At 47.7% G+C, this 142,921-nt stretch overlaps 8 protein-coding genes and 1 long non-coding RNA gene across 13 annotated transcripts; 6 read left to right on the top strand and 3 right to left on the bottom strand.

The window, feature by feature from the left end:
- The first annotated feature begins 33,597 nt into the window (after positions 1-33,597).
- Positions 33,598-79,258, top strand: LOC129594421 (filamin-C-like). 4 transcript variants are annotated; one of them, XM_055491108.1, is made up of 6 exons: positions 33,598-34,430; positions 39,225-39,335; positions 39,988-40,099; positions 58,467-58,551; positions 75,024-76,153; positions 76,845-79,258. In XM_055491108.1, exons 5-6 carry the CDS (start codon positions 75,985-75,987, stop codon positions 77,426-77,428), a joined length of 753 nt encoding a protein of 250 aa, XP_055347083.1. In that variant the 5' UTR covers positions 33,598-34,430; positions 39,225-39,335; positions 39,988-40,099; positions 58,467-58,551; positions 75,024-75,984; the 3' UTR covers positions 77,429-79,258. The 4 variants fall into 4 exon arrangements, 2 of the variants coding, with proteins under 2 accessions (XP_055347083.1, XP_055347082.1); XR_008691192.1 differs by lacking the exons at positions 58,467-58,551; positions 75,024-76,153; positions 76,845-79,258 and adding an exon at positions 42,066-42,345 and having other exon boundaries at positions 33,598-34,323; positions 34,395-34,430; positions 39,988-41,374; XR_008691191.1 differs by lacking the exons at positions 58,467-58,551; positions 75,024-76,153; positions 76,845-79,258 and adding an exon at positions 42,066-42,345 and having other exon boundaries at positions 39,988-41,374.
- Positions 41,206-51,318, top strand: LOC129594415 (filamin-B-like). Its single transcript, XM_055491097.1, is given in 8 exon segments — positions 41,206-41,374; positions 42,066-42,530; positions 48,978-49,442; positions 50,203-50,366; positions 50,422-50,468; positions 50,512-50,588; positions 50,971-51,065; positions 51,178-51,318. Coding segments are annotated over 8 exon segments (1,623 nt in total).
- On the top strand, positions 64,137-68,194 carry LOC129594422 (filamin-A-like). The gene is made up of 4 exons (XM_055491109.1): positions 64,137-64,254; positions 65,524-65,988; positions 66,751-67,137; positions 67,521-68,194. The coding sequence occupies exons 2-4, from the start codon at positions 65,937-65,939 to the stop codon at positions 67,868-67,870; spliced, it is 789 nt and encodes a 262-aa protein (XP_055347084.1). The 5' UTR covers positions 64,137-64,254; positions 65,524-65,936; the 3' UTR covers positions 67,871-68,194.
- A 336-nt stretch (positions 79,259-79,594) lies between the features above and the next one.
- Positions 79,595-80,866, bottom strand: LOC129594505 (DOMON domain-containing protein FRRS1L-like). Its single transcript, XM_055491205.1, has 4 exons — positions 80,535-80,866; positions 80,247-80,369; positions 79,955-80,105; positions 79,595-79,887 (listed from the first exon to the last, which is right to left on the bottom strand). Exons 1-4 carry the CDS (start codon positions 80,826-80,828, stop codon positions 79,829-79,831), a joined length of 627 nt encoding a protein of 208 aa, XP_055347180.1. The 5' UTR covers positions 80,829-80,866; the 3' UTR covers positions 79,595-79,828.
- A 232-nt stretch (positions 80,867-81,098) lies between these two features.
- LOC129594473 (mucin-2-like) lies at positions 81,099-86,101 on the bottom strand. Its single transcript, XM_055491172.1, has 5 exons — positions 86,069-86,101; positions 82,201-83,141; positions 81,817-81,939; positions 81,587-81,737; positions 81,099-81,519 (listed from the first exon to the last, which is right to left on the bottom strand). Exons 2-5 carry the CDS (start codon positions 82,990-82,992, stop codon positions 81,461-81,463), a joined length of 1,125 nt encoding a protein of 374 aa, XP_055347147.1. The 5' UTR covers positions 82,993-83,141; positions 86,069-86,101; the 3' UTR covers positions 81,099-81,460.
- Positions 82,769-84,509, top strand: LOC129594474 (uncharacterized). The gene is made up of 3 exons (XR_008691196.1): positions 82,769-82,892; positions 83,030-83,160; positions 83,838-84,509. It is a non-coding gene; the product is annotated as an uncharacterized LOC129594474 (long non-coding RNA).
- A 5,466-nt stretch (positions 86,102-91,567) lies between the features above and the next one.
- LOC129594468 (platelet-derived growth factor receptor alpha-like) lies at positions 91,568-95,785 on the top strand. The gene is made up of 5 exons (XM_055491166.1): positions 91,568-91,770; positions 92,064-92,437; positions 92,520-92,749; positions 93,515-93,650; positions 95,756-95,785. Exons 1-5 carry the CDS (start codon positions 91,695-91,697, stop codon positions 95,783-95,785), a joined length of 846 nt encoding a protein of 281 aa, XP_055347141.1. The 5' UTR covers positions 91,568-91,694.
- Positions 95,786-108,397: 12,612 nt separating this feature from the next.
- LOC129594466 (cingulin-like protein 1) lies at positions 108,398-109,720 on the bottom strand. The gene has a single exon (XM_055491165.1). It carries the CDS (start codon positions 109,718-109,720, stop codon positions 108,398-108,400), a length of 1,323 nt encoding a protein of 440 aa, XP_055347140.1.
- A 13,011-nt stretch (positions 109,721-122,731) lies between these two features.
- LOC129594418 (uncharacterized) lies at positions 122,732-126,613 on the top strand. Of its 2 annotated transcripts, none has more exons than XM_055491102.1 (4): positions 122,732-123,844; positions 124,805-125,398; positions 125,486-125,611; positions 126,239-126,613. In XM_055491102.1, exons 1-4 carry the CDS (start codon positions 123,257-123,259, stop codon positions 126,401-126,403), a joined length of 1,473 nt encoding a protein of 490 aa, XP_055347077.1. In that variant the 5' UTR covers positions 122,732-123,256; the 3' UTR covers positions 126,404-126,613. The 2 variants fall into 2 exon arrangements, with proteins under 2 accessions (XP_055347077.1, XP_055347076.1); XM_055491101.1 differs by having other exon boundaries at positions 122,736-122,841; positions 123,137-123,844; positions 124,805-125,611.
- Positions 126,614-142,921: the final 16,308 nt, after the last annotated feature.

Raw genomic sequence — 142,921 nt, 5'->3', positions numbered from 1 at the left:
CGTGCAACTCCAGCAGCAGAACGCTGCACTCCAGCAGCAGAACGCTGCACTCCAGGACCAGCTCTGGACCGAGTTAACCGCTCGGGCCCAACTGGCGCAGAACAGCGCCCTTGGACAACAAAACTTTGTCCAATTGGAGCAGGCCTTCGACCAAGCCAAACTGGTGATCCAGGGCCAACATGACCGGATCATCAACCTGGAGGCCAACAATGCCGGCCTGGTTAAAGACTACCAGGCGGCCACCCAACGTATAACCGAACTCAACGAGGACCTGGAAAGGCTAAGCACGGAGAACGCCTGCTTAGACGCGGAAAAATCACATCTCGAGAACTTACATTCCGAGATGTCCGCTGAGCCACCCTCATACCACACCTTTCCGGACTCGGTTACACAGCGTCGGCAAGCCAAAGTCGACGAGGCGCTGCGGCAGGACCAACGGTTCTACCAGCAGCCAGTGTATCACCAGCAGCGTTACCACGCTAATGTCCTCCTAACGGAGCCATCTACGGGACAACCGCCTCTTGGGCCAACCATACCGGCGCCCTCGAGCCCCGTCAACCAGGGATCATCAACGGCGACACCAACCGTGCCGCCACAGCCGGTCCCGACAACTACCTCAGCCACTATGGGTCCAACGACCGTAGTGACGCCAGCCACACAGACGCAACCGTCTGTGCCAACATGGCCATTCAGCTTTGGCCCGAACCAGCCGTCGTCGCAGAACCAGACGCCGAGCCACGGAATTTTCGGGACAAGCTCACTATATCCGAACCTGAACTCTAACCCGAGCCCATACTTTGGCTCGGGCCAGGCTCACACCTCTGGCGCGGACCCAAACGGGTCACACCCGCCGAGCCCAAAGTTCTCGTTTGGACAGATGGGAGGCCAAAGTGGCACACCAACGGTGCAACTGCCACTTATAGGCCAACTCAGCCTAACTGGCCCTCCTGTCTCATCGGCAGCCCAACCGGGCCATGCCCAGCCACAACCGGGCCAAAGTGTGCCCCCGGGCCAGAACGTGCCCCCGGGCCAGCCCCAGGGCCAAAGTGTGCCCCACCCACCCGGTGCCGGCCCAACGGCCGCGGCACCACCCGGACCGGCTACTCAGCCAAACCAGGGCCAGAACGCGCCCACACTGGTCCAACTACCTGATGGTAGATATGGATGGATGGCGTCCAACGGAGCCATCCAGTATATCCCCAGCCCAGCGTCACAGGCACTGCAGCCGCCACCACAAGTGGTGGTACAGCAGATAACGCCTGCACCTTCGCCAAGGGCCAGTCCACCACTCAATAACCTGGAGGCCATCGACCGCTACGCGAAAGCCGCAGCCAAGGCCAATAACCGCACCGCCATACCACCCTTCGACGGCGACAAGACCATGGTCAAGGGATGGATTGCACAGGTCCGACGGATCTGTAAGCAGTCCTCCGACTTAAACAAGCCGGACCCTGACTTCATGAGCCGAATCTATGGGGCCTTGACCAAACCGGTCAAGGAGTGGTACATGGGCCAGAGCAGCCGTGAGGAAGGCGACGGCTACACGGTCGACGAATGGCTCCAGAAGTTCCAAGACCGTTACGGAGATGATAACCAGCAAGCCAACGCTCTGGGCGATATTACACACCGTTTCTATCGACACGGTTTAGAAACTCCGGAACAATACTACGATGATATCCTGACTCTCCAGGCCCGCGCCAACTTGGACGATAATATGACTCTGCACTTCCTCAAAACCAACGTGCAGGAGCCCGAACTGCGCCGCGCCTTGGACATCCGACTGCCGAAGTCCCCGACAGAATTTCGGGACTACATCCGGCAGTTCACGTCAGGAAAGCCTCAGTACGACGGGAAGGCGGGCCAAGAATACCCGGTAATACGGGCGGCCGTACCCACGCCACCAGCCCAAGTCGTACCGCGTCAACCAACACCGCCGGCCTACTATCCCCCATATCAGATGATCTCACCACAACCCCAGGTGGATCCATCATACGCCGCCATCGCGGCTATGAACATTAACCCACAACGTGGGTCCACATCACCCAACGGTGGTAGTGGAGGCTATGGCCAAAACCCGAACCGGGGTAACTTTGGCTATGGCCAGGGGAATGGCGGCGGAACGCCAAGAGGCGGATACTCTGGTGGCCAAAACGCCAGCTTCAGCGGAAAGCGAGGCGGCAACAACAACAACGGCCCCAGACGTAATGTCCAGAGCCAAGCAGGCAGCGGAGGCCAAACCGGCTAAAGCCAAGCGCAAAACTCCGCAGAAGCTCGTAAGTCGGAGGACATGTATATAGACCGCATCGAACGGATGTTCGAAAGGTGGGCCCGGGACAAAGCAATCACTTGCAACTTTTGTCTCTGGGGAAACCACAACCCCAGCGAATGCGGCTACGCTAACCGGAATCTCCAGGACAATCCCAACCGGAATTGGGTCCTGGATTGGCGAGAGCGGTACATGAAGGGACACCCGACAGGGGCACAGAATCCCAACCGCTTCGGCCGGGTGCCACCCAGAACCCGACCACAACGTGGTACCGGGGGGAACGGCAACCGCAGATCGTCCACCGGATCAGGGAGTGGGTCCGGTGGCGGAAACCGTCAAAGCGGCGGCGGGCCACGCGGATTTCAAACACCCGCGACTGAAAGGACCGCTTTACCGCCGCTGACCGACCAGCAGTTGAAGCCCAACGGCAATGGCAGTGGCTCTAACCGGGCCAGCCCAACTGCGGGAAACGCCTAAGGTCAGGGAGTAACGGCAACTCACCTGACCTATTGCCGGAACCTAAACCGCCGGACATAACTAACCCCCTTGTTCCATTAACCCCGGATCCGGAACCGGCCGCCAAACCAGCCGCCGGCGGATTCAGGCTTAGCGCCCAACCGGCGACTAAGTCACATGGCCCTAGAATTGCGGCCATGCCAGGACGCATAGAACTTGCGCCTGGATTGTTCGGCCCTAGAATTGAGGCCAAACCGACAGCCGTCCAACCGGCGGCCAAGTCGTTCTTCGGAGCCGGGACTATTGTCCCGACCAACCGACCACGTGGCAAGCGAGACGTCGCACCACGAATATGACGTACCCCAGATCGGCGTCAGAATCATCCACATCCTCCGATAGCGCACCGGAAGGATGGTCCGTACAAAATACGGACAGCGAGGTTGATCCACCAGAGGAGTGGACAGCCGAACCTCTCGAGGCGTCAAGTCCCCGGACCTGCTGGCCCCAGACCGGTGGACGACCCCTCGGTTCCGCACCAACAGCGCGGACCATCAACAACTCACGGATTTCTACAAAAATCCCGGGAATTGTCGCGTTTTCAACCCTAAAAGAAGCGCCACAACGGGAAGAATCCGTCCAACAAAAGCTCCCACCACCCATGGATGCTTCTAATGATCCTGGACCAGTGTCGCTAATCCCCATCATACCGGTGATGCGGGAAGTGACAGTTGGTCTCGACGAGAACCGGAAACCGAAGACTGTCCGAGCCTGGACACACTCGGTCCAAATTGGACCGGTCCACACGCTCGCCATGCTGGACACTGGAGCGGAGACATCCCTCATCACCCAGCAATTCTGCACCGCCAATGGCATCAAAACGGAGCCATTAGGACGGAACACCAAAATCCTTGGTGTTGGCGGCCAAACCGCCTTCGTGGTCTCCAACTGCTGCACCGTACGGGTGACGTTGCAGGGATACAAGAGCCACCACACGTTCTTCGTCCAACCGACGACATCGGACGTGCAAGTTTTACTTGGATGTGATTACCTTCACTCCAAGTTCACCTTCATCCTGAAGCCAAACGAAGAAATCGTTTGGGACGCGGTAAAGTGTATCCCGATACCAGAGGCACCGGGATCCGACAGTGAAGTACGGATAAATCGGACTGATCACCCGACCACACAAACTTCTACCTGCTCGGAATGCCTAGACACCATTGATAGCCTCGTCTGGGAACTGCGCGTCCACAACGCCATTGAGCGCTACATGAATCAATTCCGCTCTGGCATACTCAAGCCAAATCACGGGATAGTAAAGACTATCCCGATACCAGAGGCACCGGCCCAACGACCGGTGCCTGACAGAGAAATTAAGGAGAACCTGGTCCAGCGATACAAAACATGGTTCATAGGAGTACGAAACTTCCTCCAATACCGCGCTGACCGACTCCTTGCCCTAGAACAGGGCTGGCTTGAAGAAAAAGGCGTGTCACAAACGTGGCCGCAAATAGCCGCTGAATATGGACCATTTGCCCAAGAAATGGACAAACTCCACGAAGAGGGATCATTATGGGAGGACGAACGTCTAGCCCTGCTGTGGGAATACAAAGAGTACCACATGGAAATGCCGAAGGCACTCCAACGGATGTGCCCGGACCTCTTCGATGAAATCATACAGCTTCACAAGAATATGGCCCAACACCCTGGCGTAACCGTCAGCATATGGCCAAAGTATGACTTGTCCGTGACCAACGTCCGGACCATACCGGCACCATCGCCAGAAGCTGCACCGCACATAGCGACAAGAGTGCGCTTCAATGATGGCCCACACCCGCAACAGGGAGGCCATAAGAGGGACACCAGCCAAAAGCAGGACCCTTCGTTAGAGGAAGTCCAACTGACTTGTCCTCTATGTGGAGACGGCGTTGAAGCGGTAATACGGGCCATCCAGACCCGCGCTGCTCAGCGGTGGACAGGAGGCCGACCAGCCTCACCACTCCCTAACCGGGACCGCCCAACCACATTGGCTGACTTGGACGGACCTGAAAACCAGGAAGCCGAAACCAAGTCGCCAGAGAACCGAGAACCGGATCTCTTGACTGAACCGGCCCCAACTGTGGCCGGTGGCGAGCCAACCTCTACCGAGGACAAAGGCGAGCCAAAGTCAGAGCAGGACGACAAACCCGAATCTACCGACTCGGACGTCCAAAGCTCAAGTGACTCACCGGATACTGACTCCGACAATCAATCATCGGAGGAGTCCAGTGATGATGAAGACGACCCAACCATTCGTCAACTCCGGGCCGAAGCACCAACCGTTCGCCGAACCAGGCTGCAGCGGCAAATGGACGGCCTTAAAGAAGAAAAAGAAGTCGTCTTCGTCCATAAGCGGTACACCATACCAGCATACTCAACTTGCTGGGTTAAGGTCCGCACATATCGAACCATGGATCCAAAGCGCCCGATCCACTTTAACTCGTTAAGACGACCACACCGCCAACTCCTACCGGTCGAGGCGGAGGTAGAAACACGTCAAGACGAGTACGCATGGATCCAGATCCAAAACAAGTCTCTACGCGACCAAGTCCTCCGTAAAGGTGCAAGAATCGGCCATATGTATTATAGCGATATATATGAGCCAGACATTAAAGAGGACGGCGTGGATTGGTCCATACCAAACGCCAGCGCCCTACCATGGCCAAAAGAGGCGGGACACAATCCCAAGAGACAACGCACCATAACTGACTACGCAAAAGTCCGGGCCAGTGTAAAAACGGAGCTCCTACCGGAGTCCATTACACCGGTCCAAGTCAGTATCGACTTCGCCGTTGACCCAAGGCAGAAACTCATGTATCTTGGAAGCCAAGACACCAAACGGAGTCTGGCCATGCTTGACGGACCAGTCCAGCATGATGGCAGAAGTTTCACCATATTGGTCTCGAACTACTCGAAGGAAACCCACATACTCCGAAAGGGTGTGGACATGGGCCGAGTAGAACCATATGAAGAGGCCACGGACGAAGAGTTCGCCCAGATCAACTCCCTCCAAACCGGAGAGGAAGATCCAGAAGTGGAACGCGAAATTCGCGCCCACATCGCCAACGCCCATTTTGGCGACCACCTGACCGAGGAGCAAACCGCTCTACTCCGTCAGGACTTATGGGAACTCAGGGCCATATTCCCCACGTCCAAAAAGCCTTACGGCGACGTTAAGGGAGTGACCCACGTCATAGAAGTTGGCGACGCTGCACCCATCAAAATGAACCCAACCCGAACGAGTTGGAAGGGAAGCGAGTTCATAAACAAGCATGTCCAGGAAATGCTGGACCAAGGCGTCATCGAACCGTCCATGGCAGCGTGCAGTTTCCCAGTGGTCCTCGCTTCGAAGAAAAACGGCGACGGAACCATGGGCACCCGGTTCTGCATTAACTACATAAAGCTGAACTCGGTGACCAAAAAGAATAATTATCCATTGCCCAATCCAGACGAACTTCTGGATCAGTGCGCAGGAAACGCCTATTACGGCAAGGTAGATTGTCAGTCCGGATTCTGGCAAATCCCAATGGACCCAGCGTCCATGGACTACACTACCTTCGTGACTCCAGAAGGGATGTTCCGGTTCAAACGAATGCCGTTTGGCGTCTGCAACGGGCCAGCCACATTCCAAATGACAATGGACAAGATAATGGCGCCAGCACGCAAGAAAGGCGGCGTCTTCGCATACATCGACGACGTGATATTCTTCGGCAAGACATTTGATGAATTCAGGCAAGCGTTCAGAAATACGCTCATCTGCCTGCGGGATGCCGGATTCACGATAAAACCGTCGAAATGCGAATTTGGAATGGAAAAACTCCAATTCCTGGGACACATCCTCAGCAAGGACGGTGTCCACACTGACCCAGAGAAGGTTGCGGCCATCGCCGAGAAACAACCGCCCAGGACCGAGCGGCAACTTCGCTCGTTCCTTGGACTCGCCAATTACTACCGGAAGTTTATTCTGGGCTACGCTCAGAAGACTTCCAAGATGTACGAACTCCTACGGAAGGAAAGTTCGGTCAAGGACGACTGGACTGACGCCCACACCGCCGAGTTCAACGACATTAAGAAGGCCCTAACGGAAGCCCCCATATTGGCCAAATTCGATGCCACCAAAAAGACCACCATCGAATGTGATGCAAGTGGCGCTGGCATCGGAGCCATCCTCAGCCAGGACTCAAGGCCAATCGCCTACGCAAGTCGTGTCCTACATGGAGCTGAGAAAAACTACGGTGTCACCGAATGGGAATGTCTCGCCGTAGTGTGGGCCGTCCAAAAATTCAAACACTACATCGACCATGGACCTTTCACAGTAAGGACGGACCACAGAGCCCTGACCAACCTGCTTAGATGCGAGTCTAACCGGCCCGGCATCAACCCTCGTCTTACTCGATGGGCCCTTGCCCTACAGGGAAGGGACATTACTATCGAGTACAAGCCAGGCACTTTCTGCGACAACGCCGACGCGTTGTCCAGATGGCCACTCGAACGGGACGATGACAAAGGCCCACATGAAGAATTGGACCAGGTCCCTAACTTCGAGGGTTATAAAGACGAGATACCAGCCCGCGTCATTAAGGTGCGAAGGCTGCAGTTTACTGATGAGGATCCCACAGACGATTGGGACACGCCTCTCCTTCCTGATTGTAACGCAATCAGCGATTGGAATGAATTCAGCACGGCGGACATACGGGTCGTCAATGTTCCGGCGCCCAAACCGGAAGAACCGGACCCCGTTGTCCCGCCATGTCCAGAAAACGTAACGGACCGCACCGCGCAAGAACTGCGACGGATGCAGCATCGGGATCCAACTCTGGCCAAGAAAATCTATGAGTTGGAACACCAGACCGAAATGGACAAGAGGTCCAAATTACCTGAACATTACCAGATGGATAAAGGTGTGCTCTACCGACTCACCGAAATCAATGCCAAGCTCGAACGGAGACTTGTCAATCCACTCTTTATGCGGAAAAACATTATCCAGTCCCTCCATGACGGAAAAACAGGGAACCACTTTGGATACCGCAAGACCATTGAATCCGCCAAGCTCAGGTACTACTGGGACCGTATGAGCAGCGATATACACGACTACATCGACCGATGTCAGACGTGCATCTTCGGCAAAGTACCGCGGCGAGCTACCTACGGTAAGCTGCAGCCGACTGACGCTGTCGCGCCTTGGTACCGCGTCTTCGCCGACTTTAAAGGACCATTACCGGTGACGGAAACCAAGAAGTACCGATACATTGCCGTAGTGGTCGACCAGATGACGAAGTTCACCATAGCCAGGCCGACCAAAACAAACTCGGCCAAGGAGTTTGAAAAGTTCTTCGTCGAGGAAGTTGTCCTCAAGTATGGAATGCCGCATACAATGCACTCCGATCGGGGCACGCATTTTACGGCAAAATCCTTCGCCAAAGTGGCGAAAATCTTCGGCATCGAACAAACGTTCGGTTCCGCTTACCACCCGGAGGGCCAAGGCCAAGTCGAACGCCAGATGCAAACCATCTGGGACGGAATTCGCGGCTTTGGCGGAGCTGGCGACGAACATCGTTGGCACCGGGCCTTACCTTACGTGATTTCCGGCATGAACCGTGCCGTTCACGCGACTACTGGATTCTCGCCGTATCACATGTTATACGGACGGGAAATGACCATACCGCAAGACGTCCTCGTTGGGACCAACGTCCCAGAAACTTTTACGACTAATGAACGTTACGTCAAGAGGATGCAGCAGCGCCTGAACCGGGCGCACGAAATCGCGAAAACGCGCATTGAAGAAGGGTTCCTGCGGGATGCGGCCATCTACAACAAAAAGAAGGCCCAGGCCGAGTTCAAGAAGCGGGACTTGGTCACCCTAAAGAATATGGTGGATGACCCGACCAATCCAAACAAGTATGAGGGCATCTACATCATACTCGGAATTCCTAAGCCAAACACTTACTGGCTTAGAGAGCGAGACACCGGTGAAGAACTCACCGTATGTGTCGACCGCTTGAAGCCGTACCTGAACCCGGACGGCCCAAGTCGCCGAATAACCCGTTCAACCAAGAAGAAGGGCGGCGACGCCGAACCCGAACCTACGGAGTCGGGACGGTGCAAAGACCAGACAGAGTCGGAAGGTGCAACGACCAAACTTGAGAAGCTGCTAAAGAAGCAAAAGCCCGGAAGGGCCCTTCCAAGAAACTCGTGGAAGAGCAGCAAAAGACTCTGAAGATACCTGGCCTTAAAGGGCCTGAACCAGAACAAGACCCGGCCCCAAAACGTGGCCGTGGCCGGCCTCGGAAGGCCAAACCGGACTTCGAGACGCCAGCCTTAACCAAACTGCAGAACCAGCCATTAGCCGTCATCGACCCAGAGTCAGTACCTGCGGAACCCGATAACCCAACGGCCGCACCTGACAACCCAGAACTCAAGCCAAGTCTACCAAGTCAGAGCATGCCTGAAAAGCCAAAAAGGCCAAAGACACTTAAAAAGCCGAAGGCAACCCTTACGGCTCAGCAGGTCCTAGAAGAGGACAAAGTCGCTGATGATGAGGCAGACAAAGACCTTCTCACCCGCATAACTGTGGGCCGAGAAAAATCAGAGAAAAGCTTAACCAGCAAAAAGCAGAAGGCCAATACGCTCTAACCGGACGTATTGGATAAGACGGTTAATAAGGCTGGACAGAATGACTTAAAATAATTTAATTAGCCTTAATTAAAAGACCTAGAAATAGTCTTACACGATCGTACCGTGAGCTGCTACCGGAACTAATTAACTTTTAATATGGGTCACAGCCAACGCTGTAGGCCCGTTACCTTAACTAAATAACTTTAACGGATCGGTTACATATCTGACATAGGTAGCTTAGAAGTAGCTAACCTATAACGCTAAACTAACCCTAGGTAGGAGTCTAACGTAGCGTAATTGGTCTCGCAACAGTGTCCCCACAGAACCATGGAAGGACGACGACGCACCGACCGCTCTGACGACTCCGACCGAAGCGGCCGATCACATCCTTACTCAAGACCGGAATCCCGGTCTGGCAGATCTTCCACTCGGTCGTCCAACCGGCCACCGAGTGTACAGGTACCGAATATCAGAGCTAACTTAACTGCTGAACAGCTGGCCAACATGTCAGTTGGACCCGGACCCCGGGCTGATACACCGCTACCGCGGAGTCAGCCCATGCCACCTCGGGCCATCCCGCCGCAATATTGGCCACCAGGGACATTCTCCGACCACACCGGACTCCTTGTCAAAGCGGCAGCAGCCAGCAGTCAGCCAAGCTCTTCGTCGGGCCCAACGGTCCGACATATGCCGCGGGGCCCAACCGGCCCGCGACCAATCTTGTTTGGTGGTCAATCGGCCAACCAGCCAGCCACCACCACGGTAGCAGTCGGACCAACGGTCCAGACTCCACCGGCCCATACTGGGCCGAGGCCACGCTACCCTCCTCACCCATATTACAACCCGTACTACGGATATCCACCGTATCCTGCGCCTGGACCTTCGAACCAGCCGCAGCCGGACCAGAACCAGTGGCGATACCCACCACCGTGGGCGTATCCGCCACCACCTTATGGATATCCACCGCCCTATGGCGGTTATGGCGGATACGGCGAACCGCCGTATGACTCTTCTACGGAAGAACTTGAGCCTAAGGCGCAAGAACCGTCAGACTCCAGTATACCAGCCCCACAACCGGGACTGGAGGCATTCCGATCGGAACAGCCGCAGCCATCCCAGCCGACCACATCGGGTAATCGCGACATGCGCGATTTCCCATTACGGGTATTCGTGGATGGCGTATACACTGTATACCATCGGCCAGAAGATGTCCCACCAGCAATGGCGGCCCAACTTGGCCTTACCGAACCAGACCCGACTGCAGGGCCAGCACCAAACCCGGTGTTGGCCGGGCGTGACCAGACTGTCCCACCGACAGAACCTGTGTCATCGCCGCCACCACCACTAATTGCGGACATCGAGGACATGATTGAACCGGTGTCAACGCCATCACTGCACTCGGAGCCACCGGACGAACCATTGGCCGATGGCAGAGCCCCACTCTACATTCTGCAAGAGAACCTTGCGGAAGTAGAAAACTCCATTAAGGAACTGGAGCAGATGATCCGAGGATTCAACATTCAGGACCCTCACCAACGTGACTTGGTCATGCGGATCATCAAAGACCAGGATGAGTTCAGACGCTTGGCGCGCGAACTCAAGGACGAAATTGCATTCCGGCGGGCCCAGCACGAAATACTACCGTTCCACGACCAAACCGGTCCGGCCTTGCTGGAGGCAGCCCGCGAAATGCGATGGCAGCTGGAACAACATAGGATGGCGCACGAATTCAGGAACAGAAGCGCCATACCACCGGCGCGCCCGCCACCAGCACCATCAGCACCACCAGCACCACCACAGCCGCTGAACCCAACAGTCGTGATAACCGCCACGACGGGACAAACTTCAGCCCCATCAGTGGCCCTGCCTGCGCCGACGCAGTAGTAGCCACTGGATCGCACCAGCGTGAACCAGCGTCATCCCCGTATGACTTACGGGCCATGCCGGAGCAAATTCCCCTGGACCGCGAACTTCACGCTGCAGAAGCCTTAAGCGAAGAAATCCGCGCAGTGGTCCGTGGCCTAACAGGCATGGACATCGCAACCATACGCAGAAGAGCTGCCTTGGACGCGGAGCTTAAGCGCATCCTGGAATACTTAATGCGACTCCGACGGGCCATGCTGCGTTACATGGAACAGCCATTGGACACCGGCACTGCCGGACCACAGACGCGCGATACCCTCAACCGACGGTATCAACGTGGCCTGCTCGAACGAGCACTCCAACGGGTGCTGCCTCAACCCCGACCGGGGCAGGCGACATATAGAACCCATTCGGGACGTTTGACTCTGCCCACAGACCGTCGACCGGCGGAAGAACTGAGGAACAGATACAGGCGCATCATGCAGGTTTCTAACGAAACACTGGCAGCGGGACCGGCATTCAGTCGGCCAGCCACTCCGCCCCAATCGGATGCGGACACTGAAAGCGACATCGAATGGCTGGACATGCCCGCCCCTATCCCGGTAGCAGGACTAATGGCTCCGCCAGACCATACGGTTGCACCAGATAGGCGAACCCAACAGAGGCCACATCAACTGGAGCCACCGCCAGAAATAGCGGAGCGCCTGGAACTCATCATGCGAGCCACAACGGCTAACCCCATTACCTCCAGAACCGGCGCCATTGCCAGTACCATCCAACTGGCAGAACCCACCGAATCCGGCCGCCGTAATCTTCGCCAACAATTCGAAGAGGAACAAGAGGCCCGGCGCCGAAGATTAACCGGAGCGGATACAGGCACATTCCAGATGACGATCCCAGTGGCAATACGGGTCAGAACCCTGATTCGAGATGCTGAGGATGTCTATCGCCGCCTGTTCAACCGTATAAGAGACCTCAGCCCATTTGACCCAGAAGCGGTCCGGCTGACTCAACAGCAGCAAAGCTTATCCCATCGGGTAGCTTTGCTCCGGGAACTTACACCAAACAACACGATGCCTACCGGCGATCCGTTAGTTGTCGTGGAGCATACCATAAGATGGCTCCGCACATTTGTCGAAGATTACTGGAAGGTCCAACGACCTGGCCCGCCACCAATGGAACGCCCCGGTGACTTTGACCCGGTGAACGAATGGCGACCAGATCCAGTGGCCGCGCCAACGGCGTCGGCCACTGTGCAAGCACCAGTCACCTCAACATCGGCGGACCCAACTTTGGTCCAAGCCCCAACAGTGGCCCCAGCACCAACCGTGCCTGGGCCAACATCAAGTCAACCTGTGGACACTGCTGAAACCGCTACCGCGGACGTCAGCATGGAAATTCCACCACAGGACACGGAAATGGACGTGAGCCTGCTCGATAAAACTTTCGAGCTCTCGCCGGAAAAACGGGCCCAACCAGAACCAGCACCAGTCCAACCGGCTGGTGCACCGGCAAGTCCAATGGTAGTCGATGAGCCAACGGTTTCATCTGACACCACGCCCAAGCTGAACCGGATTGAAGGCGATACATCAGGCGGCACTTTGGTCGTCCGTCCAACGGACAGGAAATCGACCGGAGGAAAGCCAGCCACCCCAGAAAGAACGGCCACTCCAGCTACAACTGGCGGGCCACAGTCGCCCAGGTCCAACCGGAAGAAACGGACTCCTCCAGAGGCAGAGGAGCCGCCTTCACAACGGTCACTCCCAGCATGGAGAGGACCACCGATGGACTTGGAGCTGAACCCAACCCGCAGGCCCACTCCTCCAACGGGGAGTGGCCCAACAGGGGACTCGGAGCGCCCTGGCCCTACCAGGCCCGGGCCACCCATACTTAAACCTGCGACCAGCCAACCAACGCTGGTTCTTCGTGGCCTACCGACCAAGAAGAAGAAGTCGCCGCCGAAGAAGTTCCCTGGACAGGGCCAAGTCCTCTCACCACCGGAGGAACGGCCAATCCCATCAGGGACAACGGCATCTTTGCGGGACGAGCCTCAAACGAGGCATCGTATTCGGTTGACCTCACCTGGTCCAACCAGCCAGTATCGGATGGACCCGCATAATGAACTGGTCAGCGAGATCATAGAGGTTGATCTCCGCTTAAACCTCACGGAAGAGGACATGCGCCAGCGGATACGCGCCGGCGATCCGAACCTGACCGAACATGAGATTGACCGCACCAACCGGAGCTGTCAACTATTGGTCCAGGAACGGAATATCCTCATCCGAAGACTCATGGCTATGCGAAGCAAAAGCCAGGCCCTTCGCCAGCGCAAACTGCCGGGCGAAATCATCGAACACGCGATATACATCCGAGGGCCACATATTAACCCAAGAGCTTGGACAGTCGAACCACGCCCAAGACCGGGCCAGCCAGTGGAAGACCAACTCCCACCGGAGGAGGTCCAAAGTGATGAGGAAATTCCTCAATTCCCGGCGGCCTATTACGGCGTTCTGTCCAGCGAGGACGAAGAAGATTTGGACAAAGACGTCCAACGTGTCCTGTATGAGACCGTGAGGGATAAATCTCCTCTACCGAGGAGATCCCCTCGCAAAAGTCGGTCTCCCGAAAAACGGACTTCTCCTGGCCGTGCAACATCGCAACCGGCACGTATGCCGAGCATGCCGGCACCGGAACCACCGCCTCCCCGGTTCACACCGAGCCGGCCAGGCAAATCACCGGACAAGGAGAAGATGGACACCACACCTTCTCAACAGCCGGTCATGACCATAACGGTCGAACGGATCCCGCCACCAGCACCAGTGGCCCATGAACCGGCGAAAACCGTCATTGAGCTTCCAACCGAACAGGTGGAAGCTGACTCGGCCCTGATGCCCATGAGTGCGCTCACTCCAACGGAGCAGAGACACCTTGTGGCCCATGCCGAGAACAATGACCGCCGGCAGTACCCTTACCTTCTCAGAAAGAGACAAGAGGCTAAGGACCAGAATAGGCCGGAAGACTACGACATGTTTACCGACATGCTTCGCCGGCTGGTGCTCAGAATGATATCAGATTACTGGATTAGAAGGCGCAGACGTGTCTTCCCCTCACCGGAGAAGGACCCAAAGATGGCCGAACGGCTAACATCAACCGCACCAACAGTGGTGCCACCTAAGACGCAAGCGCCTCCAGAGCCTGAACCGATGGACACATCCCCATCAGGGCCAGTTGTGGTTACGCCACAACCTGAGCCAACACCGGGGCCATCCAAGGCCAAAACCCCACCAAAGGCACCAGCAGACCAGAGTCAAGCAGGAACGGGTCCAACGGACGTTGTTCCCACAGTCTTGACCACCATGCCAGCCAGAGTGGATAACATCCCCTTTGGCCAGCCAGTATCCTTCCCCATATCTGGGACATTAGAGGACTTGGCACTTGGCGCACAAGTAATTCACTCGGCCAACTCTCAAAGAGGTAAACAGTCGAGGAAAGGCAAGAAGCCAGAGAGGGCCAAACCGGCCTCTCGTCCATCATCCCCTCAACCGAGTGGGAGCCAGGCGGACACATCACGGCCACCAGTAAATCCTGAGGCCGAAGGAACCGCCAGAAGAAAGAAGAGGCCAAGGCCAAGAAAAGTCGTGAGGCCAAAATCGCCCAGCTTGAAAAACGGCTGTCTGGCGACGAAGATGTCCAGGTCCTATCGGACAGTCCGGACAAACCAGGGCCATCACAACCCTTGGCACAACCAAGGCCAAAACCTCCTCTACCGGAAGGATACACAGATGAAGACTTCGAACCACTACCCGAGCGAGAAACGCCTTCGGAGGAAGTCTTGCTCCCATCACCTTGGGACGACGAAGCCGAATTGCCAGACCCTGGACCGGAGGCCACACATATCGAGATCCCAACGGGTCCGTATGTGTTACAATGGGTGGCAGCCGCCAGAATAATGAGAAGAGAAACGGGCAGAGACCTATACCAGTGTCTCGTCAGCGTTTTACGCGCCCGTATGGCACTCGGCGAGGAATTTAGAGGACTCCCGCTCGCGGACCGCACACTGACGGCACCCTTTATGCGGCGGATAGTTACTCGCATTCTTGACTTAGGCCTACTGGTCCGCACACACCGTGATTGGACCAGCATGGCAGAAATCCATGTGGCCCACCGACCACAAGGACTTTCGCGCAGCAGGGACAACTACTTCCAACAGATCTGCCGCGCCATCGGGTACTTACATGACCCCAGAGGATCCCCTTTGATGGACATAGCCAGGACGATCAACGCCCTTTACTACGAGGGAACCATGGATCTGTGGAAACTTAGTGACCAGCTAGTAAACGAATGTCTAGCACTGGTCAGGGATCGCGTCCTGGAAACCACCAATGCCTACCGCGCCGAACCATTACGCTTCACCGTCCCGGGATTTATCCCCCAGAAGACCCAACGAGGCCTGTATGTGTCGCACGATGTCGGCACGAGATGGGATCCGCACAGACGGAAAGCGGTAGGAGCAGTGGCCAAAGACCTCAAGGGCAGAGCCAAGGAGGCATACAATATAACCCAACTGGCCAAACTGCCAGGCTCAAAGAACTTGCCGAAGGAAATGCCTCCAAGGCCATCGGTCACCCGAAGAGAAAATGCTGTCCGAAAGGAACAGCAGGAGGCACAGATGCGTGCGCCAGGCCAACGGCCTTCGCCGCGGGACACCGTGTCGCTGCCTAACGCAGCAGGCCGGTCCCGGCCTCCCTCACCGGTCCTGTCAGCCTCCTCAGCCAGAAGTCGAAAGACTACGACCAAGAAAGCGTGGTAAGAAATCGCCAACCCCGCCACCTGATGACTCGGATTCCGAGGACTCCCGACCGGAGGACTCAGAGTCGGAAGAAGAAAAGAAGGATCAGGAGGACCAGGACATGCCATCCCAGAAGTCCGATTCAGATGATTTGGACGACGATGACCAAGGCCCCGGTAAACTATCCATCAATGTCCCACCGGACATGGAAATACCTCCAGGCGATGAAAATCAGGCACCTACCGGTGACCAGAGCATGGAGGACCAGGGCTCAGGCAGTGCAGAAGACGCAGGACCCAGCGACCAAAGTGCGGCACCGCCTGACTCGGTCGTCCGACACGTGAGGGACACATTGTCCCCAGAATCGGACTCTGGCGAAACCCGCCATACCTTACCAGAACCATGCCCAGAGAAGCCACGCATTAGCTACGTCTCGCCACCGCGATCGACCACAGCCAGGAAGTGGCCAGGTGGAGATCCATCCAAGAAGATGAAGATTGCCAGCACGGACAAAGGATGGTCCTATGTCAAAGCCGCCTTACAGGCGTTGTCCCAAACGGGCATAACTTACGCCACCGGCGACTTGGCTTATCAGCTCATCGAACGATGGGAAGGCCAATGGCTATCCAAGTCCAAAGTGAGGCAGTACGTCCAAATGGCGTACAACGAGGGTGTTATCCTGCGGACCCATACGCCCAACGGCGAAATCTTTTACACGTTCCCACCGGAACGACGGGATGCGGCTCCTCAAGGATACTGGGAATGGCGTAACGCTGTTCTCTCTGTACTGACTACCACACCGTACCCCCTTGGCCTCACTCGCGGAGAAATCGCCAACCAACTGTTGGGCCGTTACCAGTTATACTACATGGCGCATCATCCACAGCTGATCGACGGGACGGAATACGCCTCTGGCGATGGCCGGGACATAGGCCTATTCCCCATCTTCGAAGACGTTAGATACGTCGTCAAAAAGATGCTGCGTGAAGGCTGGCTCGACCAAACGGTCGATGAGCCAGAGGCCCAGCAGCGCTACCGTATGCGGCAAGACCCACCTGACCGCTATGGCCCTCGTCCCGCTGATGCACCCACCTTGGCTTCCACCAAAAAGAAGCAGAAGCGAAAGTCCTACCACCAGTGACCCGGCATAGAACTTGCATAGGGCATAGGGGGGGACGGGTTGTAAAATTCATAGGGACGTAAAATCATAGGGCGTAATAATCATAGGGACCAGCCCTACCGGACTTCATCAGTATTCTGCATGTTTCATTTCTGTTACCGCAGAGAATGGGACTGACTCCACAGCAGAAGTACGACTCGGGATGCGCGGACTGCAGACGCAACAGTTTGGACGTGTCTGGCCGGAGGGAAAACTCCCGACGGGAGTATTTCCCCTGCGCATACCACTTGCGACCCGGGTTCCGTGACGAAGCGGAAAGAGCCTACTGCTTCTACCTGGAAGTAGTGAGAGGCAACTTCGATGCGTACTGCCACATGACCAGCCGCGATGGACGCCACCTGATCCCCCTACTGAGGGATCATGAACAGATAGAGATCCACGATCTCTATATTCACCGTAGCGGCGACAGACAACCCGGCTGGAGCAGCGCAGGAACTCAACCACCAATCCTTAGCCAAACGGCTTTGGATAAGAAGGCAGAACGCGACTTTGACCGCATGCGGGCCCGTAACACGGGTTCTGACCGCTCATCAGGGCGCGGCCAAACGGCCGTCCCGAAAACTCATGACCAGTCCGAACAGCGCCGGCCATCGCCGGGCACTCGGCCCCACGGGCACGAGGTGTCAACTTCGGCGACTTATGACCAGTTCATGGCCACCATCAATAGCCAGATGGTGGACCTCGTGGCCAAACAGCTGATGCAAGGCGGACTTTTGGATGCCTTAAAAGGCCAGTATGACCCGGCCCGTGCTCAACAGCACGCGCCAGCGCCATTGGTACCGCTACCGCGGCAGCCAGATGACTTGCGCCATTACATCGAGAACCGCAACCAGGACCAGATTGGCCAATCGAGCCGTGGCCGTCCCCAGGAGCGCCAGTCGCAAACGCGGACTTCGCCCGGAAAACGGAACGAGGACGGTAGCCTGGTTGTTTCCAGCACCAATAAGCGGCCGGAGCGAACTGTTAGCTCAGTGGCCCAGAACATCAGTATCCATGTCCCGATGGACACGGATCCCGCACCGCCGTCATCGGACCCACCGGCCCGATCTGACGTCAGCACCACTACGGCGGACTTCGATCCTTACAAGTACGCCGCAGACCAAGGCGTCAACATCCGGCCACGTCCCCATCGGGAGGTGACGGATTACATTATGAAGGCCATTCCGTATCCACGGACCAAATGGGCCCAGATTGACGCCATCGTCCAGGACCTGCAAAACTTTGTCAGGTCGTCTGGACGTGAAACGGAGTTCCAGCGAAAGGACTGGCCCCACACCTTCAACATGGACGAGCACATCGCCAACCGTGAAGGCTACCCGATCGTCCGCGGTAACGCACTATCGTGCGCTGCGGATGTCAACCTTTTGGGTGAGCCCATCACACGTCGGACTGGAATGACTTGTGCCAACTGCACATTCGTGATGACCAGTTGGACGTCGTCAAATACCTGGCTCAGTTCGTCCTACCGGACGCGAACGCCAGTTTCCTGGTCACAGCAGCACGGGCCGCAATGCGAATCCCGCGCAGACCGGAAAACTACGCAGAGGCCCCAACGGGTACTTATGCGTATACTTGGAACGGTACGGTTATCCGTATCTTTGCGGCCAGACTTGGCCATCTGCGGAGCCACTGGGAACTTGAAACTGCCTACCGGCAGGGGAAGATCATCCCTCAACTTCTCACCCAGGTGGCCCTGCTCGGAAATCAGATCCATGAGATTGAGGCAGGAGTCAAAATACAGAGCGCGCTGAATACTTTCAAACGCCGCGCCAACGACTACCTGTACCGCGAGCCGAAGGACCATGATGACGCAGCCGAGTCGTTCGTCAACCGAACGGCAGCGCGAAAGCTTCCAACGAAGTTTCGCTCCCAGCGTCCGGCGGCATTGTCTACGCAGCACCAGTCCTCGGCCAACCAAGAAGCTCAGCCGGTCAGCGCCTCCGGTCAACAAAAACACGACCGAGCAGGAAATGGCGGAATACGAAGAAACCGTCGTCGACCCACTGAACCCAGATGGGACCGGCGATCGTCAGGACCAAGGAGACGCGCAGGAATAGGCCAACGGCTATTCCTGCATGTCGGCCCTGAACCGGGACCGACATTGGCCTTAACCGGACTTGACCACCACCATGGGTACAATCCAACGGTAGTTACCTTTGCCTAATAAACGTGGCTTACGGCCATGTAACGTCAACCCTACTGAACCAAAATCCCTGGACCTTAATCGGATTCCCCGGATTGGCTCTGGCTTAGCGGTTGGGACCATGAACTTGGCCTGGCCATCCCAGACCATCCGACGGAGTCCACCGGACCGAACTTGGCGCGAGCTATGTTCCCCGGCATGGAAAAGATCCAGCGCCCAAAAGGCGGCGACGGCCCGCATAGAAGTTGCGGTAACCCGGTGGATCAGTCCTGGCCCGCATAGAGTTTGCGGTAATCCATGGACAAGTCCTGGCCCATAGAGTTTGGACCAGGCCCGCTATGTGTCTAACGGCCATATGCGGCTCACGAGTCTAGTTGCCCTACTAAGCAACTGGGACAAGTGAGTTATGGGAGCCACATAGAATTTGTGGTACGCCCACCATTGCATGCACCGCCCAGAGATAAGGGCAGAGGCCCAGAGGACCGCCCAGAGGCAAAACCAAAGCGTCCACCGCCCAGAGGCAAAATCAAAGATTCTACCACCAACCGCCCAGAGGCAAAACCAAAGGACTCACCGCCCAGAGGCCAAATGAAGACTTTCCTAGTCAGCAGACCGGATACTCCGTGGTAAACGCCTACCGGCGCCCACAACCTAATTTTTAGAGTTTGGCCAGGCCAACCTGATGTTTTCGTCAGAGCCACTTAATTTTTGTTATGGCCACGGTCTTAGGAAAGCATATCTGACATGGTTATCTGCCATTCGCCTATCGGACATGGTAGCTAACTCATGGCCCACGGCCATTGAGATGGACCAGATTCAACGAATCTGCAACTATGGCCCGCCAATTACCTTGGCGCGCCACGATGGCCCGCCATTTACCTTGGACCGATGAAAAATCCACTAAGTCTATTTTGGCCCGCCAAACGGTGTGGCCCGCCGAAAAACGACTAAGTCCACAACGGAGAGCCAAAGCCGGCCATGGACCGCCGACAAAGCGACTAAGTCCATTTCGGCCCGCCAAACGGCGTGGCCTACTGAGAAAGCGAACAAACCCATTTTGGCCCGCCAATTACCTTGGCGCACCATTATGGCCCGCCACCCACCGTGGACCGTCGAAAAAACGACTAAGTCCATTTTGGCCCGCCAAACGGTGTGGCCCGCCGAAAAACGACTAAGTCCACAACGGAGAGCCAAAGCCGGCCATGCAGGACTTTCAAGTCCCGCAACAGCCAGAGATACACCCCGCCACGCAGGAGCTACACGCCCCGCCCAAGGCATGTCAGAGACCGCGATTGGACCGCCCTACCGGGTTTGGTCCATCACACCACTTCGGTCATGGGACTTAGAAATTTTCCCATTATGGCCCTATGGGACTTGGCGTACTTTTGGCCCGAGATGCATGACCCAACCGGGGTGCACTCGAACTTTAACTTTTTTGGCCCGAGACGCATGACCAAACCGGCATGCAGGGCCGAACCAGGACCACCCAAACGGGATTGGTCCATCACATCATCCTGGCCACTTGGAAGGAATCCGACAGGAATCCCACTCCCGCCAGAGCATGGACCACCCCAACGGGTTCGGTCCAATACAGGCATGACCAAACCGGCATGCAGGGCCAAACCTGGCCAAAGTAGACCACCCTAACGGGACCGGTCTATCGCATTCATTTGAATCGCGGGAGCACACCTCCCGCCCGGAGGCATCCACAAGCCTCACCGGACCGCCCAACCGGGCTTGGTCCACTTCACTACAGGAGCACCACTCCTGCCCAGAGGCCTTACCTATGGACCTCTCATGGACCACCCCAACGGGACCGGTCCATCATACTAGGAAGGGGACAAAACTGTCCTTGCGGAAGCAACAGTGCCTTCCATACTCACCGCTGAACTACTAAACTGGACACTGTGGACATCTCGGGGAACCGTCGCCCCAGATCCACAAGACCAGGCCAATCCTACCGGATTTAAGCGGACCGTTGACTAGGACCCGTGTGGACAGAATCTGCCCTGTGGTACACCTAGTCGGAATAAGTATTTTTGTCTAGTTTTTTACCAGACCTGGTTTTTCTAGACTTATTAACCAAAGAAATTGATGTTCTCATTTAGCCTACTAACCAAAGGAATTGGCTTTGGGATCTCTTACTTATGATCTTACTTTGTGATCTTTTTATTTCGATGTTTAACATGAGCCTTATAAACTTTATTTTTTTACTTCATCGACCGAAGAAGCCTCATCAACCACCACACTGGAACCTCCAGCATACAAAGTGCCCTCCAGATGTCGGCCGTTCGGTGCATGCACCGCGGGTCTGGATACAGCGGCCCTACCGGGCAAGAGACAAAGTGGCATCCGGCCCTACCGGGTATCGGATCCTGGCATCCCTACCGGGTTGGCCAGGGGCAGAGTCGGAAGGTGTTCGCAGGAGCTCACACTCCCGCCCAGAGGCATGTCAGAGACCGCTCCACGAGTTGGTTGACACCTCTAGTGGCTTGCTCTGTCGCCCGCACGCGTATGGCCACGCCATCCGTGCCGCTCATATACGCTGATAACTCAGCGTATACTTTGTCTACGCTGACCAATCAGCGTTCGCTCAGCACTTTGGAGGTGTGGCCCAGCGCTTACGAGCGATTCCATGCTTTGCGGTACCAGCTGTGATTCAGCTGCTGCATGCCGCGGCATTATCACGATTTTCACCGAGCTCGCTGGCAGCCACTTTCACCACAGCTTTTCCGCATTGGTTTTTCTGTGTTGTTTTTGTTGGTTGCTTTATTGATTCTCAATAAAGGAGGGATATTTGCTCCCTTTTTGCTCTCTGCTTCTGTGTCATATCTGACATAATGAACTTAAGCTATTTTTTTCAAAATTTTTGCTGCGGTAGTTTAAAATTTGAAGGGTAGGTGGAAATTCCACCGCTTGGGCATTGACGTTATACAATACGTACGGTGTGGGCAAGGTGGTTGCCGGTGCGACACCACACAAATTCTCTTGTACACAACCTTGTGTCTACTTAATCTACTCGAATCAACCTGGCTGTGGTAGCTGTTTACGATGGTTAGCTTATGCAATTTAATTCATCATGAAAAGATTCATGGTTGAATTTACAATCAAAAAAATTTGTGATTTCCGGTTAGTTTGCAACAGGGTCATGGTGGGCTGCGCCAGTGTTCATGTGCACCACACTGATCTCAGCCAGCCATATTTATGGTTGGCTTCTTCGATCACAACGTCATTTTATTGTTTGTTTACCTATTGCAGTCGATGGAAACATTGTGATATGATAAGAAAAATGTTTTATTACCATTTATGCTATTATAAACGCACTCAAATGTCCTTATTTGTTTGACATTTTGATCTGTTAGCTCACAGTGTTATGTTTGGCTACTCTCCTAGTGTGCAACGGCTGAATCATATGAAGTGTGCGGCTCTGGTCACTGTGCCTGTTCAGGCAGCATGCTATTGTCCTACGCCAATGCCCAAGCGGTGGAAATTCCACCAGCTGTTTTTGAAAATCCACAGTTTTTTACAGAAGAGCTGCAGACTTTTGTGTGATACTGAAATTGTGAGATACTCACATGAAGTTATCACTAAATTAATCCCAAATTTTTATCATAACAGCCGATTTAGACACACTTCGTAGAACTTTACGTTATTTTTTCAGTGTTTTTTAAGCAATGTAGGTTTTTTATGGTGTGTTTAATCAAAAAACTAAAATTCACTGTGCAAAGAGTTATCTTTGCTCTATCTAATGCCTATGTAACCCAGGCAATAACAGTAGTCCTGGCGTTTTAAAAATTGGCGAACTTTACTGGTGGTTTTTCCACCTAGCAGACGTTGCCGGGTTAAAGACTAGTTTTTACACCAAATTATTTCACAAGCTAACATTTTCCGTTGAGTTATTCGCACAAATACCAGACGCATATCGTTTTGTAGAGAAAAATCAGCTCTGTTAAGCAGTATTTTTTATAGCGGGGTGGTTTTCATAGTTATCGTTTAAAATACATGTAAAGTTAGTATTGCAAAACGTCCAGTGACGTGTCTATGCGCTCTTCAAAGATGCCGCCCATCACGCATCCGAGATACCGATCTTCTGCCGCGCTGATCGCGGATATGCTGCATCGCGTGGTTATCAGCTCGGCAGATCATATCCGGATTCAGTGGGAGCTGGTATATGGTACGCTGTATGTTCTGAGCATTGAACTTCTCAACTCGGTTTAATTTTTGTTTCTGGTTCTACAAACTAGCAAATTATAACTTTGATGATTTTGAACGCTAAATGCACGCAAAAATATCAACAATCCATTGACGCTCTTTGTGAACTCAAAACTAGAGCAAATATAAAAAATTATTTTCCGCTAACGTAGATGTCGCACAGGCAGGCCAGCGCTCAATACGCTGCAGAAGATCGGTATCTCAGATGCGCGATGGGCGGCATCTTTGAAGTGCGCATAGACACGTCACTGGACGTTTTGCAATACTAACTTTACATGTATTTTAAACGATAACTATGAAAACCACCCCGCTATAAAAAATACTGCTTAACAGAGCTGATTTTTCTCTACAAAACGATATGCGTCTGGTATTTGTGCGAATAACTCAATGGAAAATGTTAGCTTGTCAGCATCTTTTGGGTCTTATGTTCCTCGATGCCCCTCTTGCCCAAGCAAGTTGAACTCGGCCGTAATTTGATTCCTCCTGTATTTTCTATAATCATTATGATGGCAGTCTAATACTCGCTTGTATTTTGACTAAACAAGCAAAAGAAAAAACATAAAGTGTCACCGGTTTAAGAAATTAACAAGACACAAAGAAGAGAGACGGCATAAGAATGAAGAAAAAGCGCAAAACTAGAAAACGCACTATTGCGTGCATTGCGTGGCGAGCAGCATGAAAGGGTCGAAGTAATTTATTACTGTGGTGCTAAAACAAACCACTATGAAATTCTCTCCCTTGCGCTAGTTCCATTTTCTGGCCTGCGAAGCAGCAGCAACAGTTCGAGTCATCTTCAAGCGCGGGCGTTGCTGAACTTACAATTATTGTAAGTGCCGTCGAGAAGTGTGCCGGTGAACGATTAATACGGCCCATCTGGCAGAACTACACAGTTGGTCGGAATGGAATATGGAATCGGAATGTAATAGTCGGAACGGAATACAAATATTCGGAATTAAATTTCCGGAATAGGAATCGGAATACTAAATTTTTAACGGAACGGAATATATTAATTTAATCGGAACGGAATCATGTTTGCTCGGAACGGAATATGGACTGCTTTTGTATTACGTATTATTAGTATTATCGACTGTACATGGCGAATTGACACGGCATACGTAGTCGGTAGTAATAGTAACATTAAACTTGTAACAATGGCTTTCCTTTAATTGCATTAAGTACTGCAAGCGCGCATCAATAAGGCCGCTAATGCCTTGTAACATAAAAACGGCTAAAAGCTAGTAACGAACAAAAGTTGAAAACAACCATTTTAAAAAGTAAAATTACGCAGAACAGGCGAGTACATAAGCACACATTGGAAAGTATTAAATGCTAGTAACAAGCAAAAAGTTGAGATGCAACCTTTTTAAAACGCACAAATACGCGAAGCAATTATTACTAGCGAGTATATAAGAAAACACTTGTAATTGTCTACCATACAGATACTTTTCCATTCCCCTCGCTAAAACAATGATATCCATACCCGCGTTGTTACGATCCGTATCCCTAACCTAGCAACCCAGACTGTATATCAACAAATTTAAATTAAACTTTAAGCTTTAAGCTATCGTCACTCCGCACCGTTGCATCTGCGGGGACTGGGTGGACGCCCGAGGCTACCATGGCCTAAGCTGCAAGAAAAGTCGAGGCAGGAAGCCCAGACACAGCAGCTTGCATGCTGTCTGGAAACGAGCATTCGCATCAGCCGGAATTGAAACAGAGCTTGAACCAGTGGGCTTATGTCGAACGAATGGCCAACGCCCAGATGGCGTTACGATAGCACCGTGGGAAAGAGGAAGAATGCTGACGTGGGATGTCACCTGCGTCTGTACGGTGGCATTATCGCTTATCGTGGCAACATCCGAGCGAGCTGGAGCAGCGGCGGCAAAGGCTGAACAGGATAAGGTAACCAAGTACCAGAACATCACCCCGGACTACCTGTTCAGCGCTTTGGGCTTTGAAACGCTAGGACCAAACGGACCGGAAGCTTCCCGTCTGCTGACGGAAGTGGGTAGAAGGGTACGGCAAGAAACTGGCGAGGCAAGAGCACCGGAATACCTACGCCAGCGTATCAGCATAGAAATCCAGCGCGGGAACGCGGCCTCCGTCCAGGGAACAGCTCCACCGGGAGCAAATTTAGATCAGTTGTTCTCTGTTCTTAGACCTCCCGAGGCTGTTTTTTGCTGATTGAGTGTATTGCGTTGTGATGTTAACTGTTGTGTATAAGCTCAATGTACAAGGATTAAAAAGGAGCGGTAATTAAACTTTTAGAAAGTAGTTCTACTCAGCGGAACCGAAATTATACGCAATATGGTCTACCTGGATCCGCAAATTGGGCAATTTTCTTTTGCAAATTTTAGCCACATATGCAAATTACGTTCAACTGCGCTATTGTAACGTTTTCGCAACGATTAATAGGTTGAGATTTATGAGTATCAGCTCCTTCTCCGTCAGCGCTGCCGGGCGGTGACAAAAACCTGAAGTGAAATGGGGGATGACTTCGCGTTTCTTGAAGCATGCATGCATCTTTGCCATCTACCTTAACGTTTTCTCCCTATTATTTTCCCTTTCTTTGTACTAAGCCGCTTTCCTACACTTTTCTGTTGAAATTTTGGGTGCGCCCGCGCCAGTTCCATTTTCTCCCGATAGCGTCATTTGCGCCAGCTAACAGCGCATCATTTTCCTCTTCTTTTCCCTTCGGGAAGAGGGCGCCAGTGTGTCCCGCCCTTAAGGACGGGCCCGCAGGAAAAATATCGTTAAGCAGCATAAAAACATATGCGTTATAATTTGTTTAAATATTCAGTCTGGGTTTAAAACAAACGCTTCGTTCGGAGAATTCCAATCCATCAGTTTGCTCCCCTGTGTAAAGCCAAGACAAATCAAATAGCTGAACACCACATCATTATTCCTAAGCATACTATCGTTTCAAGTTATTAGAACCATTCAACTTGAACAAAATCAACAGTCAGTGCTTTTTGGTGGTTGTTACCTTATTTTCGGCAAGATTCAATGAATTTCTGCAATGCCTCTTGGTCGTCAGCATCCAAGTCACAGTTTTCGATAATAGTTTCGGTAAAACGCGATACGCTGTTCAGCACAAAATCGCCGTGCCGCTTACGGACACACATCCGGCTGAAATGATACGTGGTAGGACGAGCTGGCGTGGCTGTTCTTGCCGAGCCGGTCAAGCCGGACATGTAATGCGGTTCATTACGCACGAGAACTATCTTGGGAATCCCATGCAAGCACAGTTTCTTGTCGCAGCCGTAGCACTTGGATCCTGTATAATCTGGCTCACAGGTCTCAACCCGAAAAGGACCAGGTGTTTCAAGCCAAGGATCCACTTTCACTCTAATGCTTTGCTGAAGCTGCGTAGTTTGGGCAACCTACAGTAAAGTATAGAACACTTACAGATACAGTAAAAGTATTAATCTGCAACGTTGCGCGCAACTTAAAATTTTTCACGTTTATATATTTATTAACAAGTCCAGCACGGATGAATAATGTCTTAAGATTTCGAGCATGTTAAAAGGTTAATTACATAATTATGTAATAAAATAAGGCACGATGTTTATTACATTAAGGAGGCATGAGCAGAATCTGTTATTTTGCTTATTCGCAGTTCGCTAATTTCGTTGACAATTCGATGTAACCCCCGCTCAGGAGAGTTTTTACGCCAAAGAATTGGTATCGAGATTCAGAGAGGAAATGCAGTTTCTGTTCTCGGTACAATTAGCGACATGGTAGAGAAGGAAGATGTTTACTTTGCCTTTCATTTGGCGGAACGGAAATGATGTTATGGCCTTTTTTTGTTAACTGATACTCTTGTAATACGTTTCCCAGCACGAAGCGCTAATTAAATCATAAGAAAAATTTAAAAAAAATTCGATATAATAACAATAATTGTAATATAATCTGGGAATATACAAACAGCCCATGTTAAGCTAATGGCCACCATGGTAACAAGCTTTTAAGGCGCCATCGGCGACCTGGTGTCTTTGTTGCTTCCCAGTCAAGAGACTTTGGACGTCACCGTTGCGCTAGAAATGTGGAAGGCAAAAGCCCATTTAACAGAACTGCCCGTTCCAGAATTCCGGAATTCTCAGAAGGCATGGGATTTGCCATTGTGCAATGTATCTCTGGCTGCCCTGCTAGAAGTATACCGGGATGATGAAGTCAATATAGCGCGTCTGCTCGCCCAGTCGAGACCAGAAGCCGGCATTTGGCTCAACGCGTTGCCTTCCGCCCATATTGGTAATCTGCTTGACGACGACACTCTGAAAATCTCAGTAGGCCTTAGACTCGGCGCCAGGATTTGTGAACCTCACAACTGCACGAAATGTTCAAAGCCGGTCGATGGATACGCTCATCACGGTCTTTCCTGCACTTGCTCCGCCGGCAGACACCCAAGACATGGTGGCCTTAACAGTATCGTATGTCGGGCTTTTGTATCAGCCGGAATCCCAGCTAAACTAGAACCCCGAGGCACTTCCCACACCAGTGAACGATGCCCCGGTGGCTGCACAACGTTCGCTTGGCAGCGAGGAATGTGCTTGGCATGGGATGTCACCTGCGTGGATACCGTTGCCGCTTCCCACATCAAATCTACTTCGGCAATTGCGGGATCGGCCGCTTTGCAGGCTGAAGAGAAGAAGTCTAGGTTTTATTCGTATTTAAACGGCCGGTATATTTTTACACCTATCGCTTTTGAAACAATGGGACCGTGGGGACCAGCGGCCATTGCCATTATAAAAGAACTGGGGAAGAGATTACGTTCTCATTCAGGAGAAGCCCGCTCGCACGAATTTCTTCGACAACGTCTGTCTATAGAGATACAGCGTGGTAACGCGGTTTCTGTTTTGGGCACGGTGGAGAAAGCGGAAATGTTTAACGAGTTGTTGTTTTTGTAACTGCTTCTTTAACACGTGTTTAAGTGATGGTTTGTAATAAAGATAACAGAGCTTTTAAGTGACCACTGGACTGTGGGTAGTGGGCTTTCCAGAAAACTGATGATGCAAGAACACTCTCGACACTGAGAGGATTCTGTAGCACTTTAGACGTGCAGATTGGATGTATGGAACGGGAGAACATTCGCTCCAACGGCAAAGTGTCGAGGGCCCTTGTCACGTAGTTAGTATTCATATAATAACTAACCGGGTAACGCACAGTGTTTTTTAGATAAACTTATTTTGGCGCTTGGTTGGTGCGATATGCGCCCGGAAGTTCTTCGCCGCAATTGTTACAGCTAGTGTTACAGCTAGTTTTATTCATTTAACCGTTTGAAATGGCGCACAACCATTTCGAATAAATAAACACCCATCTGATCACGAGCCAGGAAGTTTCCTGACGTACTAGTACAGCACTTTTCTTAATTTTTATTATGAATCATTATACGGCAATGTGCTTATGTCCATGCTGCATAACACAGCAATTAGGCCCAAACTGCTCGATAGTCTTGATGAGTAAGTAATTTTATTTGAAGTAAAGTCTACATACAGTAACTCACCGATGAAACTGGAACTGGCTGAGAGCAGGCTACAGCCACCGGCTGTTGGATTTCCGGTCCGCTTGTTCGAAGTCTTTTGCGCTCATTTTTGCCTTCACGAAACGTTCCACCGGCCGTTCGTTTTCGATCACCCCACCGTTTGACAGCTGGACCTTTACGTCCGCCTCCCTTTTCCGTCGCTCGCACAGCTGTTAGGAAGCCAACTTCACGGTTATTGAATTCGTCCAAGTGAGCGGCTAACTGGCCGGCAGAATGTGAAGCTACCAAGGCATGGCTACAGATTTCTAGCCGATTGAATTCACTGCATCCACAACTGGCAGTTTTTGTGGTAGCATTCCATGAAACACCTTGTGTTGAGCGGTTTTTCTTGTCGTGAATAGTAATGCTAACACTGTCAGCACCGGTGGGTTCCGTTTCATCGCGCACAATGGCTTGCGTTCGCAAAATTATTACGGCAGAATTCCAGACGCTGCGCAGGCTTACAGAAAGTTTTGAATCAGCAAATTTGATTGGGAAGTCTAATTGTCCGGATTTCTCCGCAGAACAACCCAAATGCTGCAGCGGGTCATTTTCTGGAACGTAGCCAAAAAGCGTCTTATATGCACACTGCCGCTTACTTTCGTCATTCAAAATCCCGGCATTTGGCTCGGGCAAAGGTGATCCTAGAAGCGGCTCAAAATTTCCTCTACCAATCAGCAGCTCTGCCATATCCTTCATCTCTTCTTCGTAGAGTTTTTGCAAGGTTAACACAATATCCTTCAAAATGACAATTTTTTTGTCGCTACTTGGAAATTCCCGTTTGCGGATCGAGTTCAAGGATTCCGAAGGATTATTTTGCGGCAGAACGTTTTCCAGGCCGACAGTCTTCCTCACCGCTCGCGTGACACGTTCCCGTATTCGTAAAGCGAATATTAAATAAATTTGCTGCTATTGTTGACCTTCCTGTTGTTGACCTTTCTAGTACTTTCTGCAACATTCTATCTACTCGTACTATGACACGGTACTAGATTTGAAAAATCTTTTTGACTCTCAGTTACTTTATATGCAACGTACTTCAGCGACTGATGCAAGGCTTTTTCATTGTCTGTAAGGACAATTGGCGTCCAAGTCCAGGGATATAACCGCAGCAGCAGGGTTGGCTGCGGCGCTGCCACGTTTAAAAATTCCCTCTGACCGGTTGTTTCGTCGTCGGATGAACGGGTGCTTAAACGAAGTCGTGATGACATGATACTTGCTTGTTTCAAAGACACCGTCGACGTATAATGGACTGTGCGAATCCACTGACGAGTTTCCGGATAAGACAAATTGGCGAAACATGGCAAGTTGCGTCTCTGAATAGATGCAAACAACACAATTTTTGGCATCTCCCGCGGTGCCCCGGATATTAGCGCATGTGAAGGCAACGCCCTCTCGGAATAACAACGTCGAAAGCGTGTCCGCTTCACCTTCGCGTCTGGCCGCAGCTCTTTTTGCTTCTGCCTGCCTTGCTACTGTGGGACGTGATAGCACGTTACAGCTTTGTTCTTCTGCAACCTTCTGGGCTACATGCAAAGTGTCCTTTGTGCTCAGTTTCGGATGTTCTGTCGCAACCTTTTTAAGGATACGGAGTCCGACAGCGGTGCAACCTTGTCTATGCTTTCCGCCTGAATTGGCGCGTGGTGCCATAGTGAAGTCAGATGGAGTACTGCCGGATGTCCATCTGTATTCTACCACCGCATAATTCAAAAGAAAGTTTGGTTCCCCGCTCTGGAGTTCATACACATTTTTTCGGAAATTTGGGCAGTCGTCACTTTTGTAATATGTGCATACTGCAGGGCCAACCACTTTTTTCGACCCATCGCTTCTCCAGTTTGCGACGCCGTCCAACCGAAAGGTCGACAAATCATCCATCGGTTTTTTCTGGACCAAAAATGTGCCGTTGCGCTTAAATCCAACAGGAGCCGTTGTATTCAGAAACTCTTCGGTCGCTTCAGGGTCATCTTCCAATAACTGAATACAGAGGCTAAATCTATCACGCTCCCGCGCCGGGAGTTTCAGATATACGTAATCTCCAAACCTGAATAGAAATACGGTGTAAATAACGATATCGTTCAAGTCCAAAAACATAGCAATCACATGACATGATGAAGGTGCAAGACACAGCAGACAATGCTTTGAACTTTACACTCTTTTGCAAACAGTTTCTTGTTATTCCTTTTTATTTTATTGTAAATCAAACAGCAAACAATTATGATGAAAGTAAAACATGAAAACATGTTTTTGCACTCTGAATGCGCCTTCATATAACTCACTTGCGCTTCTTGTAGCTCCCATCCCACTGAATTTCTTCGTCATCGGATGCTTCAACGGCATCGACAAGGGATTCTTCGTTATGGTTGGTGCGCCCGGAATTAGTTGAAGCATCCAGCACTTCCGGTTCATCTTCAAGCATGGTGTTATCACTTTCGTCATGATCCGAGTGGTCAATGCCAGGATCGCTGATGCCGCTCGTATCCCTACAATAATTGTGTGTCCACATTAAGTACAATGAAAATAAGTCGAATAACATTCTCTGTATTGTCTCAATGTAATGTCCAATAAGTATGTGGCATTACATTAAGTTAGCAGCAAGTCAGCAACTCCGCGAAATTTATTGAAGGCCGTCACTCACCCCACCCGGTACTGGGCGGAAGTCATCGACGGCCGTCCACCACCCGCCCACTACTGGGCGGAAGTCAGTAACCGCCGCGCACCACCCGCCCGGTACTGGGCCGAAGTCATCGACGGCCGTCCACCACCCGCCCGGTACTGGGCGGAAGTCAGTAACCGCCGAGCACCACCCGCCCGGAACTGGGCGTAAGTTAGTGACGGCCGTCCACCACCACCACCGGCAGGGACTGGGCGGAAGTCAGTAACCGCCGCGCACCACCCGCCCGGTACTGGGCGGAAGTCATCGATGGCCGTCCACCACCCGCCCGGTACTGGGCGGAAGTCATCGATGGCCGTCCACCACCCGCCCGGTACTGGGCGTAAGTCAGTAACCGCCGCGCTCCACCCGCCCGGAACTGGGCGTAAGTTAGTGACGGCCGTCCACCACCACCACCGGCAGGGACTGGGCGGAAGTCAGCAACCGCCGCGCACCACCCGCCCGGTACTGGGCCGAAGTCATCGACGGCCGTCCACCACCCGCCCACTACTGGGCGGAAGTCAGTAACCGCCGCGCACCACCCGCCAGGCACAGGGTGTTAGTTTAGCCTGTGAAACGATCATATAATACTTCACTTACATGTCGTTGGCGTATCGGCGGCAGGTGCTCATGCCGGACATGGATCCCAGTAATCGTAGATAATGCAAGTATAATTAGAATAATCCGCTTTTTACACCAATAACACAGATTATGCTGTCTGTATCAGATACACCAACTTTTCAGTAGGATGTCTTGCAAGAACAGATGCAAGAGATAAGTAAACGCAATGTAGCGCATATATCGAAACTTTATTCAGCGCCAGCGTGATTTTTGTTAAGAAAATTATTCTGCAGACTGCTGTTTGTGTGATCCTCAATCATTTTCGTAGTTTGGTTAAGCTGTTAGGAAGATTCATCTCCAGACGTTTTGCCGTCTTCTGGCCTTTCCCCAGTTTGATTAAGCTTTCATCTATTCGCAATCAGCTGCTAATTTGTTCTCATCGCTAGCGTGAATACTGTGAGTTAAAAGAAGCCGAGGCGGTGTTCAGTTGTTATTGTTTTAAAACAAAAGATGTTTTCGCTTTTGGGTAATAAATCGGCGTGTAAGACCAAAACTGTACTCAAGGGGTTAGGGTTAGCACTAGTGCTAACCCCTTGAGTACAGTTTTGGTAAGACTTACGCAGTGTGTATCAAACGGCGATAGGAAAGAGAGAGAAGTGACTGTGAGTCAATCTCGAAGGGAATGTTTCAGACAGCGGTTTATTACGTAAACATGGTAATGCGGTGCCTGCATATGGCAGAGTACGTTATATTTTATAAAAGTACAAGTACGAGTACCCTACTTTTTCACACGGCTAGTGTGTAATTACAGATACTGCTATAGACACTTTTAAATAACAATTAAATTTTATGGATCAATATATTTTAATTCCGTTCCGAGAAAACATGATTCCGTTCCGATTAAATTAATATATTCCGTTCCGTTAAAAATTTAGTATTCCGATTCCTATTCCGGAAATTTAATTCCGAATATTTGTATTCCGTTCCGACTATTATATTCCGATTCCATATTCCATTCCGACCAACTGTGTAGGCCGGCAGAACATGAGAGTACCAAAGCGCACACATGCTCATAGATGTTACGTGCATGAATTTTCATGCTTTCCCTAAAGGATTGCTGCAGCGCGCCCGCGTGGTTCAGATCAGCCTCCGACGATCGACCAGATTATTGACATGCCTAGTACGTACCAAGACATAGCTAGTGTACCAAGACATAGCTACACTGACTGACATAACAGACTAACATACAGAAGTATTGATTATAATGTAATGTAATGCATACGTTATTCCTACCAAGTACCAGCCATTCCATTGGATGTTTTACTGCTTCGCCGTTAATAATTAATTTATGTACTGTATTTCTTTGCTCTTTTGCTTTTTAGCTAGTACTGTAGTGCTTACTGCTTATGCTGAGTTATGTGCCTTATGGTTAGTCTGAGTTAATAGTATTAAATGAGCAACATGCCGCTCTATCTGCAGTTTCCTTGTGCCCTGAATTAACTTCATCAGTAAACATTAACTGCATATAGCCACTTAGGAAGGAGGACTATAATAATATGTTCGAAAACGATCTTGTATGGTGTTATGGCGCCGTGGACGTACAGGATGACGATGGATCATTCCGTCACGGCCTGATAGTTGATGTGGACGTAGCGAGAGGTTGTTTCATTGATTTTGGATATCCCGGCCACCATACTGAGCTAATCCCTTTTCATCGATGCTTTGGGAGAATTTCTCATTACCTTTTCGCCCCGGGCGACACGGTACAAATTTTGTGGCGGGGCTCAAACAGCGAGGCATTTCGCTGGTACCCGGCCACCGTTATCGCAGGATCGTATTATACTTTCGCTTTTGTCGAGGCTCAAAGGCACGGCAAAATTGTGAGGGAAGTGGCAAGACGCATGTGGATCATGCCTTCTGGAGAACGACCATCTTTCGAGCTAAACAGTTACAAGCGACTTAGTATGCCGCTGAGTTGGATAACTGCAGTTCTTGCCAAGGCGCGCAGCAAGCAAGACTTCTGGTGGTGGAATCGTGAGCATGGGCACAGTTTCAACACAATATTCGTAAAGGTTGAAAGCAGAAAGCTTCTCTATATTGCACAGGGGGATGAATCACGTCGGTGGAACTTTTGGGGATTGGTAAGAGTACATTAATAGCGTAAAAGGACGTTAACCTGTGCATGCAAGACCATGGGACGTTGGGACCATGGGATGTGCTTAATTGCAAGACGCATCGATGCATTTCCCTTTCCGCATTTAGTTTTTTTCCGTCCAGTAAAGAACTTTAACATATGATAACGTGGAGACACGAGTATTTATGTGAAATTGAAAATGGCTTAACGCATCAGTCCCTGCTACGCAGGATTACTAGGATAACTAAAATTTGCCGTCCGGCCCGTCCCTGCTACGTAGGATAACTAAAACTAGTAAACTACCTACAGGTAGGGTAACTAATCCTAATTTACTAATTACTTCGATTTTGAACTTCTTCTGTGGTCTTTCTATGACAAATTGGTTTGAATACTGGACTTAGTTGTATAGCTATTAAGTCGAGGTTCCAGCGGTTGTCTTTTAAACTCAGCAAATCTTTTTCTTGAATGAAAACGACATATTCTGATAGAGGAGACTTAATTCTTTACAATTAGCTAAAAGCCCCAAAATTAATAACCGCTGGAAATCTGGCCTTAATTTTTTTTTCATTTCGATTTCCTCGAAGTACGGAAACTACATATGGCCTTAATTGTGTGGCTATTACTGGATAAACAACGTTATATTGATTTCACTGAGCATGTTTCTGCGGTCAATTGTAATTCTAATACTAGTAATCGTTGATTTCACGTCATAGGGTGGGGAAGCGAACCGCCCTTATCATAAAATTTTAGTGCCAGGAAGCACCTTTGAATGCATTTAAACATGTTCCAAGTGAGTAAAATTCATTATCGCCGAAATATGTCTTAGTAAACTTAACAAGGCATTCTATACCGAAGCTCACCAAGGGTAAAGCAGTTCGCACTCTGCTATAACAGATTGTGAGCTGTTGAAGCCAAAATCTGTTTGTTGATACCAATAATATTTATACCTTCGTTAGTTTAACTACGTAGATCACCTAACAAAGTAAGAAAATCACAGAAAACGAGAGTACCAAAGAATAACATAAAGAAAGTAAGAAAACGTAAGATAAAAACATTAGATAAAAAAATAATAGGAAACCTAAGAAAACATGAGCTAAAACTAGAGCTTATAAGTTATAAGGGATTTGCCCGGTACATAGCACCAGTTTTGTGTACAGAGGGTTACGTTGAGTCATTTTTGCATAAATTTACTTAACTTTCCTCAGCTTTACTGTTACATAAACAAAAACGATATCTGAAAGCCTTTCTATCTACAACAACAATAAATTTTTCCACAGAAGAAGCTGTTTTGTGAGACACACAAATTTTATAAGTATAACAGGGTCTGCGAGGAACAGTAAACAAACCGCGAAACGATAACGCACCAACTAAATATAAAAAATGCTTAAAAATTATATATACATACTTCGAAATCGCTGGTTGTGAAAACTGCAATATAGGCTATATAGCTAAGTCTCAAGGCTTTCAAGTTAAATTCGATTCAGTGTGGTTCGAGTCGCTGGTCAGGTTTTTCGGCTGTGCGAACAGTAAGGACTGTAAGGATGTCCGAGAGAACTGTCATCTTCCTTACTTTCCCTGAACGCAGCCTAGGGATGACTTTATGAACCAGTGGCTGCATCAGATTGTTTATGTACATCTAAGCAGGGCGCAATCCGAGGGAAACCGAGAAACGGCTGAAAAAGGCGCCGATAGGGGAATCGAACCCCGGCTACGTCGTTAGATCCGCGTAGGCAGTACCACTGCACCACGGCGCAATACGTTGAAATCCTTTGAAAGATTTTGTCGCTTTACGTGAGCCGCTTCTCGCCTCACACCCCCTTTGCAGCTTTCGCTACGTCCTCGTAGCGAGACTAAGCGATCCTTTAAGCGGCGGCTCCGACTCACCGCATCCTCTATTCATTTTATCGTTTTATTCTTTTTTGCTCTGTTCCTCCCGTTCGAGGTTAGCACACCAGTCTCATACCATAGGTCCGTGATCGAACCACGATCTGCTACCATCTAAGCAGGGCGCAATCCGAGGGAAACCGAGAAACGGCTGAAAAAGGCGCCGATAGGGGAATCGAACCCCGGCTACGTCGTTAGATCCGCGTAGGCAGTACCACTGCACCACGGCGCAATACGTTGAAATCCTTTGAAAGATTTTGTCGCTTTACGTGAGCCGCTTCTCGCCTCACATACACAACGTTGATTGTTTCAGTGAAAAGAAAAACGAAGCGTATCGCAGTAGGTCCACGGCACGAAATTTTTTTGAACAGAGATGACAGTTTTTTTTTCTTTGCCTTCCAACACTTCAGCCCAGATTCAAAATTTTTGGAATAGTTAAAGACGTGACATAATTTTCACTGAGCGTTTTTACAAGCAAGATACATCTGTGTTTTTTCGATAAATATGATGTGTACCAGATTTTGACTGTTGAAAAAACTCGAAGAATCGAGGGACTCGCGAGAGCCGTTTGCGAGTCTTATCTTCAGGTACCACGCGATTGACACGAATCAAGATCTTTTTAAGCGCTTGCGCTTCGATGTCTTCGTAAAATATCGCATAGATTCTGTTAAGGGATAGTCAAAGTTTTCCTTCCAGCTGTCACTGAGGCTGAGGTCTGAAGGGTGTACGTTCTGGTCTTCCAGCTGTTTCTTTGCCAACCTAGTTTTCCAACTTCCCGGTCCATACGAGTTCAAAACGCTGCATGTCGTTGCATAAAAGATTACAATGGTTTCCGTTAGAAAACGTTCTATAATTTTTGAAATATTTTTACAAATTGTTACAAGAGAAAAACTCGGTACCTCGTTGGAAATTCTGTTTTTTTGAACCGTGTTGCTCGTTCGCAGTTTCTAGCTGGCACCAAATTATTACGAACCAGACCTGTGCAGTTATGGAAAATTGACCCAGAGTTAGAGTTAAGAGTTACAGAGAGCGTGCGAGTTACGCTACTGATGCAAGAAAATCAAGTTTTGAGTTATACTGCGAGTTACGCTACCATTGACAATACAAAGAATTTTCAGGAGAGTTACGTTAGAGTAAGTTTTTGGGAAAGCGAGTTACGCTTCAGAGTTACGCTATAACTCGATAACTCGAAAATAACTCGCGTTAAGTTAAATAGTTAAAAATAACTGCACAGGTCTGTTACGAACACTTTAGAGTATGCAACGTAGTGGCGAGCGGATATCAAAAAGCGAACGAAAACTTATTGAGAATTATTTTCACTGCTTGCTCAACTTGGCGTGAACACCCTCTGTAAATCGACGTGGAACTTTCTCTGCCGAGCCCTCCCAAACACTGTTTTGCATTCCTTTATAGTTTATGATATATTTTAGCCAAATGATTTTTTTATAATGTAGGCGTAAGTCCGTTTGCGCAACATCCGGTTGGGGAGTTCTGGCTGCAAGAAAATTCCAAGACGTTTAAATGCATTCAGGTGTAGTGACTGGAGTACCAGAAGTGTCATTATAAACCGATCTTCAGATTTTGTACGTACTCGTAAATGCGCGTTAATATTATCACAGAGGCAGCCATAAGTCGGCTGTCCGTAGTGATCTCAGCGAGGGAGGGCGGTCAGATGAAGATCCTGTCTGTTGAGGAAATTCCGAAAAATGGCGATGGAGCGGAATCGAACCGCTGGCTACCGAGTGTGTGATCCACGTAGCACAGCCACTGTGCCATCGCCGCTGTTGGCGAAGATCAAGATATTTGTGCTTGAGCCAACCAGGTAGGCGGCGGATGGGCGGCTGCTGTGTGTACAAGAGGATTCTCCTCTTACAATATGAAGATCGTTGTTACACCGAACCAGAGCTGCACATTTTTTTTGCAAATTTTAAAATGAATTTTAAATTTTTTTAATTTATTTTAAAATTCTTCTGTATTTGCGTTTACGTGCAAAATTAGAAGGTCGGTTTATAACGAAACTTTTGGTACGAGTACACCTCAATACATTTAAAAATTTTGGCATATTTTCTTGCAGCCATAACTCCCGAACCTCATACGTGAACGAACGGTTTTTACGCCCATGTACACAAATCATCTGGTTAAACAATGCCATAAAGCAATGCAAAACAGCATTTGGGAATGCGCGACAGCGAAAGTTCCCGTGGATGTGCACGAATTTGGTGATATGTGCCGGGCCAGATCCCTTAATCAAGCTAACAAGCCTAAGAAACTTATAAGAACCGCAAATAACAATGCATAAGCAGTGATCAAACCGCATGCACCATGTTCACCTTGCATTTTCGGTTCTATCCGCGAACCAGCCTCTATGGTACTACGGTGCTGTCGATATAATAAACGGTGATCAGTTTGCTGAGCAGTCTGAACCATGAAGTATGCTTATCTACCAAAAAACACAGCTGTACTAAGGTAGGCAGGGTAAACGTGGTTTTGTTTGATTGTTTGTTTAGTAGGCTTGACGCCTACAACAATCAGGCGTAGCCTGCATGAGATTGTAGACAAACGTTCAAGATAAGCTGCCACAATTATGGACAGCTATAGTCTGTAACAATTCAAGCACAATAAGTCATTTGTACTACGTATGTGACGCAAAAATCAAACGAGATCGCAGAAACTATTATTTGAATCAGACTCAATCAGTACACCCATAACAAGTCATTTGTACTACGTATGTGACGCAAAAATCAAACAAATCGCAGAAACTATTATTTGAATCAGACTCAATCAGTACACCCATTGCGGCACGAAACACTGGTCGGCCAAATTTCACGTCGCCCGTGCTATATACTGTAATTCTGACGTTAGCTTTAAAAGACGATGCTGATGCACACTACAGACGCTTTAAATTTTGTTTTATTAGGTCGAAGTATTTCGGATAATGGCTAAGCGGACAACAACCTATGAACTGCGTAATGGGAAGAGGTATTTAGAAAGAGAACGCGACAAGCCCATTGCGTTCAGATCCTTTCTGGTAAGAAGTCACATTTTGGTAATCAAGATACGATCGGAATCGGGTATTTCGGGTATTTACGAGGCAGAATCGGATATGTAGAAATGCGCGCATACTACAAAAACTGATAGTACTTGTTTACTAAAGCAAAAATGGCCTGCGCTACAGACTATAGCCCTGCCGGGCCAAGTTAGGACGCAGTACATAGTTGCGTAAAATGAAATGGACGTATTTTCTATGCCCTTTTGGTTGTTTTCAAAGCTTTCCTCGTGTAACTCACATGTCAGGTCACTGCCGGGTTCATTAGCAACAAATCTTTTTATCTTTATTTATATCAGTAAGGGTCAGGGAGTGATTAAGGAGATGGGGTGGCGGTCATTTTTAAGGGGCTTATGTATACCCGTCTCTGCCCGTAGCATGTCCATTTTGCTTGACCTGACCCATGACCTTCATTTTGCTTCCCGACAGTTTAATGACTGATATATTGCTGATCAATAAACCTGCTGACCGAGAGTTTGCTGGCCAACAGTTCGACTTCCTACAAGCAGCTCTGATTGGTGTCGCAGCTTGGCCCTGCTTGGCCCGGCAGCGCTGTATATGCCCAGTGTCCTACCATACTTCAGTAAAAAATCGATCGGATGAATGATCGTTTTTATCTTTTTATTTTTATTAGGCTACCATATCCACAGCACTGTATCAGCATCAACCGTGTATAAATACTTGTATTCCAGTGGAAGCCTTCCATCGGATATTTTCCTTTCTGGAATTTCAGGACGAACTGAATTGTCGTAAAGTGTGTAAATTCTGGCGCATCATTTTAACAACCGCTCCCGCTGGTTTGCGGATGGAATTTAATCTGCAGAAATATGGGAATGACCAGCTAGCTTTAGCTTTTGAAGAAAATATTAACCGATTTACAAAAACAATTATACTATCGGGTAGTGGCTGGCACTCTTCCCGCTCCACCGATCCCATCGCTATTCTGACTGGCCTACTAAAAGCAAAAAGCATCAAGCTGCAGGCAATCATTATTTCGAACTGGTACGTTTGGGCGCCAGATGTCTTGTCGTGGTCCAGCTTGTTAACTCTTCAATTTCGATCTCATTGGAATATCGTTTGTGACAAATTAATCCTAGAGAATGTGTATATGAAAGGACTGATGTACGTGGATGCCGAATCATGCAGGTGTAACTGGGAAGCTTTTGTTGGGCCTTATTACCGCAGGTTTTGGACACCGCAATATCTGGACTTAAGTACTGACATTTTTTTAAGCAAGTGTGTCATCAACACAAATCAAAACGAGCAAATGCAGTCTGCAAGGCAGTTTCTGGAAAATAATTGCCAACCGATGGGCGACGAAGGCATTCGAATGTTGCAAAGCCAACTAGACGCTCGTCCTGTACCAAAAAGGATCTTGATACAATTACTGACGCAGTGGCAAGCGGGAGATGCACGATTCACTGGCAAAATGGATGACCTGTTGGCTCAGGTACCATGCCATTCCCTGCGAAACTTAACTTTGTTCGCATTGATGTGGTACCTGGACAGCCGCTCTGAAAAAAATCTTCTTCATCAGTACTGAAGAATGACCTTGAACTTGGGGAGCACGTAAAATCTTTGACCACCGTTTTCCTTCCAAACAATTTGCTGACCGATACTGCTACCTGCTAGCATGTAAATAACACAACCTGCTGACCGAGAGATTACTGACCGGCATTTCGGTTTTCGACTGTTTTATTGCCCGACCTTTTCCAGGAATTGTTGTTTTACCGATCCATTGTTTTCGGTCTGGTTTCTTGGTTTCTTATCCTTTTTAGGAATATTTTCTTCGGTTTCTTGGCATTTTGGGTGTTTTTTTGTTTTCTGATGTTCTCTTGTGCGTCTTGTAATAATGAAAATTTATTGTCCTTGCAACGAGAAAAATATCACGTTCGAAACGTCGGAAGCCAATCGCGGGAAACTGTCGGCGGAAGTCCGCGGACCCAGTGGACTGATCCCCGTCAAGGTGGAGAACGTGGGCAAGGACCGGGTCAAAGTCAGCTTCACCGCGATTGCCGAAGGTAAGCACAACGACAATGACTAAAAGTATTGAAAAAGAACGAAATTAACAAAATCAGTTGATATGATTAGTAAATGAGCAATTATTTTAACGGCTATTTTAACTGCGGTATTATGAATTATTGCAGTATAAATTACTATAGTCTGACGTACGCCGCATCAATTGCATTAGTTAGCTCGTTTATTAAATATTTATAAGATTCATTGTAAATCAAATAGTTCAGAAATATTAGCGTTTTTACTGTTACCTACTGGCCCAAAGATTTGCTGTAAGAATTTACTGCTTTAATTTAGGATAGACATTTGACTTAAATGTTCGGATAAATCCATAACGGAGCTCGAGTACGGATCTTTATTGTGTCTTTGCCTGTTCCATGCTTGGGACAGCGTTGACTGAATATTTAGCAATTCTAGCCGGTAGTAATAGCTTTAAGAAAAAAATTAAATTATACCGTTTGATTGTTTCTTGCGCTTTACATATTAAGCGAGAATAGACAGTTGGGAATGGGGTTAGCCACAATTAGCCGTTATACTACATTTGTATCGCAAAGTACTTATTTTTGCTCTGTAGTCACGTGATAATATCATTAGGTACTGGAACTCACAAAGAAAATACAATACGGGGAAAATAACAAAATCTACATTTAAATTAAAATACGTGAATTTTTGTGAAGTACCATTGTCATGCTACAGGTCATCACGATATCCACGTGTGGTGGTCGGAGCAGCCCATCCCGCACTCTCCGTTCCCGGGCTGGGCCGAACCGGCCCTCATCCCCATCGACGCCGGCCGCGTGCGGTTGCGCGGTCGCGGCCTGACCGAGGCCAAAGTGCGCGAGGAAGCCGAGTTCATCATCGACGGCTCGGAGGCCGGACCCGGCGAGCCGGAAGTCCACATCAGCGGCATCAAAGCCGACATCCCGGTAACCCTGCAGCATCTGGGCAGCAGCGTGTACAAGGCGACGTACACGGCGCAGCACAGCAGCTCCTACGTTCTCAACGTCAAATGGAGCGGGGACACGGTCAAAGGGTGCCCGTACAAACTGACGGTGGCGTCCGCCGGGGATGCCAGTAAGGTGGTGGTCAGTGGAGATATCAAGAGCGGAATGATCGGCAAGGATATCAAGAGTATGATCGATACGCGCCGCGCTGGACCAGGTACGTCCGAAATGATAACTGGCCTGCACACCGTGACTTACACCCGGGCCGTACACGCGCACCTTGCTGGGATCGGGTGTACCGGCGATTTTAATGGCAAACGGACTTCTTGCAGTTAGCCACAGTTAATTATCACAACAATTCGCAATATACATAAGTCAGACGACGGAATTCGTCGTTTACAGCGTACCGGGCACGTGTTCTCCGTTGTATTGATGGTGAGCAAATGTTGACCGGCTTCGGCTGGTTTGATTCGCAGTGTGTACGTTCCGTCCCGGTGGTCATACAGCTCACAGAACGCCTCTTTATGCGGACCCATACAGTGTACGGACAGTTCGCCTGCAGAATTACGTATTACATAATAATTATATATCTACGTCGCCTCCCGCCTCCGCCGGCGGCTACCTCCTATTCGCAGTGGCGTCGTGGATCCGCCGATATCTGAGACGAATGAAAGAGATTGCAGAGATTTTATGTTGTTTTGTGACGCGCGCCATGCTTTTCAAATGGATCTTTTCTTCCCCCGTCGGCGGTGTGTTATAGACTGTGGTGTGTGCCCCTTCTCCCTGTTATTATCTTTTTGTTGAGCGCTGGCTTGATTTGTGGTTCAAAGTTTAGAATTATTATTTCGCAAAGTTCCTGCTTATCCAGTTAAATTGAGTTAATCCCCGATTTTCGCCTGCAGTTTGGAGTTGTAATCTTGTTTTTATCCGGTGGTGTGCGCGCTGTACCCGGCTGTTCTGAGTTCAGACCCGAAAATATTTCTAACAGTTAGTAACTGATAACGTGTAAACCGGTATCACGTGTATATTTTTAAAAATACCAGGTATCTCCATTATAAACTCGAACACAAGTACAGTTTGCTAATTTCTCATCCGGATGACCTTTTTCGCCAAGCTTCGTATGCCGTAAAACCATATTCATAATCAGGCATGTCAGAGACCGCTCACTCGAGGCGGTAGACACCTCTTGTGGCTTGCTCTGTCGCCCGCACGCGTATGGCCACGCCATCCGTGCCGCTCATATACGCTGATAACTCAGCGTATACTTTGTCTACGCTGACCAATCAGCGTTCGCTATGCACTTTGGAGGTGTGGCCCAGCGCTTACGAGCGATTCCATGCTTTGCGGTACCAGCTGTGATTCAGCTGCTGCATGCCGCGGGATTATCACGATTTCCACCGAGCTCGCTGGCAGCCACTTTCACCACAGCTTTACCACATCGGGTTTTCTGTGTTGTTTTTGTTGGTTGCTTTATTGTTACACAATAAAGGAGGATATTGCTCCCATTTTGCTCTCTGCTTCTGTGTCATATCTGACAGGCAGGTGCCTGTTTTCCGTTAAAAAGCAGACCATCCGCTTGAAGTAAAACTGTTTATTTTAATTGATTCCTTGTACGATTTTGTAAAGATTAATACCCTAAGCAAACCATTAAGAATATCTCGCAAAGAAGCTTCTGGTTTCCACTGTTCTACGATTTCCCTTGTTATGCAAAATATTATGGTGAAGGCTCCGCATACCACCTTTATACCACCGTTGGCTCCTAGTACCACCTTTCATACCACCTTTTGCGCACCACTTTTGACTCCGCATACCACCATTTAATTTTTTAAAATTTAATTTTTAATTTAGTTTAATTTTTTAACCTCCAGAAACGAGATCCAAATCTTTCCATGTACCGACTGGAAAAAGATATATATGTAGCAACTAGCAAGTTGAAGGCATTCAGTATCGCAACCGACGCCATGGAAAAACAGTACGAACACACATCGGAAGTACTGTTTGTATGTGCTGTTTGTATTCGTACTGTTCGTATGGAAGCGTGTGTCAGTAATGTCCGCACAAAACGTTACGTTGCGAACATCATACATCGAACACGGTATCCGAAAATGGCTAGTATAATATTGTGAAAAGATCAGGATTTAGTTTTATAACCTCCATGCAGCATATCTTATATGTATATGAAGCAAGCGCGTCGATTTGGACGCGGCTTGCTTCATATACATATAAGATATGCTAGGGTGGTGGGAATAGCCATAAGATAGACGTGCCAGGGTGGTGGGAATAGCCATTTTCTTTTGGGTTTTAAAAAACGGCTACGTGACAAGTCGTCGCGAGACAGTTCGTCGCGGGACATTTCGTCGGCGACACTTCGTTTAGAGGACTTCTGGTCGTGGGACAACTCGTATGTGGACGTTCCGTTTTACGGACATTTCGTTTTCGGATGTTTCGTTAACGCGACAATTGGTAGCAAACTACTCGTTGCCAGGCTAGGACATTTCGGCGCACGGACTTTTCGTTGATGGACTTTTCGTTGTGTGAAATTTTGTTATTTTCAAGCCGAAGTTAATGACAAATCAGAACCGCCAAGAAGAAAGTCTTAATAAAATATAAAACAAAACCGAAGTAGATACAGTTAATAAAAATCGTGGAAGGAGTTTAACCAACCGCGATCGTTATTGCTCAAAATTACAAAAACTAAGGCATGCAAAAGTTTAATTAACCACACCACAGTTCGACACATTCAAGATTTAGCAAACAAAAACATCTTGCTTATGCTAATGAAAATATGCGTAACTGACCGCTCACACACTCAATTCCAGGTCTGCCGCAGTGTTTCGCAAGAATCCGACCTTTTCCTGGTTGTTATAGTCGTTGACGATGTTGGCAAGGCGGTCAACCTGGAACTGTAACCTTTAGCTGAAAAATTGAGGAAATATTTGTTTACGAGCGGCTGATTCTGAAACTTTGGTTTTGCCACTGAAAAACTGATTTTTAAAGGAACAGATCATGACTTCTCTGGCATTACAACCAGAAGGCAGAAGGGGAAAAGTATTGTCATCCTTCAAACACGGAGACAATTGAAAATCACTGACATTTACGTGCGATCTGTGTCAGTGTAGCCCAGAAACTATTTTATTCATGCAGTTTCTGTAGTGTCAAAATGTACTGCGTGATGGAAACTGGGACACCCTTTATCACTGTCTTGAAGTGAGAAAGTGATTCTGCGTTTAACGATGTCTGCTGTGCACACGTATGAATAATGATAGACTGTACAGTGTGCAGAGAAGCTTGTTCCTTGCTAAATGTTCCAACCTAAATTAATAATGGCAATCAAGTCTCTCTTGCTTTCCTCTCTGTTAATCGTGCACAAACTTCAAATACACACAATTATTATAATATAATTGTTGATGGTTTGCCATAATGCACAATTTTCTAATATTTTAACTGCAGAAACCACAAAAATATTGAATCTTAACATACAGTATTTGTAATAGTGTTTCTGTATAACACAGAGCAGTTTTTAGATTTTACTGCATGTTTTACACGCAAGTACCTAATTGAATAACTGGGTAAGTTTGCTCAATATCTACTAGTACTAATAATCGAAATAATATAATGTTTTCGAAATTTTTAAAAATAAGGAGTTATTCCATATGCTGGGCTTGTCTAAATGAGATAAATTTTGAGTGAAACGGCGGCATATTCAAGCTAAAATTAAAATTTTCAATTAAAAAATTGCGAATCCAATTGTCCTGACGACGAAATGTCTGAACTCGAGTTGTCCGTGTAACCACATGTCTGATTGCCAGATGTCTCAAGACGAAAAGTCTAGCGACGACAAGTCCTTAAATGAACTGTCCCCGCGACCTAAAATGGCCGAAAAGTGTCCCGCGACGAGATTTTATGCGACGACTTGGTCGGTAACGTTTAAAAAACAGTCTCGACTATCGCCTCCGCGTTTCCTGTAATCGTGATCAAAGTTATGAAATCCGAAGATTTTCTAAAAATTTGGTTTTTGTCGCTATAATTTCTGGATGATATTCGGTGAAAATAATAAAAAATTCCCACGAATTCTGTGGTAGTCAATCCGGTCACTCACCCAAAGGAGGCTGAGGCGGAACTGGTCTGACAAGAGAGGTGGAATTACCCCCGTGTAGTACATATTCAGCTGAGTTTCTGTGCAACAGAAAGGTCACTACGTTTCCTAGCATTTCTCTTCGCTGAATAGTGGCAGTAGCTCGGTCAAGGACTTTCTTCATAGCTTTATTCGCAAAAGGTAATTCGTAAACCTTCTTGATTAACTGCTAAACAAATGTCCCCCTCAAGCGTAGTCGACACTAAGAATGCATTTGGCAAAAGTGCGCAGATTCGAGACTTCAGTCCATGGATGAGGGCGTTTGCCGTGCTAAAAATATATCGGTGTGCCATATACCAGGAGGTGGACCTACCTATGATGAACTACATAGATCACGTCGCGCAGATATAAGCGGGGAAAGGAACTGCTGTTGACCAGTGGCTTGATTATGACCGACAGTTCCGTTTAGTCGTTTGACGAAATCCAAATGATGTCATGCAGTGGTAGCGCAGAAATGACGACGCTTATACCAAGTATTTGATGCAACCACTTGGGCATGACGCTGGTCATCACACAGGCGGTGTAGGCAGAAATACTGAGGTCCAGTGTTATAACTGCTGGAAATTCGGACACATCAGGCCTGAATGTCCGCTATTGCAAAGTAGTACCAGCAATCGTCGCTCATCGTGGGTAGGTCAGGTTGGTTCTCAGCCTCCCGCAGGTAGCGGGGAGCCAAAGATGACGAAGTGTGCCACCTATGGAACAAAGGTCACTGCACAGCCGCGGGTCGGTTCTGTGGATATGGTAGCCAACACTGTTGTGCCATCTGTGGTCAACGCGAACACCACGATGTTTAGTGCAAGTCGAAAGCAAGTCACAGTGCACAGTAACATCATCACACCTTTGAAAGCTGAAGCTTTGCACATTACCTTAGGGAACACTCCGATCAGGATACTGTAACTTTATTGGTCAAATCAAACTCGCAATACACAAATTCAAAAAAAAACACGCTAAGATATTAACAGAAAAATTTCGTTCGGCTTATCCGCCCTTCCATCGTCCCCAGCACTGACGCCGCATTTCCTCGTTGAATTTCCATGGACAAACGCTGCCGCAGAAATTCGTGCGAGCTTGTTTCTCCGGTGTGCATTCTTTTTTGCCCTGCTCTTTGATGATTGTGATCGCCGACGGTCCTCACGGGCCCAGCGTTTCGAAAGCGATCGGAACAAATAGGTAGGATTATGTTTCATATAAATTAAATATTCTACGATCACCTTCGATACGTCGGAAGCCTGTCCAGGGAAACTGTCGGCGGAAGTCCGCGGGCCCAGTGGACCCGTCAGTTTCAGAAGGTAAGCACAACGCGACAATTTAAAACAGCGACAAAATTAATTAATACAGTAGATGAACAAATATTTAAACAGCTATTTTAACCGTAATATAAATTACTGCGGTATGAACTACTACAGATTGCAGATCTGTATAGTCTGGCATAAATTGCACCCACTGCAATATGTAGCTTGTTTATCCGATATGAAAAGCTTTGAAAAGCAACATGGTTCAGAAATATCACCAATTTTACTCTTGTTATGTATCTGCTGGCCCAAAGATTTGCTGTGAAAAGCTACTGTTTTTGGGTCCCAAAAACAGTAGAAATTGGACTTAATGTTCGGATAGCTCCATGATAGAGCTCGAGTACTTAATTTTATTGGGTTTTTCCATGTTCTACGCTTTGGACAGCGTTGACGGAGCATTTAACAATTCTAGCCGGTAGTAACAGCAAAAATTTAAAAATTTTCCAAAAATTTAGAAATATAAAACTTTATTAGAAAAACATTTATTTTTAAAATAAAGTTTGATGGTTTCTTAGAGTTTGCAAATTAAGCGAGGACAGATAGCAAAGTTTTATTATCGATTTGGAACTGGGGTTTTCCACAGTCAGCCATTGTACTACGTTTGTGCGTTCAAAAAGAATTATTTCGGTTTTCTAGTCAGGTGATAATCAGTATCAGGCATCCTGGAATCGAAAAAGAAACTAAAATACTGACGCAGTAGGCGTAGTATGCCCATACTTTGTACGTACGTCGTAGTTCACGTACGATTTACCTGTTCTTATCTAAAGCTTTTGATCGCTAATTCCATCAGCGATTCTGTTTGTGTGATTAGTCTTGTCGGAGTCTGACTTGAGAGTTTGAGTGTGAGTTTGGTCTTGGCAGATCTGTATGCGGTGTGTGCAGATTTGATGGTGTTGGCTGGAGAGTCTGTATGCAGTGTGTGCAGTCTTCAGATTATGATTAAAGGTTAGGAGATCCTGAGTTACCTTCTTGTGGCGAAAGCATTAGTGTGTACCTGCAGGAAGTCACATTTGAATCTGGATGAACATCATCCAGATACTGGTTGTGAGCGTAGGAGTTAGGAGCAGATCACCGTTCAGAACAGAGATTCCCACTCTACCGACTGTGTGTGGTTGGTCATCTAGTACGGTAGATGTAGTGCATCTTCCGTATAGCATGTCAATACGCAGAAAATAATAAAATTCGCTTCTGAATTAAAATACGTGCGTTTGAAAGTAAAACTGCCACACTATAGGTCATCACGATATCCACGTGTGGTGGTCGGAGCAGCCCATCCCGCACTCCCCGTTCCCCGGCTGGGCCGAGCCGGCCCTCATCCCCATCGACGCCGGCCGGGTGCGGCTGCGCGATCGCGGTCTGACGGAGGCCAAAGTGCGCGAGGAAGCCGAGTTCATCATCGACGGCTAGGAGGCCGGACCCGGCGAACCGGAAGTCCACATCAGCGGCATCAAAGCCGACATCCCGGTGACGCTGCAGCATCTGGGCAGTAACGTCTACAAAGCGACGTACACGGCGCAGCACAGCGGCTCCTACGTCCTCAACGTCAAATGGAGCGGGGACACGGTGAAAGGGTGCCCGTACAAACTGACGGTGGCGTCCGCCGGGGATGCCAGTAAGGTGGTGGTCAGTGGGGATATCAAGAGCGGGATGATCGGCAAGGATATCAAGAGTATGATCGATACGCGACGCGCCGGACCAGGTAAGTCCGAAAAGTATCCTCGTGTTACATTCCCGGCAGAATAATAATATGCGATTTAAAAATTATGCCACGTATAAAAATTATCATTATGGGGGGTGTTAAATTATCATTATGGGGGGTGTCAGTTATCATTATCGTGGTGGCAGTATGAATTGTGCCACAATATTGTGCCGAGAGAGGTTGATCGCAGAACAGTGGAAATTGGTAGCCCTTTGCGTATTGTAATCGTTGTAACAACAAGTGAAGAGCAGTGTACCGCGTGGCGCTTAAGAAACATATTTTTTTGCTGCTGAAGCGGAAGGCCGTATTGTAGATTTTTCTTATGAAAAGTTTTGCTACAATATACAAACGTACATACTATGTGATAAAATATAATAATCGTTGTAATACACTGTACACATAAATAAATGCGGCAGTATTACAGCTTAATATGCTGTATATGAGTAGCTGCTTTAATGGTACGTCAAACAAAAGCAAACCATCCGCCTGATGTAAAAAAAGTTTATTTTAATTTCTTCATTTATTTTTTGTATGTTTTATAACGATTTAATATAGCCGTAACCAAACCATTAAAATTGCCACCGAAGAATTGTCTAGTTTGCACTGTTTTACGATTTTCCTTATTAGACAAAATAATATGGCACAACCGATTATTCTATACGCGTCCTTTACACATTCAAGATTCGGCAGTGTGTTCCCAAACCATTATAAGCACAGATAATGAAGTCTAGTGGATGTTAATTATGTAATAATTCTGCAGGCGAACTGTCCGTACACTGTATGGGTCCGCATAAAGAGGCGTTCTGTGAGCTGTATGACCACCGGGACGGAACGTACACACTGCGAATCAAACCAGCCGAAGCCGGTCAACATTTGCTCACCATCAAGTACAACGGAGAACACGTGCCCAGGACGCTGTCAACGGTTAGCTCCATCATCGCATTGATTATTACAATGTTTTCTGTGTTTCTGTTTATAGGAAGTCCATTTGCCATTAAAATTGCCGGTACACCCGATCCCAGCAAGGTGCGCGTGTACGGTCCGGGGTGAATCACGATGTGCTGGCCAGTTATCAGAGCCGGTTCATGTGCGAGACCAAAGGTGCCGGTGCTGGGCAATTAACCGTGCGCGTGCGCGGGCCCAAAGGTACGTTTTACAATCAGTTTTACTGGCTTCCAACTCTGCGGATGACTTATCAGAAGTAAGTTATAAATTTCCTAAAAATAGTATAAAAATTCCCAAAAACAATAAAACTAGGTATAAGAAAGGACAAAAAATGATTTGAAAATAAAAAAGTTATTTTTAAGCGAAAAACTGTTTAAATTACAATAATGATTGATTGGTTGAATGGTAATTGAGTATAATTTAAAAGAATAATCTAAAAGTAATTATAAAATAAAATAATTTTTAATTTAAAAATAATTGTAAAATTTCTATTTAATATATTAAAATAAGAATACAATTTATAATATTTTTTTACCTTGTAAATAAAGCCATAAAAATTATAATTTATTTTTTGGTCTTGTAGGCGCCTTCCGCGTGGAGATGCAGCGCGAGAGTCAGAAGGACCGCACCATCCTGTGCAAGTACGACCCCACCGAGCCCGGCGACTACCGCATCGAAGTGAAATGGTCCGGCGAGCACGTGCCCGGCTCGCCCTTCAACATCTGGATCTTCGACACGGAGGAGGAGCTCAACCGTTTCCTGCGCACCGGCGAAATCCCCGTCCCTCTAGTCCTCGGCCGGCTACGTGCACGGCGGCGGCCCCATGCCGGAGTACACGTACGGCAACGCCAGCGGCGTCTACGTCGCCTCCCCGCCGCCGCCGGCGGCTACCTCCTATTCGCAGTGGCGTCGTGGATCCGCCGATATCTGAGACGAATGCAAGAGAATGCAAGAGATTCTAGAGAGATTTTATGTTGTTTTGTGACGCGCGCGCCATGCTTTTCAAAGGGATCTTTTGTCCCCCGCGATGGTGTGTTATATATAGACTGTGATGTGTGCCCCCTTCTCCCTGTTATTATCTTTTTGTTGAGCTCTGGCTTGATTTGTGGTTCAGAGACTAGAATTATTATTCCGCAAAGTTCCTGCTTATTCAGTTAATCCCCGATTTTGCCTGCAGTTTGGAGGTGTAATCTTGTTTTTATCCGGTGGTGTGCGCTATGTACCCGGCTGTTCAGAGTTCAAACCCGAAAATATTTCTAATTGTCAGTAAAGCTGATAACGCATAAACCGGCATCTCGTGTATATTTTTAAACACGTCTCTATCACAAGTAAAATTTGCCAATTTCTCATCCGGTGACCTTTTTCGCCAAGCTTCCTATGCCGTAAAAACCATATAAACTCATAATTACACAGGTGTCTGGTAGCCTGTTTTCCGATAAAAAGCATACCATCCGCTGGAGTAAAAGTTGTATTTTAACTGATATTCTTTATACGATTGCATAACGATTAAGACCCGAACCAAACCATTGATAATACTCACGAAGAAGTGTCTGGTTTCCACTGTTCTACGATTTTCCTTGTTAGACAAAATATTATGGCATAATCGACAGTGATGCGATACTTTGAAAAGTGTGTAATTCATTGCAAGAGTACAGAAATATTAGATAACTATTATTTTATACAAGAGGCTTTTCCGTATGCGCTTCGTCTTTATATAGTCAAGATACAGTCACACCATTATAAGCTGCGCGAAAACAGGGTCGGGTAGATTTGTAAGCAGACAGCAAATGCAAAAACACGGAGCAGATAGATAGCAGACACTGTCCACGCCAAAAGCCGCAGACGGGTGGTCATGTGCTTTAACTGGCTGTCGAGTGGAATTGCTTCCGGATGCATTTATTAAAACTTGGTTTTCTGTTTCAATATGGCTGGATCCCGATCATGCATGGAAACGGTATCTGCAAGGTCCCTGATTCGTGGCCACAGCAAAACACGGACAGCATTCAACACCGCTTACTGTTTCGTAACGGCCCGTGGCGGCAATTAAAGTCACCGGCTGACTAAGGTCAAACGCTTGACGCTGGATGGTGAATTTCTTGTGCAGCTTGACGACGCAGTGGAGTTCGTTGTTCACGTAGGAAGCCGATTGGACATTTAGCGGTGCTTGCTATAAGATGTACTAAAGCGTCTATATTACCAAATTAAGTAACGGCAAGCCTAAAACTAACACAAGGCTATAGCGGGTAAAAACAACACTCTCGGGTTGCACTGCACAGATACGTGCCGTTAACGACGCACGATTCTTACATCAACAGTCTGCCATCCAATATTAAGATGGGCGTTGGGGATGTTATACGTCAGTTTGGCTTGCACGGTGTCGTTGACATCATGGAAGCAACGTACCACCGCTGAATTAGCCATGCCTCCACTCTGTCGATCAACAATTTACCTGATTTCGATCATCATATAATTTACCATAAAAAATTAACGTTCCTTCCATAAATCCACTCTTTTCCTGCTTAATCTACGTAATACATTTATGCACATAACTCGAATAAAGCAGTTTGTGAAAAATGGGAAGAAGACCGCACCATGGAGAATCCTCCGATCCACCGGTTGCCGGTAAGATTTAAATGCAGTTGATCGCCATTGGCCACAGCGAGAAGGTCAACCGTCACCGCATCACTGGCTGTGGCGATGCTGGCTAAGAATTCGCATGAAGCCGTTTGCCAGCACTGTGCCTGGAGACTGTGGCACACCGTGCCGCTGTTCTGACATGTTTGACTAACGCTGCTCAAAGATGACCCACATCCGGTGTTTTGGGCAGCCGCCGCATTGGCTGTCAAGATTAACAAAACAGGTGGCAAAACGTATGACTGCTTTATGAAACAGTTGATGGAAACGGAAGCACAAAAAACGTTCCCGGCAAGCGTGGGTTTTGCATAAAGAGATTGTAAAATGCTTGACTGAAATCATTATTATTGCGTTAGCAAGTGCATTGGCACTTAATGCTACGTACAACCATGAGACGTTTTAGAATGGTTCAGTTGTCTGCGTATACGATCATGAAGCCAAGAAGCGCCAAAGAAAAGAGCGATTATTATGGCGCGGTAAAACATGTAGCGCGACAACAATTATTTTGTATATTTTGTGTTTTTAAACAGCGCATTCAGTACATGACCTTTTGGCAACTTTATGCAAGAGTGAAACTATGTGCACATGTGCTAATATGATGACAACAACGCATTAAAACGCCCTTCTTGATCGGCATCTATAAGGTCATCTTTCCGTTAAAAGCCATTTTGTGAGTTGCTGGGAGGCACCGTCAAAGCTCCATTCAACCGCTGGACAAACAGTTAAAAGGCGTGACAATTTAATATTTAAATGTGCGCAATTAGGTAATTGACATTGTATTACAACCATTGTACAAATTGCATCTTTTTCCTTATGCTATTTGCAAAGTTGTTGACAGACATATAAAAGCGGAATGCAGGCCATTTGCCGGAATGGCAGATCACGGGAAGCTGACTTTGGCACCGGGAACGTCCGCTCTATCGTGCTGTGCGATGGCATCTGAAAAATAAAAAAAAGTTTCTTGCTGGCACGGTTTTCTTCGTAATACGCAACTGCAGCCCACTTTGTATCAGTGGTCCATTGGCTCCAATCAGAGTGACCGTCTGCGTCAGGTCAAATGCCTGCCCACTGATACCAAATCGTTTCTTCAGGATACCCACGCAGCGTATTTCGTTATTGGCAAATTGAGCGCTTTGAGGCCCATCTGGTAGAACATGGGAGTACCAAAGCGCACACATGTTCATAGATGCTACGTCGGCATGAATTTTTATGCTTTCCCTAAAGGATTGCTGCGGCGCGCCCGCGTGGTTCAGATCAGCCTCCGTCGATCAACCAGATGACATGCCTAGTACGTACCAAGACATAGCTACGTTGACTGACATAACAGACTAACATACAGAAGTATTGATTATTGCATTCCTACCAAGTACCAGCCATTCCATTGCAGTTTTACTGCTTCGCCGTTAATAATTAATTTATCTACTGTATTTCTTTGCTCTTTTGCTTTTTAGCTAGTACTGTAGTGCTTACTGCTTATGCTGAGTTATGTGCCTTATGGTTAGTCTGAGTTAATAGTATTAAATGAGCAACATGCCGCTCTATCTGCAGTTTCCTTGTGCCCTGAATTAACTTCATCAGTAAACATTAACTGCATATAGCCACTTAGGAAGGAGGACTATAATAATATGTTCGAAAACGATCTTGTATGGTGTTATGGCGCCGTGGACGTACAGGATGACGATGGATCATTCCGTCACGGCCTGATAGTTGATGTGGACGTAGCGAGAGGTTGTTTCATTGATTTTGGATATCCCGGCCACCATACTGAGCTAATCCCTTTTCATCGATGCTTTGGGAGAATTTCTCATTACCTTTTCGCCCCGGGCGACACGGTACAAATTTTGTGGCGGGGCTCAAACAGCGAGGCATTTCGCTGGTACCCGGCCACCGTTATCGCGGGATCGTATCATACTTTCGCTGTTGTCGAGGCTCAAAGACAAGGCAAAATCGTGAAGGAAGTGGCAAGACGCATGTGGATCATGCCTTCTGGAGAACGACCATCTTTCGAGCTAAACAGTTACAAGCGACTTAGTATGCCGCTGAGTTGGATAACTGCAGTTCTTGCCAAGGCGCGCAGCAAGCAAGACTTCTGGTGGTGGAATCGTGAGCATGGGCACAGTTTCAACACAATATTCGTTAAGGTTGAAAGCAGAAAGCTTCTCTATATTGCACAAGGGGATGAATCACGTCGGTGGAACTTTTGGGGATTGGTAAGAGTACATTAATAGCGTAAAAGGTCGTTCATGCAAGACCATGGGACGTTGGGACCATGGGATGTGCTTAATTGCAAGACGCATCAATGCATTTCCCTTTCCGCATTTAGTTTTTTCCGTCCAGTAAAAAACTTTAACATATGATAACGTGGAGACACGAGTAAAATTGAAAATGGCTTAACGCATCAGTCCCTGCTACGTAGGATTACTAGGATAACTAAAATTTGCCGTCCGGGCCCGTCCCTGCTACGTAGGATAACTTAAACTACGTACAGGTAGGGTAACTACAATGTAAATACTTGGATTTTGAACTTCTTTGGTGGTCTTTCTATGACAAATTTGGTTTGAAAACTGGACTTAGTTGTGTGGCTATTAAGGCGAGATTCCAGCGGTTGTTTTTTAAACTCAGCAAATTTTTTTCTTGAATGATAATGACATATTCTGATAGAGGAGACTTAATTTTTTACAATTAGCTAAAAGCCCCAAAATCAATAACCGCTGGAAATCTGGCCTTAATTGTGTGGCTATTACTGGATAGATAACGTTATATTGATTTCACTGAGCATGTTTCTGCGGTCAATTGTAATTCTAATAATCGTTAATTTCACGTCATACGGTGGGGAAGCAAACGTTTAAATGCATTCAGGTGTAGTGATTGGTGTACCAAAAGTTTCATTATAAACCGATCTTCAGATTTGGTACGTAAATGCATGTTAATATAAAGATCGTTGTTACACCGAACCAGAGCTGCACAATTTTTTTTCAAATTTTGAAATGAATTTAAAAATTTTTAAATTCATCTTAAAATTCTTCTGTATTTGCGTTTACGAGCAAAATTTGTTTTAACAATGGGGCTACCCTATCTGTCTTTAATAAGTATCGTCATGTAAGTACAAACTGAGTACTAAAAAGGCAAGATTTATAACGAAAACACTTCTGCAATGCTATCCTGCTCGGGGATTGTACCCATAACACATATCGCGTTTCCCCGTTGCATTTGGATAGATAACCACTGTCTAAAAAACTCTTTCGCCCGTTTCTGGCCTGTATTATTATTATTTTATTATTATTCATCGTGGAGCAGGTAGCCCATTTCCGGCTAGGGTGACATTCTAGCTGGGGTTTTAAACCTGGCCAAATAGCAAATTCGAAAAGTACGAGTGCAGATAGACAGAAAAGATTCCTTAAACAAAATCGACACGGTTCAAAGCTTGCTTAAAAGCACCAATAGTACGAATATCGAACAAATCAGAAGAAACAGAATCAACAAAAAATGTCCACAATTTATTAAGTTTCCAAGCAAAGATCGTCTCGCCAACTTTCTTCTTTGCTTCGTAGCAGTGGCCATACCGTTCCCGACCTTGTGCACTAGGTGTTTAGTCCGGTCACTCCATGGGCCGTAACTTTCGAACTGTGGGAACGAGGAAAACCGCTAGCAGTGGATGTGACGTGCGTTGATACATCTTCGTATACTGAGCGCACCTATGCTAACGTTGGTGCTGCAGCCGAGCAAGCGGAAAGGAGGAAGCTGGCAAAACACGCCTGGATGCAATCGAGATATAATTTCACCGCTGCAGCGTGCAAAACTGAAAGATCGGTTTATAACGTAACTTTTGGTACACCTCGATGCATTTAAAAATTTTGGAATATTTTCTTGCAGCCATAACTCACGAACCTGTTACGTGCACAAACGGTTTTTACGCCCATGTACACAAATCATCTGGCTAAACAATGTCATAAAGCAATGCAAAACAGCATTTGGGAATGCGCGACAGCGAAAAGCTCCCGTGAATGTGCACGAATTTGGTGGTATGTACCGGGCCAAATCCCTTAATTAAGCTAACAAGCCTAAGAAACTTATAAGAACCGCAAATAACAATGCATAAACAGTGATCAAACCGCATGCACCATGTTCAGCTTCCATGTTCGGTTCTATCCGTAACCAGCCTCTATGGTACTACGGTGCTGTCGATATAATAAACGGTGACCAGTTTGCTGAACAGCTTGAACCATGAAGTATACCTATCTACCAAAAAACGTAGCTGTACTAAGGTACAGCTACGCTGGGTAAACGCAAGGCAGGGTAAACGTGGTTTGGTAACTTTGGTTTGATTGTTTGTTTAATGGGCTTAACGCCTACAACAATCAGGCGTAGTCTGCATGAGATTGTAGACACACGTTCAAGATAAGTTGCCACAATTATGGGCAGCTATAGTCTGTAACAATTCAAGCACAATAAGTCATTTGTACTACGGTAAGTAACGCAAAAATCAAAAACGAGATCGCAGAAGCATCCACCCATTGTATTTGAATCAGTACACCCATTGCGGCACGAAACATTGGTCGGCCAAATTTCACGTCGCACGTGCTATATAATTCTGACGTTAGCTTTAAAATACGATGCCGATGCACACTGCAGACGCTTTAAATTTTGTTTTATAAGGTCGAAGTATTTCGGATAATGGCTAAACGGACAACAACCTATGAACTGCGTAATGGGAAGAGGTATTTAGAAAGAGAACGCGACAAGCCCATTGCTTTCAAATCCTTTCTGGTAAGAAGTCACATTTTAGTAATCAAAATACTATCGGAATCGGGCATTTCGGGTATTTACGAGGTAGAATCGGATATGTAGAAATGCGCGCATACTACAAAAACTGATAGTACTTGTTTACTAAATCATAAATGGCCTGCGCTACAGACTATAGCCCTGCCGGGCCAAGTTAGGACGCAGTACATAGTTGCGTAAAATGAAATGGACGTATTTTCTATGCCCTTTCGGTTGTTTTCAAAGCTTTCCTCGGGTAACTCACATGTCAGGTCACTGCCGGGTTCATTAGCAACAAATCTTTTTATCTTTATTTATATCAGCAAGGGTCAGGGAGTGATTAAGGAGATGGGGTGGCGGTCATTTTTAAGGGGCTTATGTATACCCGTCTCTGCCCGTAGCATGTCCATTTTGCTTGACCTGACCCATGACCTTCATTTTGCTTCCCGACAGTTTAATGACTGATATATTGCTGATCAATAAACCTGCTGACCGAGAGTTTGCTGGCCAACAGTTCGACTTCCTACAAGCAGCTCTGATTGGTGTCGCAGCTTGGCCCTGCTTGGCCCGGCAGCGCTGTATATGCCCAGTGTCCTACCATACTTCAGTAAAAAATCGATCGGATGAAATGATCGTTTTATCTTTTATTTTTATTAGGCTACCATATCCACAACACTGTATCAGCATCAACCGTGTATAAATACTTGTATTCCAGTGGAAGTCTTCCATCGGATATTTTCCTTTCTGGAATTTCAGGACGAACTGAATTGTCGTAAAGTGTGTAAATTCTGGCGCATCATTTTAACAACCGCTCCCGCTGGTTTGCGGATGGAATTTAATCTGCAGAAATATGGGAATGACCAGCTGGCTTTAGCTTTTGACGAAAATATTAACCGATTTACAAAACAATTATACTATCGGGTAGTGGCTGGCACTCTTCCCGCTCCAGCTTTGTTGGGCCTTATTACCGCAGGTTTTGGACACCGCAATATCTGGACTTACGTACTAACATTTTTTTAAGCAAGTGTGTCATCAACACAAATCAAAACGAGCAAATGCAATCTGCAAGGCAGTTTCTGGAAAATAATTGTCAACCGATGACCGACGAAGGCATTCGAACGTTGCAAAGCCAACTAGACGCTCATCCTGTACCAAAAAGGATCTTGATACAATTACTGACGCAGTGGCAAGCAGGAGATGCACGATTCACTGGCAAAATGGATGACCCGTTAGCTCAGGTACCATGCCATTCCCTGCGAAACTTAACTTTGTTTGCATTGATGTGGTACTTGGACAGCCGCTCTGAAAAAAATCTTCTCCATCAGTACTGAAGAATGACCTTGTAAACTTGGGGAGCACGTCAAATCTTTAACCTCCGTTTTCCTTCCAAACAATTTGCTGACCGGTATACTGCTACCTGCTAACATGTGAATAACACAAACTGCTGACCGACAGAGTACTGACCGGCATTTCGCTTTTCGACGATTTTATTGCCCGACGTTTTCCAGGAATTATTTTTTACCGATCCCTTGTTTTCGGTCTGGTTTCTAGGTCCCTTATCCTTTTTAGGGATATTTTCTTCTGTTCCTTGGCATTTTGGGTGTTTTTTTTTTGTTTTCTGATGTTCTTTTGTGCGTCTTGTAATAATGGAAATGTTTTGTCCTTGCAACGAGGCAATATGTGTAACCACAAGAAGTGATAACATAAAAAAGGTTAAAGTTTATCAGGTATGCGAAAACATGGAAGTTAAGCGGAGTCCAAAAGAAAACGCGAATCACTGGCACATGCAAAGGTAGAAAGGAATAGGTACTAGACTGCGATTACAATAAGTCGCTTAGTCGATACTGTTGCGGAAAAAGGCGAGAGGCGATCGCCTTGGGGCCGCTGCATAAAACCAAAACCAACGTACGTTATCACATAGTTATCAAAATTTTAAAAGTTTTCGAAAGGAAACCGTGATCGTGATGAAATAGGTAAGTAATTGAAATTGGGTGTGACTATTGTCACCCCCTGCGCCCCCTTTCGGCTATTGTCACCTCCCTTTTATAAAACTAGAACGAACACCGCCTTTGACTGCCCCCGCACCACTTTTTGGATATTGCCGCTACTTTCTTCTTACCATTTCTTTGTAGAAATTATTTTACTTAATCTGCCACCAGTGGCTCTTTTTGAATTCAGTTACGCCAGGCGGTCGAAACCGAACCCAATACTGGTTGTAATAAGAAATTCACTTTGTTCCTGCAACGTGGCATTGGGGCGCTGCAGTCGCGTAGCGACATTGATCAAGTTTTTATCAGTAATACTGACTTGTGAGTATTTTAACCAACAACTCAAAATACATAGTTGTATGATGCATACGTACTTCGGCTCGTAGGCATAACAGTGATATTATAGTTTCTATGGTTTGAACTCAGTGTTACGTCTACTGGCGCTTCTTCCAATGAAATGGCGTGCAAACCGTTACGTACTGTACGTATTTTCGTATTTACGATCCAATGGTGTGCTAGAATTTTTCCTGATTTACTACATCAAAAAACCAGCTCTGCGTTATTAGAAAGCGACGCTAAAAGCCAAAAGACTGCTTTACTCTCGACATTAAAACACTTACCTTAGAACGAAATGACACTGCAAACAGAAATGTGATAAAATACTATGTAAAAAGCAGTCTTGTTATACAAAGTTGTAGGAAGAGGAATAAGCACCTCTGGGCTATCCCAATTACGGACGCTGTAATTTTAACAGTTTTGAGATTTTCTTTTCTAATAAGCTTCTGAAGAGCTTCTTTCTTACTAACTGAAACCGCATGTGTAAATAAAAATGACCTTTCACAACATGGACTTCCGTGTTAAAACGCACAACAGAACTGAATTACTGCTCCCACAATTTCAGATGTAACACGGAAGCGCAGACCCGTCGTGTCAACTGTCAAGTCTTTATTATCAAATAAACCTTTTTACATCTCCTTTCGGCACCACCACCCTTTATTTACATATGTTCCCACTATCTCTTACTCCCATTCCCACCTCTTACGTATATTATTCATAAAATACTGGTTGTTACAGAAATCTTTTTTTAGAAATTTGAGCATCATTACATTTATCCATTACCATTAGAAACGTAAAGGTAAAGCCGCTAATATTTACCGATGTGAATAAGTGCTATGCAGATAAGCCTAAGAACTTCGTGGCACAATTAAGGTCGGATATCTCCTCTGATCACGGGGGGAAAGTGGTCAGAATAGCCGAAGGAGGTGCCAGGGTGGTGGGAATAGCCATTTTCTTTTGGGTTTTAAAAAACGGCTACGTGACAAGTCGTCGCGAGACAGTTCGTCGCGGGACATTTCGTCGGCGACACTTCGTTTAGAGGACTTCTGGTCGTGGGACAACTCGTATGTGGACGTTCCGTTTTACGGACATTTCGTTTTCGGATGTTTCGTTAACGCGACAATTGGTAGCAAACTACTCGTTGCCAGGCTAGGACATTTCGGCGCACGGACTTTTCGTTGATGGACTTTTCGTTGTGTGAAATTTTGTTATTTTCAAGCCGAAGTTAATGACAAATCAGAACCGCCAAGAAGAAAGTCTTAATAAAATATAAAAACAAAACCGAAGTAGATACAGTTAATAAAAATCGTGGAAGGAGTTTAACCAACCGCGATCGTTATTGCTCAAAATTACAAAAACTAAGGCATGCAAAAGTTTAATTAACCACACCACAGTTCGACACATTCAAGATTTAGCAAACAAAAACATCTTGCTTATGCTAATGAAAATATGCGTAACTGACCGCTCACACACTCAATTCCAGGTCTGCCGCAGTGTTTCGCAAGAATCCGACCTTTTCCTGGTTGTTATAGTCGTTGACGATGTTGGCAAGGCGGTCAACCTGGAACTGTAACCTTTAGCTGAAAAATTGAGGAAATATTTGTTTACGAGCGGCTGATTCTGAAACTTTGGTTTTGCCACTGAAAAACTGATTTTTAAAGGAACAGATCATGACTTCTCTGGCATTACAACCAGAAGGCAGAAGGGGAAAAGTATTGTCATCCTTCAAACACGGAGACAATTGAAAATCACTGACATTTACGTGCGATCTGTGTCAGTGTAGCCCAGAAACTATTTTATTCATGCAGTTTCTGTAGTGGTCAAAATGTACTGCGTGATGGAAACTGGGACACCCTTTATCACTGTCTTGAAGTGAGAAAGTGATTCTGCGTTTAACGATGTCTGCTGTGCACACGTATGAATAATGATAGACTGTACAGTGTGCAGAGAAGCTTGTTCCTTGCTAAATGTTCCAACCTAAATTAATAATGGCAATCAAGTCTCTCTTGCTTTCCTCTCTGTTAATCGTGCACAAACTTCAAATACACACAATTATTATAATATAATTGTTGCTGGTTTGCCATAATGCACAATTTTCTAATATTTTAACTGCAGAAACCACAAAAATATTGAATCTTAACATACAGTATTTGTAATAGTGTTTCTGTATAACACAGAGCAGTTTTTAGATTTTACTGCATGTTTTACACGCAAGTACCTAATTGAATAACTGGGTAAGTTTGCTCAATATCTACTAGTACTAATAATCGAAATAATATAATGTTTTCGAAATTTTTAAAAATAAGGAGTTATTCCATATGCTGGGCTTGTCTAAATGAGATAAATTTTGAGTGAAACGGCGGCATATTCAAGCTAAAATTAAAAATTTTCAATTAAAAAAATTGCGAATCCAATTGTCCTGACGACGAAATGTCTGAACTCGAGTTGTCCGTGTAACCACATGTCTGATTGCCAGATGTCTCAAGACGAAAAGTCTAGCGACGACAAGTCCTTAAATGAACTGTCCCCGCGACCTAAAATGGCCGAAAAAGTGTCCCGCGACGAGATTTTATGCGACGACTTGGTCGGTAACGTTTAAAAAACAGTCTCGACTATCGCCTCCGCGTTTCCTGTAATCGTGATCAAAGTTATGAAATCCGAAGATTTTCTAAAAATTTGGTTTTTGTCGCTATAATTTCTGGATGATATTCGGTGAAAATAATAAAAAATTCCCACGAATTCTGTGGTAGTCAATCCGGTCACTCACCCAAAGGAGGCTGAGGCGGAACTGGTCTGACAAGAGAGGTGGAATTACCCCCGTGTAGTACATATTCAGCTGAGTTTCTGTGCAACAGAAAGGTCACTACGTTTCCTAGCATTTCTCTTCGCTGAATAGTGGCAGTAGCTCGGTCAAGGACTTTCTTCATAGCTTTATTCGCAAAAGGTAATTCGTAAACCTTCTTGATTAACTGCTAAACAAATGTCCCCCTCAAGCGTAGTCGACACTAAGAATGCATTTGGCAAAAGTGCGCAGATTCGAGACTTCAGTCCATGGATGAGGGCGTTTGCCGTGCTAAAAATATATCGGTGTGCCATATACCAGGAGGTGGACCTACCTATGATGAACTACATAGATCACGTCGCGCAGATATAAGCGGGGAAAGGAACTGCTGTTGACCAGTGGCTTGATTATGACCGACAGTTCCGTTTAGTCGTTTGACGAAATCCAAATGATGTCATGCAGTGGTAGCGCAGAAATGACGACGCTTATACCAAGTATTTGATGCAACCACTTGGGCATGACGCTGGTCATCACACAGGCGGTGTAGGCAGAAATACTGAGGTCCAGTGTTATAACTGCTGGAAATTCGGACACATCAGGCCTGAATGTCCGCTATTGCAAAGTAGTACCAGCAATCGTCGCTCATCGTGGGTAGGTCAGTTGGTTCTCAGCCTCCCCGCAGGTAGCGGGGGAGCCAAAGATGACGAAGTGTGCCACCTATGGAACAAAGGTCACTGCACAGCCGCGGGTCGGTTCTGTGGATATGGTAGCCAACACTGTTGTGCCATCTGTGGTCAACGCGAACACCACGATGTTTAGTGCAAGTCGAAAGCAAGTCACAGTGCACAGTAACATCATCACACCTTTGAAAGCTGAAGCTTTGCACATTACCTTAGGGAACACTCCGATCAGGATACTGTAACTTTATTGGTCAAATCAAACTCGCAATACACAAATTAAAAAAAAACACGCTAAGATATTAACAGAAAAATTTCGTTCGGCTTATCCGCCCTTCCATCGTCCCCAGCACTGACGCCGCATTTCCTCGTTGAATTTCCATGGACAAACGCTGCCGCAGAAATTCGTGCGAGCTTGTTTCTCCGGTGTGCATTCTTTTTTGCCCTGCTCTTTGATGATTGTGATCGCCGACGGTCCTCACGGGCCCAGCGTTTCGAAAGCGATCGGAACAAATAGGTAGGATTATGTTTCATATAAATTAAATATTCTACGATCACCTTCGATACGTCGGAAGCCTGTCCAGGGAAACTGTCGGCGGAAGTCCGCGGGCCCAGTGGACTGGTCCCCGTTAAGGTGGAGAACGTCGGCAAGGACCGGGTCAAAGTCAGTTTCACCGCAATTGCCGAAGGTAAGCACAACGACAGCGACAAAAGTTTTAGGGAATAAAACTAGAATTTACTAAGAAAATCAAATGATATAATTAATACAGTAGATGAACAAATATTTAAACAGCTATTTTAACCGTAATATAAATTACTGCGGTATGAACTACTACAGATTGCAGATCTGTATAGTCTGGCATAAATTGCACCCACTGCAATATGTAGCTTGTTTATCCGATATGAAAAGCTTTGAAAAGCAACATGGTTCAGAAATATCACCAATTTTACTCTTGTTATGTATCTGCTGGCCCAAAGATTTGCTGTGAAAAGCTACTGTTTTTGGGTCCCAAAAACAGTAGAAATTGGACTTAATGTTCGGATAGCTCCATGATAGAGCTCGAGTACTTAATTTTATTGGGTTTTTCCATGTTCTACGCTTTGGACAGCGTTGACGGAGCATTTAACAATTCTAGCCGGTAGTAACAGCAAAAATTTAAAAATTTTCCAAAAATTTAGAAATATAAAACTTTATTAGAAAAACATTTATTTTTAAAATAAAGTTTGATGGTTTCTTAGAGTTTGCAAATTAAGCGAGGACAGATAGCAAAGTTTTATTATCGATTTGGAACTGGGGTTTTCCACAGTCAGCCATTGTACTACGTTTGTGCGTTCAAAAAGAATTATTTCGGTTTTCTAGTCAGGTGATAATCAGTATCAGGCATCCTGGAATCGAAAAAGAAACTAAAATACTGACGCAGTAGGCGTAGTATGCCCATACTTTGTACGTACGTCGTAGTTCACGTACGATTTACCTGTTCTTATCTAAAGCTTTTGATCGCTAATTCCATCAGCGATTCTGTTTGTGTGATTAGTCTTGTCGGAGTCTGACTTGAGAGTTTGAGTGTGAGTTTGGTCTTGGCAGATCTGTATGCGGTGTGTGCAGGTTTGATGGTGTTGGCTGGAGAGTCTGTATGCAGTGTGTGCAGTCTTCAGATTATGATTAAAGGTTAGGAGATCCTGAGTTACCTTCTTGTGGCGAAAGCATTAGTGTGTACCTGCAGGAAGTCACATTTGAATCTGGATGAACATCATCCAGATACTGGTTGTGAGCGTAGGAGTTAGGAGCAGATCACCGTTCAGAACAGAGATTCCCACTCTACCGACTGTGTGTGGTTGGTCATCTAGTACGGTAGATGTAGTGCATCTTCCGTATAGCATGTCAATACGCAGAAAATAATAAAATTCGCTTCTGAATTAAAATACGTGCGTTTGAGAGTAAAACTGCCACACTATAGGTCATCACGATATCCACGTGTGGTGGTCGGAGCAGCCCATCCCGCACTCCCCGTTCCCCGGCTGGGCCGAGCCGGCCCTCATCCCCATCGACGCCGGCCGGGTGCGGCTGCGCGATCGCGGTCTGACGGAGGCCAAAGTGCGCGAGGAAGCCGAGTTCATCATCGACGGCTAGGAGGCCGGACCCGGCGAACCGGAAGTCCACATCAGCGGCATCAAAGCCGACATCCCGGTGACGCTGCAGCATCTGGGCAGTAACGTCTACAAAGCGACGTACACGGCGCAGCACAGCGGCTCCTACGTCCTCAACGTCAAATGGAGCGGGGACACGGTGAAAGGGTGCCCGTACAAACTGACGGTGGCGTCCGCCGGGGATGCCAGTAAGGTGGTGGTCAGTGGGGATATCAAGAGCGGGATGATCGGCAAGGATATCAAGAGTATGATCGATACGCGACGCGCCGGACCAGGTAAGTCCGAAAAGTATCCTCGTGTTACATTCCCGGCAGAATAATAATATGCGATTTAAAAATTATGCCACGTATAAAAATTATCATTATGGGGGGTGTTAAATTATCATTATGGGGGGTGTCAGTTATCATTATCGTGGTGGCAGTATGAATTGTGCCACAATATTGTGCCGAGAGAGGTTGATCGCAGAACAGTGGAAATTGGTAGCCCTTTGCGTATTGTAATCGTTGTAACAACAAGTGAAGAGCAGTGTACCGCGTGGCGCTTAAGAAACATATTTTTTTGCTGCTGAAGCGGAAGGCCGTATTGTAGATTTTTTCTTATGAAAAGTTTTGCTACAATATACAAACGTACATACTATGTGATAAAATATAATAATCGTTGTAATACACTGTACACATAAATAAATGCGGCAGTATTACAGCTTAATATGCTGTATATGAGTAGCTGCTTTAATGGTACGTCAAACAAAAGCAAACCATCCGCCTGATGTAAAAAAAGTTTATTTTAATTTCTTCATTTATTTTTTGTATGTTTTTATAACGATTTAATATAGCCGTAACCAAACCATTAAAATTGCCACCGAAGAATTGTCTAGTTTGCACTGTTTTACGATTTTCCTTATTAGACAAAATAATATGGCACAACCGATTATTCTATACGCGTCCTTTACACATTCAAGATTCGGCAGTGTGTTCCCAAACCATTATAAGCACAGATAATGAAGTCTAGTGGATGTTAATTATGTAATAATTCTGCAGGCGAACTGTCCGTACACTGTATGGGTCCGCATAAAGAGGCGTTCTGTGAGCTGTATGACCACCGGGACGGAACGTACACACTGCGAATCAAACCAGCCGAAGCCGGTCAACATTTGCTCACCATCAAGTACAACGGAGAACACGTGCCCAGGACGCTGTCAACGGTTAGCTCCATCATCGCATTGATTATTACAATGTTTTCTGTGTTTCTGTTTATAGGAAGTCCATTTGCCATTAAAATTGCCGGTACACCCGATCCCAGCAAGGTGCGCGTGTACGGTCCGGGGGTGAATCACGATGTGCTGGCCAGTTATCAGAGCCGGTTCATGTGCGAGACCAAAGGTGCCGGTGCTGGGCAATTAACCGTGCGCGTGCGCGGGCCCAAAGGTACGTTTTACAATCAGTTTTTACTGGCTTCCAACTCTGCGGATGACTTATCAGAAGTAAGTTATAAATTTCCTAAAAATAGTATAAAAATTCCCAAAAACAATAAAACTAGGTATAAGAAAGGACAAAAAATGATTTGAAAATAAAAAAGTTATTTTTAAGCGAAAAACTGTTTAAATTACAATAATGATTGATTGGTTGAATGGTAATTGAGTATAATTTAAAAGAATAATCTAAAAGTAATTATAAAATAAAATAATTTTTAATTTAAAAATAATTGTAAAATTTCTATTTAATATATTAAAATAAGAATACAATTTATAATATTTTTTTACCTTGTAAATAAAGCCATAAAAATTATAATTTATTTTTTGGTCTTGTAGGCGCCTTCCGCGTGGAGATGCAGCGCGAGAGTCAGAAGGACCGCACCATCCTGTGCAAGTACGACCCCACCGAGCCCGGCGACTACCGCATCGAAGTGAAATGGTCCGGCGAGCACGTGCCCGGCTCGCCCTTCAACATCTGGATCTTCGACACGGAGGAGGAGCTCAACCGTTTCCTGCGCACCGGCGAAATCCCCCGTCCCTCTAGTCCCTCGGCCGGCTACGTGCACGGCGGCGGCCCCATGCCGGAGTACACGTACGGCAACGCCAGCGGCGTCTACGTCGCCTCCCCGCCGCCGCCGGCGGCTACCTCCTATTCGCAGTGGCGTCGTGGATCCGCCGATATCTGAGACGAATGCAAGAGAATGCAAGAGATTCTAGAGAGATTTTATGTTGTTTTGTGACGCGCGCGCCATGCTTTTCAAAGGGATCTTTTGTCCCCCGCGATGGTGTGTTATATATAGACTGTGATGTGTGCCCCCTTCTCCCTGTTATTATCTTTTTGTTGAGCTCTGGCTTGATTTGTGGTTCAGAGACTAGAATTATTATTCCGCAAAGTTCCTGCTTATTCAGTTAATCCCCGATTTTGCCTGCAGTTTGGAGGTGTAATCTTGTTTTTATCCGGTGGTGTGCGCTATGTACCCGGCTGTTCAGAGTTCAAACCCGAAAATATTTCTAATTGTCAGTAAAGCTGATAACGCATAAACCGGCATCTCGTGTATATTTTTAAACACGTCTCTATCACAAGTAAAATTTGCCAATTTCTCATCCGGTGACCTTTTTCGCCAAGCTTCCTATGCCGTAAAAACCATATAAACTCATAATTACACAGGTGTCTGGTAGCCTGTTTTCCGATAAAAGCATACCATCCGCTGGAGTAAAAGTTGTATTTTAACTGATATTCTTTATACGATTGCATAACGATTAAGACCCGAACCAAACCATTGATAATACTCACGAAGAAGTGTCTGGTTTCCACTGTTCTACGATTTTCCTTGTTAGACAAAATATTATGGCATAATCGACAGTGATGCGATACTTTGAAAAGTGTGTAATTCATTGCAAGAGTACAGAAATATTAGATAACTATTATTTTATACAAGAGGCTTTTCCGTATGCGCTTCGTCTTTATATAGTCAAGATACAGTCACACCATTATAAGCTGCGCGAAAACAGGGTCGGGTAGATTTGTAAGCAGACAGCAAATGCAAAAACACGGAGCAGATAGATAGCAGACACTGTCCACGCCAAAAGCCGCAGACGGGTGGTCATGTGCTTTAACTGGCTGTCGAGTGGAATTGCTTCCGGATGCATTTATTAAAACTTGGTTTTCTGTTTCAATATGGCTGGATCCCGATCATGCATGGAAACGGTATCTGCAAGGTCCCTGATTCGTGGCCACAGCAAAACACGGACAGCATTCAACACCGCTTACTGTTTCGTAACGGCCCGTGGCGGCAATTAAAGTCACCGGCTGACTAAGGTCAAACGCTTGACGCTGGATGGTGAATTTCTTGTGCAGCTTGACGACGCAGTGGAGTTCGTTGTTCACGTAGGAAGCCGATTGGACATTTAGCGGTGCTTGCTATAAGATGTACTAAAGCGTCTATATTACCAAATTAAGTAACGGCAAGCCTAAAACTAACACAAGGCTATAGCGGGTAAAAACAACACTCTCGGGTTGCACTGCACAGATACGTGCCGTTAACGACGCACGATTCTTACATCAACAGTCTGCCATCCAATATTAAGATGGGCGTTGGGGATGTTATACGTCAGTTTGGCTTGCACGGTGTCGTTGACATCATGGAAGCAACGTACCACCGCTGAATTAGCCATGCCTCCACTCTGTCGATCAACAATTTACCTGATTTCGATCATCATATAATTTACCATAAAAAATTAACGTTCCTTCCATAAATCCACTCTTTTCCTGCTTAATCTACGTAATACATTTATGCACATAACTCGAATAAAGCAGTTTGTGAAAAATGGGAAGAAGACCGCACCATGGAGAATCCCACTCCGATCCACCGGTTGCCGGTAAGATTTAAATGCAGTTGATCGCCATTGGCCACAGCGAGAAGGTCAACCGTCACCGCATCACTGGCTGTGGCGATGCTGGCTAAGAATTCGCATGAAGCCGTTTGCCAGCACTGTGCCTGGAGACTGTGGCACACCGTGCCGCTGTTCTGACATGTTTGACTAACGCTGCTCAAAGATGACCCACATCCGGTGTTTTGGGCAGCCGCCGCATTGGCTGTCAAGATTAACAAAACAGGTGGCAAAACGTATGACTGCTTTATGAAACAGTTGATGGAAACGGAAGCACAAAAAACGTTCCCGGCAAGCGTGGGTTTTTGCATAAAGAGATTGTAAAATGCTTGACTGAAATCATTATTATTGCGTTAGCAAGTGCATTGGCACTTAATGCTACGTACAACCATGAGACGTTTTAGAATGGTTCAGTTGTCTGCGTATACGATCATGAAGCCAAGAAGCGCCAAAGAAAAGAGCGATTATTATGGCGCGGTAAAACATGTAGCGCGACAACAATTATTTTGTATATTTTGTGTTTTTAAACAGCGCATTCAGTACATGACCTTTTGGCAACTTTATGCAAGAGTGAAACTATGTGCACATGTGCTAATATGATGACAACAACGCATTAAAACGCCCTTCTTGATCGGCATCTATAAGGTCATCTTTCCGTTAAAAGCCATTTTGTGAGTTGGGTTCGGGAGGCACCGTCAAAGCTCCATTCAACCGCTGGACAAACAGTTAAAAGGCGTGACAATTTAATATTTAAATGTGCGCAATTAGGTAATTGACATTGTATTACAACCATTGTACAAATTGCATCTTTTTCCTTATGCTATTTGCAAAGTTGTTGACAGACATATAAAAGCGGAATGCAGGCCATTTGCCGGAATGGCAGATCACGGGAAGCTGACTTTGGCACCGGGAACGTCCGCTCTATCGTGCTGTGCGATGGCATCTGAAAAATAAAAAAAAGTTTCTTGCTGGCACGGTTTTCTTCGTAATACGCAACTGCAGCCCACTTTGTATCAGTGGTCCATTGGCTCCAATCAGAGTGACCGTCTGCGTCAGGTCAAATGCCTGCCCACTGATACCAAATCGTTTCTTCAGGATACCCACGCAGCGTATTTCGTTATTGGCAAATTGAGCGCTTTGAGGCCCATCTGGTAGAACATGGGAGTACCAAAGCGCACACATGTTCATAGATGCTACGTCGGCATGAATTTTTATGCTTTCCTAAAGGATTGCTGCGGCGCGCCCGCGTGGTTCAGATCAGCCTCCGTCGATCAACCAGATGACATGCCTAGTACGTACCAAGACATAGCTACGTTGACTGACATAACAGACTAACATACAGAAGTATTGATTATTGCATTCCTACCAAGTACCAGCCATTCCATTGCAGTTTTACTGCTTCGCCGTTAATAATTAATTTATCTACTGTATTTCTTTGCTCTTTTGCTTTTTAGCTAGTACTGTAGTGCTTACTGCTTATGCTGAGTTATGTGCCTTATGGTTAGTCTGAGTTAATAGTATTAAATGAGCAACATGCCGCTCTATCTGCAGTTTCCTTGTGCCCTGAATTAACTTCATCAGTAAACATTAACTGCATATAGCCACTTAGGAAGGAGGACTATAATAATATGTTCGAAAACGATCTTGTATGGTGTTATGGCGCCGTGGACGTACAGGATGACGATGGATCATTCCGTCACGGCCTGATAGTTGATGTGGACGTAGCGAGAGGTTGTTTCATTGATTTTGGATATCCCGGCCACCATACTGAGCTAATCCCTTTTCATCGATGCTTTGGGAGAATTTCTCATTACCTTTTCGCCCCGGGCGACACGGTACAAATTTTGTGGCGGGGCTCAAACAGCGAGGCATTTCGCTGGTACCCGGCCACCGTTATCGCGGGATCGTATCATACTTTCGCTGTTGTCGAGGCTCAAAGACAAGGCAAAATCGTGAAGGAAGTGGCAAGACGCATGTGGATCATGCCTTCTGGAGAACGACCATCTTTCGAGCTAAACAGTTACAAGCGACTTAGTATGCCGCTGAGTTGGATAACTGCAGTTCTTGCCAAGGCGCGCAGCAAGCAAGACTTCTGGTGGTGGAATCGTGAGCATGGGCACAGTTTCAACACAATATTCGTTAAGGTTGAAAGCAGAAAGCTTCTCTATATTGCACAAGGGGATGAATCACGTCGGTGGAACTTTTGGGGATTGGTAAGAGTACATTAATAGCGTAAAAGGTCGTTCATGCAAGACCATGGGACGTTGGGACCATGGGATGTGCTTAATTGCAAGACGCATCAATGCATTTCCCTTTCCGCATTTAGTTTTTCCGTCCAGTAAAAAACTTTAACATATGATAACGTGGAGACACGAGTAAAATTGAAAATGGCTTAACGCATCAGTCCCTGCTACGTAGGATTACTAGGATAACTAAAATTTGCCGTCCGGGCCCGTCCCTGCTACGTAGGATAACTTAAACTACGTACAGGTAGGGTAACTACAATGTAAATACTTGGATTTTGAACTTCTTTGGTGGTCTTTCTATGACAAATTTGGTTTGAAAACTGGACTTAGTTGTGTGGCTATTAAGGCGAGATTCCAGCGGTTGTTTTTTAAACTCAGCAAATTTTTTTCTTGAATGATAATGACATATTCTGATAGAGGAGACTTAATTTTTTACAATTAGCTAAAAGCCCCAAAATCAATAACCGCTGGAAATCTGGCCTTAATTGTGTGGCTATTACTGGATAGATAACGTTATATTGATTTCACTGAGCATGTTTCTGCGGTCAATTGTAATTCTAATAATCGTTAATTTCACGTCATACGGTGGGGAAGCAAACGTTTAAATGCATTCAGGTGTAGTGATTGGTGTACCAAAAGTTTCATTATAAACCGATCTTCAGATTTGGTACGTAAATGCATGTTAATATAAAGATCGTTGTTACACCGAACCAGAGCTGCACAATTTTTTTTCAAATTTTGAAATGAATTTAAAAATTTTTAAATTCATCTTAAAATTCTTCTGTATTTGCGTTTACGAGCAAAATTTGTTTTAACAATGGGGCTACCCTATCTGTCTTTAATAAGTATCGTCATGTAAGTACAAACTGAGTACTAAAAAGGCAAGATTTATAACGAAAACACTTCTGCAATGCTATCCTGCTCGGGGATTGTACCCATAACACATATCGCGTTTCCCCGTTGCATTTGGATAGATAACCACTGTCTAAAAAACTCTTTCGCCCGTTTCTGGCCTGTATTATTATTATTTTATTATTATTCATCGTGGAGCAGGTAGCCCATTTCCGGCTAGGGTGACATTCTAGCTGGGGTTTTAAACCTGGCCAAATAGCAAATTCGAAAAGTACGAGTGCAGATAGACAGAAAAGATTCCTTAAACAAAATCGACACGGTTCAAAGCTTGCTTAAAAGCACCAATAGTACGAATATCGAACAAATCAGAAGAAACAGAATCAACAAAAAATGTCCACAATTTATTAAGTTTCCAAGCAAAGATCGTCTCGCCAACTTTCTTCTTTGCTTCGTAGCAGTGGCCATACCGTTCCCGACCTTGTGCACTAGGTGTTTAGTCCGGTCACTCCATGGGCCGTAACTTTCGAACTGTGGGAACGAGGAAAACCGCTAGCAGTGGATGTGACGTGCGTTGATACATCTTCGTATACTGAGCGCACCTATGCTAACGTTGGTGCTGCAGCCGAGCAAGCGGAAAGGAGGAAGCTGGCAAAACACGCCTGGATGCAATCGAGATATAATTTCACCGCTGCAGCGTGCAAAACTGAAAGATCGGTTTATAACGTAACTTTTGGTACACCTCGATGCATTTAAAAATTTTGGAATATTTTCTTGCAGCCATAACTCACGAACCTGTTACGTGCACAAACGGTTTTTACGCCCATGTACACAAATCATCTGGCTAAACAATGTCATAAAGCAATGCAAAACAGCATTTGGGAATGCGCGACAGCGAAAGCTCCCGTGAATGTGCACGAATTTGGTGGTATGTACCGGGCCAAATCCCTTAATTAAGCTAACAAGCCTAAGAAACTTATAAGAACCGCAAATAACAATGCATAAACAGTGATCAAACCGCATGCACCATGTTCAGCTTCCATGTTCGGTTCTATCCGTAACCAGCCTCTATGGTACTACGGTGCTGTCGATATAATAAACGGTGACCAGTTTGCTGAACAGCTTGAACCATGAAGTATACCTATCTACCAAAAAACGTAGCTGTACTAAGGTACAGCTACGCTGGGTAAACGCAAGGCAGGGTAAACGTGGTTTGGTAACTTTGGTTTGATTGTTTGTTTAATGGGCTTAACGCCTACAACAATCAGGCGTAGTCTGCATGAGATTGTAGACACACGTTCAAGATAAGTTGCCACAATTATGGGCAGCTATAGTCTGTAACAATTCAAGCACAATAAGTCATTTGTACTACGGTAAGTAACGCAAAAATCAAAAACGAGATCGCAGAAGCATCCACCCATTGTATTTGAATCAGTACACCCATTGCGGCACGAAACATTGGTCGGCCAAATTTCACGTCGCACGTGCTATATAATTCTGACGTTAGCTTTAAAATACGATGCCGATGCACACTGCAGACGCTTTAAATTTTGTTTTATAAGGTCGAAGTATTTCGGATAATGGCTAAACGGACAACAACCTATGAACTGCGTAATGGGAAGAGGTATTTAGAAAGAGAACGCGACAAGCCCATTGCTTTCAAATCCTTTCTGGTAAGAAGTCACATTTTAGTAATCAAAATACTATCGGAATCGGGCATTTCGGGTATTTACGAGGTAGAATCGGATATGTAGAAATGCGCGCATACTACAAAAACTGATAGTACTTGTTTACTAAATCATAAATGGCCTGCGCTACAGACTATAGCCCTGCCGGGCCAAGTTAGGACGCAGTACATAGTTGCGTAAAATGAAATGGACGTATTTTCTATGCCCTTTCGGTTGTTTTCAAAGCTTTCCTCGGGTAACTCACATGTCAGGTCACTGCCGGGTTCATTAGCAACAAATCTTTTTATCTTTATTTATATCAGCAAGGGTCAGGGAGTGATTAAGGAGATGGGGTGGCGGTCATTTTTAAGGGGCTTATGTATACCCGTCTCTGCCCGTAGCATGTCCATTTTGCTTGACCTGACCCATGACCTTCATTTTGCTTCCCGACAGTTTAATGACTGATATATTGCTGATCAATAAACCTGCTGACCGAGAGTTTGCTGGCCAACAGTTCGACTTCCTACAAGCAGCTCTGATTGGTGTCGCAGCTTGGCCCTGCTTGGCCCGGCAGCGCTGTATATGCCCAGTGTCCTACCATACTTCAGTAAAAAATCGATCGGATGAAATGATCGTTTTTATCTTTTTATTTTTATTAGGCTACCATATCCACAACACTGTATCAGCATCAACCGTGTATAAATACTTGTATTCCAGTGGAAGTCTTCCATCGGATATTTTCCTTTCTGGAATTTCAGGACGAACTGAATTGTCGTAAAGTGTGTAAATTCTGGCGCATCATTTTAACAACCGCTCCCGCTGGTTTGCGGATGGAATTTAATCTGCAGAAATATGGGAATGACCAGCTGGCTTTAGCTTTTGACGAAAATATTAACCGATTTACAAAAACAATTATACTATCGGGTAGTGGCTGGCACTCTTCCCGCTCCAGCTTTTGTTGGGCCTTATTACCGCAGGTTTTGGACACCGCAATATCTGGACTTACGTACTAACATTTTTTTAAGCAAGTGTGTCATCAACACAAATCAAAACGAGCAAATGCAATCTGCAAGGCAGTTTCTGGAAAATAATTGTCAACCGATGACCGACGAAGGCATTCGAACGTTGCAAAGCCAACTAGACGCTCATCCTGTACCAAAAAGGATCTTGATACAATTACTGACGCAGTGGCAAGCAGGAGATGCACGATTCACTGGCAAAATGGATGACCCGTTAGCTCAGGTACCATGCCATTCCCTGCGAAACTTAACTTTGTTTGCATTGATGTGGTACTTGGACAGCCGCTCTGAAAAAAATCTTCTCCATCAGTACTGAAGAATGACCTTGTAAACTTGGGGAGCACGTCAAATCTTTAACCTCCGTTTTCCTTCCAAACAATTTGCTGACCGGTATACTGCTACCTGCTAACATGTGAATAACACAAACTGCTGACCGACAGAGTACTGACCGGCATTTCGCTTTTCGACGATTTTATTGCCCGACGTTTTCCAGGAATTATTTTTTACCGATCCCTTGTTTTCGGTCTGGTTTCTAGGTCCCTTATCCTTTTTAGGGATATTTTCTTCTGTTCCTTGGCATTTTGGGTGTTTTTTTGTTTTCTGATGTTCTCTTGTGCGTCTTGTAATAATGAAAATTTATTGTCCTTGCAACGAGAAAAATATCACGTTCGAAACGTCGGAAGCCAATCGCGGGAAACTGTCGGCGGAAGTCCGCGGACCCAGTGGACTGATCCCCGTCAAGGTGGAGAACGTGGGCAAGGACCGGGTCAAAGTCAGCTTCACCGCGATTGCCGAAGGTAAGCACAACGACAATGACTAAAAGTATTGAAAAAGAACGAAATTAACAAAATCAGTTGATATGATTAGTAAATGAGCAATTATTTTAACGGCTATTTTAACTGCGGTATTATGAATTATTGCAGTATAAATTACTATAGTCTGACGTACGCCGCATCAATTGCATTAGTTAGCTCGTTTATTAAATATTTATAAGATTCATTGTAAATCAAATAGTTCAGAAATATTAGCGTTTTTACTGTTACCTACTGGCCCAAAGATTTGCTGTAAGAATTTACTGCTTTAATTTAGGATAGACATTTGACTTAAATGTTCGGATAAATCCATAACGGAGCTCGAGTACGGATCTTTATTGTGTCTTTGCCTGTTCCATGCTTGGGACAGCGTTGACTGAATATTTAGCAATTCTAGCCGGTAGTAATAGCTTTAAGAAAAAAATTAAATTATACCGTTTGATTGTTTCTTGCGCTTTACATATTAAGCGAGAATAGACAGTTGGGAATGGGGTTAGCCACAATTAGCCGTTATACTACATTTGTATCGCAAAGTACTTATTTTTGCTCTGTAGTCACGTGATAATATCATTAGGTACTGGAACTCACAAAGAAAATACAATACGGGGAAAATAACAAAATCTACATTTAAATTAAAATACGTGAATTTTTGTGAAGTACCATTGTCATGCTACAGGTCATCACGATATCCACGTGTGGTGGTCGGAGCAGCCCATCCCGCACTCTCCGTTCCCGGGCTGGGCCGAACCGGCCCTCATCCCCATCGACGCCGGCCGCGTGCGGTTGCGCGGTCGCGGCCTGACCGAGGCCAAAGTGCGCGAGGAAGCCGAGTTCATCATCGACGGCTCGGAGGCCGGACCCGGCGAGCCGGAAGTCCACATCAGCGGCATCAAAGCCGACATCCCGGTAACCCTGCAGCATCTGGGCAGCAGCGTGTACAAGGCGACGTACACGGCGCAGCACAGCGGCTCCTACGTTCTCAACGTCAAATGGAGCGGGGACACGGTCAAAGGGTGCCCGTACAAACTGACGGTGGCGTCCGCCGGGGATGCCAGTAAGGTGGTGGTCAGTGGAGATATCAAGAGCGGAATGATCGGCAAGGATATCAAGAGTATGATCGATACGCGCCGCGCTGGACCAGGTACGTCCGAAATGATAACTGGCCTGCACACCGTGACTTACACCCGGGCCGTACACGCGCACCTTGCTGGGATCGGGTGTACCGGCGATTTTAATGGCAAACGGACTTCTTGCAGTTAGCCACAGTTAATTATCACAACAATTCGCAATATACATAAGTCAGACGACGGAATTCGTCGTTTACAGCGTACCGGGCACGTGTTCTCCGTTGTATTGATGGTGAGCAAATGTTGACCGGCTTCGGCTGGTTTGATTCGCAGTGTGTACGTTCCGTCCCGGTGGTCATACAGCTCACAGAACGCCTCTTTATGCGGACCCATACAGTGTACGGACAGTTCGCCTGCAGAATTACGTATTACATAATAATTATATATCTACGTCGCCTCCCCGCCTCCGCCGGCGGCTACCTCCTATTCGCAGTGGCGTCGTGGATCCGCCGATATCTGAGACGAATGAAAGAGAGATTGCAGAGAGATTTTATGTTGTTTTGTGACGCGCGCGCCATGCTTTTCAAATGGATCTTTTCTTCCCCCGTCGGCGGTGTGTTATAGACTGTGGTGTGTGCCCCTTCTCCCTGTTATTATCTTTTTGTTGAGCGCTGGCTTGATTTGTGGTTCAAAGTTTAGAATTATTATTTCGCAAAGTTCCTGCTTATCCAGTTAAATTGAGTTAATCCCCGATTTTCGCCTGCAGTTTGGAGTTGTAATCTTGTTTTTATCCGGTGGTGTGCGCGCTGTACCCGGCTGTTCTGAGTTCAGACCCGAAAATATTTCTAACAGTTAGTAACTGATAACGTGTAAACCGGTATCACGTGTATATTTTTAAAAATACCAGGTATCTCCATTATAAACTCGAACACAAGTACAGTTTGCTAATTTCTCATCCGGATGACCTTTTTTCGCCAAGCTTCGTATGCCGTAAAAACCATATTCATAATCAGGCATGTCAGAGACCGCTCACTCGAGGCGGTAGACACCTCTTGTGGCTTGCTCTGTCGCCCGCACGCGTATGGCCACGCCATCCGTGCCGCTCATATACGCTGATAACTCAGCGTATACTTTGTCTACGCTGACCAATCAGCGTTCGCTATGCACTTTGGAGGTGTGGCCCAGCGCTTACGAGCGATTCCATGCTTTGCGGTACCAGCTGTGATTCAGCTGCTGCATGCCGCGGGATTATCACGATTTCCACCGAGCTCGCTGGCAGCCACTTTCACCACAGCTTTTACCACATCGGGTTTTTCTGTGTTGTTTTTGTTGGTTGCTTTATTGTTACACAATAAAGGAGGATATTTGCTCCCATTTTGCTCTCTGCTTCTGTGTCATATCTGACAGGCAGGTGCCTGTTTTCCGTTAAAAAGCAGACCATCCGCTTGAAGTAAAAACTGTTTATTTTAATTGATTCCTTGTACGATTTTGTAAAGATTAATACCCTAAGCAAACCATTAAGAATATCTCGCAAAGAAGCTTCTGGTTTCCACTGTTCTACGATTTCCCTTGTTATGCAAAATATTATGGTGAAGGCTCCGCATACCACCTTTATACCACCGTTGGCTCCTAGTACCACCTTTCATACCACCTTTTGCGCACCACTTTTGACTCCGCATACCACCATTTAATTTTTTAAAATTTAATTTTTAATTTAGTTTAATTTTTTAACCTCCAGAAACGAGATCCAAATCTTTCCATGTACCGACTGGAAAAAGATATATATGTAGCAACTAGCAAGTTGAAGGCATTCAGTATCGCAACCGACGCCATGGAAAAACAGTACGAACACACATCGGAAGTACTGTTTGTATGTGCTGTTTGTATTCGTACTGTTCGTATGGAAGCGTGTGTCAGTAATGTCCGCACAAAACGTTACGTTGCGAACATCATACATCGAACACGGTATCCGAAAATGGCTAGTATAATATTGTGAAAAGATCAGGATTTAGTTTTATAACCTCCATGCAGCATATCTTATATGTATATGAAGCAAGCGCGTCGATTTGGACGCGGCTGCATTCGGTTTTTCCAGATATCCTTATTAATTCATAATAATACAGCTGCAAAGAAATAATTAAATGGTTGTATGCGGAGTCAAAAGTGGTGTGCAAAAGGTAGTATTAGGAGCCAAAGGTGGTATGAAAGGTGGTACTAGGAGCCAAAGGTGGTAAAAGGTGGTATGCGGAGCCTTCACCAAATATTATTGCATGACTGATAGTGATCCGATACTTTAAACATTGTATAATTCAATTGTATAATTCATTGCAAGAGTACGAAGTAATAGATAACCGCTACTATTATTTTACACAAGAGCTTTTCCGTATGCGCTCGTCTTTACACAGTCAAGATACAGTCAAACCATTATAAGCTGAGCGAAAACGGAGTCGGTAGATCTGTAATGCAGACAGCAACCGCAAAAAAAAACCAGAGCAAATAGCTAGCAGACACTGTCCACGCCAAAAGCCGCAGGCGGGTGGTCTTGTGCTTTAATTAACTGGCTGTCGAGTGGAACTGCTTCCGGATGCAGTTATTAGAAACTGGCTTTCTGTTTCGATATGGCTGGATCCCGATCATGCATGGCAATAGTATCTACAGGGTTAGCATGACTCTGATTAGTGGCAACAGATAAACACGGAAACCTTTCAACAGCGCTTACTGTTTCGTAAAGGGCCGGTGGCGGCAATTAAAGTCACCGGCTGGTTAAGGTCAAACGCTTGACTTTGGATAGTGAATTTTTTCTGCAGCTTGACGACGCAGTGGAGTTCGTTGTTCACGTAGGAAGCCGATTGGACATTTAGCGGGGCTTGCTATAAAATACACAAATGCGACAAGATTGCCAAACTAAGCGCCGGCAAGCCTAAAATTAATACAAGGCTATAGCGGGTTAGAAAAGCACTTTCCGGCTGGACTGTGTACCGTGCGTGCCATTACCGACGCGTGATTCTTACATCGACATTCTGCCATCCAATATTAAAATGAGCGTTGGGAATGTTGTATGTCAGTTTGGCTTGCACGGTGTCGTTGGCGTCATGAAAGCAATGCACCACCGCTGAATTAGCCATGCCTCCACTCTGCCAATCAACAAAATTAATCACCTGATTTCGATCATCACATAATTTACAATACTAAAGAACGTTCCTCCCACAAATCCACTCCCTCCGCTGCTTAATCCGCGTTATAAATTTATGCACAAAACTCGAATAAAGCAGTTGTGTAAAATGTGAAGAAGACCGTACCATGGAGAATCCCACACCGATCCACCGGTTGCCCGTTAGATTTAATTGCAGCTGATTGCCATTGGCCGCAGCAAGAAGGTCAACAGTCACCGCATCATTCGCTGTGGCGATGCTGGCTAAGAATTCGCATGAAGCCGCTTGCCAGCACTGTGCCTGGAGACTGTGGCACACCGAGCCGCTGTTCTGACATGTTTGACTAACGCTGCTCAAAGATGACCCGCACCCGGTGTTTTGGGCAGCAGCCACGTTGGCTGTCAAGATTAGCAAAACCGGCGGCAAAATGTATGACTGCATTATGGAGCAGCTGATGGAAACGGAAGCGCAAAAACCGTTCCCGGCAACCGTGGATTTCCGCATAAAGAGCTTGTAAAATGCTTGACTGAAATCATTATTAAAGCGTTAGCCAGTGCATCGGCACTTAATGCTACGTAAAACCATGAGACGTTTTCGAATGGTATAGTTGTTTGCGTATCCGATCATAAAAGCCAAGGACCGCAAAAGAAAAGAGCGATTATTATGGCGCGGTAAAAGATCTAGCGCGACAACCATAAAAGCCTCTTATATTTTTATATTGTGTGTTCTTACAGAGCACATTCAGTACATGGCGTTTTTTGGCACCTTTACGCAAGAGTGAAACGATGTGCACATGTACAAATATGATAATAACAACGCCTTAAAACGCGCTTCTTTATCGGCATCAATAAAGTCATCCTTCCGTTAAAATCACTTTTGTAAGTTGGGTTCGGGAGGCACCGTTAAGGCTGGTTTTTAGCCGCTGAAAAATTAGTTAAAAAGTGTGACAATTTAATTTAAATGTGCGCAATGAGGTAATTGGCATTGTATTAAAACCATAATACAAACTGCACCGTCCTTAGTTTTTGACAGACATATAAAGCGGTATGCAGGTCATTAGCCGGAATGCCAGATCACGGGAAGCTGACTTTAGCACCGGGAACGTGCGCTCTGTCGTGTTGCGCGATGGTATCTGGACAGAAATCGAAAAGCACTTTTAACCGAGACGGTCTTTTATTGACTTCACCAACGAAACTCACTTTGTATCAGCGGTCCATTGGCTCCAATCAGGGTGACCGTCTGCGTCAGGTCAAACGCCTGTCCACTGATGCCGAATTGTTTCTTCAAAATAGCCACGCAGCGCATTTCATTGTTGGCAAATTGGGCGCTCTGCACGGTTAGCGGCGCTTGCTGGAAATCAACCGGATTATTCAGAATAATATCGAAAGGAAATATCGAAAGGTCATGAGTGACAAGACTGATTGTTTACATCGACGCCGACCCAGCCCATATTGAAATGCGCAATGGGTACGTTGTACGTCAGTTTGCCTTGAATTGTTCCGTTGGTGTCGTGGAAGCAGTGGAACACGGCTGAGTTCGGCATCTGTCCGGTCTACAATCAATTCGTGCTTTAAAAACCAAGTTTTCTTATCGTATTTTGTTAAAAAACAGCGGGAGCTTTACTTCTGTATAATGTATTATGTGCACATCGTTTTTATAAAATATTCTAAACAAAATACATTGTTTTGTTTTTACTTTTTGTATTAATATTTTTTATTATACATTATACAGAAGTATATAAAGTTTATTTTTTACACTATTTTTATTATATATGAGTTTGTTATAGCCGGAAGAAATTAGTTTCTGCGCTTACCAGAGAAAACCCGACGCCGATCCACCGATTAGTACCGACATCCAGATTGAGCTCCGTCCCACCTCCCGTAGCGGCCAGTTCAATCTGGACCGAGCCGGAGTCGGAAGGATTCTGACCGATCTTGGCCAAATATTCACACTTTTGGTCACCGCTTTCGGCACAGGCCGTTGCCTGCAGTACATGGCAAGAGATTCCGGCGGTGCCGCACGGTGGGAGGGCACCGGACGCTTGCTGTAGTGTCGTCGCGGGAGTCGGAGTTGTGGTCGTGGTGGTGGTCGTGGGTGTTGTTGTCGTCGTCGTGGTTGTTGGCGTCGTGGTGGTGGTCGGTGTTGTGGTAGTCGTCGACGTGGTGGTGGTCGTCGTTGTGGGTGTCGTGGTTGTTGTAGTCGGTGCGGGTGTCGTTGTTGTGGTGGTAGGCTCCGGAGTAGTTGTGGTGGTGGTTGTGGAAGCCGGTGTGGTGGTGGTGGTAGATTCGGGCGTTGGAGCCGGTGTCGGGCTGGGCGTCGGGGCTGGTGTTGGGGCGGGTGTGGGAGCGGGTGTTGGAGCGGGTATTGGAGCGGGCGTTGGAGCGGGAGTAGGCGCTGGAGTGGGCGCCGGTGTCGCTGTGGTTGTGGTGAACTCGGGCGTCGGTGATGGGGATGCCGGAGGTTCCGTTGGTGTTGGTGCTGGAGGTGGCATCGGGGTCGGAGCTGGTGAGGGCGATTCGGATGATGGTAATGGGGCTGGCGCCGAGTAGTCGTAATTCTGAGCAAATGCCGCCCCGCAGAATAACAGCATCAGAATGCCCCACATGATGGATAAAGTATAATAAATGATATTTTGGTCGCAGAACTACGGTTTGGCTAAAGTGAATTACGGCTGCGTGTGTGATATTCTCCGGAAAAGTTCGGATGCGGATGAAAGCCGGTGCGGTGGTGGCAGAGCAAATGGCAAAGCGTCTGCTGCAGAGACAACAGCATAGTGAGTTGTCGCTGGCTTGTAATACCTTTATTACCTATTTTACGGCGTTATAGCGCTATTAATAATCAAAAGTTTTTATTATCGTGTGTGGCCAATGACACCGTTCCACGACGACCGGTCTGCAGACGCTACTGAAAAATTGCTGGACAGCGGCCAGAGCTTTATTTAAGAACCCGGAGACCTTAAGCCGGCTTTAGATATCCGAATTTTTGCTTCTGGATGCTTCGGCCATGCACACTTTAGAATTTAAATAATGTACACGTCAAGAAGAGCGACAGTATTTTAAGGGATGTCAGAAATTGTTACACATGCACTTTTACCTTCCATACTTCTTCTATAATACAGTCTGTCAGGTCAAAAAGAAGCTTTTGGCCTGAGCTGTGCGTCTGTTAGTATAAAACCGCGGCACCGCCCAACGAAGCATGACTTCATTGACTTGTACTGACATAAAATTTACCTTGATGATTTACTTGTGGGTTAAAGGCTGATGACTGGACATATAACCGTCATTTTGCCGTTCAATATATACCATCGTTTTTTATGTCGATCATAAAACATGTGTGACCACTGACGCTGCACAAAATAAGACCTGATATTGGACTCGATAATTTACCACCACTACATCTGCAGATACAGAGTTCGTATGGTAAACACAACAATTTCCTGTTTTCTTGTAGATTGTTGACTGATGGCGTGTGACAATTTACAGATTGGTACTCTACCACTCTTAGTAAATTGCCCCCGGAAGTTACCCATACCGAGATATGCGAAGCCATCCGTGCCTTCCCCAACGGCTCTGCTGCAGGTCCCGATGGACTGAGGCCACAATACCTTAAAGAGTTAATCGGTATGAAGCACAACGAACAATCCAAAAAGCTTACCGATTTATTAGCTGCCGTTGCGAACATCATGCTGAAGGGAAAAGTTCCCCAGGAAACTGCAGATGTCTTCTATGGTGCCAGCCTCTTTGCCTTCAAGAAAAAGGACGGTGGCATCAGGCCTATAGCTGTCGGATTTTGTCTTCGGCGAATAGTATGCCGCATCGTGTCATACAGATGTACCCATTTGAATGACGTGCTACGGCCCGTGCAGTTAGGATTTGCGACAAAAGGCGGCGTCGGTATTTTATCGAGCACGCTCTTCAAATGGAATCCCCACAAGTCTTTCTAAAGCTGGACGTGAAAAACGCATTCAACTCCCTCGATCGAAATTGCATTTTAAAAGCTGCGGAAGAACATATGCCTGCGTATTACCACTTCGTGTGGCAGTGCTATGGAACCCCCTCAGTGTTGTTGCACGGATCCCATCAAATCCTTTCCAGGGCGGGCATCCAGCAAGGAGACCCGCTCGGCCCGCTACTGTACTGCCTGTCCACGGTAAAACCACACAAGAATCTAAAGTCTAAGTACAGCTGCATTCCTTGATGTGTTTCCTGATCTACAGTGTCCCAAATTACACGAGCTACACTATCTGGGTGCACCGCTACACGACGATGCTACGGCGGGAGCTATTGTTAATGCGACAGAGGTTGCAGAAAAGATGAAGCAGCGCTTGCAAATGATACCAGCACACCAGGCGTTGTATCTCTTAAGATGCAGCATGGGACCAGTCAGAATGACGTATAAACTACATACGGGTCGATGCTACATGCATAGCGGCCTTTTGCAAGCATTCGACGCGGTAATCCGGGAAAGCCTTTGCACGATTACAAACGTTGCCATCACGGACCAAATGTGGACGCAGGCATCCCTGCCGATCTCCGAGGGCGGTCTTGGAATTCGCAGCATTGAGAAGCTAGCCCTTTTGGCCTCGGCTTACTCAATCGCGACGCTGGCATCCGAGACTTCGGACTTTCACCCTGATGAGTACTGTAGCGCGGCAGTAGAACAATGGCAGGCAATTACAAAAAGGGATACGCCGGATGTCAGTATTCGCAACCTACAGAAAGTGTGGGATGAACCTCTAATCGCGGAAGCTGTGGAAATGTTGCGGGTTGAAGCCCAGGATGACCTATCCAGTCAAGCTCGGCTGCGCGGCGTCAGAACAAAAGAGAATGGGGCTTGGCTAGAGGCGTTACCGGCAGCATCACTTGGATACCTACTGACAGATTCTGCCCTGAGAATCGCTGTTGGGCTACGCCTTGGAGCAGCTATCGTCACTCCGCACCGTTGCATCTGCGGGGACTGGGTGGACGCCCGAGGCTACCATGGCCTAAGCTGCAAGAAAAGTCGAGGCAGGAAGCCCAGACACAGCAGCTTGAATGCTGTCTGGAAACGAGCATTCGCATCAGCCGGAATTGAAACAGAGCTTGAACCAGTGGGCTTATGTCGAACGAATGGCCAACGCCCGGATGGCGTTACGTTAGCACCGTGGGAAAGAGGAAGAATGCTGACGTGGGATGTCACCTGCGTCTGTACGGTGGCATTATCGCATATCGTGGCAACATCCGAGCGAGCTGGAGCAGCGGCGGCAAAGGCTGAACAGGATAAGGCAACCAAGTACCAGAACATCACCCCGGACTACCTGTTCAGCGCTTTGGGCTTTGAAACGCTAGGACCAAACGGACCGGAAGCTTCCCGTCTGCTCACGGAAGTGGGTAGAAGGGTGCGGCAAGAAACTGGCGAGGCAAGAGCACCGGAATACCTGCGCCAGCGTATCAGCGTAGAAATCCAGCGCGGGAACGCGGCCTCCGTCCAGGGAACAGCTCCACCGGGAGCAAATTTAGATCAGTTGTTCTCTGTTCTTAGACCTCCCGAGGCTGTTTTCTGCTGATTGAGTGTATTGCGTAGTGATGTTAACTGTTGTGTATAAGCTAAATGTACAAGGACATAAATAACCGAAGTAAATATAAGAAAAGGCACAAAAGCATGACTGTGTCAGAACAAATATTTGGATACCTACCACTTACCAGTAGGAAGAGCTTCTGCTCCGACAACAGTTAAAGCGACAATCCTCATAAGATTAACCGTGTTTGCTTCCAATATGATGTACACGGATACACTATAGATATATGCAGTACTTATCTTTGTAAAGCAAACACGTAGTCTTATCAGTTTTTTCTAGGTTTACGTTTACATGAGACATTCCGTATTAGGTATCAATCGAGTGTTTACCATGTGTACTAACAGTAATGGCAAACCAGATTACTCGTGAGTGCCGTGACGGAATCACTGTGTGACACCTTTAATTTCGGCGGTCGCAATACAAACAGAATCTGCAGTTTTACAGTACTGCAATTTCGTGATATGCGTTTATACTCTGTATATACAATTGTATTGTATAGTGCACTAGCAATGTATACACACTGTCGAAAATGCATCGCAACCGCACCGTCGAAGCTGTACCCTGCAACTGCTTAGCTGGAATTCTCCTTACAACAGAGGAAACATCCTTAGTCATCTTTGTCTTTACATTGGCATTTTTAACTGTAATCTCCAATCTCTGCTTCATCTTTTCGGTTCTCCCCCACCACCGACTGCGATCCAGCGTCAACATTTTACTGGTGTTAAACGCTGTCGCGGATGCGCATGTGGGACTCTTCGTCATTCCCACCCAGATAACCTTATGGATCACCGACTGGTGTTGGCCGTTCTCGCATACTGCTTGCGTCTTTTATTACGCAACCAAAGAATATTTCATCGCTGTGAGCGTCGTCCACATGATGACCATTGCGGTGGAACGCTACTGCCGTCTATTTCATAACGGCAGTAAACTGTACAAGATCTGCTTTAAAGAGCGGTTTAGATGGATTATCCTAGCGTGCTGGGCCTATCCAACAATACCCACGTATTTCCGTATATCGTTCCCGTATTTTCTCGGATTTTATCCGTACGACGAAGATACTTTATCCGGGAATATGAACGACACTTGCGCCCTCTACAATCGCCAACCGTGTCAGTGTTTGACCTGCTTTAATTCCGCTTCCCTGATCACCGAATCGTTCCTCCAATATTTTGTTCCGATGGGAATCATGATCTTTGCGTACAGCCGCATCCTGGTTATTGCGTTTCGGCGATTAAAAAAATCAGGCGAATTACGGGCGCGCATACACTCTGATCTATCGAATCGTCTTAGCCGCGAAGCGCCCAGCACTTTGAAGTTAAACCTTAGATGGTTTGCTGGAGTAATCAAAGTTCTATCGACCAAAGAATACCGCAGTATTCGGATGTTTTTATTCGTTATGATTGCTTTCCTTATTCCGTGGGGACCGCACGCTTTCGAGCAATTTATTTCGGCTTTTGGCTACGCGACGTGGGATAGTGACCTTTTGCTCGATGCAATGCAGGAAGGTCAACTGTTGCCGGCTAGTTACAAGAAGGTGCCGTATTATGTATTCCGCCGCTCCATTGACCTTTTGGCGTTTCTGAATTCTTTAGTGAGTCCCGTGCTGCTGTTTTTACTTTGTAGAAATTTTCGCTCTGGATTTCGCGCAACGTTCGCTGTATGCACTGGCAGTCGTAAAAACACTCCGTTTGATTGTAATAACAATTCAAAATGGAATCACTATGCTCAAGCTGTAATAAATTCAGCGTGAATGGTCATGGTTTGTTTTGCATTATCCTTTGAAACATAAAAGCAGATAATGGCCCTTAACTGAACTGTTCCCGCAACGTCCGAATATCAGTACACAATTACAGTCCTTTTATTTTCGATTAATACAAATTTAGGTAGAGTCAGCCTAAGTCGTAAAGTCTTTACTACTAAAAGTCTTTGTATAATTAAAAGAATCAGCGCGACTCCTGTCCGCTGTTGTTGATTATGATTATTATTTGGGGAACAACAAGAAGCAAGTTAAAATTCCAGCTACAGACACATACATACCGTATAATGAGCAACACTGAAAAATGCTTGGGCGATTTCTATCTGTAAAGATCGTCCATCGGATTATAGTACTACGTATGTAGTCTGTACACTCCACACCGAAACAGGATGGGCTCCATGGTACAGCATGCAGTTGATGTGCAGATACACACAACACAGTCAGCACTTGAGCGTTTTCATTAGCAGACATTCGCAGTAGTAGGTCGCTTTAATTTTAGCATAAGAAGTTCTAGTATAATGTAGGGTACCGCGGGTGCGAAAAAACCTAACGTATTTCGGTTGGAAGCAGCACGTAACCACTGTTACTTTTTTTCAATGTTCGTTGCCAAATCTCTGGATTGTCAGTAATTTCACTTTCCAGCGACAAGTTTTGCTATTTCAGATGAAGCCCATGAAATTCCTGCTTTATTTGGCGATGTCCATAAATTTCCAACTGCTAACGTCGGCCGTTAGTGCTGATATAACAGGTACTGACTCACTATTGCTCAAAGTGCGTAAACTTTTCGGTGTAATTGCCCAAAGAAACTAAAATGTGATGCATGTAGCTGTTGGCCACAGACAAAGTAAGTGTAAGTAAATTTAACGGGGAAGAACCATAGAATGTCTGAGTAACGGCATTAGCGGTTCAATGGCTTAGACCAATATTTAAGACAGGAATGGTTCAATTGGTTGTAAAACAAAATATTGTTGATGTCCTAACTCAGTCATGCTGTCGTGAGGAGAGATAGGGAAGACAAAGCCGAGCAGCTAAACAACAGTCAAAATTTACTGTGAGTGTGATGTAAAAGGCGTTTGCTCAAGACCCAGTTTTTAGATGAGGACGATATTCGTCTGGAGGAGTACTGTAACAAGAGTTCACTCGTAATCCATAATGAAAATTACGGCGGCACAATGATGTTTCAAGCTTACCCGCAACAGAGCTGCACAGTAACGATTACAATCGCCGTGCCGTCGCTGTCGGCAGACAACAGGAAATACAGCGCGTATGTGAATGTCAGGTAAGACTACCCGTAGAAGGATGAATAAAGCAATTAGGTGCTTGCTCATTCTGCTTCTACTCTTTTATTTTAATAACGCCAAAATATTGAAGAACTGGTTGCAACATCAATTCTAGTTTTCAACCACCACTTGTGGACAACTTTCTAGTCACATATTTTAAAACTGCCACCTTCACGGTAATCATTGAGTCCTTCGCTGTGACAGCTAATCTTGAACGTTTTGTCTACAACCTCGTGCCGGTTGTACGTGATAGGTTTAGACGTTAAGCCGATTAAACAAACAAACAAACATACAATTTGAACCTTGTAGAAAGTTGCACATGCCTAAACAAGATGAGCTTCAAGTGTACCAGCAAAGCCCAAACGGGACTATGGCTTTACTGAAAATTCTTCGCCCATTCCCCAGCGGTTTATCGGAATTACCACAAAGAACCGATAAAATCAGCGTCGACCAATTCGAGACAGAGAAATTCCGCCACAATGTCACTTTCATCCTAAGATTAGTGAGAAACGGCGACCTCGATCCAGAAACCGACTTTGTACAATTCGACTATACAATAGCAATTGGTAATGAAGTGAGAGCTGGTACGTTTTTACTACTTGAAAGCAATTTTAACATGTAAAATTGTATTCAGACAGAGTTCGCACTGGTAAACGAGCACTGTGGGTGTGGAGTCACGCACTGAAAGGGCAGGTGAGACGCAATTTAGCCTGCGAATCCGGTGATCGTGATCGCCTGACCTGTCCAAGCAAACCGCTTAACCAGTCCGCTGTCCGTTGGATGAATCCAGCCACGGGATTTAACGAGCGAATCTGTTTGAGTACGTAACAGACATTTGAAGGTGCTATTTACTACTAGATTTGCGTTGCGTCGGTGTCAGGAAGCTAAGAAACGGAAGCAGAACAGCGATTCAGAAACATGATACCAGTGCATGGTACCAAATTCTTGTACTCTGTACATGAACGAAAAACTGAGCTTTCGCGCACTCCTAAGCACCTTTTTGCATTGCACCTAAGCACCTTTTTGCATTGCTCCTAAGCACCTTTTTGCATTTTTGTTTTATAACGTGATGTTGCCGAATGGTTGCTATAGGAATGGCTGTAAAGAACTTCCATATAACGTTTTAATTGTCAAACGCATCAGATGTATCAAAAATTTAATTATGTACCGATCCTCCTTAAATTTTGAATATATAGGGATATGTCAGTACTGTATGATAATCGTTCTTGGCTTTTGGTCAACTGTTTGCGTTTAAACGACGTACAGATACGGTCAGTCGCGGTCAGATATTAGTTTCGGTAAACGCAGAATTAAATTCTGTATGACAACAGTCGTACTAGCGAGATGTTGCACATTATTCGCACTAACAATCATTATTTAAGTAACTTACTATATGCACCTATATACTATACTCGTAGGCTCGTAGCATAGCCAGTTCGCGTTGTTGTTGTAAACTTACTGCCTACTTATTTAACGTAGATCTTTCGGCGCCATATTACGAAGATTTTAAAGATAGCGAATGGAGCAAAAGATGGGAGATGGGAAACAGCATTAAAAGAAGGAAGCAGGAAACGCTTTATACTAATTCTGCTAATATACAGATTACCAACGGTGTTCTTCATGTGGCTGCACGAACTGAACCGCAGAACACGACTCACACAAACTATCATGTTGGTCATATTAGCTCGGGCCCGTATATGAATTTCGCCTATGGGGAAACCGAGATACGAGCCAAACTACTAGCGAACGAGAATATTTCGGCGGTTGCGATGCTTCGCTTAATTGATTCCCGATGTTCATTCATTGCACCATCATCAGCATGTCAAAACCAAGCCATCACCGTAGCAGACCTTCGAAGCATGGAACCATCTCGGGTCGACATTGGAGTAAATTATGGCGAGGGTAAAGAAAAAACTTGGATAAACATTTTAAACACCAGTGTGTGGGATGGGGAGTTCCATATCTTTACGATGGCCTGGAGAAGGGGTACGATTATTTGGTATATTGACGAAATTCAAATTCTACAACTGCTTAAGCCCAGCATGATCCCGTCTGCAAATATGCAGATTTTATTTGAAATGGTTATTTTCCCCCAATTACACCCGGTAAAAGCTCAAGCGGACCTTGCAATCGATTACCTCGTTGTTCGCCAACTGGACGACGTTTTTCCCGCGACAACAACGAGGTCTCATTCGGGCTTTGCTAGTGGTGTCGATTTCATCGATGCTGATTCGCAGTGGAAAATCTGGGCAGTAGCTGCAGTAATTATGGTAGCTGTATGTGCTGTTAGTGCTGTATGCTGCTACAAAATGATGCAACGCAAAGGATACGTAGGAGTGGCAAGAATGCAGCCTGCTCATGTACGCCAGTTTGATCGTGAGTATTTGAGGAGAGGGGACATCAACAGTCTGTATGCATCTTGGCAAATGCCATCTTGTGCTGCTAGACTGATCGTGCCGGCAAAGGACATAGAAATCGGTGAGAATTGCACTGTTTTTTAAAGACAAGAATGATTGATTTGTGAATGTAGGTCCTTCTATGTACAGTACAGTCATTTTCAAACTTCTTAATTTTATAGAGGAAAAGCTCGACGAAGGTGAATTTGGTGAAGTGTGGAAAGCTGTGGCGCACAAGCTATATCTGAATCCGGTACCTTGTTTAGTCGCCGTAAAATGTGTTAAAACCCAATTGACAAATACCAGCACAAGCTTTTGATGGAGGAGGTTACAATTCATGCTCAAGTGGGACGTCACCTGAATATTGTGAACCTTCTGGGAATGACGTTGTCAGGTATAACCGATGTAACAAATAGAAAAGGCCAGTTCTTTTCGCCAGGAAACAGCGGTTAATGCTAACAACAAAAAATCGTATAGTAAAGTCAATCAGAGATATCGCGGAGAGAGAGCGGAAATGTTCAATGCGCTCTTATTTCGATGTTTCTTAAAGCGTGTACTTGTTTGGCTTGAAATAAAAATCACAGATAACGAAGCAGCATGCCTGTCTGTCCGTGCACAAACGGTTATTACTTACTGCCACTGAAACGCTGCTAACACCACTTGACAATCTAATGTTTTTTTCGAAAGGTGATTTGCAAATATTACTGGAATATTCGCCATTCGGATCGTTGCTGAACTATCTTCGAGATAGTCGTGAGACGTTTGAAGACGAAGCACTCTTTACGGCAGCACAGTATTCCTGCACGCAAGAAACAACAGTAGAAGTACTGAAGGACGGCGCCGTTGTGAATTGCAACGTGAGGAAGTCTGAGAAATTGGAGGAACTTGCTAGCTTCTCTTACCAGATCGCTCGGGGAATGGAATACCTGACCCATCATGACATTATACACAGGGATTTAGCAACTCGAAATGTACTGGTGTATGAGAACAAGGTGGTAAAAATATGTGATTTTGGTCTATCCAAGCAGAGATCTGAATACTATCGCATGGTCGACTCAAAGGTAAAGTGTCGAGTAGAAGTTTAAGAAAATCGTAAACATGTCGAGCAGAAGCTTGAAAAAGCAGTATTTCCTATCTTTACAGAATATCCGTCTGCCCGTAAAATGGATGGCACCTGAAAGTTTGCAGGAGAAGTTATACTCAGAGAAATCTGATGTTTGGTCGTTTGGCATCGTGGTGTGGGAGATCTTCACATTCGGTGAAAGTCCATATAGTGCTGAAATGAAAGATGATTGCTGTCAGATCGACAGCTGGGTTGCAGTTCTTAAAGCTGGATTACGCTTGTCGAAACCTTCCGCATGTCCAGGAAATATGTGAGTATATGACCTTTTTCAGTAACCTACCTGATATTATGCGCGTAAACGGAGCTTAATTCTTCGTTTGCTTTAATGTTAACTAAAGGTTCACTATCAGGAGCCGTACACTATCTGGTACTCTATCATGAGGAACACTATCTGTCCCTTAAGGTACACTATCATGAGGCAATGTTGGGATTTCGAAGCCGCAGATCGGCCGAATTTTTCCGCGCTACGACGGGAAATTGAGCAGCTTTTGCAGGGAGATGAAGTAAACCATTACATGCAGCTCGACGAGCCATACGTCACGTTTAACTGTAATCGTGCCGTGAACACTGAAACCGAGGAATTTGTTTGCCACACCGAAGACGAAGAAAACAATTTGCGACCGTGATGCATTGTGCAAAAGAAACCATGTGTGGCTAGCACTTAACTTATTTTCTCCCATAATTTTTTTATTGCCGGGTATTTTAAATTTTTTTAAATTTTGGAAGAATTTTAACTATGCATTTGTACAGTTTTTTGTATTTCTTAGATTCAAACCAATCCGAAAAAATGTGAATTGGCCCTGAAAAGAATTGTTAATAGTTTCTTGTGACACAACTCTGTATGTGGTCTGCTTGTTCTCTTCGAATCAATAAAGTAAACGGTAAGGAAAAAGTGCAATCTGTGTTACATGTTCTTGCATCCCGACGGCATCGCTTACCGACGCTAAGACTTTTGTAACAAGTTGCCTACAACGACGACAGCCTTTAAGTAATAACTCTTTGTTTTTGCCAATAGATACCACCAAAGTGTCAATGCTTCGTTTGACTACAACTATGTCTTGGCGGTGATGTTGAGTGCGACAGACGTGATATCCTTCGTTGTGATGGCCAAAGGTGCTGATTCCTTAGACAGTACTTCGTTGGTGACCACGGCAAATAACACCAGCGCAGCAAAGGTCTATAAGTATTGCCGAAAAATAAAGTCGTCCTTTTAGATTTTATTATCATGTACAACTTCTGCAAATTGTTATACAGCTGTAAAACTTACAATGCAAGTTAGCGATCGAGTAAAATGCAGGATTCCAACCCCTTTGTATGACAGATGACGGTCAGTACTGACCTTCAGGAAACTCTTTAGCATAGAGCGCAAAGGTTTATGTATCTGTAATAATCATAATCCTAATTACCACTAAGCCAAAATATTATCAATGACGGAGAGATAAATGTGAATGTGCCTGTATAATGAGTACATATGACTAGAAACATTTAAGTCAACAAATTGGTCTTCAAGCTGCACTTACTGCCGGTTTAAGAATTTTCATGGACTCGATCAGTGCCAGACAATCATGAAGAACCACATTAACGTGTTTGCTCTGCCAAAAAAAAGCGTTATCATTATAGAATACTGTGTTCCCATACCCGGCATACCGTTTATCTAAATGTCGACAGGTATAACTGGACGATTTTTCTACTGACCAGTCTGGTTTCAGCGACTGAAAGCACTGCATTGAACTGATGTAAACAAATCCGTAATGTTAGCTGAAATCTTCTGCTTACAAAAGCGTCTCAAACCTCTTCATATGCAGGAACAAAAGGCCACATATAAACGGTGATGTACGCCGTATAAACCACAGCTCCAACGGAATTCAACACGACCGTGGAAAGTAGCTTGTCAGAGCGGTTGACGCTTGCCGCGATATAACCGCACACTGTTACCAGATCCAGTCCATAAATAAAAAACAGGGCGACACCAAATTTCCGGCACACTTTATCACAAAGACGGCAAAGGTCAAGGTAGCGCCATTTGATGGCTGTGATCCTGCTAGTGGCCACAGCAAACGCCATGCTAATATCCTGCTGGGTGGTCGCGAAAATTTTGGTGGTAGATGTCAGAGAGCGTAGGTTATCCACCTCCAGGATAACAGATTCCTTTAAGATGACACAGCAATCTCCCGACATTTTGGCGATCATTGCGACAGATACGAACAACAACTGACCCAGGAAAAATGGAAGCGAGACACAGAAACACCACCACGCGGTGAGCAGCCACCAGCGCATATGCACCGGTAACGGGCGTAGCGCTCCGTCGTCCATCCAGGAAGTTCCCGTGAGCTGCATGTGCTGTACGCAGCGGGATACTTCCCACCCAACTTGGAATATAATTGCAAAGATGATCATAACGTGATTGGTGTCCTTAAACGTTTGCCGCCTTGTATACAGTTTATCGTATTCGTTTTGGAAGCACTGGCTCAACAGATGGTTTGCCTCGATTAGGAGGTTTTTCCACGGCTCTTTTCTCGCGTATAAAACAGTGGCAACAACAGCGGCGCGAAACGATACGGCTGTCCAGGGTAAGCAGGCAGTAACCGTAGTAAGAGACCGATTATGCGGTAGGTCCATTATGTGTTGGACGGCGACGGACAGATTTAGGAATGCGAAGATCCAACTGGCTAGCAACCAAAAGAATGTGCAAAGATGCGACAGATCGTCGAAATTTGACACACATCGGCTGCATTCTGTGTCTGATTTACCATGGCTTCGGTAACAGAATCCGAAGATTTTGAACAAGATGATCTGCACTCGTAAATTACCGCTGAACAAACCCGTTGCGAATGTCATGGTTTTTTAATGGAAAGAGTCATGAATCACGGATTAGTGTCCGTTTGGTTTGGACTCTTTCGTCGGAAAGGAACTTCCCCGAATCCCCAAAGCGATTTAGAAGCCGTCTGCTTGGCAGAAGTTGTTCCTTTGCATTTTACCGATTGAACGACATAAACGAAATGACTTCCAAAGGTCACTGCGCAATACTCCAAATCGGTGCCATTTTCTTATCACGGTTATGTATACGGTTTGCGAAAGTTATTCGATTACTGCTCCGACTGCCATGGGATCACTTGGCTTATGTTGTGAAAACCGGGAGCATAACACCACAGGTCCACAACAGACGTATATATTATACAGAACTGTACTGTACCTGCACCGCAGACTGTAGCGCAATGTTGACTTATGAAATGGTTTGTCTGGTATTGCATTTCAGGACCTGTTTGTGGATACGTTGTATCAGTAAGTTCGGTCTGTTGATTTTGTTGCTCGATCCCGGACTTGCATTGTGGATCCTCTTTTGTAAAATCAACTGGGTGTTACTAAAACCTGGACACGGCAGGCAGGCAGGCAAGTGGCAGGCAAGTGGCAGGTAACCGACAGGCAGGTGGCAGGACACAAGCGGCGCTTGGCAGGACAGCGGACGGCATCGCCTTGGATACAGTCAATTTATCGTGTCAACCAGTGTACTGGCTGTAACAGACTATGGCGAGGAGCTCACGATGCTGTCTTTATTGACAAATAAAGGCTGACAAATACCGCGTAAAAGCGGGAAGAAAGAACCAAGGCACGTGTGGCCAAATCTAGCAAGTGTTTGCTAAAAGGGTTCTTGAGCGTCTGTCCAGACGTGAGAGAATGCTGGCGCCAAGCACGTGCGTTGATGCGGGCCATGCGATGAATCAGCTGTGTGATGCGCAGACTGGACTCTACCCAACGCGAGCGTATGAACGCTGAGTAGTACTGCGAGAGAGGAACGAGAGAGCAAGTACAGCTCAGTGTGGCGCATGCGGTATATCCACTTCAGTGGATGAGTGCAGTGCAGCGTCACCCGTGCGTACAAGAGAGAGGCAATATGGCATGTAAGTGAGTGCAAGTACGCTCTATGTTGAGCCGTACGCACCACGCACAGGCTCATCTGCCTGACATGCCTCTGGGCGGGAATCCGAGCTCCCGCGAAGGATGCTCCGACTCAGTACCGCACCAGTACTGCACAACTCTCCGGTTGGACCCAGTGTGGGGTCGCCGGTACGCGTCCTCTGGCAGCTGGGAGTCCGGTGTCTAGTTGACCGTCCCTTCATCCACTTCCAGACCCGTGAGAGGCAAGCAGCTCACGGCCGAGAAATCCGGAAGTTGCTCGTGCGTTTCGTTGGGCCGGTGATGCATCTGTTGGCTGGCTTCTTGCTTCTGTTGGCATCGGAGAACAATGAAAAATGTAATGAAAGTTATACAGCGCGAAAGAAAAATAAAATTTTATTCACAATTCAAGTGAGCAAAAGGGTTACAAAACAGATCTGTCAAAGAGATCGAACTAGAAAAATACAATTCCATTTGTTAGGAAAGAATTCTAAAAAAAATGCAAAAATCTGTCCGGGGGTCTTATTCCGACTAGGATGACGTCCACGGGGTGCTTGAGTTGCCACGGGGTCTCCTGTCCAATCTCATCCGGTGAGTTGGGTCCGGGGCGAGGTCGGGGTCGGATAAGCATGGTTAACACTTACTTCCGACTCGTATCCGTCCGTTGGGAAGAGAGAGGCACCGTTGCAGTTGCAAATGCCGAAGCATCCTCTCTGAATGGGGGTTGGACCGAGGTCGGTTGGCCAAGGTCGGACTACCGATGCGTCGATCGGCAGGTCGGGAATCCGGCTAAGTTCCGAGTTCCGAAGTTCAGGTCGGACAAAGCTATACCAAATTCATGCGACCTTTATGGTCGTCAAGTACAGCAGTTCCGTTCCAAAGTGGTCGGTACAACCGTTAAATCTGCTACCACGAGCCTGGTTATGAAGTCATCCGATGCGAACTGGCTCGAGGGTCCGGTCGGAAATCTTCAGTTCTTCTGGTGGAAGTGTCTGGTCGACTTCCATCCGATGCATGCTGTTGTCGTCCGACCTGTAGTCGGTCACAATGTTGTGCGACTTGAGGTCGGTTATTCTATCCGAACTGAGGTCGGATATAATGGTGTCCGAAGTGAGGTCGGATTTTCCGAGGTCGGCTAAGGTGTGTTTCTCACCGTCAGAAAGTTGAATTCTTCCGTTTGGAGATCGACGTCCGACCTCTGGTTGCTCCATCGACTTCTTGCCGTACATTTCCGACCTCGGTTCAGTCACGTGATTTATCCATCTTTGGTTCCTTTGGTGGAAGTGTCTAGTCGACTTCCCTCCAATACGTTCCGTTATTATCCGACCTGTAGTCGGTCACAATGTTGTGCGACTCAGGGTCGGTCATAATGGTATCCGAACCGAGGTCGGAATTCCGTACTCCGATGGTCGACCTAGGTTGGGCAAGTTGCTTCTGGTCGGATTCGTCCATCGCGAGGTAGTTATCCGTCCTCTCCGTAATGGTTGACTGAGTTAGTCGACCAATGTTGGTCGGCTAACGTATCCAATTTGAGATCGGTTATCCATGTGAATGTTCCGAAGTCGGCTATGTCCAACTTCCTGAGGTCGGATGAAATGTGTTTCCATCCGTCCCAAAGCTGAATTCTTCCGTTCAAATGTCGATTTCCAACTTCTGATTGCTGTTCCGACTTGTTGTCGCGTTTATCCGACCTCCGTTTGGTCACTTCCGACCTCCAACTTCGAGGTCGGTTATCGGTTCCGAAGATCGGTGAAACTGTTTTTAACCGTCCAAAAGTTGAAATCTTCTGCAGGAAGGTAGATATCCGACTTCCGATTGCTCTGCCGACCTTGTTGTGGCGCATTTCCGACCTCCGTTTGGTCTTGACGATGTCCGACTTCGAGGTCGGTTGTACGTTTTTCTTCATGGTCGACCAAGACGACTTATACCGTCACGCCCAATGTGGGGCTAGTCGGCACTCGTTGGTTCGACTTCATCCTGAGAGTTATCCGTCCAGCTTCAGTTGACTGGGTTAACCGACCAGTGTTGGTCAGTCAACGTATCCGACTTGAGGTCGGATATCCATGTGGATGTTCCCAGGTTGGCTATGTCCGATTTTAAAAGGTCGGATAAAGTGTGTTTCTCACCGTCTGGAAGTTAAATTCTTCCGTTAAGAGATCGATGTCCGACCTCTGGTTACTCCGACGACTTGTTGTCGTGGATTTCCGACCTCCGTTTGGTCACGTCCGACCTCCGACTCGAGGTCGGTCATTCCATCTGTCGATGGTCGACTAAGGTTAACCTGCAATAACATGCCCATGTAGGGCTAAACAAGTTCTTTCAGGTCGAATTCCTCCACCGCAGACAGTTATCCGTCTCCTTTCGTCATGTTGACTAAGTTAGCCGACTTCCGACTTGTGGTCGGTTATCCAAGGTCGGCTATAGTCGACTTCGGAAGGTCGGATGAACTGTGTGTTCATCCGTCCCAAAGCTGATTTTTCCGTTAAGAGGTCGGTTTCCGACTTCCAAATGCTTTTGCCGCCTTGTTGTCGCATTCTTCCGACCTCCGTTTGGTCGCTTCCGACCTCGATTTGAGGTCGGTTTAGGAAATCGGTATTCCAATGTCGGCTATGTCCGACTTCCCAAGGTCGGAGGAACTGTGTTTCCATCCGTCCAAAAGCTAGAATGTTGCGCTAGGAGGTCGACATCCGACTTCTGATTGGTTTTCCGACTTGTTGTCGTACGCTTCCGACCTCCGTTTGGTCGCCGGCCAACTTGTATAGTCGGCGCAACTGGCACAACTGCAAAGAGAACAAAAGAAAAAGGTGTCCATTCCGTTTCGAAGTCGTTTCTCGACTATGGTGTTTCTCAGCCAGGTCGGTTCTCGACCATGCCGTTTCTCGGCATAAGGTCCCCTTAGATGTTCGAAGAGGGGGATCGGGTTCCAATGTGGGAACTCGATCTTAACCCAATGGAACGTTAACCGGCGGTTCGCCGCCGAAGTAGTCTTCTTTGTTTTCATCGTCCGGGCGAGGTCGGTGATCAGGACATTGATGGACCTCTTTTGGCTTGTAGGTCACCGGCTGCTGTGACTTCTGTTGTGACTATAGTCTTGGGTGCCTTTGATTTAGTTATTTTGGTCGGTTTCTCCGAGTCTGCCCGTCCTTCTGAGATTCTCTCGAGGATTTCCTTGTGGGCTTCGTCTTCGGCGACATCAGTTTCCTCCAGCATCTGCTGGGCCGTCAACTTCGGTTTCTTACCCGTTCCATACTTCCGTTTAGGCTTGGTCGGTTCGACTGCCTGGTTGGCTACGGCGACTTCCGTAGTCGGTGCCGGTATATTGGTCGAGTCGACCTTCCGTTTCGTATACTTTCGCTTCGGCTTAGTCGGTTGGACTGCCGAGTCGGCTACTACGGCCTTTGTGGCCTGTGCCGGCGAGTCGGTTGTCTTAACCGTCCTCCTTTTCCGAGGTGGCTTAGTTGCCGCTGTCTTCGGTTCTTCCGTAGGTCGGGTCGGTGTTTTTGATTTATCCTCCGACTCCTTCGGTTTCTCCGTGGTTGGTTCGGCTATTTCCTTTGCTGATTCTTCCGGAGTTGGTTCCGGTTCAGCAGCTATAACATCCTGCTTCTGCAGTTCTTGCAGTGCCGGTGTTTCGAAGTCAGTCGGCGGTTTCTTCCGAGGTCGACCTCGTTTCTTCTTAACCGTCGATTCGGTTTTATCCGTATGATTGGTCGGATCCGAAGGCTTTTCGACGGTTTCCTCCGGTTTCTTCTTTGGTTTTTCAGCTGCCTCCCTCTTTGTGAGGTCGGCTACTGAACCGGATGATCGAGTTACCGGCCGACTTGTCACGGCTCGGTAATGTTTTACTCGATCGACGGCAACCGTATCTTCACGTCCGTCTTCGCATCGAAGGAGCAAGTTGTTTGGGCCAACGTAGTTGATGACCGTCCAAACTCCATCGTAGCGTTCCATTCTAGCTGGGTCTTTAGTTGGAATTTCCACCGATACCTTATCCCTCGGTTTGAAGGTCGGAGACGACTTTTTTTTGTTATAATATTCGGCGTTCCGCTCAAATGCGTCATCAATGTTGATGCGTGCGATTTCGTGCGACCGCTGAAGTCGTTGCTTTATCCGTCGGATGTAGTGTTTCTTGTCCGTAAAGGTTTCCGGTGTGTTTGTTCCGGCCACTATGTCCTGTGGCATGGGCATTTCTCGCCCGTACAGCATGTAGAACGGAGAGAACTTCGTCGAGGCATGGACTACTCGGTTCATCCCGCAGACGACGTAGGGTAAGGCTCTGTGCCAACGGTGTCCGTCTTTTACGTCGCAGAACTTACGTATACCGTCCCATATCGTCTGCATTTGCCGTTCGACTTGTCCTTGTCCTTCCGGATGGTAGGCAGTTCCTAGTGTATGTTGGATGCCGAAGATCCGTGCGACCTTGGCGAACGTTTTCGCCGTAAAGTGAGTCCCTCTGTCCGAGTGTATGAAGGTCGGCATTCCGTACTTCAGTAGTACGTCTTCCACAAAGAATTTTTCGAAGTCCCTCGCTGTGTTGGTCTTCGTTGCCCGGGCGATGGTGAACTTCGTCAGTTGGTCTGTTACCACTGCGATGTATTGGTATCCCTTCGTCTCCGTCCGAGGAAGAGGACCTTTAAAGTCCGCGTAGATGCGATACCAAGCTTCACCGATCTCCGTCTTTTGGAGTTTTCCCGGTGGTGGACGTCGGAATTTGTTCGACATGATGCACTGTCGGCATTTCTCAATGTACTCGATGATGTCCGTAGAAATGCTTTTCCAGAAGTATCGTAACTTCGCTGCTTCGATCGTCTTCTCCCGTCCGAAGTGGTTTCCGGTTTTTCCGTCATGGAGTGATCGAATGATTTGATTGCGCATGAAGAGCGGTACGACGAAGCATCGTTCCAACTTTGTGTTGATTGTCTTCAGTCGGTACAGAACTCCCTGAGCCATCTGGTAGTGTTCCAGATGTTTCGACTTGTGATCAAGTTTCTCAGGTTTCTCCAGCTCATCAATAATTTTCCGTAGTTGCGGGTCTCGCAGCTGCGCTTTCCGAAGTTTTTCGTTCGGGTGGGCCGGTGGTGGGAGCGTCTCTTCGGCTTCCAATTCGTCCGACTCCTCCTCCGCGTTGAGGATCCGAACCGTCGGTTCCGGTGTCTCCGGTGCTGGGATGTTGATGACATGTACCTGTGCGGTACTTAAGTCATGCCAATCTGTTATGACATTACATCCCGGAAGAGGCGGTGGAGGTAGAAACCTTTGTGGTTTCTCCTCGTCTTTCCGTTTCTTCTTCCATGCTTTGTACTTCAGACGTCTGATGGTCCGAATGGTGCAAGTCTTGATTTCGTCCTTGAAGTCCTCGAAGTTGGGGACTTGATCCAACTCTTCGTGTGGATCTTTGTCGTCACTGCGTTCCAGTGGCCACCTCGACAGGGCATCTGCATTGTCGCAGAATACTCCTGGCTTGTACTGGATGGTTATGTCCCTTCCTTGTAAAGCCAGTGCCCATCGCGTTAGTCGAGGGTTGATGCCAGGTCGGTTTGACTCGCATCGGAGCAGGTTCTGCAGTGCTCGGTGATCCGTTCTCACGGTGAATGGTCCATGGTCGATGAAGTGCTTGAATTTCTGCACAGCCCATACCACGGCTAAACATTCCCATTCTGTGACTCCGTAGTTGAGTTCCGGTCCTCGTAAGACACTTCTGGCGTAGGCGATTGGGTGTCCGTCCTGTGAGATCACCGCGCCAAGTCCGGCTCCACTTGCGTCACATTCGATGACGGTCTCCTTAGTCGGGTCGAACTTCGCCAGTACAGGTGCTTCTGTTAGCGCCTTCTTGATGTCGTTGAACTCGGCCGTGTGGGCGTCCGTCCAATCGAGCTTGATATTTTTATGCTTCCGGAGGAGCTCGTACATTTGTGATGTCTTCTGAGCGTATCCTCGGATGAATTTCCGGTAATAGTTGGCCAGTCCGAGGAACGACCTGAGTTGGCGTTCCGTTCTCGGGCAGCTTTGTTCTGCTATACAGGCCACTTTTTCATCATCGCTCTGGACTCCCTCCTTGCTAAGGACGTGTCCTAGGAACAGCAGTCTGTCCGTTCCGACCTCACATTTGGAGGGTTTGACCGTAAATCCGGCATCCCTTAGGCATTCGAGGGTCGCTCGGAAGGCCTCGACAAAGTCGTCGAAGGTTTTGCCGAAGAAGATGACGTCGTCAATGTAGGCGAACACACCTTTCTTCCTGGCTGATGCCGTTATCTTATCCATATGCATCTGGAAGGTAGCTGGTCCGTTGCAGACTCCAAATGGCATACGGTTAAATCTCCACATCCCCTCCGGTGTTACGAAGGTGGTGTAGTCCTTGGAACTTTCATCCATGGGAATTTGCCAAAAACCAGACTGACAATCTACTTTACCGTAGTACTCCATTCCGGTGCACCGGTCCAGTAGTTCGTCTGGGTTCGGTAGTGGGTAGTTATTCTTCTTCGTCACCGAGTTCAACTTGATATAGTTGATGCAGAAACGAGTTCCTACCGTGCCGTCTCCGTTCCGTTTCGCGGCTAAGACGACGGGGAAACTCCATGCAGCCGATGACGGTTCGATGACTCCTTGGTCGAGCATCTCCTGCACGTGTTTCTGGATGAATTCCCGTCCTTTCCAGCTTGTCCTGGTGGGGTTCATCTTTATCGGCTGTGCGCCTTGGACATCAATGGTATGTGTTACCCCTTTGACGTCTCCATAAGGTTTCTTCGAGGTCGGAAAGACGGTCCGGTAATCCCATGCTACTACCTTCAGTATGGCAAGTTGCTCGTCGGTCAAGTTCTTACCGAAGTTCATGGAGTCGATGATTCTTCGTCGTTCCTCCTGGGATTCCGCATCTTCTCCTTCCACGTGAGTTGTGTTAACTCGAGCTTCTTCAATCTTCTGATCGTCCGTCATCATGTTGAACGGTTCGACTCTTCCCATCGGTGCACCCTTGCGTAGGATGACCGAGTGGTTGGTGCGATTCGTTCATTGTTGAAGACCACTTGTCGGTTCAATGGCCTGAAATCTCCTCCGTCCAGTTTGAGATGGTAAACTTCTGGGCTTTTGTTGTCCAGGTTAAGCTCTTCCATCGTTGCTTTTACAGTTCGGACTTTCCGTGAGTCCTGCTGTCCCAACTTCTGTTGATCGGTTAAGTTAGCCGACGTCGGTTGCATTGTTGACAACTGCTGGACGACGACTGTTGGAGGTCGGAGGTCGGTTTCTTCCGGTTGTCCTCCTGCCCATTCGAATAAGGCTACCAGTTGATCCTGTTCGGCTTGCGTTTCCGGGTCAACTGGTTCGGGTTGCTCGGTCGACTGTGTATCGACTATGAGTTCCGTATGGACGATCGACCGTAGAGCAGTTGTTAGCCTTACGTCGAAGGTCGGTTCTTCGTCCTCCGACGACGATTCGTCCGTATCGTCGTGTCGGGGTTTATCCGTCCTGCAATGACGGACTGACGGGTCGAATTCTTCGTCGTCATCGTCCTCTTGGGATTCTTCCGAAGGTCGGTTATCGGAGTCCGTGTCTGCCGAATCGCTCGTGCTTGGTACATCTGAGCCGTCCGACTCGCAGGGTTCAAATTCAATGGCCGATCCCTCTTCGTCGAGTTCGACCTGCGGCATGTTACCGTATCCGGCCTGTGTGGGCGGTTCGGATTGGTCAACCATATCCGTCGGTTGGGTTAGTCGACTCGTTGCATCCTGATTCTCAAGGTCGGTTGGCCGTGAGTCTGTGTGGCTCGGCCATCGGATGACTGTCTGTTGAGTCTTCCGAGAACGGTCTACCTTCCGGTCCGGTTGCGGAGGTGCCGGTGACGACGGTCTGCCGTCCGACCAAGTCAGGTCGTGATGAGCCTTTATGGCTCGTACCACTCCGTTAATATTGTCTTGACAGATGATACACCGATAGGGTTTATCGGTTTCTTCCAAGAGGACGTTTTCATCAGGTTTGGGTAAGCTACTGATGAATTTTACTTGATTTGGGGAGTGTTCCATGGTTGGTGGTAACGGATCGGGGATTCGCCGAGTTATGGTGATGTCCTCGCCGTATCTTTGCCAGAACGCTGTTGTTCCGGTTACTCCGTACTGCCGTAAGCGTTGCAAGTAGGAGAAGAGTTGGCTGCCTAGTTCATGGCAGCACGTCTCCAGTGGGCGCGGTATGGGGAGTCCGTACTCCATATACTGTCGATGGATCGGAACTCGTTCATCTTCCCATTCCCACGCTTCGTCGTCTATGTCGTTTGCAAGGGCGATTACAGGCTCGCATCTTTGTTGTGCTTCCTGTATCTGGTCAGGAGTTACCGCTCCGTTCTGTTGCATAGTGGCCACCATCTCCGACGTCCGTTGGTCGAGGAAATGCCGTACTCCCGAGAACCAAGTTCGGTACTTTTGTCGTACTCGTTCTAGGTTCTGGGCATCCGCTTCAGCGGATGCCTCTGGTATCGGGATAGACTTCAGTACGGTCTTCGCCGATCGTAGTTGTCCGGTGCTTTTTCGTCCTTCATACGCTTCGATGGCGTTGTGCAGCTTAAGTTCCTCAATCAGAGTCCGGTTTGTGTCCCGGCAGTCACGGCAAATGTTTCGCGAAGATTCCGTCAGCTGGCCAAGCTGGTTTACCCTCGCTCCACTTATTACCATGTCCGATGCCTCTGGTATCGGGATAGACTGCACTACCGTCGTTCCTTCCGGTGGTTCCGGGTTAGGGATCGGTGTTAAGATGAAGGTGAACTTCGAATGCAAGTAGTCGCATCCGAGTAGCACTGGAATGTCCGCTTCGGTCGGCTGGACGTGGAAAGTATGGTGACTCGTAAAGCCCTGCATTGTCACAGGTGCCGTACAGCAGTGAGTGACCATAAAGGCGACTTGTCCGCCTAAACCGAGTATTTTGGTGTAATGTCCGAGGGGTTGCATCGTTAAACCGTTCCTCTCGCAAAATCGTTGTTCGATGAGCGAAGTCTCCGCTCCGGTATCCAACATCGCCAATGTGGGCGTGGATCCGACTTAAATTTCGTGTGTCCAAGCTCTAACCGTCTTCGGCTTCTTATGAGTTCCCTTCTCGAAGGTGACTTCCCGTACCGTTGGTTTAATCGGGATCAGTGACACCGGTCCGTGGTCGGTTAGCTGTTGAATTGAGCCTTGTGTAGGTTCAACTCCGACTTCAACCACGTCTTGTACCTCAGGTCGGTTCATGACTCCGTCCGTCGGTGCATTGGTAGTTTCGAACCGTCGTGTCTGTCCGGCTGCTGTTCTAGCTGGTTGCTTGTGTCGTTGTTGGAAGAGGTCCGCCACTCCCGGCCGAGAGTAAACGGGTACCTGTGCCTCCAGTGGGACTGTCTCCCATTCCTCGATTCCTCCCGGTTTTTCGGTGAGGTCGATGGCTGTCGTCGTTGCAGCGTATCTATCCGTTGTACGGGCGGATGATACATTGGGGTAGTTTCTGTTGCCCCTGTGCGTGGATCGGCGTCCCGGTCCTCCACGTCTTGTGCCTCGTTTGGACTGCTCGGTTGAGTTTATTCTCACCGGCAATCCGGTCCAACTTCCGTGGCCGGGCCGTACTGCGTCACTTTGTGTGGCAGACGGCACAGTCGCATTGTTCGCGCTGCGTAAGTCGGGCAATTCCTGCGTTCCGACCTCCGACGTTCCAACGCCAAGTCGAGGCGCTGGGTCGGCCGTTCCGGGCAATACTTGCGTTCCGACCTTCGACGTTCCAACGCCAAGTTGATGCGCTGGGTCGGTTGGGGCGGGCATTTCTTGCGTTCCGGTCCGGATCTCAATTTCACCATTGTTGATGAAAATGCCGAGTTCGGCTGCTATAGTTCGAGCAGCCGTCGCCTCCTGTGTGGGGGCCGACAGCGCCATGAGGAATTCTTCCTCCGTGCACCTGTTCCATTCCAGTCTTAATGCGTTTAGGACTGTTACTATCCGTTTTTGTAACGGAGTAAAGTTCGGTTCGTTCCGGGAAGTAAGCGGCTGGTTAGTGGGGTTATCCTTGTCCGGTGGTTCGGTGGGATGTTGGAGGTCGAATGAGTCACCGGAGCTCATCGACCTTAGGCGTTTCCCGGGGAGTTGCCCCGAGCCGGCCCATTGTTGGGCGGCGTCGAGTCCAAGGACTGGCGGGGCGGCAATGGTTCTCTGTATGCCGGGGACCCTTGTTGGTTCCCGCCGCTATTCCTGCGGTTTCCGCCATTTCCTCTGCCAGGCGACCGGTTTCCGTTACCGGGGCCGCTCGAGCCACCAGCCTGTTGCTGGCGAGGCCGCGGTAGTGGCACAATATCCCGCCAGTATGGGTTGTCCGAGCCAACCGGGCCATCTGTCGTGTATCGGCGGTACCAATCGTTGTACCACCGAAGATTCGGGTTGTCAGCCGGTCGGTTGCCGGCATATCCGCAGCGCGCTCCGTCGTGGTTGTTAAACATGCAATATCTGCATGAAAACGTTCGTTCCCTGGTCCACTTGAAAAACGCTGCTTCCATTTTGTCTACGTAAGTTGTAGACTGCCGAGCACCGCCGCGGTTGGAGAAGGTTCCATAGCCGCCTCTCTGGCCGGCTCCGCGTCCGTAACCTCCGTCGCTATATCCCTGTGTGGGATCCTGGCAGTATGAAGAGTATTCCGGCGGCCCATGCGGCTGATATACGGTCTGTTGCGGTGTCATTGATGGTGGGGTTTGAGTCGGTACGAGCGTTGTGGCCCGGACTCTAATGTAGTCACTGTCCCGTGAACCCCTTGCCACTTCGTACATTTCCTTGCCGTTGACAAACTGCCTTATAAAGTCGCGAAGTTCGATCGGTGTCTTCGGCATCCTAATTTCCAGGGCTTCCCGTAGTCTGGGTTCGAGGATGTTCTCCTTGAGGTAGTAAAGTACCATCTCATCCGTGATGTTGCGGACCTGGGACTTGATGTACATCATAGCGTCGTAGTACTGTTCCGGCGTCTCTTGTCCGAAACGGTACGTGCGTTTAGCCATCGTCGTCATGGCGTTGATTTCCCTGTTCTTATCCGCAAATCGTTCCTCGAATTTCGTCAGCCACAGGTTGACTGGCCATCCACCGAGCGGTTCCTCGGCGGCTGTAAGTGTGTGCCATTCCTCCGCTTGGCCCTTGAGTTCGGCTGCCAGGTCGGCCATGAAGGTCTGATCGGTCTCGTACCACTGTTGGGCTTGCCGGTGCAGGCTGCGAATCTGTTTAAGCCACCGGTGTAGTTTGGTGTGGTCACCATCGAACGACGGCATTGGTTGCCTACGTCCGTGAGCCATTGCTCGTACCATGGCCACATGTGCGGGGTCCTGTTCCAGAGGAATCGGCTGTGCTATTGGTGCAGCTTGTTGTGCGACCGGGGCAGGTAAGGGTTCGGCATGTGGCATCCGACCTTGTTGGTCTTGATGTGCCGCTTGATGATAGGCCGGTTCATGTTGGCCGTCATATCCATACTGTTGCGGATGCGGTGCGTGACGAGGCTGCTCTGGCCGACCTCCATACTGGTTCTGTTGTGGGGGCGGCGTCCGAGCCTGTGATGTCGGCTGTCGTGGCCTCGGTTGTTCCGAGTAGCCTTCATACGCCTCCGGTCGCACTTGTGGTGCCGGAATCGTCCGTAAGGGTGGTGGGTAGAATCCCCTGGGCTGTTCGTTAACCCTGCCGTATAAGTTGGGTTGTGTTCCTCTCGACGGCAATCGACTTTCCGTTGGTCGATATGGCGGTGCCCGGCTTTGTTCCGGGTAGCCAGTTGGATGGCGGGTCGACTCCTGTTGGTCGTAGTATCCGCTCTGGTCGGCCATGTTGTGTGACCGAGTCCTTGATCGCTCGTAGTCGAACCCTCGTTGGTTCGGGCGATCCATATTTCCCATTTCCGGGTGAAAGTTCGTTCGTTCTCCCAATAACCGTCGTTGTGGGCGGTTAAAGGGAAATCCCCTCGGCGCTTCCGCTCCGTCGCTGTTGTCAGGGTGGGACGCGGTGGGGATCGGCGCGTGCATTGTTGTACGCGTCGAAAACTAGGTGCTCGTATTCGCACCAGCCGTTGCTGTCGTCGTAGTCGGCACGTTCGAGGTCGGGACGTACGACGTCGTTGTTGACGTGTTACGCTCCGGCTCGGGCTGACTAGGTACCGGATTCGGTTGTGAGTGCGCTCCGGTGGACGGGTCGGTTGTGACGACTCCGACGAAGTAGGATGTGTTTGTCTCCTTCTTCCACAGTTCTTGGGCCGGATTATTGCCCCACAGGATGTCGCGCATTGTTTGCGACTGGTGGTAGTCCTGTGCCATGGACGTCCTGTAGGATGGGGGGTCGGCCCTGGTTTGTTCCAGGTCCTTCTTTTCCTCCCGAAGGCACCGGATCTCGGTGTCCAACTCGTCCATTTGCCGCATCATCTCTGTGATGTTGCTGGCTGCTTCTGTGCCGTAGTCGAACAGTTCGTTCTCACGGGCTTCAAGGTACGCGATGCGGTTCCGTTGCGCTTCGTTCACCTTGTGAGCTTCGGCCATGCTGTATTCCAGCTGAGCTCTGAGTTTCTCCTCTTGTTTGAGGTACTCGTTCAAGCCGTATACCTGGTCGGTTAACTGTGTGTTAGCTTCCTCCAGGTCGGCAATGAGGGTTCCTCGTTCCGATGGTCGGCCATGGTGAGCTGGACTTTGTTGTCTGCTCCTGGCCGTCAGAATTTCCAACTCCTTTTGGAGTCGGTCGGTCAGTTGTCGGAGCTGGTCGACCTCGTTGTCGGCCCGCTGCAGTTCGACGATATACCGATCCACTTCGTTGCGGTATACTTCGGCTTCTTCGTTAGCCCGATTCAACATTTCGTCGAAGTGTCCCGCGGCTTGTTCCGAGGCGACCAAGGCTGACTGTGTGTCGGCCAGTTCTTTCTCTGCAGCTTCGAGTTGTCTGCCAAGTTGGAGGACGGCCTGTGTTGACCGGTCCAACTTGTCGTTAAGGTTGGCGACTTCGTTGGCGTCGTACCGACAAGGTCCTTCGAATCGTTTCAGGAGGGCCTTCAGCCGGTCCATTTCCCGTTGCTGGTCGGCAATGACCTTGTTGAGGCCTTCGTTCTCGGTTTCCCACCTCTTCCGTTCGAGGCGGTGAGTTTCTGCCGACCGTGCGGATGAGCCTTCTGCTGAGTTTACGAGTTTGTCGGCCAGCACGATCTGTGTGATCTGCTGGTGACATCGTTGTCGAAGTACGTTGATGTCATCGATCTTCTCCGGCGGTGTTGCCGAAGTCCACTTCCGTGCTGTGTATTCCAGCAAGCCGGCGTCGTATCTGTCCTCGTTGGACTTGGCTGGCGTCTGGAGAGACTCATCCAAGCTGTTGGGTAATGATACCATAGTGTCGAAGACGTCGTCAGTTGGCAGTGATGTTTCGCTGTCCGAGTCTCCGACGGCAAACCTAGGGAATGCTGTTCGGTTGACAGGTCGGCTTGTTGTCGACTTCCCCTTTGTTTGGGTCTCTGTTGTTCGGGTCGACTTATCCATTGTTGGTAGAGGTCGACTCGATGGTGAAATAACCCGTTCGTTGGGTACCGGTATGTTGGTCGGTGATCCAGCTAAATGAGGGCCGCTTCGTGGCGGCACTTCGGATTCTTCCGTTCTGACCGTAGGTTTGGTCGGCTGGACTCCGATGTCCGACCTGTTGTCGGTTGGTTGTTGTTCTGGGTTGGTCGGCTTTGGATGTCCGACCTCCTTCTGTCCGACCTGCGTGGTCGGATACTGTTGTCCGACCTCCGTGGTCGGTCGCTGTTGACCGACCTTCGAGGTTGGTGATGTCCTTCCGACCTGTGTGGTCGGTTGGACTTTGCCGACTTCTGTTGTCAGCTGTTCGACTTCGGAAGTCGGCTTATGTTGGCCGACTTCGGAGATCGGACTTTGTTGTCCGACTTCGGACTTCGGACTTTGTTGTCCGAACTCCTTTGTTGGTGGTTGGTCGACCTTCCGTTGGTCGACTTCGGAGACTGGGCTTTGTTGTCCAACTCCGGAGATCGGACTTTGTTGTCCGACTTCGGACTTTGGAGATCGGACTTTGTTGTCCAACTCCGGAGATCGGACTTTGTTGTCCGACTTCGGACTTCGGAGATCGGACTCTGTTGTCCGACTTCGGAGATCGGACTTTGTTGTCCGACTTTGGACTTCGGAGATCGGACTTTGTTGTCCGACTTCGGAGATCGGCGATTTCCGACCGACCTCCTTGGTCGCCTCGCCAATGTTGGACGAGGTCGACTTCGCTTTAAAAGCGTTAGATCGAACTATCTCCTTTGTGGAGATGTTCAATGATGTCAGGAACGTCTTTTGGTTCTTGAACTTCCGAGTGTCAGGAACGTCCGGAGAGATGTTGTTGTTGTTGTTGTGTCTGTTGGTGACTCAGTACACAGGGTTATAATGCAGTGCTATAGTACAGTACAATATGCTATAGTAATACGGTAGCGTACGTCCTATACTACTGTGCTGACCAGTATGACGTAACAGGGTTAAGTGGTCTTGCACTTCACTGCCTACGTCACGAATAGCGAGCCGCGTTCAAAATTCGAGAAATGATGACTCACGCCTATGTTATGGGAAGTTTCCCTTGCACGCTGATTGGCTGGCGCTAAAGTACTGAAAATCGGTCGTTCTGACGTCACAAGGAAATTCGAAGAATTTTTGCGCTATTTTCGTTAGCGAGACAGATTATTCTTAGTCGGCCAAAAAGTTTATTTGGTCGGATTTTACGAATCTAATCCGTCAGAACTAGGTTTTTCTATTTTTAGAATTTTTCTGGCGGTCGAAACGCCGTTAGAAATGAAAAGAAAGAAAATTTTCGACCTGTTGTCGGTTAGCCTTTGTTAGACAGTTCGTTGACCTAGCAGGTCGGATATTCGTCGAAAGTAAAATTCTAGGTCGGTTTCTCCGCTAGAAATTACTTTTTCACCGTTCGAAAATTTAATTTAACCGTTAGAAATAGTTTTCTACCGTCAGAAAGTTGAAAGCCGACCTAGTTACGGCTAAAATCGACCTAACCGTGACTTTACCAGTGTCGGTGTCGGTGTCGGTTTTGGTCGGTTTCCTCCGTCCGAGGTCGGAAATCCGTCGTTTTCCGTCGAATTCCTCCGTTAAAGTTGCGGGTCACCGTTCAAGGTGAAGGTCCCCGTATTAATGGAGTAATCCTGCGCGCTGCAGACTCTCGTTCGAGTCTGGTCCGTCAGTTGGGAGAAGAGAAATCCGTGCGTTCGGGATACGTGCTCTTCAATGTGGAAGAGACAAAAGTTCTGTGGCTCACCAGCTGGGCAGGAATCACTTCAGTGATCCCCGTTTCACCACAGCTGTAAGACGGCAGATCAGTCCGATCAGAAGTCAAGGCGGAGGCTGCTTCAGCAGTCGATCCGACAGTGACTTTTGGTTCCTGACGAGTTCTCCGAAAGTGAAGCCTTCACCGTCTCCTCAGATAGTCCGAAAGATCGAAAACCATATGAATCTGCTACCATGTAACAGACTATGGCGAGGAGCTCACGATGCTGTCTTTATTGACAAATAAAGGCTGACAAATACCGCGTAAAAGCGGGAAGAAAGAACCAAGGCACGTGTGGCCAAATCTAGCAAGTGTTTGCTAAAAGGGTTCTTGAGCGTCTGTCCAGACGTGAGAGAATGCTGGCGCCAAGCACGTGCGTTGATGCGGGCCATGCGATGAATCAGCTGTGTGATGCGCAGACTGGACTCTACCCAACGCGAGCGTATGAACGCTGAGTAGTACTGCGAGAGAGGAACGAGAGAGCAAGTACAGCTCAGTGTGGCGCATGCGGTATATCCACTTCAGTGGAGGCCTAAACCTTTGGTCGGAATGGAATACGGAATACGGAATGATTTCTCGGAACGGAATACTAATATACGGAATAAAATTTTCGGAATACGGAACGGAATAATAATTTCAGTCGGAACGGAATCTATCGATAAAGCGGAACGGAATGACTTTTCATCGGAACGGAATAAAAAATTATTTTCTAATAATGTTAATTTTTCTAACGGATGGTTTAATTTTGCGCTTGCGCGCGAGTCTATATAAGCGGCATTTCCAAATACAACCAGCCGGCATCAAATGCCGCTGGGAGAGACTTTTTCCCTCTCTTTCCTTTCGGCCGTCTGATATCAGTCTAACTCGCTTACTTATGCCAGAAGTTTCCTTCGTAGTCTAACTGAGCAGAATTCAGGTAGACTACGTTTCCTCTGTTTCCCTTTGGCCGCCGGTTACCAGTCTGACCAGTGTACACTAAACGCAAAACATCTTTTGTTTTAAAACAATGGGAAGCGTATACCGCCTCGGCTTCTCCTGACTGATGCAACACTTGCGCATTCATAACGCCAATAAGAACAAATTAACAGCTGATTACGAAAAGCTTGAAGCAGTGCAAGGAATGTACGAAATTGGCCAGATGATCAAAACAGTCTGCAGTCTGGACATCTTACGTATCACGTTGTCGAATACTGTGAAGTGCGTTTCTGCGGCGTGTGCGCCAATCAAGTATAACTGATTTGCAGTTTTTAATCGGTTTTATTCTTTCTTCTAATGCGGACTACAGTGGAGTGTTGTAAATAGCTGAAATTACCGTGTTTTTTGTTACTGGGAATTTCGGATTACTGTTATACCTGCGTAATTCCAGTACCATGTCCGGTAACGACATCTGCCGCGAAGATGCTAACGTAATGTAAGCAAAATGCTGTAATCTCTTATGGTACATATTAAAGTATGATATCTACCGTCACAATCAGTAGATGTGAGTGCAGCAGTATCGATATTACTCAATTGGTAAAATGTTATAGCAGAAATTTCTGTTTGGGGAATGTGTTGTTATTGTAAAAAAACAACATTTATAAATTTGGCTTCCGTTCTCAGCGCTTAAGAACTTTACGATGATATCAGGTTGCGTCAGTTGGTGTAGTGTATTGTTATGCGTTACGTTCTGCAGCATGGGCGCCTGGAAGTGCTAACTGTTGTCGGAGGTGGCCGGCGGCACTGTGGTCAGTGTACCGCCGGCCAGGAAGTGTTAACTGTAGTCGGAGGTGGCCGGCGGCACTGTAGTCAGTGTACCGCCGGCCCGGAAGTGTTAACTGTAGTCGGAGGTGGCCGGCGGCACTGTAGTCAGTGTACCGCCGGCCCGGAAGTGTTAACTGTAGTCGGAGGTGGCCGGCGGCACTGTAGTCAGTGTACCGCCGGCCCGGAAGTGTTAACTGTAGTCGGAGGTGGCCGGCGGCACTGTAGTCAGTGTACCGCCGGCCAGGAAGTGTTAATCACAGGTGGCCGGCGGCACTGTAGTCAGTGTACCGCCGGCCCGGAAGTGTTAACTGTAGTCGGAGGTGGCCGGCGGCACTGTAGTCAGTGAACCGCCGGTCTGGAAGTGTTATTGGAAGTGATATCAGGATTTGTTTCTATGAGTGTGTTTTTGTTCCTAAGGATACAAGCGGCGTTAGCGGTCACGACAGTTCAAATTTGCATGGTTACGGAATTGATAACAATTTGACAAATTGAAAGTATTATTTCAAATTTACAACTGATACGGAATTCCTAGTAATGCCAAATAATCAATAATTGTAGGGATGTGAGCGGCATCAGCAACCATGGCAGCTACCACTCGGGTCGTGATGAAAGTGAAAGCACCATTCTTGAAGAAGAACCGGAAGTACTGGAGGCTTCAACGGCATCGGCGCGCACTAACCACGACGAAGACGTCTTCGACGTTGTTGATGCATCGGACGACGACGACACTCACTGGGATGGGAGTTACAAGAGACGCAAGTAAGTTACTATCAAAATTGCGTACATGCACGAAATCTTTCACTTGCACGGTTTGGCAGTAATGGCTGTAAGAAAATTCCAACAAGTTGTTATTTTTTAAATATTTTCTTAATTGGTTCTGGCTTGGGTTGTAATATAGATCTTTTCCTTGATAGATTTGGCGACTACGTGTATCTAAAGGCACCAACCGGGGAACGAGAGCGATTCAACCTCTGTATGCAGCTGTTGCAAGATGACCCGGAAGAGACTGAGGAGCTTCTGAATACGGCGGCCCCTATCGGATTTAAGGGCACTGGTGTATTTCTGATTCAAAAAAGCCCATGGACGATTTATCGACCTTCAAGTTAGACGGTGTTGCAAACTGGAAAAGGAACGGGTCAAACAAACCAGTGGGACCAGCATTATGTACATATTATGTAACTGAGGACTGTCTGAATTACCGCAAAGACGCCTATGAGCTTCAGGAGTGCGAGCCTAACCATCGGTTGAATCGTGCAGTAGTAGATTACAGATGGGCAACAGGAAGTACACCAGTTAACTTTACTATGGCAGCCCGCGAAAATGGAGGAGGAAAGCGTAGACAGGGATGCACTCGCCTCGGCCACAGCATTCTTAAGAAAGTTACGGCAGAGAATCCGAAATTAAGCTCAAAAGAAACATTGCATTTAGCCCAGAAGGTTGCCGAAGAACAAAGCTGCAACGTGTTGTCACGTCCTACCGTAACAAAGCAAGTTTGTGGTATCCTGCTCCTGCATTTACGTTTCCTCACATCTTGGGATGGATATTTGTTGATGACGCGGCTTATGAGACATCGTTGTACCAACTAAACGTCTGGGTCATTTGCTTATTCAATACATATTTCCACCAATACTTTTTGTTTTTTGTTTTGCAACGGTTTTGGTTGTTTGATTTGCTCATGATATAATTTCTGAACTGACCATACAAATATTTTTGTGTTAAGCAACGACAGCGGGTTATATTCCGTGCAAATGTTTTCCATAATTAATTACCTTGCAGCATATTAACCCGATAGTACGGCACCTTCAGTTTATGCTGATATGATAAAGTAGTGTCATCGGAGCGCAGTTAAGTACATGATTTCGACTACTGTACCTGATAGTTTATGAATTACCGCCTGGGTTACAAATGAATTTAGTCGCCACTTTACAAAATACTACGCTATTCCATTCCGCAGGAACATTGTTCCGTTCCGCTTAAAATATAATATTCCGTTCCGACTGAAATTATTATTCCTTTCCGTATTCCGAAAATTTTATTCCGTATATTAGTATTCCGTTCCGAGAAATCATTCCGCATTCCGTATTCCATTCCGACCAAAGGTGTAGGCCGGCAATAGGGCATGTAAGTGAGTGCAAGTACGCACTATGTTGAGCCGTACGCACCACGCACAGGCTCATCTGCCTGACATGGCCATGCATCACTTACTACAGTAATAATACGCAATAATTAAAAAAAATTTTAAAGACGATTTTTTGGGTAGAAATATGAGGACGGAAACGAGGCGCCTAATCGATCATAAACTTTTAATTAAATTAGAACAGGGACAAAAGAGGTGAATGTGGTGGATGTGGTCAGGGAGCGATGCCAGAAACAGAAAAGCGCTGAATACGGGCGCCTATTATTATTATGGCTTTGGTCACCGCCTTTGTCGATTTGTTGGCCCAAAAGCGGTAACGTAAACCGGAAATTATGTGAGGATATTTGAAGGCTGTATTCGATGCCATCAAAATGCCGACAAGGTTGACAAAACCTTGATCTTCTTTATGTTTTGTAATCTGTTTACCTCGATTGTGGCATACCACAAAATACAACTTATCCCAAATGCGGGTAACGATCTATGAAAAACAGGCTTTAACATTATAATTTAGAAAGTAAAATTCAAAAATATTTGAAAAATATTTTGTAATTTCCGTGCCACAGCCAAAACCCGTGGCGACGTACGTCTTCCTGTGCACGCAGCCAACGCCCGTGCGGACCAAGAAGGTCACCGTGCGGATTAAGAAAGGTCACCGTGCGGACCAAGAAAGGTCATACGTCCACGCAGCCATAATGTAATTGTTATTATGTTGACATGCTATGCGGAATTCGCATTACGACCACCGCACTGGATGACCAAACCTTACTCTATCGACAAAGTGGGAAAATAAGAAAGATAACTGTTTTCTTATGTCGAAGTTCTACTTACCAAACTGTTCCCTGTTCCTACTGGGACGAGTGTCATCTGGAAGATGTAATTATTCAGAATGATTAAAAGAGATGTGGCTTCCGGTAGGTTCACGCTAATGCTTTCACACGAGAAAACACGAGAGCTCTCAGTTCAAAATGTTACCGTCCATTGGATGTCCGTTATATAAGGAAACAGCGCGATGGTTTTCTTAGTTTTTCTTATGTTTTATTAGTCGTCGCCCTCGTGACGTTCAACATAGTGCGGTCGACACTCGTCATAGTTTCGGTCGACAGTGTTAGTCGACGAAAAGTCGGTGACGAACAACTCAGCAGGACTAATTTTAAAATTGAGCCTTAGCGGAATTTGACAATTTTTACTTGGAAGAAGATTATGATGGTGCATGGGTCGCATCGCATTTTTATGCTGCAGCTAGTCTGCTTTAATGTACAGAGTAATTCTCGCTGTAATGCAAGCTACTCAGCATCGCGACCCGTAGTGAAGAAAATGATTAAAACATACGATAATTATAAAAAAGTCGGATGCCTTAACTAAATAGTAATTTCTTGGTGGGTGACGTGTAGTGATTTTTAAGAAAAAGTCCCGAACTTCTCGCGGCAAGGCTGTAAATGGTGCATATGGCGTGTTGACATACAGTACAGATAGTGTCGGAGCGGCCCTTATTGACACGATAAATTGACTGTGGCCAAGGCGATGCCGTCCGCTGTCCTGCCACCTGCCTGCCGGTAACCTGCCGGTTACCTGCCACTTGCCTGCCACTTGCCTGCCTGCCTGCCGTGTCCAGGTTTTAGCAACACCCAAATCAACTAGCAGTATAACCAAATGCACTTTGCGTCGTGCTACCGTTTTTCCGTCCACATCTACCTTTATAAGTGCACAATAACATGCATTTTTTGCCGAAAGAGCAAAACCAACCCGAGTTTGCAGTGACGTGAGATACCTGAGAATCGTTTAGACGATGGGATGCGATACTGACATCCCCTCGTATTTATATAAATACATGATACATACGATTGATACGAAGTACTCTGTATGTATCGACCCGTTAGAGATAAAATTAAATTCATTTACGTACATATATATCCACCCGATTGATCTTCCAAATAAGCGATAAACAAAGATACTTCGAACGACGGCTCCCATAATTGTATAAGTAACAGGACCACAATATACCCATTAATTTATTTTGTGTTAGAATAAATGAGTGTAACCGTTACTAATGTCTGTTACTCATGTTGGCACCCAGCCCCTTTGTCATACACCGGCCTTAAAGGCGAAGTTGTTACTCAGAAGTTTAGTCAATCTGACTGTTTTACTGAGTATATAAGAAGCTACAATTACAATGTTAACTACACAGAGAATTACTCTTCATTAAAGCAAACTCCCAAAACCACGTTAATTCTATCAGATTATGAGACCTGCTTGTCTCTAAGCAGTGTTGAGGTTGTTTTATCATTGTTGTGTGGATACTACAATGGCGCAGTTGAAGAGTATTAAGGTCACCGAGTTGAACGACTCCAATTACTCGCGATGGCGGGTACAGGTGGAGGATGTGTTGACTGGTGAGTCTTTGTGGTCTGTTGTGAATGGGACATTGACGATGCCCCTAGATTCGGCAACGGATAAAGCGGCGCATGAGCACCACCTGAAGTGGATAGCTGCCGATGGAAAAGCCAGAAGTATATTGCGTGCGACTGTGGATGATACCACCTTCAGTCAGTGTCGGGACTGCAAGACGTCCGCTGAGATTCTGAAGAGGATCCAGGAGCTGAAAGAGCCGAAGACTGACAACGACTTGATGTCGGCGATGACCGAATTTTTCGAAGTCAAGTGGAAGGAGGTAGACGACGCAAATACATTCATGGCATCATTGTATGTTCTAGCGGCAAAGATAGACGCGTGCGGGAAGCCGGAAAAGGTTACCGACACCTGGTTGATCGGTAAGACGCTGGCCAGCTTGCCCAAACAGTACGCCTCATTTGTTTCGTCGTGGAACATGATGGCCGGTCCTAATCCTGAGATGTCCAAGTTCCGGGAGAAGCTGCTCCTAGCGGAAAAGATGATGAAGGGACAGGGAGAAGGAAGCGGGTCCAGTCCAGCTGGTGAGTCGCTGTACGCAAAAGGTAAGCGGCTACCAACTGGAGCGAAGAAGAAGTTCACCGGAAGCTGCCACAACTGCGGCAAAGCGGGCCACAAAGAAGCAGATTGTTGGTCAAAGCGGAAAGGGGATCCAGGCACCAACAAGCGACAGGACATGTCCGGTCACGGTTACAGGAAGGAATCCTTAATGGTTTCAGCTATGCATGTGGCCGGAAATACGGATGCGATCATTGCTGATAGTGGGGCAAGTGACCATATCACGAATAAGTACACCTGGTTTAAAACTCTAGTTAAGCTAGATGTTCCCAAGCCGTTCGTGGTTGGCAACAACGCGAGTATCCAGGCCACCCATATTGGCACGATCGACATCGAGATGTCCGTCGACGGAAAGCAGTGGCGGGAAGCGGAATGGAAAAATGTGTACTATGCACCTGATGCATGCGACACTACGCTGCTGTCCACGGTGACATTGGAGCGAAAGGGATTCGCATTTTCCCACGCTAAAGGAAAGATGACAATCAGCAAAGATGGCAAGGCGTTCCTCGGTGGAGTGCGAGGTGACGGTGCAACGTACCGACCTTTCATACGTGTGGTGCCGCCAAGTGGAGATGCGCTGAAGGCGCAGCCTGTGGGAATTTGGCACCAGCGGCTTGGACACGTCAGCGACGCATTGGTCGGCTCCATGGTCCGCAACAAGGTGGTGGGCGGCCTGGAGGTGGTGACCTCGAAGCGCGGTGACTGTGAAGCGTGTCATATGGGAAAGCAAACGGCTAACACCCATGACAGCAGTGCTGGAAGGGAGTGCCTACCAGGTGAGCGGTTTCATAGTGATGTGTGTCATATGGGCGCCGACTCCTGGGAAGGACATCGGTATCTCTTAGCGTTCAAAGATGAAAGCAGCGGATACAGAATGGTTCGAACTCTACCAAGTAAGCACTCTGTGGGTAATGCATTCAAAGAGCTGATTATCACAGCAGAAAGGGAAACTGGTAGAAAGGTGTTGTCGATTCGCACGGACAACGGGACTGAATACATCAACCAGGAGGTTGAAACGCTGTTTCAGAACAGAGGGATAAAGCACGAAAGAAGTCCGGCTTACGTGAAGCAAGCAAACGGCATGGCAGAACGGGAAAACTGCACGCTCTGTGACAGTGCGCGAACGCTGCTCTACGATGCGGACATCACAAAAAGTGAGAGAAATCTCCTATGGAGTGAAGCCATCTCAACCGCCGCCTACCTACGGAACATTGTGCCAAATCGGGGAAAGCTGGAAATCACTCCGTATGAATTGTGGCACCGCCGGAAGCCAACAGTTGACCACCTGCGGGTGTTCGGATCAACTGCCTACGTGAAAGTTCCGGAGGATCAGAGACGGAAGCTGGATCCCAAGTCGGTAAAAACACTGTTTGTAGGTTACGATTGGGATACCACAAAAGTGCTCCGGGTGTTCAACCGGGAAACGAAAAAGGTGGAGCGGGTTGGAGATGTGGTTGTCGCAGATGGTGGCGACGAGATTCCCGAAGTTGCTCTACGGTATCCTGCCTCAAGGGGGGATGAGAACGAGCGGGATGATGATGAAGAGTGGGAAGATGCGGAGGATGAGCCGGGAAGCGAGATTGCTGTAGAAAAGGCAGCAGTTGAGAAGCGACGGCCAGGGCGACCACCGGGATCGAAGAATCTGGTGAAGGATCCGCCTCTTCCGCATCCCATGGAAACCAGAGCCAAGGGAGCTGCGTTGAGCGCAATGGCCACGGCCGCAGATCCAGTTGATGTCCAGGATGCGCTGTCGAGAGCAGACGGGCACCTGTGGAAGCAAGCAATGGATGCTGAGCTTGAAGCGCTGCATAAAACGGGCACTTGGACTTTGGAACAGCTACCAGCAGACCGGCGCACTGTGAAGTGTAAGTGGGTTTTTAAATCGAAACTACTTCCAGATGGCGAGCTGGATAAGCGGAAAGCACGGCTTGTGGCATGCGGCTACTCACAAGCGCAAGGCATTGACTATGGCGAAACCTTTGCCCCCGTCGTACGACACGAATTGGTGCGCTGTGTGTTAGCGGTGGCTGCTGCACGCAACCTGGAAATGGTGCAGTTTGACGTGAAGACTGCATTTGTGAACGGTGACTTGGATAAAGTCATATATATGGACCAGCCGGCAACGTACGACGACGGTAGTGGACATGACGAAAGCCACCGAGATGTACGTGGACAACCAAGGAGCGATTGCGTTGTCAAAGAATCCGGAATTCCATAAGCGATCGAAGCATGTCGGAATACGCTACCACCGGATCCGCCAGGAGGCACAGGCCGGGACCATCGAAGTGAACTACATTCCCACGGATCAAAATCCAGCGGACATGCTAACGAAGGCGCTTGGAGGGATCAAGGTCAAGTTCATCACCGGACTGATCGGGATGCATGGACTGAATGACCGCGGACTGGGTGAAGGGGGGTGTTAGAATAAATGAGTGTAACCGTTACTAATGTCTGTTACTCATGTTGGCACCCAGCCCCTTTGTCATACACCGGCCTTAAAGGCGAAGTTGTTACTCAGAAGTTTAGTCAATCTGACTGTTTTACTGAGTATATAAGAAGCTACAATTACAATGTTAACTACACAGAGAATTACTCTTCATTAAAGCAAACTCCCAAAACCACGTTAATTCTATCATTTTGTTTTGTCTTACGTGCGAATTTCAAATACAGTACTCTGTGCACTGTACAATACCGTCAATACGTGTCATGTTCTAAGGTACTAAGGTCATGGTTTATTAAAGGTAACCTGAGTCTGGTTATTCTAAATAGAGACTACGGTTATCAACTGAACGATTTTTTGTTTTATTCGAACGAACATCAAGATTACAGACTGTATACTTTGTGTGTTTTTTCCTAACCAGAACTGAGCGTTGATTATTGATTATGATTCTACTTAACTGCTCGTCGTTTATGGAGTTGTAAAAGGAATGAATAAAAATAAAAATATTTTCAAAATTCACATTTCCTCGCACTCGCATTCACAATATTCTACGCAAAATTTAACTGCTTCCATAACTCTGAATAGAAGTATATAAATTTTTATAAAAATGGTAGATTTGAAGAAAACAAAAATTAATGAGTTTTGCGCAAACGTACAAAAAGAAAACAAAAATTATGAGATACCAATCATACCATCATACCGTACCGCCGGTACCGGTACCGGTGGATTATGGAATACCGTACCGTCGAACGCCTCCAAAGCAAGTGGCAACGTAACTCTCACCCCTTGCAGTTGCGTAGGGCTTTGCCATTGATACATAGTATTTCATAACAGTGAGCACGTTGTGATTTTCCATTAGGTTTAGGTTTTTTAGGTTTTTAATGCTTAACGTCTATAGATACAAGGAATCACTCCTACTCAAGATCTACAGACAATAAACAAAAAAAATAACAGCACAGGGAAATTTAGATAACATTAAATTTTAAGCATATATATAACAATCACTTAATGAGTACTACAACGATCATCAAATGACACGCAAAAAGTCAGTAGCGAAATGATCTTTAATCCACGAAACTTCTCTCCACTGGATTTCGTCAAGCGCTTTTTGGAATGACAGTACAGAACGGTACGATGATGCTTCCAACTCTAGTTCGTTCCACAACTTGGCCATACAGCTTGCAAACGATTCTTCACTTGCCGCAAAAGTTGTTCCACAGAATGTAGTGGATGCTGCTTCCACTGGATACGGATGACGGGCCATACGCAGTGCTTGTCGTGTATTTCCTGCAATAGAATTTGCGGCAGTAACGGGCTCATATCGTACAAAAAAGCATTCTCCAAAAGGTATCATACCAAACCATAATTTATACATCAGAATAAGGGAATGCTTCAAACGTCTTAATTCTACAGAGTCCAAACCGCATTCTCGCAAACGACCGTGGTAGTCCTCACTTGCGCTGCCTAATCGTAAACGTTTTAGAAACTTTGAAACGCATTTCTCAAGAGCATCTCTACGGGTTTTCAAATTTGGTCGAACAACGGGACTACAGTAGTCAAAAAGAGGCAAAACAAGACTTTTAAACAAACATATTAACGCCGCTGAATCATAACGATCGAAAATCGAATACTGTAGCCGCCCGCACAAGTTGCTCCATTGGCAGATCCGGCCGCTGCCTTCTCCCTGCACACACTGCGCTGAACAGCGAGCAATGTGAGGCCAAACATCCGTATACCTCACTCTGTGGGGCAACTTGTGCGGGCGGCTACAGTACCTATATATAGCCTATGCGTTTTCGAACTTTGATACAGATATTATCCGTATGCTCACTCCATCGCAACTTCCTGTCTACAAATAGACCTAAATATTTGGATACGGCGCGGTGTTCGATTTCAGTGCTATCAAGGTAGTATTTCGGCACATTTGTTACACTTCGCTTTTTAGAAAAACGCATATGTACAGACTTTTAGGATTGAATTGACTATCATAATATTCGTTTCTCTATCATTTTTGAATATCATTTTTGAATGTCATTTTCAATATCATTTTTGACTATCATAATATTCGTTTCTCTATGAATACTCTAGGATTGTATTAACGAAACTCTAGGACTGTATTCGTAAATTACAGTATCTTTTCGCTTGGGATGTGTGCGTACCGCACATAGTTGCGTTTGCTGCCAACCAAAATCATTACTCTAGATGAAGCAACAGTCCTTCCCTGAATGCATCAACAGCAAGCACACGCATGGATTTGTGTCTGTAATTTGATTGTAATCAGTAAACACTAAACAGTGAACTGTGAGCACGAATGAATGCACCATGCTTATTTATCGGGACGCTGTATCTGCATGGAACGCCGTGGACGTCATCGTCGACGGCCGCCTGCAGCACGGCAAAGTGATCAGCCTGGCGGAGGGGGGCCTGATAATTGATTTCGAATGTGTCACACAGCGCTCGCAGTTTGTTCAGTACGGGCGCATCTTCTGCTGTCTCTCCAAGTATTCGTGGAAAGGAACCGTGCAGGTCCTGCTGCGCTGCCATCCCGACAGTCCCTGGATATGGTATTCGGGAAGAGTCGTCCCTCTGGGTCTGCAGTCCTATACTGATGTTGAGTACGTGGAAGTGCAGCTACCCTACGGCACGGCTAGGGAGCTGGTGTCTTACGATCAAGTGCGCCTAGCGCCCACGTACGAGGAGTTGCGGGGGCGGCGCGTGGGGCCGGGCGATTTTGTTATCCGGGGCTGTCCGCTACCTACCACTTTTTGGGCAGACGGGACGCCACTGCTGCGGGAGATCTTCCAGTGCGAAATGAGCCAACGACATCAAGTCTTGTGCACCACCCTGCTCATCCACACCCTACACTATCTGCAGTGTCAGACCGCCGCTCCTCTGACAGCCGAGCACGTGGTTTGTAATTTGCTGTGCACTGCAACAATTAACTAAGAAAAAAACTAAGACACTTGAAAAATTTAGGAAACCGAAGAAAACTAAGAAATCTAAGCAACAAAAGAAAACCTAAATAATCCAAGAAGACTTGACAAACTAAGACTGTTTAGTGCTTATGTTTATTAAGCTAGCTAGCTACTCTAGACAGTAGACATACGAGTATAGTACTGTACCTCGATGAACCGACACAGATCAATCAATCTTAAGAAAGTGATCCGGTACATGATACCCAATTCGTATACATGCACCGAAAACTTAAGCGTTCGCGCACTCCTAAACACTTTTTTGTTTTATTTTATGACATTCTGTAGCCAGATGATTATATTAGCCTGAAAAGCGTTCGTGTGCGCTACATTCGATTCCGGGAGTTATGACTGAAAGAAAATTCCAAAAAGTTTAAATTTAAATGTTGTATAAATGTATTCAGGTGCATAAATGTACAGCTTAAATGTGTTCAGGACAGGACTACAGGTGTATAAAATTTCTCATTATAGGCCGATTTCCTTCAAATTTTGCACGTAGACGCACACAAACAAGGAAATCGTTTTTTCACCGAACCACGATTGTTTAATTTTTTTCCGATTTTTAAAATGAATTATAAACATTTTAAAAATTATTTGAACGAATGAAAACACCGTTGCAACTCTGGTTCGGTGTAAAAACACGTACCTTCGTACTTACCTACGTGTATTAGTGTGCAAAATTTGAAGATTGCACTTGCACAATGAGACTTTTGGACACGTGAATGCATTTATGCTATTCGGAATTTGCTTACAGCCATAACTCCCGAACCGAATGTTGCGCGCACAAACGGTTTTTACGTCCATGTACGTGTACAAATCATCTAGCTACAGAATGCCCCAAAAAAGATTTGAAAAGTATTTGGGGATTCGAGATGGAATTCGATTTACATGCTTGCAGGATGTAACGTACACTAGCTCGCGGGCAAAGCTGGAGAGCGGCTGGCTTTCAGGACCATCCCGACTCTTACTACGTCAAAAAATGGTTATCGCGTGTAGAACACAACTAACGGCTGCGGATAGCGAAGCTGATGGTACTGATGTGAGTTTGGCGTTGCCGGCTGAGCTGCTGGTGGAGATTTTCCAGGCACTGGACTCCATCGGCCGCGTCCGTTGCCGTCGTGTGTGTGCAGTGTGGAACACCCTCCTGACCACCCTGGCGTATTTCCCGGATGTGCGCGTCTCCGGCCGGCACGGGGAATATGATGAACAATCGAACACTATGCACTGGTTGCTGGCGTGCTTACTGAAGTGTCCCAGTCGCGTTACCCAAATAGTCGCCCTGATTCAGGTGGATTGGTACGGCTGCGGAGCGGACTTGTCCGCACTGATCAATGGCGTGCGCAGTACTTCCAACCTGGTGTCGACGCTGGTGTTGTACAAGGTCGATTTCGGTGGGACAGTTGATTGTATTGCGAGGATGACCGGGCTCATGGCGGACCTGGTCTTGGAATTTTCCTCGACGTACAGAAAAATCTTGTGGAAGCGTTGTCGTGTTAGTGCCGATAAGTTACAAACTTGTATAGAACATACGTTCAATATCGCGTTGCTGAAACTGAACAAGAAGAAGATTACGGCGCAGATGTGGGATCTTTTCGAGAGCAGCCTGCTTCTTCGGAAACCGTTGGATCGGCCGGCGTTAACCGCATGGATTGCGGATTGTGTTGCTCACAAACCAATTCGGTACATCGAAAATAATATTTTCCAGGTAATAAATTTTGCTAATTTCTCTCAAATTCTCTGTAACAGTGTGAATGTGACGGAGAGATCAGTACGATAGGAATAATTACCGCAATAATCTATCCTACCGACCTAACTCAACGACAGAGAATGAGCTGGTATCTGAATGTGGCATAGCTAAGCCTACGAATCTACGCGAAGCGAGAACTGCATCTCCGACGATAATTTAATTATTAACTCCGAAACTGCCAAACTCGTAATGAGAGAACTGATCCTGTAAAATACTGCCACTCACGGACTTATATAGACACGGCGCATCCGTGTAGAAACCAAACCAAAAGTAGATCCGAACACACAAGAAAACAATCGAGAATGTACAGCGAATAATAGAAAGTACGAGCAAAGCCGTCACTTTACGTACACTTCGCTACAGTACTGCTATATCACGTCAAATGTGATCCGAATTTGGGTGGCACGCACTTGCTGGCGTGTAATACCCATGTATCTAGGGCAAAAAAGGTGTCGTTTTAACGCAAGTTGTCTTTAATCCATCGCTGGTGATCTATGCAGTGTGACTGTGTTGCCCGCTGTTGATTGATTTCTGTAATTAAAACTGCAGGCCGACTGGCGAAATTCCCCTTTTTTTGCGTTGTAGGAGCTGTACAGCTACCAGAGTGTCGATCCCCGTCGGTCCACGCATTACCACAGGCGGAAGTGGAGGTTATCCAATGTAGGCGATTTGGATGTCAACAAACTGACCACAATCACTACGGCTGCCTTGAGCGAGAAGATTCATCCAACCCCATGGGAACTGACCTGAACAGCACTGTCAACATTTTTTGCAGCCTGCGCTGGCCTCCTGTAGTCCACCTTTTCTAACCGCTCTTTCTCACGAAATCAGTGGTTTTTACTTTGTCTTATTACTACGTATTGTGGCTTTGTCTCATTACTACGTATTTCGTATTGGGTTGTTGTCCATTGTATTGCCACCATCATCTTGTTTTTCTGCTCGTGTGATGCGGGAATTAAAAAGGCAAAAGCTGTATGCCCATCGGTAATGCATTGCATCGGCAGATTATGGAAGATCGCTTGCAACAGCAAGCGAGTGACGGAGAGACGAGTACGATAGAATAATACCGAAATATCAATCCTACCGACCTGACTCAACGACAGGAATGAGCTGATAATCTCAATGTGGCATAGCTAAAATAATAATACTTCGTATGCATACGCTACGATCTACGCGAAGCGAGAATCGACTGCATTCAGACGATAGATTTTATTCGAAAACTCCAACACTACTGCCAAACTCAGAATGAGAACGAACTGATGCCAAAAATACTTCACTCTCGGACTAATATAGGCGCGAAGCGCATCCGGTTAGAAAAACCAAAACTATATTCGAAGACAAAAAGGAAAATGCTAGAAAGTACAAACATGTACGAGTACTGATGCAAAACGTACTGTACTAAGCCGCTGCCGTGCACCATACTTTATTCCGTCACTAGTAATCTTAGGTCATAACGTCTTTCCCTGCACATCACCGGTACGTTTCGCGGTTTCCGTTGGGGATTGGGCATCTCCCGGGCAATCGTGTGTCGTCACATGAGAAAATTCGTTTACGTCGCAAAAAAACCGGATGCAACTGTATCCATGTCCGCATGATATGATAGCTTGTTTCTGCTACGCAGTGTACTGACGTTGTCAGCGCAGACACGGTACTTCCGCAGACGCAGTCCGATTTCGCGAAAAATAATTAACTGATGGTGAGTTAGCAATTAACCGCTCGTACCATCGTGTTTTCTCCTGTACATCGTCTGCACAGGAAATCTTCACACACGGAACCGTAGAAAATAAGACAATTTAATTATATATAGTGCTCGAATATTTTGTAATAGCAAATTATTTACAATAAAAATGCCTGATATTTCTGCTGCACGAAACTGGTATCAGTAATCCGAAGACTACTTAAGTACATCATCACTCAGTGACACTCACCAATATTATCCTGCTAAATAATCTGCTTATTCCAGGCTATTTAGTAGATTTTTAATAGAAGTCACCGTTGTTTACACGCAATAAATTAGTGCAGCCAGAAAATTACATATTGCATTACAGCATCCTTCACTAGACCGTAATAATATGTAACCACATAACTGTGACATGTCACAGTTATGTGGTTTAAGTGTAAACGTATAAGCGTTCATTAAATTATAAAACTTAAGTGCACATTAGATACTTGCAAGACAAAAAACATCGTACGCTGAGGACCTGAGGTGTTGCATGGTGCATACATAGCCGCTACAAAAAACAATCTTACGAAATACAGTGCGCGGCAGCCAAGTTGAAGACACTTGATTAGCATTTTATTGCAATTAAGCTAATTACAATTTTGCTTCCAAATGTGTTCGTATTGATAGCCGTTAGCTTTCATTACACATAGAATACGCGATTTCCACGATTTGAGTGCATTTCGAATTTTAACAATTGAAAACGTCTTCCACTTGCGGCGCGCGACGCGTGCCAGTTGCTTGTGATCTCGCGCGTCACAGCACTTCAAAATGTATTTCGTTGGACGGCATCAGTGCAGTGTCTAGCAATAATAGCATGAGAATCTGTGTAAGCCATAATGGCGTTTTGGAATGTCCAACGCTTGTCTCTTAATATCGCATTAATTACTTGCGGCTGAAACCAGCACGCAGTGATCTCCAAATCCTCGCCATCGCATTGCGCCAGTCTTTTGATGCCAGCAAGCACAACAGCGAACTGATGGTGCAATCCACGTCAAAAAAGAAGCCGGTAACATTCAATAAAGTGAAATTAAAGTATCTTCCCGACATGGCTAAAATATACGCCACATGTGACGGTGTCCACAGCAGTGTCGCGCTAATCAGCAGCGTGTTCAGTACAGCAAAATGCCGGGTGCCGTAAAAAGGAATATCCTGTTTTCGCAGATCCGGTGTTATAGTTTTTCAGACATCATAACATCGTAAATTAATACTGGTTAAGGTCACATTCTGATGTGATGTACCGACACAAGCAAACGTAAACATAACACAAGCAAACAATTTGCAGGAGTATTCATTAAATACAGATCTGTAGTATTTAATGAATACTCCTGCAGATGTAAAATTGCTTCAAGGAGACAAATATAACGGTTGTGACAGACTGAAAATGCTATCTAATCAAAACTGCAGAATTTTGGTCAGTTTCTGATGAGCCTAATGTAAGGTGGACGACGTTAAAGGCTTATCAAAACCGTAAATCAAAACCTACAAGTCTAGGTAGCGTATCTGTAGGTTCAGTCCGGGTAACACCGGGTCTGCGAAAATGGAGATTTGTTACTTTCAGATTAACTTACGCTTTACTTGGCGTTGTTATGATTGCAAAATAAAGTGAAGTGCTTTTTGTTAAGAATTTGCAATTGATAAATGCTTAGTTTGTTGCGACTTTAACTTAAATTTGCGCAAACCTGGCACCAACATTCAGTAGTTCTTGAAATAAATGCAGTGTTAGCGATGTTCCAGAATCACCGACTGCTATACGCAGAACTGACCAGTATGGAAAAACCGGGAATGTGCGAAAACACGTGCTTATGGTGCTTTGGACAAAAGTTTTACCCAGAAGCAAGGAGAAGGCATGTTGAAATTGTGCTCACGGTCTTGCACTGCTTTGCAACGTCGGCATGCCAGCTGTAGCGATACGCCGAAATTATTGGTTGTCGGCGGCTTCAAGTGGTCTTGGCATTCAATTCTGTTGCTGAGAACGCAAAGGATAAAGCGCAATATTTTGTATATAAACGGTGGTCATTATGACGAGACCTCATTGCATTCCTTGGTTTGTCTTTCCAAAGCCGCGCTAATTCTCCGGTCTTTCGAAGCCTTCCTGCTCTCGCAATAATGAATGCTGCACTGATTTTCCTCGTCTTCGCAGGTAAAAATAGTTATTCACTTCGTGATGTTTACGTGACGTGATGATTCGTGATTCTTACTTCTTCATGCAATATTGTGTTCTAGGGACTTTGGCTGTTAGAGCCCTGCAACGGACTGGGAAATCCGATCCGCTCCGAACCCACTCCGATTTTCGGATCGGATTGGACGGATTTCAATCTAGAAAATTCGGAGTCGGAGTGGTTTCGGAGTTTATGTGCACCTGATCGGATCGGGTTCGGATGCAATCAAGACTCCGAATAATCCGAAATTAAATAAATATTATTAATTAATTTTTACTGAATTTCACCCGCCTTTAAAACAAAAAACTTCGTCAGCTTCGCGCTTCGCGCGATGCTACCATTTGCGCTAAATTAATTTGCACCGAAGCTTCTGCTTTTGTTATTTGACTGTTGTTAATTCTCTTTCACTTTCTTTTATTAATTCTCCGGACACATTTTAATATTTAGAGTGTTTTACGATTGTTGTGATGTCGTCATTTGTTATCGTCTTATCAAATAATTTTAGTATAACTACTTCGGTTAAACGGACTACATGTGTTGTGCGGCTCAGTCAGTTTCACTAGGGTAGGCACCGGCTTCCCAGTTTTATTTACAGCACTAGTAATTGGATTAAAACTGGAGATTAAGATAATAATAATAATATATACGTTTAACCAAACCTAAGAAATACATATACAGTAACTACCATTCATTTTAATTGCGGACGTTTAGTAATATCCCTTCTTTTAACTCTCTCTCCCTGTTTTTGACCCTGGCTAATACGTGGATAATCCGTGGGCTGAACCGTATACATCAAAAAAAACTGATACAGATTTCTGACCGTCAGGATAGATAACTAACCTCCCCCATTGCTAGAACACTATAGTGCTAAAAAACTAAATTTACCTAAAAAAATTTTGTATATGTAAATCCTCTAGCGTAACCTTTATTATGCCCAAGAAAATTGTGCTTGTGAATTCTGAAGTCTTTTTGCTACCAAAAACGTGGCATGAAAAATTTTTTAATGTAGGGATGTGTAATAAAATTAAGTACAGTAATATTCTTTTGGAAAATTTTTCGGATCGGATCGGAGTAGGTTCGGATTGGCCAAAAATATTTTCGGATCGGATTGGTCGGAGTACGATTTTTAGAATTCGGAGTCGGACTGGGTTCGGATAAAATTTTTTAAGTTTGGATCGGACTGGACGCTGTTTTGTACTCCGTTGCAGGGCACTATTGGCTGTGATGCACGCCCGTCCCCAAGGAGGTCAGCCAATTCCTCAACAAAGCGGACAACAAGGTACTGGTCAAAGTGGCAAACCACAAGGAGCTGGACAACAACCAAGCGGCCAGGAAAATAACCAGCAGGGTGATAAACCAGGCAATCGGCAGTCTACTCAAGGTGGCCAACAAACCGGGCAGCAACAAGATCAGCAACCATATCAGCAAGGTGGACAACCCCAAGGAGCCCAGCAAAATGGTCAACAAGGAGGCCAACAAGGTAACCAAGGTGGGTCGCAGCCTGACCAAAGTGGTCAGCAAGGAGGTGGCCAACAAGGAGGCGGGCAGCCATCTCAACAACCTGGTCAAAAAGCCGGCAAACCAAAACCGTTGCAGGTTTTTGTCAATTTTGGTGGTTAATGAAATGACAAAGATTTTTGATTTTGCTCATTGCTATAAAAAACATTTTTTTGTGGCAGTCACTGACTTTGTAGTTCAGTGCATTACTTTCGATGTCTCGCAGGAAGAATGTGTTGCCGCTCAGCCGTGCTTCCTTTGTAAAAGTACGTACTCCTACGTACGCTTTTCTGCCGTTTAGAAAACCCCCAAGTCGTTTAGTAATTTCTCATGAGAAAGAACTGAGAATATAAAAAAATTGCAAACTGTGTCAAAAGCTAGATAGCGAATGCTGTTATTGGACAGTTCTAAGCATTTCGGGGCAGCTGTGCAAACTGCAAGATATACGTGAGTTCACAGATCCTGTAGACATCACTAATTAAAAAAATATCAAAAATTTGAAGGTCGTAAATGTGACAGCAGGCGAACAAAGGCTCACGAGTGCGTGAGAACCAGGCTTTATTGAGGAAATCAATAAGACAAGAACCAAAACACAAAGCACATGAAGGCTCGATGTGGCCAGTATCATGTCAAAACAGCAAGTCATACGCTAATGAATGAAAGTGAATGGCAGATCGAGCCATAACACAGAAAAGCCTAATGCGGCACTGGGCAGATCCAACACGAGCGAATGGCGAACGCTGATTGGCCGAGACGTCAAGCCGTAGGTGTGGCAAGGCGGAGTCGAGGCCAGTGATTCGGCGTCGACTAAGCGAGTGCGTGCAGGCGTGAGTGTGTGCGATATTGTGCACCACTGAGCCATGCACCGGAAGCGGGACTGTCGCTGGCTGCCATACTCGTAGGCTGCCATAGCGACTGGCCCAACATGCCTCTGGGCGGGAGTCCGAGCCCCTGCGAAGGACCCGACTCCTACCGTCCCAGTGCCCGCTCCGCACACGACCCTATTGGGGTCGGTGACATCGCCTCGGGGGTGTCCGGTGTGGGTCTTTCCGGCACCGCGCTCTCCTCCGGACCCGTGGTGGCGGAACAACTCACGGCAGAAATCCGAAGGTCGGTCGGTGTTGTAGTTGGACCGGTGTAGGCTTCTGTTGATGATGGTCCGTAACGGCGAAAAGTAAAAAAATAGTATTAATCAATCTCTCTCTCTCTTCTCTCGTTAAAGTAAAAAACATCACAATTCCTGGTGAGCAGGTTAGTGAAAAGATCCAATAAAATGAGAACATCATTCCGAGTAAAAAAAAAAAGTAAACTCAAAGTCTTTGGTCCGGGACTTTAGTCCGGGTGCTCATTCCGACTAGAGCTAATCCACGCACGGGGGCTCCAGTCCACTGGATGTCCGGTCATCCGGGTTCGAGGCATCAGTTCTCGAGATACCCGGTGTTTCCGGTTCAATTCACCGAGGGTCGGGTAAGAAACGGGCTTGAAACTTACTTCCGACCAAATGACTTCGGATTAGGCATGGATCTCCGTAAGCCGGGTGAGAAACGGGCAAGAAACTCACTTTCCGACCGGAGATCCTCCGGTTAAAGTTGAATGGAACCGCCGTTGCCGGGGTTCGTACGGTAAGGTGAATGGAGAGGCACCGTCGCAGTACGCGAAAGCCGTAAGGCATCCTCTCTAGGTTAGGAATAAGACCTATTGGGTCTTCTTACAGGGGAGTCTTCCGGTGAAGTACCGTTTTCCAGGTTTTCGTCCGGACAAAAACCGTAATTTCGCGTCCTGTCACCTGTTGGGCAACTTGGACCGGTTAATGTCGGGCTTGAGGGGTCTGATCCGGGGTAGCCTCGGTGTATGAGGGTTAACCTCGGTCAAAAAGTTAAAGTCTTTTCGCAGCCTCGGTTACTGAGGTAGAGTCCGATGGGATCCTTAGCTGCTTCGGCAGATCGTGGTTTCGCGATGTGCTGGGTACCTGGTCCGGGCAGAACCTCTAGATAGCCCTCTAGCACCTATTGGGCGCTGAGAGTAGGGTTGATGCCGGACTCTGACGTCAAATCCGGGGTCCAAGGGTTGAGTCCGAGGGTAGCCCCGGTTTCGAAGGAAAAATTTCTAAGTCCACTGGCAGCCTCGGGTTCAAGCTCTAAGCCCGATGGCGAGCCTTAGGTGATGGTCTGGTGAAGGATCCATCCGGGCAAAACCCTTTAAATGGTCCTCTAGCACCTATTGGGCGCTGAAGACAGGGTTGTTACCGGGATGTAAAGCCTCTGGGCAAGGTCCGAGCCCTGCAGGTCTGGTAATGAGCCTCTGGGCTGTGGAGTCCGATGTCGGCCCCTGTTGTTTCGGGGTTCCTATTGGGAACCAACCGAAACTGGCCCAACATGCCTCTGGCGTCCGACTCCATGTTCTGATGAAAGTCCGACCTCTGTGGTCGGTAATGCCGGGGTGTTTCACCGGGCGACTAGCGAAAAGCATGCAGGAAGAGGCTTACCTGCGGCTGTATCAGACCTAATTGGGTCTAAGCCGCAAGGTAGGCACCCTAAGGTTGTAAAGACGGGATCCGTTCTGGTCCGCCCTTCGGCTGATCCCGTGCTTCTACTTAGGCAGGAACACCCGGGATGCCGGTATCGAAGCATCCGATCTTGGTCATCGGAGAGCGCGTCCGTTCTGGGCGGTTCGTTCCTTGGGATTCTCCACGAGAGGTCCGTTCTGGATCCTATCCGGGTAATCCAGCAGGTTTCACTGGTATCCGTAGCCTCCTTCCGGGCATACAGTCATGTCGGACGCGGAGGAATGCACGTTAGCTGGTCTTGCCAACGCACGTTCACCCGCGTGCCCTGATGTCCTTGTACATCCTTCCGGGGGTCGGTTAGAGCCTGTTGGGCTCGTTCCGTTCCCATACTCCGGGGTTTCTCGTCGAAGTGGCCCGCAAGCAGTACGTTGTGGGATTTCTACACCGAACCGCTGGCGCGCCGCTCTACGTCCGATCCATTCCGGGGGACTTGAGGGTAATTCGTCCGCACGGCAAAGGCCTATTGGGCCTACCTGCCGAAGTTATTGGAATCTTCCATGGCTTCCGTCGGGCATGTAGTCATGCCGGTCACGCGTTTCATTACTCGATCTTCCTCGAGGTCGGGCAAGGATACGCGTGTTCCCTAATGTCCTAACACGTTCCGTGAGGTGACCATGGTCCGGTTCGCGGGTGAAATGGTCATGCCGGTCACCAATACCATGAGTCCGATCCTTTGGATCGGAGCAATGGTATCGATGTGCTCTAATGTCCCGATCCATCCGTTCCGAAGGGGGTTTCTCCGGGCTGGAGGCCTATTGGGCCTCTACTGGTACCGTACAGGTAGAGATCGTGGTTCTCCGCGAGCTGCTGAGCTATGCTAGGGACCTATTGGGTCTCTGCAAGCAGCATCGAGGTAGAGATCGTGGTTAACGCGGTCTGCGTAACGGTCGTCTTCCGTAGTCCGGAGTCCTTCTGCCGGAGGGACGAGCCATTGGAGCGGAGCGGGTTACCCTCCTCCACAATGGTTCGTCGCTTTTCGTACGCGGGATCCCGGGTGGAGTCGATATCTTTCGCTAGAGCCTATTGGGCTCATCGCTGGTTTAAGTGCAGCCAGCTAATGCTCCAAGTCCCGGGTTACCCATGGGTGTATTGGCAAACATGCGGTAGAACGCGGCAACGACGTGTTCTATCGCATGTTAGCGGGATCCTCTCTGGTTTAGAGTCCGGGGTTGAGGCACGTGGATCGAGTGGTCAGGAGATTCTGCTTCCAGGCCAGCACAGTCCACATTCGGTCGGTGGGCAGAGCCTATTGGGCTCTAACGGTCCGAGTTACGGAACCGCTTTTCCACCAAGATCCTTCTGCCGGTCGGGTTTAAACAGAGGGACCCAGCAGACTGCGCTGGGAGCCTCTGGATAACCTTCTTTCGTACGAAGGGTCCAATGGGTAGGCCTTCACCTGGACTTCATCAGTATAGGGCTTATTGCTTCCTAGGCTGACAAGGTACGGGCTGGTAGGGTCTAAGGGTAAGTCCTGCGGGGCCGGGGTTAAGGAGGAGTTGCTTCCCTAGCTCCCGTGGCCCGCATTCCGGTAATGGGTGAGAGCCTATTGGGCTCCGTGGTCAAAGGTATGGGACCTGTCCCACCGGGATCCTTCTGCCGGAGGGGCCTGAACATGGACAACTGTGTTGTGCGCAGTTGTGCTTGTCCAGCCGCTATTCGTACGATGAATCCCGTGAGGATGGGTTATCACCCAGGCTTCATCGGTAGAGGTTTTTAAGGCTTCCTTTTGCTGTAGAAGTCCGGGCTGGATTGGATGGGTGGGAGCCTGTTGGGCTCCGAAGTCCAAGTTAGAGGACTGGTTCGCCGGGATCCTTCTGCCGGAATGGCTGGCCGATAGCGAGTCGTGTTTGGCACGGTTCGCTGTCGGACGGCCATTTTTCGTGCGATTCGTCCCGTTGACGTAGCAGATTCGTGGTTTAGACCGCGATTTGTGGCTATTCCACTCTTCCAATCCGGGGGTTCTGACGTCGGGGTGTCCCTATTGGGGACAGCTCCCTAGGTCGATGACCGATCCATGGTTGATGTCATGGTCCGGGGCATTTCTATGGTTTGTCCTCCACAGGCTCTGCCGAAGTGTTCGACGGTGGCGGAGTCGCTGATTCAGCTGAAGCCAGCTAAACCGTCACATATCTAGGCTCCATCAGTGACGTTGCGTACCCTCGCTTATTGGCTCGGTTAGCCTCCTGTCATTGTCGCCGGTGACCGAAACATTCTGTCCGGTTCAGCCAGGGGAAACCAGGGGGAACGTCCGGTACGGTTCATTCAGGTTGAACACGTACTTATCGGGTTCATCCGAGGGATCCATCCGAGGGTCTCGGGCCTTTCTGCCGTAGTGAGAAGCCGGGAATGCTGAACGTGTCTCGTTCGACATCCCGGGCTTCTCGCCTTTCGTACGAAGGGTCGTCGGACCACGGTGTTTTAGGAGGCTTCTCTTCCACAAGCACCGTGACCCTGCCGTCTATCAGTGGTCACGCTGAGCCGTCCAAGCAACGTGCTTGCTGAGTCCAGTCCGGCGTGGCCGAGGGTTCACTCGGGTTATCGCTCGCAGACGACGAGGTCTCAGTTCTGCCCGGATCGTCCACGGGGGATAGGGTTTCGAACGTCTACTGGCGGCCTGTTGGGCGCCTATCTCGGAACCTATTGGGTTCTCAAGAAAGGTATTTGCCCCTGGGCGGTGCCGCTGGATGGTGGGAGTCCGAGTCGACGCCTCACTCCGGGAAACGCCGATGTGGATGCCACTCTTCGGTCCACATCCGCGTTTCCAAGCCCGTTTGAGTGCTTTCCACGGAACCTATTGGGTTCACGGGGTAGCTATCCGACGTTTCACGGGTCTAAGGTCCAGTCAGGTCCACTTCTTTGGACTCTGTTTCTTGGACCGAGGCATTTAAGGTGGTATGTCTTCCCGAGATGCCGTGATCCTTCTTCCGAGGTTCCTCTGGTATTTCCGTTCCCCAGATGTAGGTAATGTTGCTCCCCGCATCTAGAGGACGGAACTTAGAATTTCATCCATAGGTGGAGGCCTATTGGGCCTCTACTCCGGAGCCTTCAAGGGTCCGGATAGGTATTGAACGGTCTGTTCCTTCCGTAGCGTGATCGTAGTTCTGACCCGGCTAACTTGGGCGGGGTCGAGGACTGCGGTCTGCAGGTTGGACAAGGATTACCGGCGATCTGCGGGGCTTCTAGCTGAGCTGTATCCCTTATTGAGGGTCCAGCTAGTAGCTAGATCGTGGTTATGGCTGCAGTCTGCAGATTCTTCGCTGAGATACCCACGGACGGCCGTACTTGTGGCCGACCTCTGTGATGTTCTTCGGTAGCAGAAGTGGTTAGATGCCGCGGTCTGCGGACTTAAGCTGAAGGCTCCGTTCTGGGCCGATGATGGTAGCAGATTATGGTTCAAGTCGCGATCTGCGATGTTGGTAGCGGATGTGGTTAGGGACGCGATCTGCGCCGAAAGGGTTTAATGCCGGAGGATCCGAGCCTTCTGACGGATTCTGTCCGGAGGAAACCGCGGAGGACGTACCGGTACGGTGCGAGCACTGGAGTTCCGGCGGCTGCACCCGTAATTGCCGGGTCAATCCGGGGGATCCGTTCCGTAGGGTTCGTTTTAGGCTTAGTACAGGGATGGGCTAACCCTACGTATCCCTTATTGAGGGTCCGTATGGGTAGCAGATGTGGTTGCCCCGCGATCCGGGGGATTCTTCAGGTTTTATCCGGGTAAAGTTCGTCTACGGCCCTATTGGGGCCGTCGTCATGTCCCTTCGACCGGTTTTAACGGTAAGCCTAACCCTATTGGGGTCTGGCTACCGGTCTTTTTCATTCTAAGTCCCCGACGACCGGGGCTCCACCACCGAAGTGGGATCCTTCCGAGTCGTCGTCCTTATCCGGGCCGCGTTGATTCGGCTGGTTTGAGGATTCAGCCTCCTGGGTGCAGGTCGATTGGGGATCCGGGGTCTCCTGACCTGGTTTTCCGGCCTTCACGCGGCGGGCTTCCCGACGGCGGCGATTTCGGCCGGATGATGATGATCCGGGCCACATGTCATACCGATAGTATGACTTGCCTTCGGGCATCGGTGGCGATGTGAACCCTGGCGGCAGGTGACGGTTGCATCTGCACCATTCCGCGAGGGTCGAAGCCTCGTCGGTGTCGTTTTTCTCGTCCGGGTAGTACTGGTACTCCTTCTTCCAGCGTTCTGCCGTCATGAGGAAGTCCCGAAGCCACAATCCGACTACTGCGTCCCGCATCGGTGTGCTGAGCAGGGCTACCGTGGTTCGCAGCCGGGGCGGAATGTTGTTATTCCGGTACGCGCAGTACAGGGTGTAGTGGCTGTGATGATGACCAAGCCGGGCCGCGAAGATCAGTCGCTGAGCCGTCAGGAAGGCCATTGGGGCATCTCCTTGGGCCTGTGGTTCCGCGGCTCCAAGGTACTCGGGGATGTTCCGGGATGCTCGGGCTGCGGTGACTACCATGGCTGCTTGTGCCTCTGGCAGTACAAACTGCGCAACCCATTCTGTATGATCCGTGATCTCGCGTCCGTCCGAATAGATCGGGAGTTGACTCAGCTGAGACCAATCGGGTCGATCCAATGATGTGGCTAAGGTGGCCGGGTCGGTGGCGCTAGGCAGGCCGTTGTTCCGAAAGTGCGGAAAGCCGATGCCGTACGCTAAGCGGTCAATCATCTGGAAGTCTTCCGACCACTGACGATGTTCGAACATCTGCTGGTAACCCGAGTTATTGAGGAACTGCCGTAGACCGTTCATCATATTCCAGACTTGGGTCCGACGATCCTCTCGGTACCGCATGGTGGCCATGACGTAATCCGTCCGTTCTGTCGGATGTGGGGCCTCGACCGCGATGCCCTGTCGGCGTGCATGGTCGTACCGAGGGTCATGCTGGCCTGGCACCTCGACTTCCAATATCGGGTACTGGGGCACCGGCAACTCGTCCGGGGCCATCACTTGTGGGTCCGGTCTCGAGGTCGGTGCCGGGTGTCGGGTCGCAGGTTGCGTGAAGTTTCGGCGGGACTTAGTGTTAGAGTCCACTACTAACCCTCCGTTATCTTCTGATCCGGATCGTTTGCCGGGAGAAGGTCGGGTTCGATCCTTCGAGGCTCGGTCAACCGGGGGAAGGCCGGTGGTAGCCCTATTCTGGCTCTCCAGCTTCCGACGCAAGTCGCCCTCCAGCCGGTGACGTAAGTCGCCGGGGGTCAGGTCCGCTATGTTCTGACTTCTTCGGTTGGACGGGGTGGACCCTGTTGGGGTCACTGCCACCGTCCCTGGCTGATCAGCCGAGCGAACTACCGGTTGAGCCGGGGGTTGAAGTAAGCCACTCACTTGCGGGGCTACCGGCTGCTGTTCCGGTTGAGCTTGCGGTATTGCCGCAGAGGCTTGCGGTTGTGGTGGTGGGTGGATGATCTGGGCCATATATTGCCGGCCATCTGGTCCAATAAGTGCCACGGTGGCTCCTTGAAGGGGAATCGAATTCGCGACGAGTGCGTCGGCGACCACCGACATATCCATGCCACCTTCCGCGTTTAATACGTTACTGAGTGCGGTGAAGGGTGCGGTAGGCTCGTCCGGGAACCTTTTGGGTTCCACTGCGAGCCTGCCGGGCGGGACCGTTGGGGGTGGGATATTCTCCCGGTTCATCCGCTCCTCATGCTCGCGCTGTCTGCGGGCAATCTCCCGGTCAGCTGCCGCTATTTCCCTTCGCTCTTCTTCGCGCTCCGTTTCTCGGCGTGCTTCACGGGCTTCGACCAGCCGAGGGTTGCCTGGGACCGGTGGGGTATTGCGCCATCCGGGTTCCTGTCGGACCCGGCGATGACGCTGCATGTCCCACAGGTGAAGTATTTCCTGTGACCGCAGCTGGTCCAGGAATCGGCTAGAGCTGACCAAGTGAAGGTACGCGCTCAGGTTTCCCGTGACGACTTGAAGGTATAGGGCCACAGCCTGTTCTCGACGGTCAGCCCTATTGTCCGGAGCTTGCTTGTCCAGGTTCCGTAGCAAGCAGTCCGCGCAAGGTAAGCGGGTCCTCGGCGAGTCATTGTTGGCTCGGCACGTCTGGCACTCCGGATTATAGGCTTCCATCCGGGGCTGTGGCTGAGGCTGTGGGGTTGGCGTCTGGGTAGCCGAGCGCGTCTCGGCGCGGGAGCTCGACCGGTCAAGCGGGTAGGGCTGTGACCGTCGGTTGTCGCGTCTACTGCTCCCGCTTCCACTCGATGGAGGGTCTCGTCGTCGGTCAGACATCGTTATGGGAGGCTATTGAAATAAGGAGATACGGCTCGTTAGCATTCTGATTAAGCCAGGCAATTCAACTGAAGGTTCCATGCACAACTGAAGAGGTTCCATTCCGACACCAAAGGTCCATTCTTAACTTAACTAATTCCTAGCTAAGCCCTAACTAATTCTAAGTTCCCTATGGGCCCTATTTTGATTGTTGTGGTGTGGTGGTTTTTGCTGTTTTGGCCTTCTTCGTTGATTTCGGCTTCGGCTCAGCCCTTCCTTCGGTGATTCTCCCGAGGATGTCCTTGTGGGCTTCGTCCTCGGCTACTTGAGCCTCTTCAAGTACCTCCTGAGCCGTGAGCTTAGGCTTAGGCTTCTTCGCCGTCCCGTACTTTCGCTTCGGAGCCGGGGGCTCAGCCGGGTTGCTGGTTGCTGTGGCTGAAGGTTCAGCCGGGACCGGTGTGTCGGGTTGCTTCTTTTCCCGCTTCTTGACCGGTTTCTTCTCCTTAGCCGGCTTTTCCTTAGGTTCTTTAGGCTCCTTCAGCTTTTTCAGGGTAGCCTTAGGCTTCTTAGGGGGTTCCTCCGGTTTATCGGGGGTAGCCTCGGCTGGTTTGGCTAAGTCCGCCGGTTGCCCCGGTGGAGCCGTAACTTCATCTTCTATGATGGCCTGTTTCTGCAGTTCCTGCAGGGCTGGTGTTTCGAAGTCCGACGGAGGCTTCTTCCTCGGTCGACCTCGTTTGGCCTTTGGTTTCTCCGATTCAGGCTCGGCGGCCGGGCTTGGTTTGCCGGGCCGACCCTTATTGGGGTCCTGCACCGACGTTAAGTCCGGTTGCTGAGGGTCTTTTACCCTTCCTTCAGGCTTTTCTTCGGCTAAATCAGCCTTCCGGGCCCGGGTGCTGCGAGCGGGCCGACCCTCATGGGGGTCTTGCACCGTTGCAACGTTATTACCCGGGGCTTCCCTGGCCCGTTGGCCGTACGATCGGGTTATCCGGCGGCGTTTGTTGCTGGGGTGGTGCTTACAGCGATCCACCGCAACGACGTCTTCTTTTCCTGTTTCGGCGTTTCTGAGCCAAAGGTTATTGGGTCCGCGATGGTTAAGTACTGTCCATACTCCATCGTACCGTTCCTTCCTGGTGGGATCCTTATTGGGATACTCCACCAGGACTAAGTCTCTCTTCTTGAAGTCTGGTACAGACTTCTTCTTGTTGTAGACTTCGGCACTTTTCTCGAAGGCTTCATCAATGTTGGTTTTCGCGATGTCGTGTGCCCTCTGGAGCCGTTCCTTCATCCTTCGGATGTACTGCTCCTTATCGGTGTACTGCTCCGGTGCGTTGGTGCCGGTAATGACGTCCTGAGGTATGGTCATCTCACGTCCATACAGCATGTAGTAGGCTGAGAACTGGGTGGTCGCGTGTTTCGCACGGTTGATGCCGCATACCACGTACTGTAAGGCTCGGTGCCATCGGTGACCATCCTTGGCGTCGCAGTACTTCCTAATTCCATCCCATATTGTCTGCATGGAACGTTCAACCTGTCCTTGCCCTTCTGGGTGGTAGGCTGTTCCAAAGGTATGTTGGATTCCAAAGATCTTAGCCACTTTGGCAAAGGTCTTAGCCGTAAAGTGGGATCCCTGGTCCGTATGGAGGTGGGTCGGCATGCCGTACTTCAGGACGACATCTTCCACAAAGAACTTCTCGAACTCTTTTGCAGAGTTGGTCTTGGTTGCTCGGGCAACGGTGAACTTGGTGAACTGGTCGGTGATGACAGCGATGTACTGGTATCCCTTGGACTCTGTCCGAGGCAGTCTCCCTTGAAGTCCGCATATATGCGGTACCAAGGTTCACCGACCTCCATCTTCTGGAGTTTACCGGGTGGTTTGGTCCGGGGCTTGTTCACCAGGGTGCACCGGGGGCAGTTGTCCACATAGTCGTGAACATCGGCTAGCATCCGATCCCAGTAGTACCGGAGCTTCGCTGCCTCCAGGGTCTTTACACGGCCGAAGTGGTTGCCGGTTTTTCCGTCGTGAAGTGCCCGAATAATGCCTTTTCGCATGAAGACCACGAACCGCCGTTCCAGCTTGGTGTTGTGGGTGGTCAGCCGGTAAAGTACACCTCCGCTCATCTGGTAATGTTCCAGTAGCCGGGACTTATGGTCCAGCTGGTCCTGGTTCTCCATTTCGTCAATCAGTTTCCGGAGGTGAGGGTCCCGGAGTTGCAGTCTGCGTAACTCCTTGTTGGACTCCAACGGCTTTTCTTCTTCTTCCTCGGGTTCGCCTTGTGAACCCGAAGCCTCCGGTCCGGGTGCTCCGGTTACTCGTACCCTTGCGGTTCCGACCCTCGACTCGCCTTGTGAGCCCGGGTCGTCCGGTACGATGACGTTAATTATGCATACGTCTGCCGTTGCGAGTTCATTCCAGTCAGAAATGACTTTGCATCCGGGGAGCGGGGTGTTCTTCGGTGCTGGGCGACGCATTCCGTTGGTCTGCTTCCATCCGACCGCTCGAAGAGACCTAACTCTGGCCTCATCCGTCAAGCCTCCGGGTTCCAGGGTCTGGCCCGGGTTTCTTCGGCTCCATTCCTTCTGAACCTTCCGTTGTACCCTTAGAGACCTTACTTGGATCTCATCTTTGAAGTCTTCAAAGTTGGGTACTTGGTCGAGTTCTTCATGAGGGTCGTTATCGTCGGGTCGTTCCAACGGCCATCGAGACAGAGCGTCCGCGTTGTCACAGAAGACTCCGGGTTTATACTCGATGGTAATGTCCTTGCCTTGCAGAGCCAATGCCCACCGTGTCAACCGGGGGTTGATGCCGGGTCTATTGGACTCACAGCGCATCAGGTTCTGCAGGGCTCGGTGGTCCGTTCGGACGGTGAAGGGTCCATGGTCAATGAAGTGTTTGAACTTCTGCACGGCCCAGACTACGGCTAGGCATTCCCATTCGGTGACCCCGTAGTTCCTTTCAGCTCCGTGGAGTACTCGGCTGGCAAAGGCTACCGGGTGGTCTTCTTGTGACAACACCGCGCCAAGCCCGGCTCCACTGGCATCGCACTCGATTACCGTCTTCTTGGACGGGTCGAACTTTGCGAGTACCGGGGCTGTGGTCAAGG

Source organism: Paramacrobiotus metropolitanus, unplaced genomic scaffold (assembly GCF_019649055.1).
Source record: "Paramacrobiotus metropolitanus isolate TYO unplaced genomic scaffold, Prichtersi_v1.0 Parri_scaffold0000068, whole genome shotgun sequence".
In the NCBI taxonomy this organism is placed as follows: domain Eukaryota; kingdom Metazoa; phylum Tardigrada; class Eutardigrada; order Parachela; family Macrobiotidae; genus Paramacrobiotus; species Paramacrobiotus metropolitanus.
Note: the sequence above shows the minus strand (reverse complement) of the source record. Positions and strands in the feature narration are given on the sequence as shown.

Coding starts and splice junctions, on each gene's coding strand:
- LOC129594421 (XM_055491107.1), top strand. CDS start 54,647: ATGTTCGAAAACGATCTTGTATGGTGTTATGGCGCCGTGGACGTACAG. Junction 55,232..57,677: donor GGTGGAACTTTTGGGGATTG/GTAAGAGTACAT, acceptor TTGTTTTATAAG/GTCGAAGTATTTCGGATAAT. Junction 58,552..75,023: donor ATTTCAGGACGAACTGAATT/GTCGTAAAGTGT, acceptor ACACTGTATCAG/CATCAACCGTGTATAAATAC.
- LOC129594422 (XM_055491109.1), top strand. CDS start 65,937: ATGATCGGCAAGGATATCAAGAGTATGATCGATACGCGACGCGCCGGA. Junction 65,989..66,750: donor TACGCGACGCGCCGGACCAG/GTAAGTCCGAAA, acceptor ATAATTCTGCAG/GCGAACTGTCCGTACACTGT. Junction 67,138..67,520: donor GCGCGTGCGCGGGCCCAAAG/GTACGTTTTACA, acceptor TTGGTCTTGTAG/GCGCCTTCCGCGTGGAGATG.
- LOC129594505 (XM_055491205.1), bottom strand. CDS start 80,828: ATGCAGTCATACATTTTGCCGCCGGTTTTGCTAATCTTGACAGCCAAC. Junction 80,106..80,246: donor TTGGATGGCAGAATGTCGAT/GTAAGAATCACG, acceptor TGTATTTTATAG/CAAGCCCCGCTAAATGTCCA. Junction 79,888..79,954: donor CACCGGCCCTTTACGAAACA/GTAAGCGCTGTT, acceptor CTAACCCTGTAG/ATACTATTGCCATGCATGAT.
- LOC129594473 (XM_055491172.1), bottom strand. CDS start 82,992: ATGTGGGGCATTCTGATGCTGTTATTCTGCGGGGCGGCATTTGCTCAG. Junction 81,738..81,816: donor TGGGCTGGGTCGGCGTCGAT/GTAAACAATCAG, acceptor GTTGATTTCCAG/CAAGCGCCGCTAACCGTGCA. Junction 81,520..81,586: donor CAATGGACCGCTGATACAAA/GTGAGTTTCGTT, acceptor ATTTCTGTCCAG/ATACCATCGCGCAACACGAC.
- LOC129594468 (XM_055491166.1), top strand. CDS start 91,695: ATGGAGGAGGTTACAATTCATGCTCAAGTGGGACGTCACCTGAATATT. Junction 92,438..92,519: donor ATCGCATGGTCGACTCAAAG/GTAAAGTGTCGA, acceptor CTATCTTTACAG/AATATCCGTCTGCCCGTAAA. Junction 93,651..95,755: donor GTACTTCGTTGGTGACCACG/GCAAATAACACC, acceptor ATTGCATTTCAG/GACCTGTTTGTGGATACGTT.
- LOC129594466 (XM_055491165.1), bottom strand. CDS start 109,720: ATGGTATCATTACCCAACAGCTTGGATGAGTCTCTCCAGACGCCAGCC.
- LOC129594418 (XM_055491101.1), top strand. CDS start 123,257: ATGCTTATTTATCGGGACGCTGTATCTGCATGGAACGCCGTGGACGTC. Junction 123,845..124,804: donor CTCTGACAGCCGAGCACGTG/GTTTGTAATTTG, acceptor ACATGCTTGCAG/GATGTAACGTACACTAGCTC. Junction 125,612..126,238: donor TCGAAAATAATATTTTCCAG/GTAATAAATTTT, acceptor TTTGCGTTGTAG/GAGCTGTACAGCTACCAGAG.